This window comes from Hippopotamus amphibius, chromosome 16, assembly GCF_030028045.1.
Source record: "Hippopotamus amphibius kiboko isolate mHipAmp2 chromosome 16, mHipAmp2.hap2, whole genome shotgun sequence".
NCBI lineage: Eukaryota > Metazoa > Chordata > Mammalia > Artiodactyla > Hippopotamidae > Hippopotamus > Hippopotamus amphibius.
In genome coordinates this window covers 58,331,396-58,463,124 of record NC_080201.1, presented here as the reverse complement: position 1 = coordinate 58,463,124, position 131,729 = coordinate 58,331,396, and the positions used below count along the sequence as shown (strand labels likewise).

Here is a 131,729-nt window from a genome sequence, read left to right as displayed (position 1 = left end):
GCACGGGCCCTAGGCACGTGGGCTTCAATAGTTGCGGCACATGGGCTCCACAGTTGTGGCTTACGGGCTCTAGAGCATAGGCTCAATAGTTGTGGCGCATGGGCTTAGTTGCTCTGTGGCATGTGGGATCTTCCCAGAGCAGGACTTGTACCCATGTCCCCTGCATTGGCAGGCAGATTCTTAACCACTGCGCCACCTAGGAAGTTCGTGTTCTCTTTCTTGATCTGAGTACCAGTTACAAGTGCGTGCGTGCAGTCTGAAAATTCATTTCGCTGAAAACTTGAGTTGTACACTTCTCTATCCATATGTTATCTCCCATAAGAATGTCCTTAAATTCACTACCAACAACAGAGAGGTATCCTTGGTAGTTTGGCAGTGTCTACCAAATTCATAAATTCCATTTCTAGGAATTGATCTGCAGTTAAACTCATGGAAAATTAGGGATGTGCTAGCGCCTTCTATGCAGCATAGTTTGTAAGAGAAAAGACTAGAAATGACTTAAATGTTGTTCAGTAGAGAACTGGTTAAGTGACCTATCCAGGAGAGTATTACTCAGCTGTAAGAAAATGGGGGTGGTGGGGGGGTTGGAGGAGAGAGAGGGAAGGAGAGAAAGGAAATTAAGACATTCTTTGTGGACTGAACCAAAATAGTCTGCAAAAATGTATTCTTAATTACCTTAATGAAAAACATAAGTAATTTTTAAAATTTAAAATTGGAGGATTCTGACCAAAAAAAGTATTAAGAGTAACAAGAAAGGTAAAAATATTTTTAGTTATCTGCTATCATTTCCATTAAAAGTAACACAAGTTGTGCTTATTTGCTTAAATCTGTGTAACTTCTCCCTGAGAAAAATACTGGCTGTCAGAAGAGGTGGCCTTGGTAGAAGACTTTGGTTTTACTATATAGCATCATATGTATTTAGAATTTTGTATCCTACGAATATATCGCCAAAATTTAAAAATAAAACGTGCAAAGATTAAACAAAAAACCTTCTGGGGGGGACTTCCTAGGTGGCACAGTGGTTAAGAATCCACCTGCCAATGCAGGGGACACGGGTTCGATCCCTCACCCAGGAAGATACCACATGCCATGGAGCAACTAAGCCCGTGCACCACAACTATTGAGCCTGTGTGCCACAAATACTGAAGCCTGTACTCCTAGAACCCGTGCTCCACAACAAGAGAGGCCACCACAATGAGGAGCCCATGCACCACAATGAAGAGTAGCCCCCGCTAGCCACAGCTAGAGAAAGCCCGTGTGCAGCAATGAAGACCCAATGCAGCCAATAAATAAATTTATTTAAAAAAAAAAAAACCTTCTGGGGAGAGGCACTGAGTAACCAGGTGCTGGGCAGCTTTTCATCATAAGTTTTTCGGTACAAATAACTTGTTGCTATGTGCTACTATTATTTTGATTTAAAAATATGTTTCCAGGGACTTCCCTGGTGGTGCAATGGTTAAGAATCTGCCTGCCAATGCAGGGAACACAGGTTTGAGCCCTGGTCCGGGAAGATCCCACATGCCGCGGAGCAACTAAGCCCATGAGCCACAACTACTAAGCCTGAGTGCCACAACTACTAAAGCCCGCGTGTGCACCTGGAGCCCGTGCTCCACAAAAGAAGTCACTACACTGAGAAGCCCACACACCCCAAGGAAGAGTAGCCCAGGCTTGCCACAACTAGAGAAAGCCTGTGTGCAGCAACCAAGACCCAATGCAGCCAAAGATAAAAATAAATTAATTTAAAAAAATGTTTTCTTACATGCAGCCCCGAAAGAGCTACAAATTTGCCCTACTCCTTCCCAAACCAATTCTCCACCTGCTGCCACTAGGGGGCAGTATGTTATCATGTTTACAATTAAAAGCTTCTAGTTGCTCTTGGATTAAAATTACAACCCTCCCACAGAAAGCAATTATAAACTCTGGGTAAAACAAATCACTGTCTATCCCTTATCCAAAGTTAAATTAGTCTATTGACATATTTTAGCAATGCTGCTTTTTAATGTATGATTCATTTTCTCAGTTTTTCCTGTTGACTGTGGTCTCCAGGAGGAATATACTTTCCAGTTTAATTTGCAGTGCTTTAGATACTTGTTTGGTTATACTGGAAACAAAAGCAGGCCCATTGTCACTTTGAAGGGTGTAAGATAATCTAAATTGGGGAATAATTTCCTTAAGGAGGGCTTTCACCATTTCAGAGGCTTTTCTGCCCAGGTGGGATATGCCTTCACCCATCCTGAAAAAGTGTCCACAAACACTAGCAGGTATCTGAAATTTCCTGCAGCTCAAGGCATTTGAGTAAAGTCTATTTGCTGATACTTGGTGGGGCAGTTCCTTTTTGTTAAATCCCCCTCGCTCCCTTCCTTTCCTTCCTGTGTGACAGATTTTCCCTTGGGTTTCTGACCTTTTTTTTTTTTCCGGCCGTGCCCTATGGCATGTGGGATCTTAGTTCCCTGACCAGGGATCGAACCCACACCCCCTGGCATTGGAAGCATGGAGTCTTAACCACTAGACTATCACAGAAGTCCCTCCCTTGGGTTTCTATTACCATAAAGTGACAACTATCTGACGTTCCCCACTCTGCTGTAATAGAGCAAATGCTTGCACCTAGGGGATTTCATCATTCTTCCCTGTAATTTCTCCACAGAATAACTATAGAGCCATTCAAAGGCCACCATAAAACCATAAATAGAGATCGAGCATCTCTAACCATTAAAAGGATGCCTTTGGCCTTGGCGTTCACCAACGGTGATTAATTCTGGGATGGGGCTTCCGGTGATTTTTTGAAACCAAGTAGAACCTTTCTCTTCTCCCTGGGAATGTCCTACTTTCAGACAAGAACAGACAGGTGTGTGTGTGTGTGTGTGTGTGTGTGTGTGTGTGTGTGCGCGCGCATGTATGTCTGTGTGTGTTTGTGTTCTTTTCCTCCATTTGACATCAGTCTGTAAATGAAGACGTGGTACCAAAACAAAATGGAATACCCCAAACAATGAACAAAACCTTAAATAAATCCTCAAGTTTGGTCTTGGGTTTTATGCATCACAAGAACCATCAACTCAATCCCCATGCAGTGTAACTCCATGGAGAGCTGTTGGATCCAGACCACAGGAGACCATAGGCGATGGAATTAATACAGCAAAGGTGACAGTACGTGGGACACAGGGTCCCTAGGTAATCCCCCCCAACCCTCCTGGGATCCTAACAGGTACTGTGGCCACACAGTGTTACCATAAAAGATCGTCTTCCTCTCAGTCACGGGTTCACAGCTGTAATCAGATCATCTACCCAAAATGTGCCCCAGAGGACTTTCTTTAGGGATAGTTGAAACATTCCCCAATTTTTAAAGACAGAAACACAAGACAAAACACAAATGGCGCACACAAATGCCAGCATCCAAAGAAACAAACTGGTTCACAAATCAGGATAAAGTCCAGCAATTATAGCCACTCTCCAACCCACTCCCCAACCAAATACAAAACAAATTGGCTTATTCTGGAGAAAAAAGCCCCACCTGGAGGGAAAAGTTTTCGGCTGTACGCACTGGAGCGACTTACCCTACTGTCTGGAGCCCGTCAGCTCCCACAGGTCAATTTCTTGCTCCAGTTGCCAAGCGATGGGGCAGCTAGTGCTGCTTTGGGGAATTTTGAAGGGAAGATCCTCAGGACAAGTGGCCCCGGCAGCTGCTAGGGCTTTACCCCAAAATTTCCCAACCGGGGCCAGCTGGCCACAAGCAGCAAGGCTCCTGGCTGGCTTTGCCAAAATTGGTACTGCTCATCCCACAACAGGTCCGTAAATTCAGAGATGAGTTGTTGGGGCAAAGAATAGTGACTATTCAGAAATCCAGCAGACTGAGAAGATGGTGGCCCAGTGTCTCAAAGAACCACCTTCCCTGAATTAGAATTCAGGCTTCTTTTATACTAAAAGAGGGGAGAGACAGTTCTGGTTCCGGGTCAGACTCCAGAGGGGATGTGTTCCTTTCTTCCTTCCCACAACCATTCACAGGTGAGCCTGGTCAGGAGGTTCCCTGTGAGCTTAACAAAGGTATTTTAGCTTGAGGCTCATTACCTGGGAGGCAGGGTTCCCCGAGATGGGTCATTATGTCTAATTTAAGCTCACAGGCAAATCCCTTTAGTGGTCAGCTTGTAATAGAATACAAAAGTTCTTCCCTATTACAAAGTGAGTGGAGAGTACAGAGAGTTGCTGATTTTCTCTGCTATTAACATTTTGCACTAGTGTGGCACTTTGTTATAATTGGTAAGTCAGTATTAGCTAAACTGTGTAGACATATTAGGGTTCACTTTTTTTTTTAAGTACAGTTGACTTACAACGTTGTGTTAGTTTCTGGTATACAGCAGAATGATTCAGCCATATATATATACGTATATACATAAATGTGCACATATATATATATATATATATATATATATATATACACATTCTTCTTCACATTCTTTTCCATTATAGGTTATTACAAGATACTGTCTATCATTCCCTGTGCTATACAGCAGGTCCTTGTTGTTTACCTATTTTATATATAGTAGTGTGTATCTGCTAATCCCAAACTCCTAATTTATTCCTCCCCCCTTTCTCTTTTGGTAACCATAAGTTTGTTTTCTGTGTTTGTGGGTCTGTTTCTGTTTTGTAAACAACTTCATTTGTATCATTTTTTAGGTTTCACATATAAGTGAGATCATATAATATTTGTCTCTGTCTGGATTACATCACTTAGTATGATCATCTCTAGGTCCATCCATGTTGCTGCGAAGAGCATTATTTCATCCTTTTTCATGACTGGGTAGTATTTCATTGTATACACAGACCACATCTTCTTTACCTATTCATCTGTCGATGGACAGTTAGGTTGTTTCCATGTCTTGGCTATTGTAAACAGTGCTGTAATGAACATTGGGGTGCATGTATCTTTTAGAATTAGTTTTCTTTGGTTATATGCCTAGGAGTGGGATTGCTGGATCATATGGCAACTCTATGTTTAGTTTTTTTAAGGAGCCTCTGTACTGCTCTCCATAGTGGCTGCACCAATTTACATTCCCACCAACAGTGTAAGAGGGTTCCCTTTTCTCCACACCCTCTCCAGCATTCATTATTTGTAGACTTTTTAATGATGGCCATTCTGCCCGATAGTGTGAGGTGGTAGCTCATTGTGGTTTTGATTTGCATTTCTCCAACAATTAGCAATGTTGAGCATCTTTTCGTGTGCCTGTTGGCCATGTGGATGTCTTCTTTGGAGAAATGTCTATTTAGGTCTCCTTCCTGCCAGTTTTATTTTTTGTCTCCAGGAACAACCTCAAATCCTGCCCAGCCCCCAGAGCCCCTTCTTCAAATGCCTTGTCCCCTCCTTCAGCCCACAGCCCCCCAACTCCCAGCACGTTCCTCTCACAGTCACAGCCCCAAGGCCCCTGTCACCCCCTCAGAGAGACACACAGATGAGGCCCCAGCACTGGATTTTATTGCCTCCCTGGCAGAGAGGAGGCACCCTTGGGGCAAGTGCTAGGGGCGAGTTTGGGGCACCCAGGGGAGTGTGTCTCATCTCTGTGATGTGACTCAGATTTGGAGCTGGGTTTGGGGGTTAGCGGAGGCTGAGCTTGGCATGAGGGACCTTGGTCTGGGCTGGGAGACTCCGCCAGGGAGAAATGGGTGGTCCCTCCCTTTGTGTCTGTGAGCCCCTGGGGGATGCTGGGAGGGGCTGCAGTGTCTCAGGGAGAGAAGTTGACCCGGTGGGTCCCTGAGAGCCCAGGGGCAGGGGGACGCCAGGGGCTGTGTCCGCATGCTGCAGGACCGGACAGGAGGGGGCCTGGCCACTGGGGCCCCTCCGTGGGTCAGCCCAGGGGGCGACAGGCTGCAGTGGGCGCGCTGGGGCTCAGAGTTCGTCATGGTGACGTGTCAGGTCCTCGCCATAGTTGGTGGCCTGGCTGCCCACGAACATGTTCCAGTTTCCCAGGATCTCGGCCTTGCTCAGACGCCCGTCCTGAGGCGAGTCAGAGGTCAGTAGGATGATAGGGGGCCCTGCCTGGGAGACTCCTCCCTGGAGCTAAGTATAGCCCCCAGGTCTCTGTCCCCCTCCCTCTGGGTCCCTGTCCCCCTCTTCCTGGGTCCCTGTCCCCCCTCTGATCTCTGTCCCCTCCTCTGGTCTCTGTCCCCTATCTCTGGGTCCCTGTCTCCCTCTCCCTGGGTCTCTGCCCCTCCTCTGGTCTCTGTCCCTCTCTGGTCTCTGTCCCCCTCTCTGGGTCTCTGTTCCTCCTCTTTTCCCTCCCCACCTCGATCTCTCTGGCCCTCTTTCTTTCTCCAGCCAAACAGGGACCCCAAAGCCCCAGGTCCACGTTTTGGTAATTTCTGCCCACAGGGCCAGCCCCATCCCCCAGTGCCCGCCTGCCAGCCCCCATCCGCGCACCTTGTCCGTGTCGCTCTCGTGCAGCAAGTGGTTGGCTTCCACCAGGGGCTGGTCCTGGGCGGGAGGCAGCACCCAGTGGCCCACCTCACTCCCGTCCAGCTTCCCGTCCTTGTTCAGATCTCGGAAGTCCCGGAACTGTTCCCGCTCTGTCTGCACCCAGGCCGGCTCCTCCTGTCCGGGCTCCGGCGAGTACAGATCCGCTGGGGTCGAGGTGAGAGGGGGTGACATCAGCAGCGGTGGTGCCGGGGGCCTCCCAGCCCCGCTCTGACACTTCAGGACCCCAGAACCTTGGACCGCCCACTTCACTTTCCTTTGCCTCAATTTCCTTTTCTGTTAAATGGGGTTGATAACCAACCCGACTTGCAGGCGATCAATATGCTGCACGTGAAATTGACTTCACTGATTGATTAATCATTTGATTGATTGACTCATCCATCCATTTGATTGATACACACGAGAAACAGTCTGCATTGTGTGGTGCAGTGCCTGGCACCTAGCAGGGGCTCATATGAAGGAGCAATGAGTGAAGATTTTTATAGGAGATCCTCTAAAGCTATGCTTTGATCAGCTCACCTCACCCAGAACATCCTTTGAGATTCTAGGAGCCTCTCATTTGCTGCAATCATTTGTAAAATTTGAATTTGAAAATTTGAAAAACTTTTTACCCCAAGGGCCCACAGATAGATTTGGAAGACATTACAGCCTGACAAGTCTTTTTATACCAGACATAAAGCCCCCATAATTAGGACAGAATGCCTTCCTCTCCTTGGGGGCCAGGCCAGGGAGCTGTCACAGGGATGTCCTCAAAGATGGAGCAGACACCAGACACAGAATTACCCACTTAGCCTTCAGGCTTCCTTTTTTCTTTTCTTTTCTTTTTTTTTTTTGGGGGGGGGGATGTGGTTAGGCATGCTGTGTGGCATGCAGGATCTTAGTCCCCTGACTAGGAACTGAACTCTGCAGTAGAAGCATAGAGTCCTAACCACCGGACCGCCAGGGAGTCCCTTGAGTTCTTTCTGACCAAAAAGAGAGAGGGAGACTTCTGCCTTCCTTGAAGATAAAAATAAACGATGCTTAAATAAAAATGTCTTGCCTGTTTTCAAACTTTAAAGACTCCCATACTGGAACTTCCCTCATGGTGCAGTGGTTAAGAATCCACCTGCCAATGCAGGGGACACGGGTTCTAACCCTGGGCCGGGAAGATCCCACATGCCCTGGAGCAGCTAAGCCCGCGCGCCACAACTACTGAGCCTGCGTGCTGCAACTACTTGTTGCTCTGCAACAAGAGGAGCCACTGCAGAGAGAAGCCCGTGCACCACAACAAAGAGTAGCCCTGCTCTCCACAACTAGAGAAAGCCCACGCATAGCAATGAAGACCCAATGCAACCAAAAAATAAACAAAAACAAAAACAAAAACCTCCCACACTGAATAGCCTTCCATTCAACCAAATTCTTTGCCCCCGTGAGGACAGGGACAGAGGCAGGACCAAGGGGGAATTTGGGGATGTCTCAAGGGCTCCCAGACATCCTGAATAACAGGAGACAGAGCGTTTGCTGTGTAAATGCAGGTTCAAGACAATTTCCCTGACATTCTACCCCAACCAAACACAGCCCCTGAGCCCTGATTTTGTAGAAACTCCATACCCATCCAGGAAGGGACCTGGTTTGTAATATTCTCTGCTCTATCCTCAACCACCTCAACATGCAGCAGGTGCTCAATAAATGTTTCCTGGCCCTGGTACACAGTAGGTGCTTGATAAATGCTTTTTTGGTCTGGCACACAGAAGGGACTCAATAAATGTTTCCTGAGCCTGGCACACCATAGGTGTTTGATAAAGATTTGCTGGGTCCAGCAAATATACATGCTCAGTAAATGTTCCCCAGGCCTGGCCCACAGTGGATGCTCAGTGAATGTTGGGTTGGCTGGATGGACCCAAGCAGTGGCCCTGATCCCACTTCAGAGAGCCTTTGCTCTAATGGCTGATATATATCAGCTGCCACCCATGCTCAGGCGAGGACAGGCGTCCTTGGGGAGGGAATCAGGTCCCACTCACCGATGTACTCCTCCACTTGAACATAGCCGTCTTTGTTCTTGTCCAGATCCTCTAGGGTTTCCTGGGGAGAAAGAGGCATCGGGGCTAAGAAAATGCAGAAACAAAAGAAAACAGTCAAACAGGACAAAAATAATAATAATAGTTTAGTCATTAAGCATAGTTGAGGAGCTTGAGTTCCTCTTCAAGGGCTATAGATAATATTCTGAGCCATATCTTTTGAGCTGTCTTATAGATACTGAAACCCCCACCGGGTGGAAGAAGTTAACTACCTCTGGCATGCACAGGGGGTACAGGAGAAATTTCTGTACTTTCCACCCAATTTTGCTGTGAACCTAAAATGGCTCTAGAAATTAAAGTCTAATGGAAGAACTTCCCTGGTGGTCCTGGGGTTAAGAATCTGCCTTCCAATGCAGGGGACTTGGGTTTGATCCCTGGTTGGGGAACTAAGATCCTACAAGCCACGGGGCAACTAAGCCCACCTGCCACAACTACGGAGCCTGAGTGCTCTGGAGCCCGCGTGCCACAACTAGAGAGGAGCCCATGTGCCACAACGAAGGTCCCAGGAGCCACAACTAAGGCCCAATGCAGCCAAATTGAAAAAAAAAAGAAGAGGAAAAAAAAAAAATCCTGCCACTGCAGAGAGACAGAGCTGCCAAAAAAATTATAGTACAGTAACAGAAGATGGGGGCCAGCAGGAATGCCCTCAGAGCAGACACTCCCTGTCTAGAGCTGTGATTTTCCTGGGGTTCAGCCAGGATGGGGTCTCCCTAAGCCCCTTCTGGGGGATGTGGTTTTCTGAAGGCAAGCTGGGTACCTGGACCACAGACATGAGCACAGAAAGGGAGAGGCCAGATCAGGAGAGATCAGACACTGTGGAGGGTTGAAGAGTGGGATTGGAGCCCCCAAGGTAAGCGCTGGGAGGCTAGTCCTGGCATGAGAAGACTGGGTCCCGGGAGGGAGAAGGGGGGAGGGAGACAGGGTTCCTCAGGTCCCCACTCACAGCAATCACAATGTCGCGCATGTAAGGGAACTCCTCAGGGTGCAAGAAGGCCGTCAGCTCTTCCCGAGTGGCCATTGAGTCCCCATCCTGGTCAGCCACCCGGAAACGCCGCTCATCCCGAGCCAGCATTTTCTTGTAGGTCTCTGCATCCTCCACGTCGTGAAATTCTTCACCTGGGGAAGGAGGGATCTTGGTGGGATGTGCTTGAAGACAAAGGGATCTGGGACTTCCACCTTCCAATGCAGTGGGGGCACAGGTTCGATCCCTGTTCTGGGAACGAATTAAAGTCCCACGTGCCATGGGGTGCGGTCAAAAATTAAAACAAACAAAAAGCACAAAGGGATCTAACTCAGGGGAGGCAGGGCAGGGAGACCTCCACCAAATTAATAATAATTAAGAGTAGCTATCTTGTAGTGAGAGCTTATTAGGTGCCAAGCTCTTTATCTACAAAATTGCAATTAATTCTCACAAAAGCAAGTAAAGTGAATTATTTGTTTTTCTTGTTCGGGTGTTTTTTGGCCTTGCCGTGCAGCCTGTGGGATCTTAGTTCCCCGACCAGGGAATGAACCGGCGCCGTTGGCAGTGAGAGCGCAGAGCCCTAACCACTGGACCGCCAGGGAACTCCCAGTTATTTCATTTCGTCTCACTTTTATGAAGGAGAAAACTGACTCTCCGAGAGAGGAAATAACTTGCTCAGGGTCACGTAGCCAGGAAGCATGGACTTTGAGTTGACCCTGGACCCTGCAGTCACGCCCTGGTGCAGTAAACTGACAGCTTGCTGGACACAGAGGAGGGGAAGGGCATTTTCAACAACGGGAACAGTATGTGTAGAGTGTAGAGGATTGAAGAGCGTGGCGAGCTCAGGAAAACTGCAGAAAATCCAGTTAGCTGGGGCAGAAAATGCAGAAAAATGGTGGAGTATTGGGTGAGGCTGGAATGAGGAGCTGAGACGCCCTCCTGGGGACCCTGGGGAACCATGGGGGGCTGTGAGCAGGGGAGGGTCAAGGTCAGCTCTGAGTGTGGAAAGATCCCTCTGGGTGTATGTGAGGGACAGGCTGGAGGGGGAGGCTGAGGTGAGGGTCCAGGAGGGAGTGGATAAGAGCTGTGGGGCACCAAGGACTGGGGTGTGGGGATGGAGAATCCAACGGCAGGGGCAGAATAAATGGCTTTGGGGTTCTCAGGATGAGAGGTCAGAGGTCAAAGGTCAAGCTGATAGGGCTTGGGAGGTAGATGTTCCCTGGTCAAGGATCTGAAGTTCCCCAGTGGATGTCAGAATGAGAAACCAGAGATAAGGGATTGGGGGTTTCAGGGTGATGGGGTGCTAGAAGCGGGTAGACCCTGGTCAAGGGTCGGAGGTCAGAGGTCAGGGATCTGGTTAACGGACTGAAGGTTCTCATGATGAAGGTGTCAAAAAGGTCCGGGTTACTGTGTGTGCGGGGAGCAGGGGTCGGGTCTCCCCGCGTACCCGGCTCGTAGTGGCCGTAGGTGGCGTTGCGCAGCTCCTCCCAACCCACACGGCCGTCGCGGTCTGTGTCGTACGTGTTCCAGGCCGCGCTCACTGAGTCGCGTATGTGCCGCTGCTGCGTGTGTGCGATCCACGCGCGGAGCTCGGCCAGCGACACCCAGCCGTCCCCGTCCCCGGCGCGGTCCATGCGGTCCACGATGCGCCTGCGAGCCGGGGCGGGGCACACGTCAGTCTCGGGCCCCGCCCACCCCCGGGTCCCGCCTTCTTCCAGGCACTCGAGACACACCCCCATATAGGGCTGAAAATGCGGTCCCTGAGTCTCCGGCAAATTGGGAGGAGGGGCCTGTCAATCCTGGTACCACCCCCACTTCAGGGCTCTGCCCCCTCAATCCAGGCTCCGCTCCCAGAGGCCATAACGCCCTTTCCGAGATGCGGCTGGCCTGTGGCACCACACGCCCGTTTTGGGGAAGGACCTATGACAATCCAGGGTCCCACCCTCCACTCTGGCCCCACCCCTCAACCCTGCACGTGCTCCAACTCTAGCTTGAACCAGCTGCGGTGGGGGCGGGGGGCAGGGAGTCACACCGCACCCATCGCCCGCAGATACCCTGTCCCAAGACTCACTCCGAATTCTGATTGCCACGGCTGCATACTCTCCGGACCTCTTGCGGTCTCAGGCCCCGCCCCCTTCCCCTGGCTCTGCGACTCTTCAGACCCTCTAGCCACCCTAGCCCCGCCCCCTGCTCGGCCCCCTCTCTGGCTGCGCACGTTAATTTCAGGCCCTTATCCCTGCAGCCCTGAAATATGCTGCGACTCGCCCCTTTCCTCTAGTTTTTCCCCGCCGTTATCAGGCTTTGCCCTAAGACCAGCAGCCCCAACACTGCAGGCTCGGCCTCCGCCCACTCCTCCCCGTGCTCCAGCCTGATCCTCTACACCTCCATGTCGCATGTCAAGCCCCTTTAGGCCAGCACCTCATGCCCCTTCTCTCAGGCCATGCCTGTCTGCTCCCAGGTGCCATCCCTCTCCCCTGACAACGCCCTGTCATTGGTCTGTGTCCTCGCCAAACCGCTAACAGAGCCCACGTGGAGCTCTTCTTCCTGTCACCGTCCCGTAGCCCCCGCGTCCCAGTCTCCAGAATCGAATTTGAGATGACCCTGCCCAGGTCGCCGATCCCTCCGTCTCGGACCAGGCTGTCTCTGCTCGGATTAGTCAGGGTCCAGCTACCCTGAGGTTCCAGCTGTGGCTAAGAGCTTGGGCTCTAGAGACAGACATTTAGGTTCAAACCTTGCCGCCTCTTCTTGCCAGCTGTGTGACTGTGGGCAAGTCACTTGACCTCTCCGTGCCTCAGTTTTCCCCTCTGTAAAGTGGAGATAAATAATAGAACATACCTCACAGGGTGGATGTGGGGATTAAATGACTTAAGCCTTGTAAAGCACTCTGAACAGTGCCAAGCATTGTAGTAAGTGCTATGCCAAATGTGTTACTCTATCACTGCCTTTCCTCCCCCATCCCTCCTTCACCCAACCCCATTCATCCACACTATCCCAGCCAGTAGATCTGACCACCACCGCTATCTCCACCCTGAATCTGGCTACCCTAGTCTCTTGTCTCCCAACTGGAAGACTGCAGTCACTTCCTCACTGGGCTCCCTGCTTCTTGCTCCCTGTAGTCTGTTCCCTGCATGGCAACCAGAGGGATCCTGTTAAAACCTGTCAGCTCACATACTCCTTCTCAGAGCCATCCCATAGCTCTCATCTCACTTAGAGAAGAGCTTAAAACTTCACAATGGCCCCAAAAGCCCTGCACAACCTGACCCCTTTGTTCTGCCTGCCGCTACCTCCTACCATCTCTCTCCACTCACTGGCTTCCAGTCACATAGGCCTCACTGTTCTTTAGACACATCAGGCACATCAAGCCCGCTCCTGCCTCAGGGCCTTTGCACGTACAGTTCCCCCTGCCTGGAATGCTATTCCCCCATATACCCACGTGTCTCAAATATTACCTTCTCCCCGAGGCCTCCCCTGACCTCCCTCTTTAAAATTACAACCCTGAATTCTCCTCCCCGCCTCCGTCTCTCTCCTACCCCAGGCGGGCTTGGCTTTCCTCTGGGGTGAGCTGGTCGAATTCCTTGGCCACTTCTCGTCCCAGAAAAGCCTCATGATCATACTGGAAGTTCCCATGAGCATCATCGTGAGGGGCCTCGCTCAGGGGGGCCGCGTGGTGCACCCTCCCCTGGTCATGAGGGCCGGCGGCAGGGGATGGCTTCCCCTGGGCTCCGCGCCTGAGCAACAGCAGCAGCAGCGGCAGAAGTGATGGTCGCCACATCTTCAGTCCCTGAGGAGTGGTGGAGGCTAGGAGTCAGGGCTCACCGAGAACAGGACAGAGACGGGACCGGAGGATGGGGATGGGGGGAACCTAGGACAGGGCAGAGAGTTGGTAGCTGGCTGCAGAGTTTTGGGCTCAAGAAGGGACAGGAAGGGGAAAAGGGAGGCGGGGTTCTCAGAGGTCAGACCAGCTGTGGGGACCGAATCCTCTGAGGAAGTCCCAGAGCGGCAAGTGGGGAGGATTCAAACCGGAGACGTGGCGCACTTCCCACGCATAGTTCGGGGCAGGCTCGTGGCCAGAAAGAAATCATGCAGGCTCCCCGGCATCGCTTTCAACCTGGTCCCCAATCCTCCACCCAAGCGACCCCAACCGTCCTCCCTGGACAGGCCACCCGCCTTCGCCTCCCTTTACCCAGTCAGGCAGCTTCCCTTCGCTCTCTACGTTCCACTCTGCTTTCTCCAAAAAGATGCCCAATTTGGCTGCTCTCCAGCCAGGCCCCGCCTCCTGCAGCGCAGAGGCCCCGCCCTCCTACCAATGAGCGCTCTTGAGGGCCTCGCGGGGCGGGGCCGATGAGAGCTGGGCGGGCCAAGGGCGCCCCTCGCCACGTCCACAAAGGAAAGCGCGGCCAGGCGAGGTTCGTCCCGCCCCTTCCCCGGGCGGGCGAGGTGGGCAACGCCGGAGAGGCACGACCAGGGGAACTACAACTCCCGTTAGGCGTCGCGGCGCCATGCCCAACCACCTCCAGTTGTCCTAACTCCAAAGCCTCATGGGAGATGTATTTTTATCTCTCTCCCTTTGTCCGCAAGTTTTAGGAAAGAAGGGAACCAAGGATCCAGGGGAGCTTCTCCTTTCCCTTAAGGAGGGAACAACTCTTTCGTTCCACCCAGCAGTCAGGTCAGACTCCAGCTAAGAATTCCTCAAAATGCCGGGTACAAACATCCAGTAAATATTCGTGACATTTATTAATTAAAAATATATGGCTTGGTAGATAAAATTGGCAGATTCCACCATGGTAACAAGTTAGCTTCAGGAGAGATTTGGAGTCCAAGGCTTACACCATTTATTCCCCCCACAATTCCCTAAAACGTTGAAACGATGAGAACACAACGATTCGGGCCCAAACCCATGTTGTATATGGAGGTGGAAGACAGCCATATGTATCAGGACCAGGGAAACTGAGGCAGACCACAGGAAGAGAAACCCAGAGGGAGGACATGGGGCTCCTTCTGGAGGCTCAGAAATACCGGGATTCCAGGAGGTCTCACAGCATGAAAAGGACCTGACTACATTAGCTGGTAGCAGCCAGGACGGGGGACGATCGGCAGTTGCTGGGAATGTATTTATATCCTAAGATTCAGCATCCTTGGACAGGCCAGGAGTGGGCAGGAGGGCCCCTACATCATCCCCACGGAAAGAGATCCAAGGGGCTGAGGAAAGAGGGGGGGGGAAGATCATTAGAATCTTTGAAATCCTCTGGGTCTCTGATGCCCCCGCCGTGTGTGTGTGTGTGTGTGTGTGTGTGTGTGTGTGTGTGTGTGCGCGCGCGCGCGCGCGTGTGCGGGCGCGCGCGTGTGTGTGCGTGTTTCTCAGTCTCTGTCCTACTCTATGGGTTTCTATCCCCTGTGAGTCTCCGTTTCACCCCTCCAGTTTTCTAACCCCATCTCTCTCTGGGTCTCTGTCCCTCTCTGTCTAGATCTCTGTCCCCCCAGGAACGTGTCTCCCTCTTTTGGGGGGTCTCTGCCTCTCTCTCTGAGGCACTTCCCCCTTCCTGTCCCACACCTGGCAGCCCTTTCTTCATCCTCCTCCACAGAAGGGCTCCTCCTGCAGCCACTGTCACGAGCAGTAAGAAGCCGATGACGAGTCCCACCACTGGCATCGAGGAGCTGGCTGATGATTCTGCAGCCAGAGAATGTTGTGAGATATTTAACGGCCCCTCCACCACATCTGAGTCAGGACGGGGGACTGGGGGTTCTCAGTCCCTTCCAACCTCAGAGATCCCAAGCACCAAGTTTTGGGGAGCGGGTGTGGATAAAGGAAAGGACAATCAGATGATGTTCTAGGTCTAGAAAGCCCCCAGGTTGGATGTAAGAACCAGCCATAGCAAGAGGGGTCTCAGTCACTCTGGTCTCGGTCACTCTGTAGCAGCAGGGTGCATGGTGTTCCAAATTGGAGAGGAGGGGTGGGCACAGAGCAGTAGAACGTCAGACTCATAGAGGACTGGCAGCAGCAGCAACAAATGGTCAGACTCCATGAAGACTTAGCAGCAGCAGCACGGAAGGTGGTCAGACTTAGGGAGGACTTCCCATGTGGTTAACGGGTGGCCAGACTCAACGAGCCCACCAGCAGCAGGATGGAAGGCAGTCAGACTTGGGGAGGCAAGCAGCACGGGACAAAAGGCTGTCAGGCTTTGGAAGAACCGGCAGTGCTGGGGCGGAAAGCAGTCAGACTCAAGGAGAACTGGCAGCAGTGGAGCGGAAGGCGGTCAGACTCAGGAAGGATGGCTGCAGGAGAGGGAGAAAAGGCAACCAGAAGCAGGGAGCATCGTTCCCCAGCGGGATCTCACCCAGCTGCACAGTGAGGGGCTGGGCCAGCCCCACGTGCTGCACCACGCAGCAGTAGTGGTACTCGTCGCCACTCTTGACTGTTAGTGATGACCAGGCGTGGAAGGAACCGTCGCCGTTGGGGCCACTGTCACCCTCACCAGAGCCAGCTGCCATGCCGTTCCGTATGAATCGCAGCTGCAGCTCCGGTGGGTAGAAGGAGAAGGCGCTGCAGGTGAGCACAGAAAAGCCGGGGCTGCTCGGGCGGGCTTTCAGGCGCATGGAGGGTGGCTCTGCAGACAAACAGGCAGACAGACCTAAGCCCCAGACCCAGGGTTGGACAGGGACATAGAGAGGCTTCCATTCCTTCCACTGTACCCAGCACGCCCCACCATGTGCCCTGTGCTGTCCTGAGCCTAGAGAATATAATGGTAAAGGGGGAAGGGCCTTCCCAGGGGTACAGAGACCCAACCTGTCCACCACGAGGGTATCCATCTCTCATCCAGTCTTCCTACAGTGACACATACCGAGCATCTACCATGTGACGTGCCAGGCACTCTTCTAGGCACTAGGGATACAGCAGTGAACAGGACAGACAAAATTCCCTGTCCTCAAGGAGCTTATGTTCTAATGAGGGGAGAGAGATGAATATTTGTGTGTACATGTGAATGAAAGGGAAATAGGCTATGAAAGAGTGATGAGGGAAAATAAGACAGACCCTACAGTCATTCAAAAGCTACTAAGAGGATATGAAAAATTTCATGCCAGCGTATTTGAAATTTCAAGGACCCGGACAAATTCCTGAGAAACACAATCTTTCAAACTGACACAAAAAGACGTTTTACAATTGAGTAGTAGTCCTATAACTATTTAAAAAATGAAATCCATAATTTAAAACTTTTCTCCAAATAAAATTCCAGGTCCAGGTGACATGATTAATGAATTCCTCAAAACAACTAAGAAAGAAATACACTGCTCTTCCACAAATGTTTCCAGGGAACACAAAAAGAGGAAACCATTCCCAGCGCATGTAATGAAGCCAGTGTACCTTAATAACAAAACCTCACAAGGACATAACAAGAAAGGGAATTTAAGGCCAATATCTCTCATGTAAATACACTCAAAGTCTCTAAAAGTATTAGAAGACAGAATCAAGCAATTTATATAAAGAATAACACATTATGATCAACTGACGTTTATCCCAGGAAGTCAAGGTTGGTTTAACATTTGAAAACCAGCTAATATAACTCCCCACATTAGCATAAAAGAGAAAAAAGCAAATGGTAACTTGATAAAATTCAGCACCATTCAAAATAAAAAAGTAAAACCAAAAAACTCTTAGCAAACTAGGAGTTGGAGGAAACTTCCTTAATTTGTCAAAGGCCATCAACAAAAAAATCTATAACTAACATAACACTTAATAGTAAAACGCTGAGTGCTTTCCCTGTGAGTTTGAGTCTACAAGGAGTTCATCATCTCCACTCTATTCAACATTGTACCGCGGATCCTAGCTAGTGCTATAATAAGAAAAAGAAATAAGAGGTACTAAAATTTGAAAAGAAAATAAATAAAACATGTCAAATATGGCATGATCCAAAAGAATCTAGGAAAAATTAATAGCAATAAGTAATTCAACAAAATTTCTGAATACAAGGAAATTATATAAAACTCAATAGTATTTCTATAAATCAATAGTATTTCTATAAACTAACTACAAACTCTAAGAAAATGAGGACTTCCCAGGTGGTGCAGTGGTTAAAAATTCACCTGCCAATGCAGGGGACATGGGTTCAATTCCTGCTCCAGGAAGATTCCACATGCTGCAGGGCAACTAAGCCCATGCGCCACAACTATTGAGCCCATGTGCCACAACTACTGAAGGCTGCATGCCAAGAGCCCGTGCTCTGCAACAAGAGGAGCCACGGCAATGAGGAGCCCACACACTGTAACTAGAGAAAGCCTATGTGCAGCAACAAAGATCTAACACAGCTAAAAAATAAATAAATAACAATAAATAAATTTATAAAAAAAAAGAAAATGAGATTTTTAGAATTACCATTTACAGAAGCATCAAAAAATGTCTAATATTTAGGGGAAAAAAAAACTAACCAAATGGGTGTAAGAACTCTAGACTGAAAACTATGAAATATTACTAAGAGAAATTAAAGGACATCTAAACAAGGACAGGGATATACTGTATTAATGGATTCAAAAACTCAATATTGTTAACATGTCAATTCTCCCCACATTGATCTATAGATACAATGCAATCACTATCAAAATCCCAACAGAATATCTGGCAGAAATTGACATGCAGAAATGTATATAGACATGCAAATGATGTAGAAAAACCAAGGCAATAAAACTGAAGAATTTAACTGCTAGATAGCAAAACTTTCTATAAAAGCTATGTTAATCAAGAGAGGTGAGATACTGGTTGAATTTCAGTCCAATAGATCAGTGGAACAGAAGAGAGAGACCAAAAAAAAAAAAAAGAAAGAAAGAAAGAAAGAAAGAAAAAGAAAAGAAAAGAGGGACTTCCTTTGTGGTCCAGCACAGGTTTGATCCCTGGTCAGGGAACTAGGTCCTGTATGCTGCAACTAAGAGCCTGCATGCTGCAACTAAAAAAGATCCCACATGCTGCATCTAAGACTCAGTGCAGCCAAATAAATAAATAAATATTTTTAAAAAAGAAAAGAAAAATTCCCTTGAAAAAAACAAAAAAGAAAAGCAGAAGGAACAGCAGGTGCAAAGGCCCTGAGGAGGGAAAGAACATGACATATTGGAGGAAAGGGAGGAGTCCACTGTCGTTGGGGGCATTGTGACATTACAGTGGCGGAAAGCAGCCAGACCATGCAGAGCTTGCAGGCCTTGGAGTCGAGTTTGGATTTTAGTCTAAGACTAGTGGGAAATCTATGGGACAGTTTTAAGCGCTGGTGGGATGGGAGTTCATTTATGTTTTTATTTATTTATTTATTTTTATTTTATTTTTTTCATGTATGTTTTTAAAACATTCCTCTGACTACAAAGTAGAGAATAGTCTGTACTGAGGGCGGAGATGGAAGCAGGAATTGCAATGTGGGGTAGGCTGAGGACAAAAGAGCTCTAACTGCAGCCCTTGAATTCCCCAGACATGAGTGTAATTATAGCTCAAAGTGACATGTGCTGCCTGTAACAGAGGTCATGCAAGGTCCCGTAGGCGTCCAAAAGAGGCCCGTGCAAGCCTCCTGGGCCAGAGTGGAACCTGACACCAACGGCATCTGGCACCAGTGGAACTGGCAAAGGTGAAGAAGTGGGAGGGCTGCTGTGAGCCAAGAGGCTCTGGGTGACTCTGCCTGGCCGAGTGGAGCAGATGGAGAGATGTGAGGCTGAGGAGAAGGACAGAGGCCACACCACGTGGGGTCTCAGTGCCAGGCTGAAGGGCCTGAGCTGTGTCAAGAGGGCTGTGGAAGCCACAGGAGGACTACGTGCAGGAGAGGGGCAGGGGCGGTTTGGGGTGGAGAAAGACTTTCCGGGACAAGATTGCGGGAAAGCAAGGTAGACTGGAGGGGAAAGGCTGAGTAAGAGGATGAGGCCGCAGGTGGGGCTGTGGGGATGGAGGGGGTCCACGGGGATCAGGACTCTCTCGGGGGTCTTGCTCACCCTTCCACTCCAGGTTGCTTCGGCCCCTTTCCAGATGCCCCAGCAGCCGGTGCGGACAGGAGTAGAGCAGGAAGGTCTTCTCCTTATTGATCGCCTCGGGGTCCTGCTTCCACTTGGTGCTGATGGTCAGGGACTCAGGCCAGTCCCCCTTCCAGGCGCCCAGCTTGGTGTTGAACTCCATGAACTCCTCCCCGTTCAGGGCAAACTTGGCCACGGGCACCGAGACATTGTCAGCGCCCAACTCGCAGCCCAACAGGCCCTGCAGGGTGTAGGGACCTGGGGTGCCCACACACAGCCTATCAGGGCCCAGGAGAAGGGGCCACGGTCCCCTCCTCCCTCAGACCCAGGATCCAGGCCCCCAATCCCTCCTCCCTCAGACCTAGGAGTCAGACCCCCCAGCCCCTCCTGCCTCAGTCCCAGGAGTTCCGGTCTCACCTCCTTCCCCTAAGCTTTTGAGACCTTCGAGGAAGAGCGTCTCCTTGATCCTCAGGTCTGTGGTCTCTTTCTCCCAATACCAGGACACCTGGCTTTCCCAGACCCAAGCGCCGTAGGGCTCAGCCTGGGCCCTGAGGTTATTGTAGCTCAGGTACTGCTGTGGCCCCAGCCAGCCCGACACCCAGAAGGCAGGAGTCCCCGAGGCAGGGGCGGACACGGCGGTGAAGTGGTACAGGAGGGAACGATGGCTCTCTGCCGGAGACACAGGTGAAGAGAGCAGATAGGGTGGGGGACCTAGGGGAAGCGGGACAGACACCCCGAGAGAGAAAAGAACCCACCGCAGAAAGAGAGGCCGGACCCAGAACCGGGGGGGGGGGGTCAGACCCAGATAGAGGGACAGAGAGCCAGGAAGAAGGGGACAGGTGTTTCCCAGACACACCGCCAGAGGGGGGAGATCGTGAGAAACTCAGTGAAATGAGGCAAAGAAGGAAGTGCCCAGCTCGAGTGGGACCTCGGATTTCGCTTCCTTTGCCCTTTTCTCGGCAGAGGGCACCTCCCTCGTCCCCGGCAGCCCCGGCGCCCTCCCGGAGCCCCCTCACCTGCGCTCAGCGTCCCAGGCAGGAGGACGAACAGCAGACCGAGCCCCCAGGGCTGAGGCCAGGGGACCCGCATCCTGAGTGGGAGACCTGGGGCGGGAGGGGGCGCGTGACTCCTCTGGACCCCCGCCCCGCCCCTCCCTCCCTCCGTCCCGCGGCTCCCGCCCGGCTCCGCTCGGCCACCCCGCGCGCCTGGGGCCGCGGGCGGAGAGGCTTGAGCTCGGAGGATGACAAGACCCCCCTCCTCGATGAACTTTCACCTCTTAATTTGATCCACGCTGGTTAATTAGTTACAGAGCCTGGAGAGGCGGAGATTCCTTGCTCAGCGTTCGGCCCCGCCTCCTCCTCCTCCCTCAGACCCGCGAGTCCCAGCCCCCGCCACTCCTCGGCCCCTCCTGCCTGAGACCCCAAAGTCCGGCTCCCCGGCTCCCTCCTGCTTGAGACCCGGGAGTCCGGCGCCCGGGCCTCTCCACCCCCGGTCCTCGGCCCCAGCCCCGCTCACGGCAGCCACGATCCCTTCCTCCTGCGGCCCCAGCTGACTCCCGTGACTGGAGACCCCAGTTCCTCTCTCACATCCTGTCCGGAGACGGCTACTCAACTCCAGGAATATCCAACCCCGCCCCCCAGCTGCAGGGCACACCCCGGGCCCTGGGCCCAGCCTGTCTGAGTGTTGGTCTCTGCCTCTCTGTTGTCTTTTTTTTCCCCCTATCTCTTTCTCTGTTGCTCTCTGATTTTCTTATCTTGAGGGTGTCAGCCAGCCAGCAAATTCATGACAAAGTTGGGAATCCACATTATCGGAGTCCCACGTTGGGAGGTCTGTGTGGGTCCCCTTCTTACCTCCTTGTCCGCTCCCCACCCCCGCCCCCCAACGCCGCCACTCGCTCCTGCTGTGATAAGTCCTCCAGATACTTCCACACTTCCTCCTTCCAACCCCTCCCCCAAGGGGCCCCTTAAAGTGTCCCTGCAGTTCTTTAATATCTTCCTATACGGCTCAATAACGCGCAGACCCAATATATTATATTACGCTTCGGGGCACCCTCCAACCACCCACCGGCAGCCCACAATCCTGCTATAATGTTTCCATTCATTTGTATTTCTGTGGTATAGGGCACAACGCAAAGAAGCTACATTAGTGACTTAGTGCATCTGCAATGTTGTGCAACCATGACCACTATCTAGTCCCAGAACTTGTTCATCACCCCCAAGGAGACCCCAGACACATTAAGCAATCCCAGCTCCCCCAGCCCCCAGTAACCGTGAATTTACTCTCTGTCTCTATGGATTTGCTCATTCTGGACCTTTCAGATTAATGGAATCCTACAGCATTGTGGCATTTTGTGTCTGGCTTCTTTCATTTAACATCCTGTTTTTTTGTTTGTCTGTTTGTTTGCTTTTTGGCCCCGCTGCACAGCATGTGGATGATCACAGCGAAAGCTCAGAGTCCTAACTATTGGACCACCAGGGAATTCCCCAGCATACAGTTTTCAAGATTTATTCACATAGGGACTTATCTGGTGGCACAGTGGTTAAGAATCTGCTTCTCGATGCAGGGGACACAGGTTCCATCCCACACGCGGCAGACCAACTAAGCCCGAGAGCCACAACTACTGAGCACACATGCCACAACTACTGAAGCCTGTGTGTCTAGGGCCCGTGCACCTAGAGTTTGTGCTCTGCAACAAGAGAAGCCACCGCAATGAGAAACCCATGCATCACAACGAAGTGTAGCCCCCGCTCTCCACAACTAGAGAAAGCTTGCGCATAGCAACGAAGACCTAACACAGCCAATAAATAAATAACTAATTAATTAAAAAAAGATTTATCCACATAGTAGCATGTGTCAGGACTTCATTCCTTTTTATGGGTGGGTAATATTCTATTGTATGGATTGACCACATTTTGTTTATCCATTCTTCAATTCACGGGCGTTTGGGTTGTTTCCAACTTCGGGTTATTGTGCGTAATGCTGCTGGGAACATTTGCGTACAAGTTTTTTGTTTGGTTTGGTTTGGCTCTTTGCGTAGCTGTATTCAGTTCTTTTGGGTATATATCCAAGAGTGGACTTGCTAGGTCATAAGATGTATTCGTCAGGGTTTTCTAGAGGAACAGAGTCAACAGGATGTATATATATATAGAAAAAGACTTAGTATAAGGAATTGGCGCACGTGATTGTGGAGTCTTGGTGAGTTCAAAATCTGATAGGGATGGCCGGCAGGCTAGAGACTCCGGAAACAGTTACAGTTCAAGTCTAAAGGGAGGCAGTTTGGAAAACCAAGAAGAGCTCATCTTGCAGATGGAATCCAAAGGTATTCTGCCGGCAGAGTTTCCCTTTGCTTGGGGGGGAGGTCAGTGTTCCACCTTCAACTGATTGAATGAGGCCCACCCACAGTATGAAGGGCGGTCGGCTTTGCTCAGAGTCCACTGATTTCTGTGTGAATCTCATCCCCAAACACTCTCACAGAAACATCCAGAGTAATGTTGGACCAAACATCTGGGCACTGTGGCCCAGCCAAGTTGACATGTGTTTAACTATTACAGACGATAAATCTATGTTCAACTAAGTGAGGGACCTTGGTTCGTTTTCATTATTCTCCCTGGGTCCTGCTAGACTATCCACTAAGAGCCACCCTGATGCTGAAGGATCCTGCTTTCATGTCCCGTGAGTCCTAAAAATACCTTGGGGACCGTGCCACGCCCAGCCATCCCCTCTATAGTCCCATCCGACTATGTCTCCAGAGCACCATTCCAGCAGCGCCTGCCAGGCTCTCATCTTAAAGGCCCTCAGGACCCTACTGTGATGTTCCTTGGATCCTGATAAAAATGCCCAATGTCTGTGACAATGTCCCCCAGGACCCTGCGATACTTTTCCTTGAAACTTAAAAACCATCACTTTGGGGTCCCACTTATGTCCCACCTTAAGATGCCTGGTGGTCCAGTGGTTAAGACTCTGTGCTTCCAATGCAGGGGGCGCGGGTTCGATCCCTGGTCGGGGAACTAGGATTCCACATGCCGTGGGGCACGGCCAAGACAAAAACAAACAAACAAAAAAAGATGCCGCAGAACTCATCTAAATGCTCGCTGAGCCCTAATGTAATGTAGTCCCACTCTGCGGCCTGTCGGGCCATTAATGATCTCAAGGTCCCACGGCCATGCCAGCACCTGCACCACTGCCCATCACACCCCACACAGCTCTGCTATTATAACTAGTTTTTTTGTTTGTTTGCTTTATGATTTTATTTTTTTAACTTTTTATTTTACATTGAAGTAGTTGATTAACAATGTTATGACAGTTTCGAGTGTACGGCAAAGTGATTCAGTTATACATATACATGTATCTATTCTTTTTCAAATTCTTTTCCCACTTAGGTTGTTATATAATATTGAGCAGAGTTCCCTGTGTTATATAGTAGGTCCTTGTTGGTTATGCATTTTAAATATAGCAATGTGTACATGTCAATCCCACACTCCCTAACTGTGCCCTTCCCCACCCTTCCCCCTGGTAACCATAAGTTCATTCTCTAAGTCTGAGTCTGTTTCTGTTTTGTAAATAAGTTCATTTGTATCATTTCTTTTTAGATTCCCCATATAAGTGATATCATAGGATATTTCCCTTTCTCTGTCTGACTTGCTTCACTTGGTATGATCATCTCTAGGTCCATCCATGTTGCTGCAAATGGCTTTATTTCCTTTTTTTAATGGCTGAGTAATATTCCGTTATATGTGTCACATCTTCTTGGTCCATTCCTCTGTCGATGGACATAACTAGTTTTAACACTGGTGCCCCGAGAGTCCTCCTGGACCATCAACAGAGGCCCCTACTATACCCCTGGGTCTCTGATAATCTCAGGCTCCCATCCCCATGCTGCTTGCGTCCTGGATAGTATCCTGAGACCCAGTGATAGCATCTTCAGGAGCCTACACCAACATCCCAGGGAGTCACCCCATCCCTGGAATCCTGCTAAATCAGTCCTGAGCCCTCGCAGAACCACTGCCATGACCCACTCTGGAATTGCCACAGAGTGCCCTCAGCTCCAGGCCCGCTCCTGGCTGCCAAGCCTGCTCGTATTTTTCAGGTTCTGTCATAAAGCTGAGCCGGGCTCCCCAGGCCCACTCCTGGGTTCTCTCTATTACTGTCCTTCCCCAGGTCCTGCGCCATCCAGAACCTCCCCACAAAAGATGGATAGACTGACAGACAAACACAGAGAGATAGATAGGTAGGTAAGTAGGTAGGTAAGATGATAGATAGAAAGAAAAATAGGCAGACAGTTTGGCAGGCAGGCAGGCTGGCAGACCAACAGACAGATAGATGGATGATAGAAAAATAGAGATAGACTGACAGACAAAACAGATGGACAAATAGGTAGGTACAGAGGGAGGTAGACTGATAGACAGACAAATAGGAAAACAGATAGAGGAACTTCGCTAGAGGTCCGGTGGTTAAGACTCCAAGCTTCCACTGCAGGGGGCAAGGGTTCAATCCCTGGTTGGGGAACTAAAATCCCACATGCCGCATGGTGTGGCCAAAAAAAACAAGAAAGAATGAAAGAAAGAAAGAATTAGGCTCTCTGGGACATTGTATAACATCCCTACCAGGCAAGAAACTCCATATTTCCCAAGAACTTGCTCTCATGCCCCCTTATCCAGCCAGACTGCTGCTCCCTCACCCTGAGACCCCACTAAAAACAGACCATCAGGGAATTCCTTGGTGGTTCAGGGGTTAGGACTCCAAGCTTTCACTGCCAAGGGGTGGGGTTCGATTTCTGGTAGGGAATCCCACAAGCTGCATGTTATGGCCTAAAAATTTAAAAATAGGTGAAAGAAGAAAGAAAGAAAGAAAGAAAGAAAAAAGAAAGAGAGAGAAAGAAAGAAAGAAAGAAAGAAAGAAAGAAAGATAGAAAGAAAGAAAGAAAGAAAGAAAGAAAGAAAGAAAGAAAGAAAGAAAGAAAGAAAGAAAGAAAGAAAGAAAGAAAGAGGAAGAAAGAAAGAAGAAGAAAGGAAGAAAGAAAGGAAGAAAGAAAAAGAGGGGGGAGGGAGGGAGGAAGGAAGGAAGGGCACTCAGGTCCTGAAACATGTTCTGTGTATCCCTTTTTGATACCCTGGGTCCTACTCAGTTGGTTCAAACACTCCCTAGAATTCTCCTCTATTGCCTAGGACCCTAAAATAATGCCACCAGAGCCCTGATGACAAGCCCTTGCATTCCTGTCCCCAAGCTCCCAGAAAACGAGTGCATCGTCCCTCGGGGCCTTCCCAGTGGCCCCAGGTCCCTCTATAATGCTCACATCTTCTTCAGCTCCTGCTTTACCTGTCCTGGATATCTCCTCTAGGTGTCCTCAGTTCTACTACAATGTCCCATCTGTGTCACTTCAACACTCTCAGGACCCTCATCTACCCGTTGGTCCTACCAAAAAGTTCTTTGGTTCCTGATAACATGTCCCCAGGATGAAACACTCCCCCTGCGTGCTCAGAAGTTCCCCTGGATCCTGCTAAAATAGGTCCAGTCTTCCCTCATGTGGTCTTGAGGGTCACCAGGATGACCTTGGGTGTCCTCTCTAAGCCCTCTGGGCCCTGCCAGGACCCTATTAGAATGCCTCTAGCCTTACCATGAAGTCTTTTTTTTGGGGGGTGGGGGAGGGTAGCGGCACATGACACAGCCTGCCAGATCTTAGTTCCCCAACCAGCGGTTGAACCCGCGCCCCCTGCAGTGGAAGCTCAGAGTCCTAACCACTGGACCTCCAGAGAAGTCCCGCCGTGACGTCTTCACAGTCCTGCTAAAACATACCAAAGGCCTGCTCTTCTGTGTCCGACGGAGCTCTGGGAAAATTCCCACAGACTTTTACCCATGCAAACTCAGATCCCGCATCAGCGGCCGTCCATAATGGGTCTAGAACGTTGGATTAGTGTCTTGTGGCTGCTGTAACCAATCACCACAAACTTAGTGGCTTAAAAGAACACAAGTATATTCTTACAATTCTGGAGGTCAGACATCTAAAGCGGATCCATAAGGCTGTGTTCCTTCTGGAGACTCCAAGGAAGGATCGACTTGCTCGCCTCTACCAGCTGCATTTCTTGGTTCACGGTCCCTTCCTCCATCTTCAAACATCCAGCATGTTCTCTCCTTTGACCTCTGTGTTCATCCTTGCATCTCTCTGACTCTGATCCTCCGCCTCCCTCTCCCCATCTCAAGATCCTGAATTTGGGGACTTCCCTAGAAATCCAGTGGTTAGGGTTCTGTGCTTCCGCTGCAGGGGGTACGGGTTCGATCCTTGGTCAGGGTACTGAGATCCCGCATGCCACTTGGCATGGCCAAAAAAAAAAAAAAAAAAAGATCCTGAGTTTGATCACATCTGCAAAGTCCCTTTCATTATACAAGGTCACATAATCACAGGTTTTGGAGGATCTGGGCATAGACATCTGTGAGGGGTCATTATCCAGGCTACCACAGTCATGGTCACAGTCATAGAGGGTGCCCTCCCTTGCCCCTGCTGTATCCTCCCCATTCTGATTTTCTCTCCCTCCTGTTAGAATGGCCTTGGGGGTTTAGCCATGAGGTCTCTCAGAGGTCGGCCTGGAAATTCCCCATAAGGTCCCTCCTTCCTGCTATGAAAGAAAAAGCCCTCAAGTCCCTTAACACCCGCTGGGAATCCCTGCTAAGTGTCCTGGGGTCCTGTTATGTCTTCAGGGACCATTTACGGCACTTGCTGGCTGTCTCCTACCTTATCCCCAGGGTTCTGTGCTCTAATGATCCCCGACTATGCCCTTTTTTTGGGGGGGGGGGTTGGGGTGGCACACGCTGTGCGACTTTGGGGATCTTAGTTCCCCGACCAGGGATTGTACCCACCCGGGGCCACGGCAGTGAAATCGCCGAGTCCTAACCACTGGATCACCAGGGAAGTCCCTCTGCCTATGCCCTTTAGATCCCCTGGGGTCCTACTATCATGTCCCCAGGGGCCCATGATAAAGCAGTAGAAAGTCCCAGCGGGACAGTTACTCATGTGCAGGGCCCAATGCTAAATGAAAATGTGGGGCCCCTTGTTCCAACTTCAGAACAAACCAAGCAAGGGTCCCTTCGGAACAACCGCGCTGGGACAGCAGGGGGAGCTCACCCAGGAAGCCGCCTTGGTCCCTAGGGACTGTACTGTGGCTAGCCCCGGCAGCTCTGAGCTTTCTCCCAGAATCACCACCTTCACATCCGCCCCTCCTCTCTGCACCTGCACTGTAGTGCCCCCTACTGACCCCAGGAGGCAATCACACCTGAGTTCAGACCCAAATCCCGTCTCTTCCAGGTGGGCTTCTCTGAGCCTCGGTTTTTTAAATCTGTGAAATGGGATAATAATTGTACCTACTTTGGTGGCACAGGGCACATAGTAGGGCATAATAGTAACCTGTTCCCCATACTGCCCCCTCTCCAGGATGCTGTAAAGGTCCCTGGGGTTGCACTAGATCGTAGGCTCACAGGTACCAGGCCCTGGATCTGTCTTGCTCTCTTGCATCCCCACGGCCCAGCACAGGAAACATCAGCAGAATGAATGAAGCCAATAATGAATGACCCTTGGCTGGCTTAATACACCCCTAAAGCTTTTCTAGAAAGGCCTTGTCGTTCTGCTAGAATGTTTTAGCAGAATCTATCCCCATCCTTGAAACAATAAGTGGGTCTCTGTTACAAGATATCACAGAGCTGGGACCTACTATAATGTGAGATCCAGGGTTTTCCCATGATAGGCTAAGAATCGCTAAACTATGGCAGTGTGGCCACGAGGCTGCTCCAAACCCCTTTCCCTAGATGCCACTCGCAGACCTCAGGGCCCGTTAAATGAATCCAGGTGCCTGCTCCACACATCATACCCACGCACCAGCTCTCATATAACCCAGGGACTGCAACCACCAGCAGAACCTGTTACAAGACCCCGAGGTCCCGCTAGACTCCATCATTGCTAGGTCCTGCTATAATACCACAGGGCTGCAACACTGCTCGCCTCTCTGGCTGTACCAGAGTCTCCCTGTGAGCTGCGGTGACGCATGCGAGGCCACGAAACGTTATGATGCAACATACATTTTCATGTAACAGGCCTGATGCCTGTTGTCATCATAAACCAGGAGCCTGCTCGGAAACTGCTTGGAGCTCATTTCCCTGGAAAATGGCCACTGGGGCCTCCTAGAAGAGGCATTCAACAGAATATCCCAGAAGCATGTTAAAAGAGTCTCAAAATCCCCTGACAAACCACGAGGATTTGCTGTAACAGACCCAGGATTCCACAACCATTTAATACCTCTGGGGCCGCCTGTCAACGACGCTTGTCCTTGGGCCTCATCCTAAGGGACTCTGGGCCTGCTACACCAAGACACCACTGGGCTTTGCTCTAACAATAGGCTCAGGAATGCGACATAATCACTTCCTTAAGTATCACTTACTAGAACTAGTTCTACCCTCAGTAACACAGGTGAGCATACTTCATCCTCCCAAAGGGGCAGGGAGGCAAGATTTTACAGATTAGGAAACAGAAGCTCTGTGGTTCCAGGAGAGTCACACCCAATGTCACGCAGCTAAATACCGGCAGGGTTAGAGTCTGGAACAAAGCCTGCGGTCTTGATGCTTACATTTGGAGGTTTCTGAGCATGTTCACTGCTTCCGGTTACTCCATGCCTTGAGACCTAGGGTAAGCAGATAGGTTGGGGGGGGGGGTCCCTGGAGAAAAAGAACCAGGAATGGCTTTCTTGACATAAGAGAAGCCATTTTGGACTAAGCCATTTTGTGATCTAAGCCTGGCCGCAATGCTTGCCTTTGAACAGGTCTCAGTAATAATCTGTGATCTTAAGGGAAGTGAGGGAATAAAGGAAAAAGGAAAAGCAGTGAAGAAACAATAGCTCAACAATAAAACACTCCTAATTCCTCCTCAAGGGATATACAGGACAATCTGAAACAGTCTTTGAGTTCTGCGGGAAATAAGGCCCGCACCAGGTGAAGGACAGAACGCTGTTGACCCTTCCAACTTCAATCAACTAAAGCTTGGACTCTGGCGACCTTTACCCCAGTTCTGTGTTGGACTCTCCTCTGCTCCGGCCCCTTCATGAATATGCATACACTCTTCGCTTAAAACTTCCCCAATTTTGCTGTTGGGGAGACACTGCTTTGCGAAAGATCCCCAGTGTTCTCCTTACTTGCTGCAAGTTATAATAAACCCTGCCTTTACCAGATCTTTGGCTTGGGTGTGTCTTTCGGCTTGACACCCACCAAGAGGCGAACCTAGTTTTCGGGTAACACTGGGGGTCGAGGCTGGCCTGTGAGAATGTGGAGATTTAACTTTAAAGGGACTCGCTCAGGGAATTCTCTGGCGGTCCAGTGGTTAGGACTCCATACTTTCACTGTCAAGGGCCCAGATTTGATCCCTGGTTGGGGAACTAAAATCCCACAAGGCACGAGGTGTGGCCAAAAGAAAAAAAAAAGAAACGATTCATCGATTCATTCACTCAACTAAACACGCATAGAGCGCTCACAATTTGTTTCAGGCGCTAGAAATGCAGAGATTCTGTCTTCCTGGAGCTTGTCTTCCAGCGGTCAACAGGTAAACAAATAAATGTGCAATATACAGGATTTGTACAAAAATATGCCATAAACACGTTTTTCTGTGTGGAGGGCATTCAGACAGGGGAGGGAGATAGGGAGATTGGGAGGGTTGGCGGTTTTGCCAAGTGGAAAGAGGTTGGTGAGAATCAGAGATTAAGGGATGAGGGAGGGAGCCAGGTGGAAGCCTGGGGGGAGAGGTTCTGGGCAGAGGGCACAGCCGGTGCAAAGGCTCCGAAAAGGGAGCAAGTCTGAGGTGCAGGCAGAGGGAGGGAGGAGGGGGAGGGCAGGTAGGCAGAGGGGAAGCTCTGCGGCTGTGTCACAGGGCTCTGCGAAGGGCAGGTGAAGTCCTCTCCCCCTCGGTACAGCCCTGGGGGCTTTCTCCTTGGAGCTTGTGAACTGACCCACCAGGAGGCCTATCAGGTGTCCCCACAGGCACACGGGCTGCACCCGACACTAGGTAGCCTGACGATGGGGTGCCGAGGAGACGCCCAGCAACCCACCGCTGGGAGGAAACAGGGGAGCCGGGCTGTTGTTGTTGTAAACACGGCGGCCCCACCCCAAACGGAAACACCTGCGGGTGGGGGCTCCTGGAGCGGCCTCTGAGTCCCCTCCGGGTGTCTGTTGCCCCTCCTCTCTCGGGATGTCTTACCGCCGCCCCCGTCTCTGTCTCCCACTCTCTGGGCCCCAGTCCCCCTCCTCGGGGTCTCTCTCTCCAGCACCGGGTGGGGCGGGCTTGCAGGCTGAACCTCCGGGCGGTGCCCCCCTCTGACCTATCTCTGCCCCTTCCTGCCCTCTTTGATGCGGCCCCACTTCCTCTGGCAGGAACCCCCGCCCTCGCTGGGTCTGGGTAAAAAGGAGCCCCCGGGCTGGTCCAGAGACGACGTCCCCGGAGGCAGCGGCGGAGGCAGCGGCGGCGGCGGCGGCTCTTCTCTCCTCACGGCCCTGTCTCCCAACCCTTGTACCAGTGTGTGCCTCAGTCCCTGGTACAGGCATGGGGGGCAGGGACCTGGGGACCCCGGCAGCGCCAGGCCCCCAGGGGTGAAGTCAGCGGGGCGACTCCGGCGCCTCCCCCCATCCGTGCCTCCATCTCTGCCCTGCTGTGACTCGGGTGAGGGTCTCTGCTTCAGATCCCAAAGTCCCTCTCCCTCTCCTTGGTGTGTTTCACTCTGCACCTGCCACCCTCCTGCCTCACCCACCCCATGGTGGTCTCCCTGCCTGGTTCTCCAGGTCCATCTGTCTCTGAAATCTGAGTCCGTCCCTGGCTGTGGTCTCCGTCCTTGTTCAGTGTCCAGCTGAGGGCTCTGTCCCAAATCTCTCTCATCTCTGTATCTGACACTCAAGGCCCCTCTTCCTTTCCCCATTTTTCTTGGCTTCTAACAGAAAGTCTTCCTGCTGTTACCAACTGTAAAGCTCTATCTCCCAGGGTTTTTCCCTGACGTTCAAGGTTACTGTCTGGCCCTGTCAGAAATCTCTTCCCATTTCTCTCCATCTCCAATTTCTCTCTTCACCCAAGGCCACCCCACTTGGTCTGTTCCAGGTCAGTCACCTTAAGGGACTTCCATTGCTGAGCAGCCTGCGACCTCACACTGCTGGCGGGCCTTACTAAGCAACTTGTCCTCAAGGCCAACTTCCTTACTTGAATTTTCAGGCTAAGAAAGTGTCCATAATCTGACACGTGGAGTTCAGCTCCTCCCTGCGACCCCAGACAGAGAATGTGTCCTCTCAGATTAGCCTGCTCTTCTGCAAACAGACATGGTGCCCACTCAGGAGGGGACAGTGGGACATGCAGAGGGGGAAGGTTGGGTGCCTTGCTTCCCTGCCCCACTCCTTCCCTCTCAGGGGAGACAGTCCCAGGTTGAAGTCAAGACTCTCACAGTTCCAAAACAGGCAGCTGTGTACTCAAGCCCACCCAACCCACTCCTGCTGACCCCCAGTGAAGCCCAGAGAGCCGCTACTTCTTCCTCCCCCACCGCTCAGAAGCCAGGAAGGGCCCAGAGTCTAGAGAACCCAGGAACCTCCACCCTCACTCACTTCCTCCCCAGAGACGTGCGGGGGGGAAGCTCAACACCAGGTAGAAGGTATTATTTACTCCGACACCAAAAGGTGACAAGGACCAAAAGACCAGGGAGTGGCAGCATCTTGGTACAGGTTGTCTTCACCCAGATGTGAGGGCAGGAAGCAGGATTCGGCCCCCAACCCCATCCTTATGCCCCCAGAGGATAAAAAAAGAACGCCACCGTTCACATCAACCCCATTTCATTCCCGGGGACACCCCCTCCCTCTGGTAAGGGCAGAGATATGGAGCCTGGCCTGTGACTGGGAAAATAACTTTTATTTTATGTGGGCGCAGTGGGCAGGGGTCCAGTCTCAGAACTTCTGGAACTGCTTCTTGGTGCCGGCAGCCTTGGTGACCTTGAGCACATTAAAGCGGACCGTCTTGCTCAGGGGCCGGCACTCGCCCACTGTGACGATGTCACCAATCTGGACGTCCCTGTGGAGGTGAGCACCGTGTCAGGGGGGCACAGCCCCTAGCAGGTTCTACAGGCACCTTCCTCACGGTCTCCAGGCAGACGCCTCTCAGCTTTGGCTCCTCCAACCCCCGTCACAAGCTCCTATGTCCAGTTCCATGTGCAACCCCCCAGCCCCTCCGGTCACTGTTTATCGAGCACAAACTATGAAAGGCGCCAAGCGCAACGCCACACGGAGGATGCTCCAACCCTTTCAGGACAGAAGACCTCCAACTAGCGTCTCTCTTTTGCAGAAAACAGGAGGCTCCCCAAGATGGTGATACAGGGACCCCCCCACTAAGCCAACCCCCAAGAGCTGACAACCTCCGCACAGCAGTTAACAGCCAAGTCAGGTCCCAAGTCACCCAGACTGCTGCAGAGCCCACCCCGTCCTCTGCCTGGCAGGGTGGCTGACCTGGGCTACCTGAAGCCACCATGCTCACCTGAAGCAGGGGGAAAGGTGCACAGACATGTTCTTGTGGCGCTTCTCAAAGCGGTTGTACTTTCGGATGTAGTGGAGGTAGTCTCGGCGGATGACGATGGTCCTCTGCATCTTCATTTTGGTCACCACGCCTGGGGGGAAGATCCCAGGTCAGGCCCACGTAGGGAAGGGAGCCATGGGCAGCCCAGGGCATGCTGGGAATTGGGGGCTGCTGAGCAGGGGTCCCAAGAAGCCCTGCTTCTGGCATCAGCTGTGCCAAGAGCTTCCTCAGCAGCGCCCTGTGTGGGCATCTGAAGACCATCGTGAAAATAACAGACATCATCTGCCAGTGCCGCCGCCCCCGGTAACCAGGAGTCAGCCAACCCCTTCCTCACCCAGGACCCTAGAGCCTCAGTGTCCCCAGCTCCTCCTCCCCCAGACCCAAGCTCTCAGAGGTCCTCACTCACCAGACAGGATTCGCCCTCGGATGGAGACGTTACCAGTAAAAGGGCATTTCTTGTCAATGTAGGTGCCCTCGATGGCCTGAAGGGATGAGGAGGATTAGTGGGCCCTGAATGGTAGTTCCTGAAAAGAACTACTAGAGGAGGGGGTGTGGCCTCCCTCTAGACCCAAACTACAACTCCCAGCAGCCCCCACTCAGCTGTGGGTATGGCAACTCAGCTTGGGCACACCTGCAGGGACACACGGGTCTCCTTCTTTCTTCTGAGAGTCCCCATACCTCCTTCGGTGTCTTAAAGCCCAGACCAATGTTCTTGTAGTACCGCGGGAGCTTCTCCTTGCCAGTTTCTCCAAGCAGGACCCTCTTCTTATTTTGAAAGATGGTCGGCTGCTTTTGGTACGCACGCTCAGTCTACAGGGACGAGACGAAAGCCAGTAAGCCTGGAGCAGGCAGCAACCTGGCCTGGAAAGCTTCACAAAATCCCCCCCCCCCCCATTCTCTCCAGCATTTACTCCCCAAACGCTAGCATCCAAGGCCTAGGGCCCCCGAATTATCTTCTAAGACATTCAACCAAATTTAATTCTAATTCAGACTCAACTCTGAACCCGGGGTTACATCAGCATTTATGGTCTAAAGCACCTCCCACCGCTTCCAAAATTCACCCCTTAACACCCAGAGATAGAGAATCATCCCTCTAACACCCTGGACATCCTTCAGCAAGAATTATTCTCCAAGACACGAAAACATCCACCCAGGATTCACTCCTTATCTAATACACGTGTCTCCAGAATACCAAAATGATGGGCTCCCTGGAGTAGCCATTAGAACTCAGTTCTCACAGGGTTAACCCCACAGCCTAAGGCCTCCAGAAAGACATCCTGTAAGCTGGAGTTTTAAGAAAATAATTCCTAAAAAGCTTGAGTTTTAATTAAACACCAAGTGCGCAGACCCCAAGACTCAGGAGGCGCTAACAGAGATTAACGCCAAGACACGCGCCCCCTGGCCGAATTAATCCCTGGGAAACCGAGGACGCCTGGAATTAACCCCCAAACTAGGGCGCGGAGGCCCGCTCTCCAAAACGCGCCCCGGAAGCCCAGGATGCGCAGGGTCCGTCTCAACCCCGCGCCCTAACCTGAATGTCCGCCATCTTCCCGGCTGCCTGAAAAAAAAGGAGGCCGCAGCGGCGTCCGGGTTTCCTTATCGACTGCACAGGGGCTAGAAGGAAGTGACGAGAGAGGGGGCGGGAAAACGCGGTTTGGGGCGGTGCCTTAGCGAGACTGATTGACGGACGGCCCTACCCAAGCACGCGATTCGGGGACAGCACGGATGCTGCCGCGACGCTCGTGGCAGAGGGGCGGGAAGCGGCAGACACTGTCTCGCGAGAGTCTTAAGCCATCTTTGGGCGCAGGCGCCCTAGGTCACGTTGGAAAGACCTGGCCAGTGTTGTTATCGCGAGACTTATCGGGAGGCGGTCCTGTTTTTGGGAGGAGTGGGACCACGTGGGGTTTCGAGACCGCGTGGCTGTGTTCGTGGGGGGTTTAAACGGCTTGTGGCGGCAGACGTCTTTTTCAGGGGTGGAGACCGGAAAGTCTGAGGCGCATGCATGCGCTGCGGTGTCGCCATCTTTGTGAGGGGCGGGCACTACGCATGAGCGTTTTGCAGTTTAATGAAACTTGTTTTCCTCTATAGGCCATTTAACCGCTGGACAGTGGTTTCGTGAAAAAATTAAATTAGACTTCTGCTGATTTTTTGTGTGTAAATTAATTTATTTTTTTATTTATTGGCTGCATTGAGTCGTCGTTGCTGTGCGCTGGCTTTCTGTAGTTGGAGAGAGCGGGAACTAGTCTTCATTGCAGTGCGTGGGCTTCTTATTGCAGTGGCTTCCCTCGTTGGGGAGCTCAGGATCCAGGCACAAGGGCTTCAGTAGTTGCCGCGGGGGCTCTAGAGCGCAGGCTCAGTAGTTGTGGCACAGGGGCCTAGTTGCTCTGTGGCATGTGGGATCTTCCCCCACCAGGGCTTGAACCCGTGTCCCCTGCGTTGGCAGGTAGATTCTTAACCACTGTGCCACCAGGGAGTCCCGCCATCTGCTGATTGTAACTGTGCTGTCCAGTAGTACTTTCTGCTATGATGGAAACGTTCTGTATCTGTGCTGTCCAACCCAGTAGACACTGGCACTTGAGGTGGGGTGCATGTGACGGAGGACCTGAATTTTGAACTTTAATTTTATTCTACTTAAATTTAAATAGCCACATGTGGCTAGTATCTACTGCATTGGTCAGTGCAGGTCTATAACTGAATACTAGTTTATTATTTTATAAATTCTTGGAAAGCAGAATCTAACAGAGCCATTGCCATGCGCCTGGCATTGTTAAGGGTAGTTCTCTTACTGTTCCCATTTTGCAGATGAGGAAACTGTGGCATAGATGCTCCCGGTTTTGCAGAAAATGAGAGGCAGAGGTGGGAATTGAACCTGGGCAGTCTGGCTCCAGTGTTCTTAATCACCTACCTTTAAAGAAGGAAACTTTGAGTCTATTTTATTTATTTATTTTATTGGCCACATTGGGTCTTTTTTTGCTGTGTGTGGGCTTTCTTTAGTTGTGGTGAGTGGGGGCTACTCTTTGTTGTGGTGCGCGGGCTTCTCATTGCCGTGGCTTCTCCTGTTGTGGAGCACAGGCTCTAGGTGCATGGACTTAAGTAGTTACAGCACATGGGCTCAATAATTGTGGCTCACGGGCTCTAAAGCGCAGGCTCAGTAGTTGTGACACACGGGCTTAGTTGCTCCTCAGCATGTGGGATCTTCCTGGAGCAGGGATGGAACCCACGTCCCTTGCATTGGCAGGTGGATTCTTAACCCTGAGTCCTTTTTATATTCATTTCACACTTAATGAGCACCTACTGCGTACCCGGCCCCCTGCTGGTCAGTGGCGGCAGCAACCTGGTGTCTCACGTCAACCCTGACAGCTGTCCACACACTAACTGACTTGGACCTTGTTGGGAGATTTCAAACTCCAGACCTTGGCACAGGTGGGTGTCTTATGCCACTCTGCTCAGTTAAGTCTTGGTCTAAATTTTTCTGGTGCTCTAGCTGAGGCTCCATATTCAGCAAAGACCTCAAATTTAGGCTTTTGCTAGACTGTTCCAATTCAGTGCACAAAGTTGCATTGAGTTCATAATCAACATATGAGTATATGAGGCTTAAATGTGTGTTTTATTTTGGTCTGAACTGCCTGTGAATTAATCATTTGAAAAGAAATCCTGGTACATTATATTTGTTGTGTGCATATGTTAAGTGCAATTTCTTTTAAAAATAAAACTTGATTTCTTCAATATAAATATTTAAGTAAATATTTAAGCAAAGCTTATGTCACACTTAAGTAAAAAGTTAACTTCTTCAGTGTAAATATTTAATATATACTTCCTAGGAAGTCCAAAAATAGATCCAACTCTGAGAATTTAGCATAGGATGCCAGGGGGAATTAAAATCCATAGGGAGAGGATCAAGATGGCGGAATAGGAGGACATGCGCTCACTCCCTGTTGCAAGAGCACCAGGATTACAACTAACTGCTGAACAATCATCGACAGAAAGACACTGGAACTCACTAAAAAAATACCCCACATCCAGAGACAAAGGAGAAGCCGCAATGAGATGGTAGGAGGGGCACAATTGTGTAAAAATCAAATCCCATAAATGCTGGGTGGGTGACTCACAAACTGGAGAACAGTTATACTGCAGAAGTCCACCCACTAAAGTGAGAATTCTGAGCCCCACGTCAGGCTTCCCAACCTGGGAGTCCAGCAATGGGAGGAGGAATCCCCAGAGAATCAGACTTTGAAAGCCAGCACGATTTGATTGCAGGACCTCCACAGGACTGGGGGAAGCAGAGACTTCACTCTTGGAGGACACACAAAAAAGTGTGTTCACCAGGACCCAGGGGGAAGGAGCAGTGACTCCATAGGAGACTGAACCAGACCTACCTGCTGGTGTTGGAGGGTTACCTGTAGAGGTGGGGGGCAGCTGTGGCTCACCGAGGAGACAGGGGAACTTGTGGCAGGGGTTCTGGGAAGTGCTCATTGGCGTGGTGAGCCCTCCCAGAGTTTGCCATTAGCCCCACCAAAGAGCCTGTGGGCTCCAGTGCTAGGTAGCCTCAGGCCAAACAACAAACAGTGTGGGAACACAGCCCCACCCATTGGCAGACAAGCAGATTAAAGTCTTACCAAGCTCCGCCCACCAAATCAGATTAAAGTCTTACTGAGCTCTGCCCACCCAGCCCTACCCACCATCAGTCCCTCCCATCAGGAAGCACGCACAAGCCTCCTAGATAGCCTCCTCCACAGGAGGGCAGACAGCAGTATCAAGCAGTATCAGCAGTATTTCGTCTTGTGGAACTGAAAACCACAGCCACAGAAAGACAGAGAAAATGAAAAGGCAGAGGACTTTGTACCAGATGAAGGGACAGGATAAAACCCCAGAAAAACAACTAAATGAAGAGGAGATAGGCACCCTTACAGAAAAATAATTAAGAATAATGATGGTGAAGATGATCCAGGACTTTGAAAAAAGACTGGATGCAAAGATCAAAAAGTTTACCAAAGACCTAGAAGAAGTAAAGAGCAAACATACAGAGATATGCAACACAATAACTGAAATGAAAAATACACTAGAAGGAACCAATAGCAGATTAACTGAGGCAGAAGGGCGAATAAGTGACCTGGAAGACAGAATGGTGATAATCACTGATGCGGAAAAGAATAAAGAAAAAAGAATGAAAAGAACTAAGAGACCTCTGGGACAATGTTAAACGCACCAACATTCACATTATAGGGGTCCCAGAAGGAGACGAGAGAGAGAAAGGACCCAAGAAAATATTGGAAGAGATAGTTGAAAACTTCCCTAACATGGGAAAGGAAATAACTACCCAAGCGCAGGAAGTGCAAAGAGTCCCAGGCAGGATAAACCCAAGGAGAAACATGCCAAGACATATAGTAGTCAAACACAAAAATTAATGACAGAGAAATGTTATTAAAAGCAACAAGGGAACTCCCATAGGGTTAGCAGCTGATTTCTCAGCAGAAACTCTGCAAACCAGAAGGGACTGGCATGATATACTTAAAGTGATGAAAGGGAAGAACCTACAACCAAGAATACCCAGCAAAGATCTCATTCAGATTCGATGGAGAAATCAAAAACTTTATAGACAAGCAACAGCCAAGAGAATTCAGCACCACCAAACCAGCCCTACAACAAACGCTAAAGGAACTTCTCTAAGCAGGAAACATAAGAGAAGAAAAGGATTTACAAAAACAAAAACAAAACAATTAAGAAAATGGTATTAGGAACATACATATTGATAATTACCTTGAATGTAAATGGACTAAATGCACCAACCAAAAGACACAGACTGGCTGAATGGATACAAAAACAAGACCCATATGTATGCTGTCTACAAGAGACCCACTTCATACCTAGGGACACATACAGACGGAAAGTGAGGGGATGGAAAAGGATATTCCATGCAAATGAAAATCAAAAGAAAGCTGCAGTAGCAATACTCATATCAGATAAAGTAGACTTTAAAATAAAAAATATTACAAGAGACAAGAAAGGACATTACATAAAGATCAAGGAATCAATCCAAGAAGAGGAGATAATTATAAATATATATTCACCCAATATAGGAACACCTCAATACCTAAGGAAACGCTAACAACTATGAAAGAGGAAATGCAAGGCAGAAATACAGACACAGGTGTAGAGAACAAACATACGGACACCAAGTGGGGAAAGCGGGGAGGGTTGGAGGGGGAATGAATTGGGAGATTGAAATACAAAATTGTACACTCTAAATATGTTGTTTATTGTCTGTTAACTGTATCTCAGTAAAAGTTCTTAAAAAATAAAATAAAATCCATAGGGACTCCCTCGCCTTCTGAGATGGCCCACACTCTCTCTGTGGAGTGTGTTGTGTGTTTCTCTCTAAATAAATCCACTTCTTACTTATCAAAATAAATAATAAAATCCATGGAGCATATACAGAATATTTGGTACTTTCGTGTTAGGTCAAGTGTGCAACCATCTGAAAAGAAAAATAAAGTCCTATGTCCTACTTCATGCCAAAGTAAATTTTTGATGTGTAAAGGTAAAATTTAGGTGGGCTTGGGGAATTAAACCATAAATGTACTAGAAGAAAAGATGAGTTGTCGGGGTTTTTTTTGACTGCATCCTGCAGTTTGCATGATCTTTAGTTCCCCTGGCAGTGAAAGCACAGAGTCCTAACCACTGGACTACCAGGGGATTCCCTAGTAAAGACTTTTTTGAGCATTGCATTTAGAACATAAAATCTGTGCTCCCAACAAACTTCTACACAGGTCACAAAATATTATTCTTTTGATTTTTTCCAATTTTTTTTAAAAATTGAAGAATAGTTTATTTACAGTGTTGTGTTAGTTTCATGTGTACAGCAGACTGATTCAGTTATACATATATATATATATTCTTTTTCAGATTCTTTTCCATTATAAGTTATCACAAAATATTGAGTATAGTTCCCTGTGCTATACAATAGGACCTTGTCCTTTACTTATTTTATGTGGTGTGAATATGTTCATCGCAAACTCCTCCTGCCCCCTCCCCTTTGATGCTTTCTTATTTATCCTTTATTTCTTCTTCCCCACTCAAATGAGGGTAGGCATTTTTGTTGCCTTTGTTCTCTAGGGCTTCTGGCCACTGTCACATTGTAGGTGCTCAGTTTGTCCTTGTTCAACAACTGCCCAAATGAATGAATGGAGGAGAATTAGATACACCAAAGTCCACTTACATGCAGATAGATAAATCCTGGCATAGCTTGATTACTCTGCAAGCACGTAATAAATAAATGTGAGGTAAGTCAACTGATTCGGAAATGAAGACTGCCAGGCATGTTTCATTTCTTCATCTTTAAATCTGTGATGATTTCTGAATAGAGATTTCATGCGCATGGTACAAAATTCTAAAAGTACAAAAAGTAAGTGGTGAAAGATGAATCTTTCCCTCACTCTTCTCCCCGGACACCTGCACCCAGTTTCCCTCTGCAGAAGAAATTGCTGTCATCCTGTCATCAGCTGCCAATGTGTCTTCCACACTATTCTACCCTCTGTTGAATTTGTATGTGGACAAAATGCAGAATAAGAGGCACAGGATGACCATTTATTCAACAAATGTTTATGGACAATCTATAGGATGACTGCATTTTTTCACATACATATTTCTTTTTCATATTATTTTCCATTATGATTCATCACAGGATATATGTAGTTCCCTGTGCTACACAGTAGGTCCTTGTTGTTTAATGCATTTTTTAAAAAGCTTATTACGTGATATAGTTGAGGTTTATCTTTTTAGGTATTACAGACTACATTGTCCAATAACACAGCCATTAGTTACATATGGTTATTTAAATTTAAATTGAATAATATTTAAAATTCAAATTTTCACTCATTCTATTCATGTTGCAAAGGCTCAGTAACCACATGTGGCTAGTGGCTTGCATATTGAACAGTGAATATTTAGAATACTTTTTATCAACACAAAAAAATGCTCTTATAGACAGAGAAGGCTGGTTGCATATATATGTATATGTAATATATATGGTGTCTTTTAAATTGTAATAAATTCAGAAATGTAAATGCTACGAACTTATGAAAAATCATTTAAAAGTTTATTTAAATTTCTTTTACACTTAATAGCTTTGTGAATTTTGAATGATACATTTTTAAAAATTTATTTTATTGAAGTTATAGTTTATTTACAACGTGTTAATTTCTGCTGTACAGCAAAGTGATTCCGTTATACATATGTATACATTTTTTGCATATTCTTTTCCATTATGGTTTGTCCCAGGATATTGAATATAGTTCCCTGTGCTATACGGTAGGACTTTGTTTATCCAACCTATATATAATAATTGGCATCTGCTAATCCCAAACTCCCAATCTGTCCCTCCCCTCACCCCCACATGGCAACCTCAGGTTTGTTCTGTGTCTGTGAGTCTATTTCTGTTTCACAGAAAAGTTCTCATGTGTCATGTTTTAGATTCCATATATAAATGATGAATGATACATTTTTAATAATTGTTTCAGTTTCTCTGGGGTAGCATTAAGGAGGAGGGACTTTTCATTTTAGAACCAGCTATGTCTTCCCCCAGTGACCTTGTAGTAGCTTTATAATTTATTTTTTGAAGAAAAAGTAAGTTCTGGAGTTTTTGAATGACTTGGAAAGGATTTATGATATTTAGTTAAAAAAAAAAAATCAGGACCTAGACTTGCTGTCTACAATGTGTGCTAAACTATGTATAGAAGTTAACTTAGAAAAAAGCCTGGAAGGAAATGCATGACATTGCCCTGGTGGTTTCCATCCCAGGTGGTGAGATTAGGTGTGATTTCCTGTCTGGTGTCTTAAATGCTCTATATTTTGCAAATTGATCAGAGCAGCTGGTGAGATTTTGGTGCTAAGAGCAAAGAACAGAAATACCGCTTCACTCTGAAGGGGTGAGGGCAATTTGGAGATGTTTAGGTCCTTAGCTTCTAGGCATTTTTGATCACAACCCACAGTAGGAAATGCATTTGCATTGTGACCAAACACACATCTTTCCCAGTCCTCTGCCTTCCTCTCATTTTCTAATTTGTAAATCTTTTAACTCTCTTTTCCTTTCTGTAATACACAGATTTTTTTTTTCTTTTCATTTCTGTTCAATTTCATTATTTCTAAACCTCTTTTCTGAACAGCTTTGGCGCCAATAATAAACTTCAGCCACCTCCAGCTATTACCACTTGAAGGCAGATTTCCTTGTCTCTGCCAGATTTCAGACATTTATCTACTAGCATTTCACAACAGAAATGCAAAAGCTAGAACCCGGAGTCCCTCCCCCTCCCCCACCTCCATGAGCACCTAAATGCCTATTAAAACAAGACCTTCCCTTGTGCCCCGCCCATGGGCCAGGGTCTCCAAGGTTGCTACAGCCCAGAGGAAGAGGCTGACCTGGGACTGTCACGTCTACGTTCTGCTGGAGGGTGCTTTGGGTGCTTTGGTCATCGGCAGTTGGGCAAGATGGAATTGGAGCTGCTGGCCCAGAGGTTCTGATTCCTTTGTTTGTCCCACAGGGAAGATTAAGGTCATGCCTGGAGGTTTTATTTGCATTTTCTCTCATGAGGAATGAACATCTTCTCGTGCTTATTGGCATTTATGCATCTTCTCTAGTGAAATGTGTTTTCAAATTTTGGTCTGTTTTATTTGGCTATCTCCTTCTTACTGAGCTTAAGAGTTTTTCTATATATTTGGCATACAAGTCCCTCAAGAGAGGTGATGCGCCAGTACTTTCTCTTAGCTGACTTGTCTTCATCCTCTTAATGGTGGGTGCCTTTTGAAGTGGCAAATTTTCCATTTTTAAGCCAAATTTTAGGGCGGGTGCTTTTGATGAAGCATGGTGCTGCTTTATCGTGCAGTCTTGTTCAATAAACTCTACGGCTTCTGGAGGCAGCTCTGGGGGTGAGTGGGAGCCCCAGGAGGGATAGGGACACCACCCATTTGTGAAATGATCCTGAGAGAAAATTTAAGCCACTGTGGTATCTTGGACACCTTGGAGAGTAAGCAGGATAGAATGGCAAGGGTGTGGAAGCTACAATCTGCTCCACGAACCAGCTGGCAAGTATCGCCCACCAGTCCCAAGGGCAGCATGAATCAAGCTCTCCTCCCAAGACAGATGTGCGTACCTTGGTCAAGCCAGACCCCTCTGGGTATCTTCTTGGCTGACACGGCGGACTGAACATAACCCTCATCAGTTAAGATGGGACCCACCTGAATGAGTGTCAAGAGGTGACCAAGGGTGACTGTCCAGGGCTGGGTACCCTAATGCTTACCCTTTCCAGGGACTCACCGTGGCAGATCTAACAGAACTTTATTTTTTTAAATATCTATTGGTTGCGTTGGGTCTTCGCTGCTGCACACAGGTGCCCTCTAGTTGCAAGCGGGGGCCTCTCATTGTGGTGGCCTCTCCCATTGTGGAGCATGGGCTTCAGTAGTTGCGGCACAGGCTCAGTAGCTGTGGTGCACCGGCCTAGTTGCTCTACAGCATGTGGGATCCTCCCAGAGCTGGGATCAAACCTGTATCCCCTGCACTGGCAGGCAAACTCCCAACCACTGCGCCACCCAGGAAGTCTGCACCATGAACTTTAAAATCCCACTTTCTCTAATGCCACATTACCATTTGCAAAACATTCCCTGTTTATATTGAGGATGGCCTGGCATGGTAGACTGGAAGAGCCCAAATGCCCCACAGTGAGGGACTGGTTTTAGAGAATGGTGGCAATTCCATACTTTGCAGCTGAATTAGGAAAGACAGCTTTATGTAAACTGGGCAACAACAGGCTCTACAGGCTGTAAATACCAATCCCACAGGCATCGCAAATTCCTTGGCATGTCAGTCTCTACAAAGGTCAACTCTTCCATGAAAGGCAGTTTCTAATCCATCATCTGTGGAAAGAACACAGCCAGTTTTAACCTCCAAGCTCCCATCAGCTGAGGGCCTTGCTCCCCGGGCCTGCCTCTATAGCAGACACACACTGCAAAGACGCCAAATTTCTTTAAAAAAATAATTTATTAATCTTGGATCACAAAATATATGGAAGACACAAAGGCGATGCCTGTGACCCCTCGGCTGCACTTCCCTTCCATAAACACCTTTCAGAAACCCAGACTTGTGCTGCCCAAGCATTCTCTCCCATCCTAACAGCTGCAGAGTATAGTATCCAACCATGTGGGAAGCATAAACAGACTCCCTGGAAGTGATGTGGGGGTCCCTTCCACTCAGGTCTTCTGCTCACTTCTGCCAACACTGCAACAGCAGTGGTTGTTCCAACTCTCCATGTCCTAAACTCTTGTGAATGAAAATAGGTCGCAGGCGAATTATGCCTGCACAGCCCTTAGAACTGTCTACGCTTTTAAAAGGGCCTTTCTTAAAAGGCCCCTTTACTATACCCAGTCTTCTAAGCCCCAGGCTGCCTGTGGCACCTGGAAGGCAGCCCCTGGGGGTCCCCCACATCCTAGGGTGGCGATGGAGGAAGGGCAGGCCAGGCCAAGCATGCAGAATAAACAGTCAATTTTATTGGGCTCAGACTAGGAATCCATGGGTCTTGAGGACCTCTGTGAATTTGTCAATTTTCTTCTCTATGTTCTTTTCAGCCTGCTTCCGTAGCCTCTGTGGGGTCAGGATGACAGATGGTAGTTAGTGGCTGTTCCCCGGGACTGCCCTAATCCCAGGGACCCAATTCCACTCCCCACCCCATACTGGGCCTTAGGCAGAGCCTTCTAAGGGCATAACAAAGACCCCTGACTGAGTCAAGAGTAATCAGCTGTCAGGTCCTGCCTGGGAAGGTGGTGCCCCTCCAGCCCCGCCCTCACCATGAGCTGCTTCTTTTTCCGGTAATGCATCTTGGCCTTCTCCTTTCTCTTCTCCTCCAAGGTGGCTGTTACTGCCTGGTACTTCCAACCAACCTCATGAGCCAGGCGCCCTAAGTAGGCAAACTGCCGGTGGGGGGGACAGGGGACAAAGCTTTAAGAAAACAAGGCCAGGCGAGGGTAGGGGTGTTGACACCCTGTCCTAGAGGATCCCAGTTCAGCCATCCAACTTCAGCAAACCTACACTCAAAGCTCAAGACACAGCCACCCCCAGAAGGGCTCCCTATTCCTCCTGGCATCAGCTGAGCCATTGGCATTATCGGCACTGCCCACAGCGGCATCCGCAGACCATCGTGAGAAAAGGCCATCATTTGCCAGTCTTAGGGCCCTAAGTGCACCCCTGCAGGAAGCCTGGGAGCCCCAAGGCATCACTCGGTGGACCCCGGAACTCACCTTTCGAGTAGGCTTCAGACGCACAACCTTGAGGGCAGCTGGAACCACCATCCGCTTTTTCTGTTAGAGAAGGAGAAGGGCTTAAGAGACCTGGAGTGAGGGACAGACAGGGAAGAAGGCTGGCTGGGGCAGGCATCTCAGCCAGTGCTGTTTTCATGAGGATCAAACAATGTAGGTAATTGCAGAACATCATAGACGCTGGACACACAGATGCCACTGAGGGAGCTGGGTCTTGCTCACCTTGTCATAGGGTGGCGGGATCCCATCAAACACCTTGAGGCGGTCCAGAGCAGCCTGGCCTCGCTTGGTCTTGTGGGGCAGCATGCCTGTGGGCAGAGGACAGTAGGCCTGCTCAGTGAGGCATGCAAGGACCCCCCTGCCCCACCCAGGCAGGCAGGCAGGCGGCCTCAGATGGTAGTGCATGTGGATCATCTCATGGTTGGAAAACTCGAACACAAGTGGGAGAAGTCCTCATCACTGGCCATCCGCCCCATCAGCCCCCGAGGACCTTAGGCCCAGCTCACCTCGCACTGTCCGCCAGAAGATGCGGCTGGGGGCTCGGAAGTGATAGGGGCCGCGGGAGGGGTTTGTATTCATCCGCTTGCGGAGAAAGGCCAGGTACTTCACTGAGAAGAGGGGAGAGTGTGTGAGGCCTCAGTCCCCATCCAGATGGTAACTCCTTCCAACGCACACAACCTTACTTCCGAGGGCCTGTTTGGGAACTCAGACTAGCACCTCCCACTGCTGGTGGGACTGCTTTCGGAGCCTGGGAAGCCTGAGCCCCGCACAGGCCCACCCCCTCCAGCCCTCTTCCCAGGCCCTAACTCACACTTGTTTCTGTAGAAATTGCCAGAAATGTTGATGCCCTCACAGCGCACGACCACCACCTTCCGGCCTTGAAGGAAAGGAAAATGAGACAGTCAAGGAGGGCAAAGGTTAAAAAGCCAGCTGCCCAGTTACTGCTGAGGACCCAGAAAGGAGGCTCCTTCCCTGTCTGAAACCTGTCACAATGCACAAGGAAGGCAGGGGAGTCTCCTGCCCTGAGTCACAGAGCAGTAATCAGCAAAGCTAGGCTCATGCTTAAGTTCAAATTGTTCGTCCAACAGAAAATGTTTGAGTCCAGAACCCCCAACCTGGGAGGGAGGAGGCTGGCAGGTCTCAGAGCGGTGCATGGGGTTGATCTCATGGTCGTGAGACTCAAACGAAAGATGGTGATTTCTGCTCATCACTGACCTTGGACCTCCTGTCTTGGGCGTGGGGGTGGGTGTCTGTGGGCAGAAAGCAGACTTACCCAGAAGCACCTGCTTGGCCACGATGGCCGCCAGGCGGCCCAGGAGATGGCCTCGGCCATCAAGCACCAGGACCTGTTGGAGATAGATTGAGAGGGCTCAGAGGCACCCATAGCTTTGACTCCCCACCTCAAACAATCATTCCTCCCTACTTGTTCATTTCACCAACCTCCCAGGGTGCCTGCTAACCAAGTATCAGACCCAGGAACTAGGACCTGAGGCTCACTTTATAGATGCCAAGAAAGCAAATGACCAACTCAGGATTTCAGTGAGTTGGATAACATACCAAAGATCTCTCACATCTCAACTACTTGAAAAGCAGGAATCCTTACGGCCAGATTATGTTTGATGGTAAGAGAATGAGCTACAACCTGAACCAAGACTGGCCATACCGACCATCCAGGTAGAAAAATCTGTGACCTGCACACAAGCTATAGAATCTCAAAAGAACTGGATTCTGTCCTCATCTCAAAGGTACTTTTCTAGCATGAATTTCAAAGCAAAGAAACCCGAGGTTCAGAGCAGATGAGGCTAGGCAGGGGGGTAAAAGCCTTGGCCAGGAGGGAGGGGATATGAGAATATATGTATAAATACAGCTGATTCACTTTGGTGTACCTCAAAAGCTTGTACAAGAGTGTGAAGCAATTATATTCCAGTAAAGAGCTTTAAAAAAAAAAAAAAAAAAGCCCTGCCTAGCTCTGACATTGATTAGCTTTGCATCCTTGGATGAACTGCTCAAACGCTAATCCTTACCTTCTTGTCAAGAGTAAAAGTACCAGCTCTTACCGAGTGCTTGTTAAACGTTATGATTATTGGAATATGATGTAAAAGGCTATAGAACCTAAAGCCACACTTCCTAACAATGTGACTTTGGTCAAAACCCTCCAAGTCTTCAATATCTGCCTCAGGAACACCACAATAAATTAACGGAATTACACAAAGCACAACGTTTGTGCCAGGCGCCGTAAACACAGGGACGCATGTTCGGAGAACTCGTAACACTTGCCTGGCCCTATATTTGGTTTATCCTTCCTGAACCACAGATCCCATCACATTCACCCTCCTTCACATCTAATAGGTTACACAAGGAGCCTAGGCAGAGTCAGAGGTAAGTTTCTGCTGCTGCCTTCCTTGAAGGCCTCCAACTGGTTAAACATAAAAGATGCCCCAGGGCTGTGGAACATTTCATCACGGTCTTGTTTCCAGCACCTGCAGACTCCATCGGCCCCCAGAGCAGAGAAAAAGAGCAATTCGTGCCTGCATGCCCTCTAGGGAGGAACTCTCTCGACCCCCTGCAAAAATTTCGTGCAAAACACCAACAGCTGCAGGGGAACCCCGAAGCGCATTCTCACAAGGCCGAAACAACCCGCGCCTAAAGCACGGCGGAAGTTCCCTCCATCTTGGCCAATCCTCGGCTTCTCAACGTCCGCAGGCCGCACAGCAGCCTTCCGCGTGCTTCCCCACTGCTGCGGCCACACGGGTCCAATTCCGCCAAGATCAAGATAAATGAGGCCTAGTTTTAAAGTAACTCTTCTTGTGCTGGAAGCCCCGATCACTGCCCCTCGAAGTAAGAATGATGCCGCATTGTAGCCAGCTCAGAGAGTAAAGGCGGCGTTATATTCCCGTTTTGGATTTTTCATACTTCAGAAGCTTTCTGCCTTGCCCAATTATCGACCTTAAGTTCCACAGCACACTTACGAAAGAAAAAAGGTCCAACCCCGGTCCAGTCCGGACCCCACCCGGCCCCACGCTGCCCCGACCCACGCGGAGCCTGTACCTGCCCCTCCGCCATCTTCGGCAGCCTCCTGGGAAAGAAGGAACTCTACACGCAGGGTTTCTTATCCCTTGAAACAGGGGCGGAGGAAGTGACGCAACGCGGCCGCTTTCCGTCTTGTCATTGGCCAGATTGCCGTGCGCGTGCGCAAAAATGCCCCACTGAAAGGCGGGTCCTCTTCTGACTGTCCAATCAGTATCGTTCCAATGGAACCTAGGCGGCCATGGCTAGGCCGGGCGAGATCACGTGGGGTAGGAGGAGGCTCTGCGGGGGCGGGGTTGTCCAGCCTCTGCTGCCGTATTTTTGAGGGGCTGGTAATCCTCCCGCAAGTTGCCAGCTGCGTTTGCAGTGGGGCGGGGGCGAGAAGGCTGAAGAAGTGTGCTTACACCCTGAAGCGATGTCACGGTGCAGGGTATGTGGTGGCCCGCAGGGGGCAACCAGGCTCGCCCTTCAGCTCTCAGTCTAGGCTTAGAGATCTGGATTCTGATGCCCGTCCGGCTTTCCTGTGATCTGGCTAAATCCCTGGCCGTATGTGGTCTTCTGTGTCCCCACCTGTCAAACAGGTGGCGATAAACCTTCCCCATGAGATCTAACGTATGGAGGAATGACTTCCAGATGCCTGAGTGTTCCCCAGAGGAGCTTCTCACTTTTTGGACTTCCTGGACAAAGCCTTCGCTTTGGCGGTGCCCCTGGACGGGGATGCCATGCCGTCCCCTCCCCGCCCACCATCTAAAATCTGGCTTGTGTCCTTCCCTCTAGAGAGCCTCCCTGATATCTCAGGCTGGCTGCGTACCTCCTCGGGGCTCCCACAGTGCCTATGCTACCTCCATTAGAGCATGTGTCATTCTGTACTGGGGCTCTCTGGAGCCCATGGATCAGGAACCCTGAGAGGGCAGGCCTGGTTCTGACTCACGTCTGGGTCCCAGGAGGCCTCAGAAAATAGGTATTGAATGAAACATTGCATTAACTGAAAAACCAAGACCCAAACCCAAACTGCCCCATCCACACACCCTGTCCCATCCACAGACAGGCCTGGCCAGAGCTGGTAGAAAAGAATGATTTATATACAATTTCCCGGGGACAAAGTTTTTGTACAGAGAGGGGAGGGTGGGGCCGGGGCCGGTTCTGGGTGCTAGCTTTGCCTCCATCCTGGGGAGACAGTGACAGGAGCAGTGCGGCCAAGGAAAGGACCCGTTTCTAGCTGACTTCCTCCAAGTTCCGACTCTGCGTCCCCTGGCAGGTGACTCCTCTCTCTGGGCCTCCGTATCCTCCTCTGTAAAATAGGATGATAGATGACTCACTGGGCTGTTTGAAGATCCGTAGACAGAGGAGAGGAAAATACCAAGCTCAGGGCTCGGCACAGACGCAATGCCAAAAACAACTCCATTCACAGTAAGCGTCCATTCACAGTAAGCGCTCACTATGTCTCTGGGCACTGCTGTCCAAGAGGACGCTCTGCATTGACAGAAACGTTTTAGATGTGCGCTCTCCAAGAAAGCCCCAATACCAGCCCCCTGTGAATACTGGGCACTCCAAATGTGGCCAGCCAAACTGAGGAGCTGAGTTTTTCATTTTATCTAATTTAAACTTAAACTAATAGTGTGGTTATTGGTGGCGTGGGAAAACAGGGTGTGAACAGGGACAAGGGTAGGAGGAAAACTTCTCAATTAAAAATTGTATCTTGGACTTCCCTGGTGGTCCAGTGGTTAAGACTCTGCGCTTCCACTGCAGGGGGCTCGGGTTCAGTCCCTGGTCAGGGAACTAAGATCCCACATGCAGCAAGGTGTGTGGGGCCAAAAAAATAAAAAAATTGTACTTCAAAAAAAATTATAATAAAAAGTACTGCCCAAAACAAATGCTGAAATGAAAAATCATTAAATTTAGAAGCTGATCCTTGATCCAGTTATTGGAAAACTTCTGTAAGTTTCAAAGAACTTGAGTATATGAATCTATTTATGCAACTAAATTTCATGGAATCTAAATACAGATAAAGTATTTCTGATAAAAATTTAGCATATGCATTGAGATGTGCTGTGAGTGTAGCATACACACTGGAATCTGAAGGCTTGGAATGAAAAAAAAGGTAAAAATATCTCATTAAAATTTTTTTAAAGTATTGATTACATCTTGAGATGACATTTTGGATGCACAGGGTGAAATAAAATATATCCTTTTTTTTTGGCCATGCCATGGGGGTTGTGAGATCTTAGTTCCCTGACCAAGAATTGAACCCGTGCATCCTGCAGTGGAAGCACAGAGTCCTGAACATTGGACCACCAGGGGATTCCCTAAAATAAATTCTTCATAGTAACCTGTTTATTTTTACTTTAAAAAAGATGTGATTACTAGAAAATTTAAAACCACATGTGTGGCTTATATCCTATTTCCTTGCACAGCATTGCTCAGTGGGTTTTTCATGGTTACTTCCCTTAACCTCTCAACAACTCTACTGTACTCCTTCTACTGTAGAAGGATTATTATTACACATAAGGAAACTGAGGCAGAAGAGTGAAAGGCACAGATGCTGGAATCAGAAGGCCCAGAGTCAAGTCTTGGCTCTGTCACTCACAAGCTGTGTGACTTTTGACAAATGATTTACATCTCTGGGCCTTGGTTTCCGCCTCTGTGAAATGGGATAATAATGGCACCAGCTTCTCAGTTGAGTTAATATGTAGAAAGCGCCCACATAAGGCCTGAGACACTGAGACACTCCACATGTGAGCCATTGCTGCCAAATGTTTCCTGTTAGATCCCTCTGGGCCCATTGGGAACCTGGCCCCACCCCTCCTTCCTCTCTCGGGGCACCAACTGCCTCCTGCAAGCCCGGCCCACCAGTTTCCAGGTTCTCCTCCAGGCCTTGCCCTTCCTGCTGCCCTAGGTGAGAAGTCCCAGCTCCCTTGCCTTGCCTTTGGTTCATTCCTGTGCCATTTTTCAACCCCTCACCCCACCCACCCTAGGCTGGATAAAGTTGCTAGAAGCCTCCGAGCTTTTTCACAGCTGGAGGACTCTGCAGAGGCAGTCAGGAGGCCGCTCTCTGCCTGCTCCAGGAGGCCGCACTCTCCTGGCTTGCAGACTCCTGTATCCAAATACCTCCCCAGCAGGGGTTGGGGCGGTGGGGGGTGGGGGTGTCCTCATGCCCACAGGTCCCCGATGAGCTTCACCATCTTTCCTGAAACTCCCGTCGTCCTTCCCCCTGGTTCCCTACTGAGCCAGACCCAGCATCCTCTCCCTACACCACCTCCCTTCCTTCCCCTCCCCCCCACTAAGCCTGTCAGTCTCTAGCCCCATAGCTCCTGATCCCTGACCTCTGACTCTGCCCAGCCCCTCCTCTCCATCCCCATGGTCCTGTCCCAGCCCCAGCTCAGGCGTTGTCCTCTCTCCCTGGACCCTCACACAGCCTCCTCTTTGGCCTTCAGTTTGTCTGTTGCAGTCTGCCCCACTCCACGGCCCCAGAGGGGTCTGCTTCCATCCGGAGCTGAGCCACCCCTTCCCTGCTCACAGCCCTCCCATGCCCCACCCCATGCCACCCCTACCAATACCAAGTCCGGGGTCCTCAGCTTGATGAGGAGTCAGTCCTCCAGGAGCCGCAGGAGCAGGGCATCCTGGGGACCAGAGGGGCAGAGTACCGCGGCCCCCATGGGATCAGCTGCCTCCAGCCACCCCCTCGGCCCTCACCCCCTCTGCGCACCCTGCTGGCTCACCCGTCTGCTCCTTCGCCAGTGCAGGCACCAGGCAGTGGCCAGCAGCAGGAGGGCCACAGGCAGCAGCAGCAGCAGCAGCAAGAGGAGCAGAAGAGGGGCCTGAGGGGCCGGCGGGGATGTGGCCCCCAAGGCCCCAGCACTCCCTGGGGGCAGCAGGGTGGGGGAGTCTGCCAAGAGAGAGGAGGCAGGATGACTGAGAAGAAGGGCCAGACCAGGGAAGGAAAAAAAAAGGCCTGCCCGGTGCTGGCTGTGTGACCTCCGGGGGGCTGCTCACGTCTCTCGGCCTCAGTTGCCTCATCCATAAAATGGGGGTAATTATTATACCGACTTCATAAGGTTGTCATGAAGATTAAATGAGTGAATATACAGAAAGTGCTTAGAACAGTGTCTTGCACATAGCAAGGTTGCATTCTATATTTATTTTTTAAAGTCACTAATAACTTTTTATTTCAAATGTATCTTTTTTTTGACTGCATCACAAGGCTTGTAGGATCTTAGTTCCCCAACTAGAGATTGAACCCTGGCCCCTGACAGTGGAAGTGCAGAGTCCTAACCACTGGACCTCCAAGGAATTCCCTGCATTTTATTTTATAATCAGACAAATGTGTCCAGTGCTTATGTGTTGATTTGTTTATTTGTCTTCTTTCCCCCAATAGTCTATGTGCTCCACAAGGCTGACAGGAGCCTTATTGCCGGAACCTACTGCTTAGTGCTCACTAAATAATAGTTCAATTTACATAAATTAAATATCCAAGTGAATGAATGGACAGATAATAAACAATGAAAGATACAATGTGTGAAGCTATGATGGCTCCCAAGGCCCCACTCTATCTGGCCTCCTTTGTTCCCTTTGTACCCTCACCCTCCACCTTCTCCCCCTTGCTTACTTGGCCTCAGCCACTGGGGCCACCTCATGATTCCTTAAACAGGTAGGTAGGTTTCTGCCTCAGGGCCTTTGCACTGGCTCTTCCTTTGTTTGCAACTTTCAGTGACTTTCCAGCCAACCACCTCAGCCCACGATTCCATCACCCTGCTTTAATTTGCCTGCATGGGGCTCGTGACGCTCAGATACTTTCCTGTTTTATTATATGTTTACATGTTTATTGTCTGTCTCCCTGATGAGCAGTCAGCCTCCCATGGACACGGACTTGATCTTGTTCTGTATCTCCAGTGCCAGGCACCAGGGAGATGGTTGATGAAACTCAGTTGAATTAATGATTAGTGATACATGTAAATACAAACGACAAACAAAGTTCAATATAAATGACTAAATGGGGAATTCCTGGGTGGCCCAGTGGCTCTCACTGCCGAGGGCGTGGGTTCAATCCCTGGTCAGGGAACTAGGATCCCACAAGCCACACAGAGCGACCAAAAAGAATAAGATAAATAAATAAAAAGATAGATAGATAGATAGATAGATAGATAAAAATGACTAAATGGAAATGCAGGGAAAATGGAATTGAGAAAAATGGAATTCGAGTGGGAGGTTTTTAACCATCCCTCTCAGAACTTGACAGATCTGGTAGACAAATATAACAAGGACAGAAAGACTCTAAATACTACCACAATAAGGTTGACAGAATGTATACACACTGATTCAACTCTGATCGTAACAACATCAACAAAAAAATTCTTTTCCTCAGAACAATGTTCAGTTACATAACTGATTATATACTTGGCAGCAAAGAAAACCTTAATAAGGGACTTCCCTGGTGGTCCAGTGGTAAAGAATCCATCCTGCGATGCAGGGGACGCAGGTTCGATCCCTGGTCGGGGAACTAAGGGCTCATATGCCACAACTAGAGAGAAGTCCCTGAGCCGCAACTAAGACCTGATGCAGCCAAAAAATAAAAAGAAATAAATACAATTTAAAAAAAAGAAACCTAAGCTTCTAAAAAAGTATATTGGGTTAAATAAAAGATATTGAGTTAGTAAAATTTTTGATTTAAATAATTATTTTACAAGTTATAAAATTATGAGAAATTCAATAACATCATTATAGAGAACAGATCACTGGTTGACAAGGGTTAGGGATGGGAGTTTTAGGATAGGGATCAAGTTACACAAACTCACATGGTTACACAAAGCTACATGTGTGATAAAATTACACACACACACACACACACACATTCTCTCTGTCTCTCTCTTAGGGGTTGAATTGTATCCCACAGAATTCACATGATGACGGAATTCCCTGGCAGTACAGTGGTTAGGATTCTGTGCTTTCACTGCCAAAGGCCTGGGTTTGATCCTTGGTTGGGGAACTAAGATCCTATAAAACATGAGTTGCAGCCAAAATAAAATAAAATTTAAAAATAAATTAAAAAAATAAAATAAAAATAAAATTCATATGATGAAATCCTAACCCCCGTACCTCAGAATGTGACCTTATTTGGAGATCAGAGATCGGGTCTTCAAAGAGGTGATCAGGTTAAAGTGAGGTTGTTAATGGTGGCCCTAATCCAATATGACTGGTACCCTTACAAGAAGGGGAAATCTAGACACGGAGATATGCACAGGGGGACAGTGCCATGTGAACATGAAAGTGGCCATCTACAAGCCTAGGAGAGAGACCTGAAACAGAGCCTTCCCACACAGCCCTCAGAAGAAGCCAGTCCTGATGACACCTCAATTTCCCGACTGTAAGATGATAAACTTGTACTGTGCTGCTTAAATCACCTGGTTGGTGGTACTTTGTTATAGCAGCTATAGCAAACTAATACACACACCCATGCACCCGTGCATATATAACTGGTAAACTCTGAATAAACTCTGTGGATTGCACCCATGTCAATTTCTTGGTTTTGATATTGTGCTATAATTAATGTTACCAAGCAAAATGTACCAGGGAGGAGGCTGGGAGAAGGATGTCCAGGACCTCCCTGTACAGTTCCTTTGTCCCTTTCCTGTGAATCTGTAATTATCCCAATGTAAAAAAGTTTTAAAAAAACACAAATATTAAGAATCCTGAAAAATAAGTGAATTTACCCCTTTTCTTCTTTTTAACTTTTTTCAGACATGGCTACAAGAAAATTGACACTCAGACGTGTGACTTTCATTCTATTTCTATGCGCTAGAGCTGCCTCAGAGAAACAAGCGGGGATGGTTATTCCCTTCTCAAGGGTAAACTGAGGCCCGGGGGGGATGACACGCCCAAAGTCACACAGCCCATAGGAGCATGGTGGGGTCTGGGGAGCCCTGAGTGAAAGGGGTGAGGGGCTGTGAAGGTGGGAGAGGAAGGGGGTGGGGCGGTGCACTAAGGGGCGCTAGGAGCCTTTACCTGGCTGACACTGCAGTGCCAGGCACCTGGAGAAATTCCGGCGAGTGATCCAGGGCTTCAAGGCCACCAGCTGCTGGGAAGTGTCCTGCAGGAGGTGGGAGATGTTGGCCTGGACGAAGCGAAGACAGCTGGGGAAGGGCTGGGGGCAGGGGAGGGAGACGTCACCACGGCATCACCCCCAGCTTCACCTCAGATCAAGGGCAAGGCCTGGGTCTCACAGAGAATTTGGACCCTTGCTCCCCCTGGTTGCTAGGGGGAAGCATCCTTAGCAATGCCTAGCAACGGGGGCCCAGTCAGACCCGGATCAAGAGTGAGTTTAGATCCCCTCCTTCTCCTGGTTTCTAGGGGTAAGAACCCCTTAGCAACATCCTTCAACAGGGCCTGAGAAACTTAGAATTGGTGCACTGAGCCCAGACCCCTGGACATCCTCCAGTACTTAAAGAAGCGTCACTTCCCAGCATCAGGTGTCCCCAGCAGGACGGGGGCTCCAGCTCCACCTCCCTCAGGTTGCTCCGGTCAGAGGAAATCTCCAGTAAGGCCTAGCAGACCTTCCAGTCCTCAGGAGAGCGTCACACTCCCCTCAGTTGTTCCCCACGCTCCCCTCAATTGTTCCCCAAGTTCAGGGCTGACCTGGAAGGCACATGAGGTGACAAAGTGTATCTCGGTGTTGACAGCCTCCAGCAGCTTCTCCATCTGGGACCCAGCCACGGTCTTGAGCCGTCCCATCCAGCGCTGGGCCAGCACCAGACGCCAGAATGCCCCGCAGAGCTCGTCCTGGGGAGAGACCATCCAGGCTCTGGGTCCCGTGGGTGGAGGGGGCTGGGGGCTTAGACTGCTGGCACTGGGGGCTGGGACTCCTGGGTCCCGGGGAGGAGGAGGCCGGGTAGGCACACTAGTCTGGCCCCCTAAGGGGGGGGTGAATCTTGAATCTCTCCTTCCCACTTCCATCCCAGGCCCCCCCATCTGTGACTCACGTCCTGCAGGTTGGAGGCAACAGTGACTGGGTAATCTTGAAGCAGGTAGTCAGACTGTGGGATAAAATGGGATCAGGCCTGGCTGCAGACAGGAAGAAACAGAACTATCGGGACCCAGAGAGAAGGGGGCAGGGACCCAGAAAGGGAGGACAGGGGCCCAGAAAGGATTCAGGGACCCAGAGAGAAAGGGGCTGGGGATGGGAGGGAGGGGGTCCCAGAATTGGGGAACAGGGAGCCAGAGAGACCTAGACAGGGGGAACTCAGACCCAAAGACAGAACTTCAGCCTCAGACTGGGAGCAGGGACACTCACCAGCTTGCTGATGGTGCTGGCAAAGGTGGAGGAGATGGGGCTGTGGCGGAAGGAGCAGTCTGGGGTCCCACGGAGGCCGGGGAAGAGCAGCAGCAGCAGGAGCAGGGAGGTCTGAGGGCAGCGCGGGGTGGGGGCTCCATTGGCTCCACACATGCCCCCTTTGCCTGTCGAGGCTGCCCCCTCCAGCCCCCTTCTCTCTCTCCCCCCTTTCTCCTTTCCAGCTCTTCCACTTCTCAGCCCCTCCTCCCCTTGGCTCCTGTGTGCCCATCTCTGACCATCTTTCCTGTATCTCTCTCTGTCTCTGGTCCGGTACTGACCAGTTTTCATTCTCCTCTGCCCCATCTGTCTTGCCCCCCATCTCCCCAACTTCGCCCATCTCTCTCCACTTCTGTTCACCTCTGCCCAGGATTTTCTCACCTCTGTCCAACCCTCTGCCCTTTCATGCTCATCTCTCCTGTTTCTCCCTAGCTCTGGGCCCTATCTTCCCCATTTGTACCCACCGCCCTGTTTCTTCCCCCCACCCCTGTCCATCTCCCCCACCCCTGTCCATCTCCCTCCACCCCTCCCCAACTCCCCCGACCCTTTCCACCCTAACTCTGTCCATCTCCCCAACCCCTGTCTATCTCTCCCCACCCCGTCCATCTCCTTTGGCCCCTGTCTATCTCCCCCCACCCCTGTCCACCCCAACTCTGTCCATCTCCCCTCTCAGCTCTGCCCATCTTGACACCGCTCCGCCTTTCCCCCACCTGAACCCCCAGGGATACGCACAGTTGGGCTCCAGGCTGGCGCCAGCACTATCATTTCGGCCGGGGGCCCCTCATGCCTGTGGCCGGATCTTGGAAGGGACAGAAGAGCGAGTCTCGGACCCCCACACCCCAGCCCCTTCCTTGCCCGCCCCTTCACCTCCCCGCCCCTCCCTCGGTCCCTTGATGTGGCTAAGTTTCCGCCTCCTACTCTATAGGGCTTCCTGCGTGAAGCACAGTTACGGTGAAAACTCCTCATCTCCCCTTCTAAGAACCCCGACGTCCGGTGCCGCAACCCTCCCCAGGCGGGGGACGCAGGAACCCGACCCCAACCCCTCTCCGCTCAGCCCCAAGAGGGGGACCCGGCCCCGCCCTTCGGGGACCCGGAGCCCATTTCTCCTCACGCACCAGGCTTGCCCCAGCTGGGTGTGGAAGGGGCCACGCCGGGTGACAGCCAGAGATCGAAAGTGAAAGGAAATTTTGGGGGGGAAGATGAGCTGGGGTGGATCGGGCTGGTGCAAGGGGCGCCACCTGGTGGTGGTAGGCTGCAGCTGACGCCGCGGAGGGCTGCTCAGCGGGACTCGCGCTCTAGCGGGCTGAGGTTGGGTTGATCGCCGGGGGTGGGTCACAGTGAACGGGGAGCTGGGGCTCCAACGTGGATCCGCCTCCAGCTAGAGCTAATGCACCCAGGGCAAGGAGGAAGTCACCCTGAACCCTTCATCTCTGCCTTGAACCCCACCCCCCACCCCCAGTCACCTTCCACATCAAGGTAAGTAACAGCTCCATCCTTCCAGGTGTTCAGGCTCAAAGCCTTGGAGGGGGCTTGTGATTCTGTCTGCCTCTCACTGCCTACTGACAGTGCAGTCCGTCAGCAAATTTGTTGGCTGACCATCAAAATGTATCCAGAATCCGACCACGTCTCATCACCCCCACTGCCACCACCATAACCCACCTGAATATCACTGTTACCTACTCACCTCACCAGCCTCCCTGCCTCAGCCCTCACCTGCCACAGTCTGTTCTCTATATGCAGCCAGAGGAAGCCTGTGAAGACCTAAGTCCCCTCACGTCTGTCCTCTGCTCTAACGCTGCCCCCCGCACCTGCCACACAAGTCCAAGTCCTCACTGTGGCCTAGACAGACCTGCAGGATCTGGCCCTGTCCCCTGTCTGCCCTCTCCTCCCCCCTTGCTCAAATCCAGCCACTGCTGGCCTAAGGCAGGCACACTCCTGCCCCAGGGCCTTTGCACTGGCTGTTCCCTCAGCCTGGAATGCCCTCCTCCCAGATACGCACATGGCTCAACCTGATCTTAACCAGGTCTTTGCTCAAATTCACAAGGCAAAGCCTTCCCCAACCACCCTTTTTCAAGTTGCACCCCCTCCCAGCACTCCCACTCATCTCTGCTTGGCTCTTTCCACCTTCTGACTCATCACTGCAGTTTACTTATCTTCTGTATTGCCAGTTGTTCCCATTAGGACATCAGCTCCTGTAGGACCGCGGTGAGTGTCTGTTTATCCTGCTGGATCTCCAGCACCTAGAACTGTGCCTGGCTCCTAGCAGGTGCCTGGTCAATATTTGTTAAATGAACAAGTGGGCCCCGGGCTCCTTGTGCATTGCTATTGTATGTTGGAGAATACATCTGGTCTCTGGCTCTGTTTCCTGGGTGACAACCTCTAAGTCCTTGGAACTTCCAGGTATGCGATAGGCACGTCTTTGTTATTCACGGGCTGGGGGGGAGCTCCCTGACCACACCTGAGTTTACATTAATGAGGTGACCCAGGATGGGGGCTGGTCGGGACCAGAAAGACCAGTCACGTGATTAGAGGGTTGGGGCTTTGAGGTACAGGATGTCCCCCAACTTGTGGACCTCTCACCTCCAGCCTCCGGGGAAGGGGAGGGAGGGTAGAAATTGAGTTCACTTGCTGTCTCCCTCTTCACACGGCTTTTTCCTCTTCTCACTGTCTTCTCTTTTGTCTCTTATAAGGAAGCTTGTATTTAGATGTAGGTTCCACTTGGGTAACCCAGGATATCTTATCCTGAGATCTTTAACTTAATTACATCTGCTAGGACTTTTTCCAAATAAGGTCACATTCATAGGTTCATAGGTTCCAGAGGTCAGGACATTATCTTTTGAGGACCATTCCTAAAACCACTAGTTCCCTCAAAGCTGTTTCTTAACTCCGGACCTTTGCACATGCTGTCTCCTCTGCCAGAGAGGCTCTCCCCCGACCCCCACACCCCACTCCCACTTTTCTAACCTAATTAGATTCTCATTGTCCTTCAGGACTCAATGCAATCACTAATCACCAGGGAAATGCAAATCAGAACTTCAATGAGATAGCACCTCACACACCTGTTAGGATGGCTGTTATCAAAAAGACAAGTGTTGGGGAGTGTGCGGAGGAAAGTAAACTGGTACAGCCGCTATGGAAAAAGGTGTGAAGATCCTTAAGAAAATAACAAATAGAGGGAATTCCCTGGCTGTGCAGTGGTTAGGACTCCACTCTTTCAAATGCCAAAGGCACGGGTTCAGTCCCTGGTCCAGGAATTAAGATCCTGCAAGCCATGCAGCTCGGACCAAAACTAAAAAAAAGTGTCCATTGGCTAATGGATAAAGAAGATGTGGTATATACACACAATGGAATATTATTCGGCCACAAAAAGAAGGAAAACCTGCCATTTGCAGCAACATGGATAAACCTGGAGGACATGATGCTAAGTGAAATTAGTCAAAGACAAATACGGTATGGTGTCACATATAGGGAATCTAGAAAAGTCGAATTGATACAACCAGAGAGTAAAGTGGTGGTTGCCAGCAGCTGAGAGGTGAGGGCAATAGAGAGACGGTGGTCACAAAATACAAACTTTTAGTTCCGAGGATCTAATGCACGGCACAGTGACTCTACTTAACAAGACTGTACTGTGTACTTAGACGTGGCTGAGAGTTGGATCTTAAGTGTTCTCACCACAAAAGGTAATTATGTGAGGTGACAGATGTGTTAGTTAACTTGACTGTGGTATAATCATTTCACAGTGCATGTGTACATTAAATCACGTTGCACATCTTAAGAAATCACATTGGAGAACCAAAATATATACAATTTTTAACTGTCAATCATACCCCAATAAGGCTGGGGGGAAAAAAACTCAGTGAAGATGGCACCTGCCTTGGGAAGATTCCTGCCATCTCTCTCGCCTTCAGGTTATACATTGACACACACACACACACACACACACACTCAAGTTGGGAAAGGTGTCTTCTTCAGACCGCCAGAGTGCCCTGAGCTTCTACTACCACTATAGTACTGTACCTGTCACCTTAGGTTACATCTGTGTGTCTTTCAACTAGAGCTAAGCCTACCTCTCCTCTGCTCACAGACCCTCTATGGCTCCCTAGTGCCCTTGGGACAAACTCCCAGCCCCTGCTGATACCTTGATTTTAGCTCAGGGAGACCCATTCCTTACTTTTGACCTCCAGAGTTGTAAGATAATACATCTGCATTGTTTCATTTAAGCCACTAACTTTGTGGTCACTGTTACAGCACTGGCAGGAAAAGAATACACCTCTTATCCGCTACACAGGGCTAAGTTCTGTCTTGTGCATGGCCATCCCCAGCACCTACAACAGTGCCCCACTCACAGCAGGCACTCAACCAATTTTTGTTGACTGAGTGGATGGCTGCCTTAACGAGGAGCTCCTGCCACTTGGCCAGAGATGATTGGACCAGAGGTGGACACCTGCCCTGGGGCTGGTCAATCCATTTCTTCTCCTGTGGATGTGGCACTGAGTGTCCTCTGTGGTCTGGGCTGGGGGTATAGAGACCAGCTGTAGCTGGCTTTGGCTGGTTAAAGCAACAGGACTAATAGGAAGGTCACTGAGGCAGCCTATGGAATCTGGGAGGAAGTTATCAAACCGCAGAGGAAATAGAGCCTTCCAGGGACTTTCCTCCAAGATGTTCTTGTGTCTTTCCTGTCCAAACGTCCAGATCCTAGGAGAGGTGATCTATTCTGCCCAGCTTCAGTCAAATACCGACAGGAGGTTGTCCACCCTCATTTGCCCCAGGACAAAATCGACCTCTAATTAACAGCACGTTTTGTGTACCCATCACAGAATCTACCCAATGAGGTTGGAACTATTAGCCCCAATTTACAGATGGGAAAACCGAGGCTTAGAATGGTTAAGAAGCTTTCCTAAAGCCACATGGCTAGAAGGAGTTGGAATGAAGTAGACAGGCAGATACAAGACCCAAGAGATCACGTGACCCACATAGACTGGACCTGAAGGCAGCTTCTGCTTGTATTTGGGTTCTCAGGACCTGGGGTACCCGGCTGTGTGTCTTGCCCTATTTTCCATATCTCTGTAGCCTTCCATAAAATGTCCTTTTATCCTAAGCTAGTGTGAGTGGGTTCCTTCCATCAAAAAGAATCCTCAAACAGTGGTATGCTGGAGTGGCTTGTGGGAGCTGACTGTTAAAAACCCAGGAATTGTGACTTCCCTGGTGGTGCAGTGGTTAAGAATCCACCTGCCAATGCAGGGGACACGGGTTCGATCCCTCGACCAGGAAGATCCCACATGCCGTGGAGCAACTAAGCCCATGCGCCACAACTACTGAGCCCGCACTCTAGAGCCCAAGAGCCACAACTACTGAGCCCACGTGCCACAATACTGAAGCCTGCGCACCTAGAGCCCATGCTCCGCAACAAGAGAGGCCACCACAATGGGGAGCCTGTGCACCGCAATGAAGAGTAGCCCCTGCTCGCTACAACTAGAGAAAGCCCGCATGCAGCAATGAAGACCCAACGCAGCCAATAAATAAATAAACAAAATAAAAATAAAATATTAAAAAAAAAAAAGAATCCACCTGCCAATGTAGGGGACACAGGTTCGAGCCCTGGTCCAGGAAGATCCCACATGCCATGGAGCAACTAAACCCATGCGCTACAACTACTGAGCCTGCGTGCCTAGAGCCCGTGCTCTGCAACAAAGAGAAGTCACGACGATGAGAAGCCCGTGCGCAGCAATGAAGACCCAACGCAGCCAAAAATAAATTTTAAAAAAATGCAGGAATCATCGGCTGGTTGTTCAATCATCTGGAGCTTGAAACAGACATGGTGGGAGCACCATGGAAACTGGCCAAAGTTACTTACCACAGATTTTATTCCAGAGAGCTACTGTATTTTATTTTACAGCAGCACACCACAGTTTCTGAGGCAGTGCACAGGCAGAGAAAGCCAGGCAGCAGGAGCACTTGGATGGAAAAGACCAAAAGAGACAAGAGTCCACGCGGCCCTGTCCAGAGTTTCTCAGGGTCCCCTTTATCTGTTTCACAAACACTGTGTTGTCCTGGAGCCAGCCCACGGGGCTGCTGCGTCTCGGAACCGAAATGGCCTCAATAGACCAGAGGCTGCTGTTTCCTCCCTCCCTCCCCTCAGAAGCACAGCCAAGACTGGTCAGAGTTTATTGAAGGCACGGGAACCATAATAAGAGGAAAGTTCCAGACATCTGGCGTCGGTTGGGGTCCATCTGTCCTCTGTCCAAGACGGAGCGGGTGGCGCTTGGGCAATCAGTCCCCCATGGGCAGCCACAGGGCCTTGGTCCGTGCTGCCCGCAACCCCAGCTCTGGACCTTCCCCCTCGGCCTCCTGATCCCAGGCCCGCGGGCAGCCTCTGTTCACCCACACTGGCTTGAGGTTTCCTGCTGAAGCCCACTCCACAAACTGGGAGCCCTGGTGTGGGGGGAAGCGGGGGGTGGTCAGCATTTCCACTGGCTTGGTTGCTAAGCAGCTGCTTCTTTGGCAACAAGGACTATTACTTAGGAGGGGCCTAAAGTCTTGCCGAGGCTCTGTGGCTAGAATGTTCAGCTCCTAGAAGGCAAACCTTTCAGATGCTGAGGGGAACAAGGTTGACATTTATGGCTCTGGAACCTCCTCCCCTTTAACAGCCCACACTCAAAGGAATGGGGCCCCAAGTTATTGCTGACAGGGAGTTCCCATCTGTCACCATCAGGAGGTTTAAGAGGGTGGACTGTAGGCTTCTGACTCTGTTGCTAGGGTGTGGTTCTTAGCAATAGGTTGTCCAATGAGATTAGGTCTTTGGGCTGGGCAGGATCTCAGGCCCTTGTTGCTAAGGAGATCCTCTTCTTTAGCAACCAGGGCTCTAGAGGGGTACGACCTCAGAACCTGGTTGCCAAGGAGTTTCTCCCCCTTAGCAATGGGAGTTCTAAGCGGGTGCAGCCATGTTCCCAGAAAAGGAAGAGTTTGTTGGTGAAGTTTAAGACACTAGAGATGGCAAAACAAAAGGTACCTGGGCAGATCCGAAATACCACAGGGCCTGGATGTCTTGGTGCAAGGCCAGGCAGCGGGTCAGGTGGTCCCGGTCTCCTGTCACCACATTCACCAGGCCCGCTGGCAACAAGGTGGCCATATCCTAGGGGATGCGAGAGTGGGTCATCCAGGGTCGGGAGGAAGGGAGTCAGAGACCCCAGTTGGGACGGGTGAGGCATGAGCTTCTGGGGAGTGGCCATGGGGGTCCTGGAAGGAATGGGACTGGGGCCGTGACTGGTGAAGGCTCACAGTCTGGCGAGAACCATCACTGGGTCTGTGAGGAGCAAGGGCTTGGGTGCCAAGGTGCGGGTTACCATGGTTACCAAGGGGCTGGGGTCCTGCAGACCTTGGGGCATCTTTCATCCATCCGCTGCTGCATAGGCTGCTGGGAGCAGCAGCAGGCAGGCAGGCGACTGTACCTGGCAGACCTCCAAGGCAGGGATGGGACAGGCCCCGCTGGGCACCAAGACCACAGTGTTGCCGTGAGCCAGGGCGGGGGCCAGCAGAGACACGAAGGCAAGCAGGGGCCACTCGTCCGGGCACACAATAGCCAGCACACCCAGCGGCTCCCGCAGCTGAAGCACGGTGCCTCTCATTTCTGCTACCTGCAGGGACAGGCAGGAGGTCAAGGGCAGAGCAGGGGAGCCTGACTGCCCTCCTTCAGCCTCCTCTATCACCCGCCCTTTTTCTCCTCTCATCCCCAACTTCGCTTCTCCAGAACAACTCCAATCATAGTAACATAACCAGGTGGTATTTCAGAGCATAGACTCTGGAGCCAGATGCTGGGTTCACATCAGCTGTGTGACCTTGGGTGAGTTACTTAACCTCTCTGGGCCTCAGTTTCCCATCTTTAAAATGAGGGTAACAATAGTGCCTACCTCAGAGATTTGCTATTAGGATAGAGTGAGTTAATGTGTGTAGAGGTCTCAGACTCTAACCTATAGGTTTGTGTGTGTGTGTGTGTGTTTTAAAGCTCTATTGAATATACTCGACTATCACCAAACTGCAAACACTTTAAAGGGCACAATTTGATAAGTTCTGATATATGTATACACCTGTGAAACCAATCACCACAATCAAAATAAGGAACTCCACTCCCCCAGATTTCCTTGTGACCCTTGGTAATCCTTCCCTCCTGCCTCTCTCTACCTGAACCCTCTGTCCTCAGACAACCAGTGATCTGCTTCCTCTCTATAAATTAGTGTATATTTTCTAGAATTTTCTAGATACAGAAGCATACAGTCTGTATTCTTTTATCTGGCTTCTTTCACTCAGCATAACCATTTCGAGATTCATCTATGTTGTAGCTTGTTCCCTCCTGATTGCTGAGTCCACTGTACACATGGACCACGTTTTGTTTATCTATTAACCTACTGAGGGACATCTGAGTTGCTTTTTTGGCTACCACAAACAATGCTGCTATAAACATTTGTGCATAAGTCTTTGTATGGATATATGTGCTCATTTCTCTTGGGATAAAGCCCAGAAGTTAAATTTATTTAGATTAAATACCTAGGACTTTCCTGGTGGTGCAGCGGTGAAGAATCCACCTACCAATGCAGGAGACACGGGTTCAACCCCTGGTCCAGGAAGATCCCACGTGCCATGGAGAAACTAAGCCCGTGTGCCACAACTACTGAGCCTGTGCTCTAGAGCCCATGAGCCACAACTACTGAGCCCGTGTGCTGCAGCTACTGAAGTCTGCACGCCTAGAGCCCGTGCTCCACAACAAGAGAAGCCACCACAATGAGAAGCCCACACACCTCAACAAAGAGTAGCCCCCACTCGCTGCAACTAGAGAATGCCTGCGCACAGCAACAAGACCCAACACAGCCAATAAATACATAAAATAAATTAATTAATAAAAAAAGATTAGATACCTAGGAATCCTAGTGGTTTATATGTTAAGAGTATATTTAATTTTTTAAGAAACTGCCAAACTGTTTTCCAAAGTAGTTGTCCTACTGACGGTCCCACCAGCAGCGTGTGAGAGTTCCAGTTCCTCCACATCCTCACCAGCACTTGGTAAGGTCAGACTTTTGAATTTCAGCCATTCTAATAGCTGCCTAATGATCTCTGCTGGTGGTTCTGACTTGCATTTCTCGAATGATTCATGCTGTCGAGCATCTTTTCATGTGCCTATTGGCCATACATAAGTAAACATTTCTTGAGCCCTTGGCTACATGTCAGATATTAAGTGCTCAGCTCACTTGGTTTTCATAACAACTCCTTGAGGTCAGTCCCATCGTATGATTGCATAATTGCATATCATTTACGGAGGAGGCCCAGGTCAAATGACTAGCTATCTTTGCATTATCTTTCTATTATCGCCATCCCTGAGTGCACCTGTGCCATTTCTTGAGTCACTGAATCCTCATGCTTTCTTCACTGGGCCCACCATATGTTTCACGCTAACCTAGTACCTGTATTTAGTAGCATGTTATATATATAAACAAAGCAAAAATCACACCAAACAATACACTGTGTAACGCACTCCATATTTTCTATCCTATTCTCGTTTGTTAAAAAAAGAAACAAAAACACCAAAACAGGGCTAGGACCCACTAAATTGGTTTTATGGCCCAGTAATGGGTCACTACTAACAATTTGAAACACTACTCTATGAGGTGGGCTGGGTGCCCGTTATACAGAGGAGAAAATCAAGGTACAGACAGATGAGGCCGCTTGGGCCTGGACCCCCAGTCTGGCTCATACTGGACCCTTTGCTCTGACACACTCTAGACTGCCTGCCCCGTCTGCCGGCGCCCAGACCCCTCTCACCTGCAGGGTGCAACCCTGGACCTGGACGCGGGCCCCCCATGCCTGAAGCCGCCTCACACTCAGCTCCACCTCTGCCTTGGCGACCTTGAGCTCTACTCCGTGCCTCTCCAGCCTCGAGACCAGGGTGGACTCTCGGCGTCGCAGCGCGGCCGCCAGGGACCACAGCAGGGCCGCTCGGGCCCCTGGCGACTGGCTCACCCAGCTGCGGGCAGACAGTACACATTGGGGGCGGGCTTCCTCATCCTGGCTCTTCCCAGGTGCCCCACCGCTGTCCACAGCCCCCACCCTGGGGGGTCCAGGCCCCCGAGCCCATCCACCCAGGGAGGAGAGTAAGGAGCCAGACCCACATCCTAGCAGCCCTGGGAGCTCAGACTCTACAGCCCATCAGTCCTCAGGGTCTAGACCCCACATCCCATCAGCATCAGCCCAGCCCTGGGCTTTCAGACTCTCCTCTCTGACACCCCATGACCCCTGGGCTATCTCACGTGACACCTCCCTTCCTTACCCAGGGGCAGCCTGGTGAGCGGCCTCCACGGCGCCTCGGATATCCTTGGCTCCGCCCTCAGCCACGTAGCCGTGGAGATTGCCATACGAATCCTGGATGGGCCTGGAGCTCCGGGCCCCAGGAGCCTGGAAACGGCCTCCCACAAAGAGCCCATAGGGGGGTGCTGGGCTGGAGTAGGGTGCGGTGTGAGGGTGGGTCCTGGGGCAGGGACTGCTCAGACCCCATCCCCACCTCACTGCATGGGCCACTCCAGTTCCCACGAGCCTCTGCCGGACCCTACATTCCTGGCCCCCTGGGTCTCTGGGAGAGCACAGACCTTCCTTCCGCAAAGCTGAGGCTTTCATCAGGCCTGGCAGGTGGGGGTGAGGCCGTAAGACCCAGAATGCAATTCTCAGCAGGACTCAGGGACCCCTCCATGGCTCTCGAGAACTTCCCTCTGGTCCTAGGAGGAGCCTGCCACCATTCCCCTCTCCCCTTCCACACTCCAGGAATTCTGGGAGTTGTAGTCCCTAGAACAGCTCACCCAGGTCCTGTTTCAGGCCCAGCCGGTAGGGTTGAGGGAACAGCAAGGCCAAAGGTGTCATAGTTCAGATCCTCCGACAGGTAGGGTAGCCAGGCAGGGGTCCCTGAGGGCCGCAGATACTCATACAGACCCTGGAAGAGGGACCGTGTCGAGAGGACGTAAGATGGGCACAAGGTGGATGAAGGGGTGGTGACGGGCGGGGAGGGGTGCACTCACATACGGCCCCCCGTGCCAGGAAGACCCACTCTCCTTGCAGCCACCTCTGGGCACTGCAGGGTCTCTGAGGCCGTGGGCATTGATCCAGACTGTGCCCACCCGGAGCCTGTGGGGAGAAGGGGACATCAGAGAGAAACACAGAAAGCTGGGGGTGGGGGGAGTCAGAGAGGCGGGGCTGGGGGCAGGGAGAAACCCAGAGAGAGAGGGAGACATCGAGACTGAAGCGGGGGCCATCCCAGCAGGGCCCCCTGGGTGCCCCAGCAGGTGTCAGCTGACCCGGAGGCCAGCTCCAGGGCCTGTCCTAGTCTCTCGCTCCACAGGCTGGCACTGCCTCCTCGGGGTGTCCCATTGGCCACGGCCAGTGCCTCCTTGGCTGTGCGGAAGGGGGAGACCACGACTAGAGGCCACGGCACCTGGAAGGGGTGACAGGGAACTCAGGCGGCCTGGCCAGCCCCTCCCTCCAATACCCCACCTGCTAGAGGGCCAGCCTACGGCAGACGGCAGCCCTCAGACTCAGTCCAAATGGTCACCCCGGGGGCCTGTGTGTGTTGCTGCTGCCCGTGTCCGGCTGAGGATGGGTGGGTGGAGTGGGGTCTCTGGGGCCCTAAGGGGCTCACCTCTGCCTGGGTACACGGGGAGGCTGGAGGCAGGTCAGAGACCAAGGTTGGGGGAAAGAATGGGCTGTCTGAAGGCACATGGCCAGCCTGGAAGACCTGGGGAGAAAGAGAAATAGATCTGCAAGTCCATCCCAGTCCTCTCCTCCCCAAGGGCCCAGGAGTCCGGCCCCCAGGCCCTCCTCCCTCAGACCCCGGAGTCAGACACCCAGCCCCCTCCCCACTCCAACCCAGGAGTTAGATCTCAAGGTCCCTCCTCCCCCGCCGCTCAGAGTCTGCGCCCCGGCTCACGTGTGCCCCCTGGCTCTGGGCCTCGCGCACGTAGCGCTGGGCCAGGTCACGTGCAGTAGCCCCCCGGGCCCCCATGTCCACGGCTCCGTCTAGCCCTCGGCCACCGCGAAGCCGTCCCATCCGCGCCTGGAGCCGCCGCATCGTCTCTTCCCACACAGACTCCTGGATGAGAAGCCTGAGTCCCCCCTGTTAGGAAAAGGGGGGGTTCGGGTGGGCAAACTCGCAGCCCACATGGGTGGGTCACATCCCCACAGAGGGCCAAGCCTGGGGGACATACGTGTACAGATCAAAGGAGGGTCAGAGAGACACGGCTGAGGACCCTGAAGACTGTGAGACCCCAAACCCCGGGCAGGATACGGAGTTACAGAAAGCTGGTGACACAGAGTGAAGAGAGGTTAGAAAACGAGGACATGGACACTCAGAAAAATGAAGAGTCCTAAAGGACAAGGGACACAGAGCTCCTGAGGCTGCAAGACCAGGAGAGCCAGGAATGTGGAGATTCAGAAACTCAAAGGGATGAGGAGACCAGCACATGTGACAGTGTAAAGATAAGAGTCTGGAGACACAAAGAATTGGAAATTAAAATGAATGAAGGGACTTCCCTGGTGGTCCAGTGGGTTAGACTCCGCGTTCCCAATACAGGGGGCCCGGGTTGGGTCCCCGGTCAGGAAACTAGATCCCGCTTGCATGCCGCAACTAAAGATCCCCCAGGTGGCCGTGAGGATCCCACAGGCTGCAACTAAGGCCCGGTGCAGCCAAATAAATTAATTAAAAAATAAATAAATAACATAAATGAAGATACGGGGCCCCAAAGGCTGGAGACAGACACGCCCGGCCCCCAGGATGGGAGAGGCCATGAGCGCGCAGGTCTCACCGGGCTGCGGTCAGACCAGGCTGCATCCACAACGCCCTCCACAGCCGAGGCCACATCTGCCGTCTCCATCAGCAGCAGCAGCGACTCAGACCCCAGTGCCAGGCCCAGCTCGGGACCCCGGCCCGCCAGCGTCCGCCGCAGGGCACGTCCTTCCTATGGGATCCACGCAGGGGTCAGCGAGGAGAGAAGCCTTCTGGCCCCGCAGCTGTATCCCAACCCCCTCCCACTCTTGAAGATACCTCGATGCCTCCACAGAAGGCCACCTTCTGGACTCCAGGTTGGGAGGCCAGCACAGGCCCCAGCGAGGCAGGGCCAAGGATCACATTGAGGATTCCTGGGAACGGACCTAGCTCCCCTGCCAGCTGGGCCAGGAGGAGGGGTGTCGGGGAGGCTGGGGGCACGAGGACCACCACAGTGCAGCCTGGGGAAGGTAGGCAGCTAGGAACCTGGAGTCCAGACCCCCAGCCCCCTCCTCCCTCGGACCCAAGAGTCCAGACACCCAGCCTCCTCCTTCAGACCCAGGAGTCCGGACCCTAGCCCCTCACCCCTCGGACCCAGGAGTCCCAGCACCCAGCCGATCACCTACCCACAGCTAGGGCAGGGCAAATCCTCCACATCATCTCAAGGAAGGAGAATGTGGGTGGCAAGATGAGACCAATCACTCCTGCAAGACAAATGAGACTGGGGCAAGCACTGCTGGATGGTGAGGGAGGAGGGGGCTGGGGGCTGGGACTCCTGCTTCTCACCCATGGGCTCCCAGCCTGCCATCATCTCCTCCAGGGTGTGTGCCTGTACTGCATGGTACTGGAGCAGCTGCTGGGCCAGAGGGACATCCCTGTCTCGAATTTCTCGAACGGCCCGTCCAGTAACCAGCGACTCCAGGGTCCAAAGCAGCCGCTGGTGCTTCTGAATCATCTTGGCCAGCCTGTGGAGCAAGCACGGGGATGGTCTTTTTTTTTCCCCCTTGGCAGCCAGCACAGCTTGCGGGATCTTAGTTCCCCTACCAGGGATCACATCCGTGCCCCTGGCAGCGGAAGCGAGGAGTCCTAACCACTTGACCACCAGGGAATTCCTGGGATGGTCATTTCCCACTGCCCCTCGGCCTGATAGAGTCCTGGAACACACCCTGTGTATACCTGAACTACAATCCCCAGGAACCCCTAGGGCATCCCCACTATTTACCAGTGGTGGGGGCACCAAAGATTTATGGGAAATGTATTCTGGGAAACACAAAACCTGAGGGCGCTGTGTAAAGATCTTGACCACCTGTAACCCCCAAAGGTGCTAGGAAATGAAAGCTTAGCCTCCAATCTCAATTGTTCTTTGGGAAATGGAATCTCTGTCTCTATCTTCCCCAAGAATGTGCCGGAAAAGTTATGGGAGTTTCACCAGCCCCAATGATCTGTTGAGAAATGGCACCCTGATGAGTCCCAAGGATATTCTGGGAAACAGGCTTTGTCATTTCTAGTCCCAGAGAAGAATGGGAAATGGGTGTTTTAGCTGCTAAAGGCTCAAAGGTATGCTGGGAGTATGAGTCTTAGCGGCCAATGAATTCAGTGGGATATTGGGAAATAGAGTCTTTTTTCTCAAATCCTCTTCCATCTCCTGGGGGCACACCTCGAGTGCATCACCTGGTCAGATGCTGGGCCCGGACAGCTCCAGGTTGCATGCTCCAGTTCTCCAACGAGGTCCTGGCAGCCTCCACGGCAGCCGCCACATCCTCAGTCTGGGCCTGGAGGCAACTGGCCAAGGTCTCTCCTGGGTAGATGAGTTGGCGGAGGGGGGACCCAGTTGCGAGGTATGGGGAACCCGTGTCAGAATTGTAGGGGGCTGACATTTCTGGAGCCCAGGAGCACCCCAAGGCAGTAAAGCTGGTCCCCTGCCCCACTCTGGGTCTCAGTTTTATCATCTGACAAATGGGGATAAATCTATATAGGTCTTTGCTTTGACCGTCTCCCACAGGCAAGGAAGGGATTTTGGTAGACAGTGACTTCAAAAGTGTCCAGAGGGACTTGGAATCATAATTAGGAGGACTGTTATCAAGAGGAGCCAGAACTCTCAGTTTTCTTCTCCCACCAGCTGCTCCCTGACCTCAGGGCCCTGAGCAAACAGAGTGGTGTGCTGTTGGTGGGTATATCCGGGGCCATAGATACCTCTGCTTCCCGAAACTGGGGGACACAGCATACCTGTGATGGGATCCTGGCAGGTGACTGAACTCCTGTGTTCCGGCTTTAACCACCGTCCGTTAACATAGTGACCCAAGTGCCGGTCCTGGGTGTCCAGCCAGGCCTGGGGGAGGCAGAGAAAGTTTGGAAAGGGGTCTGAGAGGCAGCTGGGGGAGCTCGGCCCCTACCCAGGGAAGAGAATACGTGCCCCCTTTGCCCCATCAGTTACTTTCCTGTGTATGAGGAAAATACACATAAACATAAAAAATACATAACATAAACTTCACCATTTTAAAGCGTTACAATTGAGGGCATTTCGTACATTCACAATGTTGTGCAACCATCCCCACTATCTAATTCCAGAACTTTGGGACCTGCCTGGTGGTCCAGTGGATAGGACTCTGTGCTTCCACTGCCGGGGGCCTGTGTTTGATCCCTGGTCAGGGAACTAAGATCCCACAAGCCGAGTGGCATGACAAAAAAAAAAAAAAAAAATTCCAGAACATTTCCATCACCCCAAGAGGAAACTCCATACCCATTAAGAGCTCACCCTCCCTTCTCCCCTGCCCCCAAGTCCTGGCAAACACTAATCTGCTTTCTGTCTATCGATTTGCCTATTCTGGATATTTCATATATAAATGGAATCCTATAATACGTGACTTTCTGTGTCTAGCTTCTTTCATTCAGCTTGGTGTTTTTGAGATTCATCTGCATTGCATAGATCAGAACTTTATTTTTCTTTATGGCTTTATGATATTCCATTGTCTGGAGAGACCACATTTTGTTTACCCATTCATCAGTTGATGGGCATTTTGAGTTATTTCTGCCTTTTGGCTATTGTGAACAGTGCTGCTATGAAGGTCTGTGTACAAGTCTTTGTCTGAACACCTGTCTTTATTTCTTTGGGGCATATATACCTCAGAGTGGAGCTGCTGGGTTTTATAGCACTGCTCTGAGTAATTCATTGAGAAACCACCAAATTGTCTTCCACAGTAGCTGCACCATTTCACATTCCCACCAGCAACATATGAGGGATGTCCTGTTGACCTTTATTTTATTGTTTTAATTAATTAATTACTTAATTAACTTTTTGGGCTGTGTTGGGTCTTCTTTGCTGTGTGCGGGCTTTCTCTAATTGTGGGGAGTGGAGGCTGTTCTTCATTGTGGTGCATGGGCTTCTCATTGTGGTGGCTTCTCTTGTTACGGAGCACAGGCTCTAGGTGCACGGGCTCAGTAACTGCGGCTCGTGGGCTCTACAGTCCAGGCTCAGTAGTTGTGGCGGACAGGCTTAGTTGCTCCGAGGCACGTGGGATCTTCCTGGATGAGGGATCGAACCCGTGTTCCCTTCATTGGCAGGCGGACTCAACCACTGAGCCACCAGGGAACTCCGACTTTTATTTTTATTTCTTTAAATATTTATTTATTTGGCTGCGCCAGGTCTTAGCTGACTATGTGGGATCTTTAGCTGCGGCATGTGAACTCTTAGTTGCGGCATGCGGGATCTAGTTCCCTGACCAGGGATTAAATCCGGGCCCCCTGCATTGGGAGCACAGAGTCTTAGCCACTGGACTACTAGGGAAGTTCCCTATTGACTTTTACACATGGAGAATGTGAACAAAGGATTCATAAAACTTTTTCTTCTCCACGGAGAAATGACCTTCTTGAATACAATCACTTTCTATTTCCCTGAATATCTGATACAATTCAGTTATATTTCTAGACAACATTGACCTGACTGGTCCACTGCACCTGGACTGGGAAAACTGGAAACAAACCATGAATATCCAGTGGGAAGCCAGAGCTTTGGGCCTTCCCTGAGTGCTCTGCATTCTTGTGATGGGCATGGCCCTTGCCAAGACCCTGGAAGCAATGCCCATGAGACTGTATCATGTGGGCTTGGGTTCTCTTTGGGAGGTGGGGCTTTTAAGCCAGGTGATTCCTGGAATCTTCCTGTGTGATGGCGTTCCCTCCCACCTCAGCTGTCATCACTCAGGGGAATGATGTGACTCCTATTGAAGACACAGGCCTGATGCTACTCTGCCAGGTACAGTTTATTTGGTTGTGACATGCCTAACTGAGCCCAAGGCAGGGAGTCCCTGGAGCCTGGGGCTACATGGCCTGGGTCTGAATCGTGGCTCTGCAAATTCCTTGTTGTGCAACCTTATCCTGGCCTCGGCTAACCTACCTGGAAGATGGGGATAATCACAGTCCCTCCCTATTTCACAGGACAGTGATGAGAATTAAGTGGGCTGGCATGTGTCTTAGGCTCAGCATGGCACTTACTTAAGACTTTCTATTCATTTTATTGCATTTCACCCTCCCCGTCTGCTTCCTGCTTCTTTTTCTCCCTGGTCCTGTCTTCCCTAAATCCTTGCTAAATCCAAGACACCTTTCCCATTTTTTCCTTCTGCAAACTGTTTTTGGTTTTTTCGTGTTGTTCTGGCCACTGGCTTGTGGGATCTTAGTTCCCCAACCAGGGACTGAACCCGAGCCCCGCCAGTGAAAGTGCTGAGTTCTAACCACTGGACCACCAGGGAATTCCCCAAACTGTTTTCTCTTAGCATCCCCGATGCCTTAGTCTCCTGATTTTTCTCTTACCCTACCAACTGGGCCTTCTTATTTTTCTTTAAAGTAAAAACAAATTTTTAAGTAAAGCAAAAATTCGTAAGTTCCAAATTCAAAGACCCCCCCCCCCCCCCGAAAGACACATGTTTTAAATAGTCAGGCATAAATGAACATGAGCTGTGGACGAGACGATATTAAGGAATGACAACAACTGATGTTGTTAACGTGAAAATGCCCTGATGGTTATTACAAAATGAGTCCTTATCTGCTAGAAGTGAATATTCAAATATTTATGGGAAAAGAACATGACATCTGGATTTTAAATCACTCCAGGAATAAAAAGAGAAAACAAAGAGATACAACACTGGACGAAATGTTGATGATTTTTGACATTGAGTGATGGGTAGATGGGAATTCATAATTTAAGTATTCTGTGGAAGTTTGCAAAATTTCCCCCCAAAAGAAAAACAAAACCCAGAAAGAATGTTCCACAGGGTCCTGGCAAGCCACCCTGGTGTGAGAAGAGGGCCTGGTGGAGACTAGGAACTCAAGACTTGTCTAAAAGGACAGTTAGCTATTAGATCCAGATGATTTCTGTCAGGGAATGTGAACCAAAGGTTGTCAAACTTTGGAATTTTGTTTTCAAGAGAAGCTGGAATCCGGGATGTTTACATGAAATTAGTTGTCCACTAATTCACTTTTTTAAAAATAAAGTTCAGGCCAAAGAAAACATGTTTGTTGGTTGAGTCTGGCCCACAGATTATAAGGTTGAGCCAAGGGGGGATGGGGCATAGGCTCTGGAATCCCAGGGCTGAGGTTCAAATCTCAGTTTGATATTTTTTAAACTGTGTTGACTGTCGTAAATTACTTCTCTCTTTAAGCCTCTGTGTGCTATCACTAAAGTAATGACAATACCCTCCTCTCACAGCTGTTTTGGAGATTAAATGAGATCATGCTGAACACAGATGCTCACACATAGAAAGCACCCAATAAATGTAAGCTATTATCACATTATTGCTATTTCAGGAGAGTCCATCTCTAACTTTCAAGTGTGGGAATTCTCTATGTGCCATCCCAGATCCTCTTATGCAGTCTATGCTACATTTCTACATAATCTCGTCATTCCCACCAATCTTTCTACTGTGAGTTCCCTGTCTCCAGACCTGAGGCTCAGGCACAAGTAGTATTTGACTCTTGCACCCGGCCCAAGGCTGTCCCTCTCATCATTACCATGTGATAATCAAGCCCAGGGTCTTTCCCAACCCTTCTGCCACCCTACTCCTCCTGGGTTCACCATGGGGCTGGGAGGACAGGGACAGAGCCAGACCCGAGGCATTGTCCCTGCCCTCAATACCCCAAACCCCGTTCCTCCTCCATCTCTGCCTCATCTCCTCTTCTCCATCTCCACAACCTGCGCCAGGCTCTGGTTTCATCTTCTTCCACGTGGACCATTGTTCTAACCTCCTCTTTTCCTCCAGAGAAGCCCAAGCTTCTCACACCTGGGTGCTAGAGGGCCCTGTGAGATCAGGATGGCTCCATGGGGGAATTCTGAGGGGGCTTGGTAATTACAGAAAATTCGAAGCACCCTACTTATACACGGGAACCCCAGGAGCGTCCTGGGGGACCCCGAGGGAGCACGGGAGCCTTAGGGAAGTTCTGAAGTACACGGAGGGATCATGGGAGCCCCATGGGGTTATTCTGCAGGGTTGAAGGTAATTACAGGAAGTTCTCATGTATTCTGGGGTTCTGAGAGTTCCCGAGACTACAGGAACCCCACAAGTATTGTAGTGACCTTAAGGAATCACGGGGGCTCCGCGGAGGTCTCCGGACGATCAAGGGAGGCCCCCTCCAGGAATCCCGGGGGACCCCGGGAACCACAGGATGTTCTGAGGAATCACGGTTAAGTCTACGCGGGTTCTGAGGGTCCTTGGAAGATCACAGGAGCCCCACAGGAATTCTGAGTCCCAAGGGACCGCAGGAAAGTCTGAGGGGGCCCTGAAAAAACCACAGGACCCCCTCGGGGGATTGTGAAGAATCGGAGAAACACCACGGTGAATTTGGGACCGCGGAACACGACGGCCAGTAGGTCTCGCGAGAACAGACTAAACGGCCAGCAGGCAGCAACTCTAAGGGCTCAAGGGAATGTCCTCCAGGGTGAATCACGGGAGCTGAGAGGGGCGGAGCTGCTGAGCTGCCGCGGTGGATCACGGGAGCCCGCGCGCAAAAGTGGGCCCGGAGGACTTTGGAAGGGGGGTGGGCAGCGCCGGCCTGGCCAGCCCTCACCAGTGCGCATGCGTGGCTCTCCGGCACCGGTCCGTATTCCAGCGTGGCGAAGATCTCGCAGGCGCGGGATCCTGCGCGCGTCGCAGCCATCACGCTCCCAAGCCGCTTTCCACGGACTGCGGGGCTCTCTGCCAAAGGGAACCTCGAGGTCCAAAGGGCGGCACCGCCCCCTCCAGATCAAAGGGCGCGGCTACGGGAGATAGAGCGTAACCCCGCCTCAGGACCCGGTGACTCCGCTTATAGGTCTGCGCCAGGAAGTGTAGTTTGGAGCATGCGCATTCCTCAGTGCTGGGCGTGGGGTGGGGAACGAAAATATGGGTGCCTTCAGTTACGAGGCCTGCAGATTCAGAAAAGTGGCCGTGTTGGTGTCTTCCCACCACCCTGTTCATATTGGAGACCGAAAGTGCAGCTTTTAGCCCGAAATATCTTTACTCGAGAATGGAATCTACCTCTGGGGACGAGGTGATTGTTAAGAGATCAGAAGGGAGTCCTTTAGTATGGACACTGAAGTTAAGGTTTTAAAAGTGTGCCTGCTTTGCCCAGTAACCTGGCCAGATGTAGCTGTGGGGAAGGAGCGGAAGTGTGGCTTTAATACACACAGGAAGTGTGGCGTATAGGGAATCTCAGGATTTAGTTTTGATTGGTTGAGGTGAGGGGCGTGGCTTCAGATTTAGGCAAGATTCGTCTGTGATTGGTACCCGAATGCGGTTGCAGGGTTGGTGAGGAGTGTGGCTTACCCAAGCTCCTGGTTACGCAGAGACCGGAGGAGTGGCTGTCATTTAAACATTTGGCACATAGGACTTCGAGAGCATCTAGAAATATTGGCTCCGAAGAGAGATGATGCAGTTTCTGTTCTGAGTGAAATTGTAACCTCAGGCCAGAGTCTTAGATTTCGTACAGAACTGTGGGTGTCGGGAGTCGTTTGAGGGCCCGGGAGCAGGCCTCAGTGTTCGGATCCCGCCGAAGGTGCCCCCACGTCGGGGTTGGTGAGGACGCCTAGTTCTCTTCCCCAGGGCCATGGCCGACTCGAAGCTGCTGGCACCGGAGCTAAACGAGGCAGAGACGATGAGCCATGAGACGGCGCGTTTCGAGGAGCTGCTGTTGCAGGTGCGGACTGAATGGACTCCTGGGTCCCTGGGGATTCGGGGGTTCTGTGTGTGCGCGCGCTCAGAGACGGGACTACAGTTCCCACAATGCACTGGGGTGGGGGGGGAGCAACAGGGCCTACGGGAGTTGTAGTTGTTTAACAATTACTAGCTGTTTGCTAGTCTCTATAAGAAATGGGAGTGGAATTGGGGTTGCTCTTCGGGTTCCTCAAAGTAGGAAGAGGGACATAGTATGTCTTACCTAGCTCATATACATAAAAATTGCTCACTAAACATTTGAGGAACAAATGAAGGGGTTCTGATAATACAAACACCAAGCCTGGAAGTTGTTTTCCTTCACACAGGCCTCCAAGGAGCTCCAGCAAGCCCAGACAAGCAGATCAGAATCTACACAGATACAACCTCAGCCTGGTGAGAAAGACAGAAACCCAAAGACAGAGGGATAGAGTCCCAGAGAGAGGTGGACATAGACTGGGGACAAAGGACATAGGGAGAGGAGGGAGGAAGGAGACACAGTAATGGGGTATAGAGGCTTTGTGTGGTGGGAGTGAACGGAGACTGAGAGAGAGCAGGGAAGGGACTGAGATCCAAAGAGAGGAGGGGCAGGGGGATGGATAAATTGGGAGATTGCGGTTGACATATACACACTACTATATGTAAAATAGATAACTAATAAGGACCTACTGTATAGCACATGGGACTCTACTCAATACTCTGTAACGATCTATATGGGAAAAGAATCTAAAAAGGAGTGGATATATATATGACTCACTTTGTTGTACAGCAGAAAGTAACACAACATTGTAAATCAACTGTACTCCAATAAAAATTAAAAAAAAAAGGGAGTGACTAGGGGAACAGAGACTCAAAGAGAGTCAGAAATCCCAGGGGCGGGGAGGGGAACAGACCTAGAAAGTGGAGGACTTATAGTCAAGGAGGGGGATAGATCAAAAGAAGGAAGGACACCGAGACCCATGCAGAGACAGATGGTCAAGGACAAACCCATTCCTACCAGGTTTCTGCATAAAGACCAACTCATCTGAAGGGAAGGTTTTCATCAACATCTGTCACTCTCCCTCCATCCCTCCTCCGGCTGACTTGACTGAGGATGAGCTACTTCAAATGCTAGAGGAGGACCAAGCCGGATTTCGCATCCCCATGAGTCTGGGAGAGCCGCATGCCGAACTGGATGCAAGTCAGTGCCTTGAGAGGACCCAGGAATCTAGCCCCCTTGGTCCTTTCTTCCCTAGGACCCAAGAATCCAGGGCCTGGGACTCTCCTCCCTCAAGACCTAGAAACCTGGCCCTCTGTACTGATCCTTTCCCCTGTGACATATCCCTAGCCTCCCAGGCATCCAGAACCCTTACTGGACAGTCCTGGTTCTGCTCATCTGGCCAGGCTGGCACTTCTCCCTGCCCCAATCCAGGGCAAGGGAGGGCTGGGCAGGTGCCCATTAGCTGATCTCCTGGCTCTTGTGTTGGCCAGCTCTCACTCATCCCTGTTTTCTCCTCCAGCCTCTCCCCGGTCTCTGTGTCTCTGCCTTGTATCACCTCTGTCTCTGTTGAGTTTCTGTCTCTATATCCTTGTTTTTTCAATTCATATATGTCCCTGAAGCTTCCTGGGATGAAGCTTTGGCCAGTGCGCTGGGGAGTAGGGACTTATCAAAACCCAGAACCTGCCCTTGAGAAACTCTCAGTCTTGGATGAGGGCGAAGGAGGCAGATGCGATTTCAATGTGATGTGATTCTGTGCTGCGCTGGAGGGGGCTCTTCACTCCCACTGAGGGATCAGGAAGGGCTTCCTGGAGGAGGAGATGTCGGATATAAGATTTGAAGGAACCAGAGCAGTTTGTCAAGCCAAGACAGAGAAGAGAGTTCTAGGTAGAGAGGACAGAGGGGTCAAGAGGCCAGAGAGAGATGATTGAATTGGATTGGTCAGTAATCAAGAGTGATTGGAAGAAATTTAAAGGGATGAGGTTGCTGGAGAAGTGAACTCTCTCCAGGTTGGAGGGGCACACCACACAAGGCCTCCAGTGCCAGGCTGAAGGACTCAGCCCTACCCATGTGGGCAGTGGGGAGCCTTGGAAGGACTGTGAACTGGGGAGGGTCAGGGTCAGCTCTGAGATGTGGTGGGGAAGGACCAGAGGGGAAGAGACGAGCCTGGAGACAAGGCTGGTATGAGTCCAGACTGGCAAGTCCGTGTCTTGACTTCCTAATCGTCTCTGGGTCTCTCTGGGTCTTGGCTGCTGTTCTTGATTGTGTTTTCCTTGCCTGTGCCTGGGCCGTGGGGTTCCCACCGAAGGCTGGGGGCCTCACCCCCTTTCTCTCCCTGCAGAAGGCCAGGGTTGTACCGCCTACGACGTAGCTGTCAACAGCGACTTCTACCGACGGATGCAGGTTGGGGGCGGGGCTGCGGGGGAGGCCTGGGCCGGGGCCTCTCTCTCCTCCCCGCAGCCCTCCCACATCTCTTCTCTCTGTTTCACTCCTAGAACAGCGATTTCTTGCGAGAGCTTGTGATCACCATCGCCAGGGAGGGCCTTGAGGATAAATACAGCCTGCAGCTAAATCCAGGTGAGAGGCGGGGCCTGGGCCACGGGGAGGAGCCAAGCCCCAGGAGCTTGGGGGCGGCCCCTGGGAGAAATCGGACTAGTGTGGGCAGGGATTGTATTAGCCCCTGGGCTGTGGAGTTCAGGGAGAGGGCTGTGTGAGCCTGGGGAAGGGGGAGAGGGACGAGGCGGGGGATTCCAGAGAAGGGGCGGGGTGTGGAGAGCCTCCGAGGGGCGGGGCTAAGGCGGGCTGGCTTCCAAAAGTCAAGCTTGAGGGTGTGGTCAGATCCTTGGCATTCTCGGCAGAGCACAGAGCCTCACTCTCTTGAAGCTTGCAAGACCCCCTTCTTCCCCTACTGTGAGGGAGCAAAGGAAACCCTGACCCATGTGACCTTTAACCCTGTGCTCCTTCCCCGCAGAGTGCCGTGTATTGAAGAACAGACCTTTCATGGGCTCCATCTCCCAGCAGAATATCCGCTCCCAGCAGCGTCCTCGGATCCAAGAGCTGGGGAACCTGTACACCCCCGACTCTCCGAGACCTGAGAAAGGGTGGGCATTCGATGGGCTCCCTATCTCCTGTCTCCCAGACATTCTTTGGAATCTCTCCCGCCATCCTATAGGGGGCAGTGTTCTGGGGCTCCGGGAACCCGGAGGGAGAAGCAGAACTCCCCCTGGGAAGGTGTCCTGAGGCTGCAGGGCAGGGAGGGAGAAAGAGAGGGAACAGCCCTGGCAAAGCCCTGGCGGCTCTTCTGAGTTCTGGGTCTTGTACCTCCCCAGCCCTGAGAAGCCTCACCTGAACCTTTGGCTGGAGGCCCCTGATCTCCTATTGGCCGAAATCGACCTCCCCAAACTGGTGAGTGCACTTTCTACCAGAGCAGGAGAATGAGGTCTGGAAGGCTTGGGGTCTTGGGGGGGGGGTGATGTGGGCTTGTCGGACCTGTGTGAGCCTGGCTAGTGCTGCCCTCTGAGCACCGCTGCCTCCTCTGTCCCATGGGGGCCTCAGGCCCACTTCCAGTGTTGTCCTGTGGATGCCCCGGGCATTGTAAGTACTCGGTCATAAAGATCTGTAATTATTGTGTCCCACCTTTTTCCTGGGAGAGTAGACTCTTTAAATATGGTATCCGGACACTCGAGGGTTCTGTCTCTGGTCTGTGTTCTTATCGTCCTGTTGCTGGAAGGGAAGGTGGGCTGATTCCACTGCATCCGCAGGATGGCGCTCTGGGACTGTCTCTGGAGATCGGGGAGAATCGCCTGGTGATGGGGGGCGCCCAGCAGCTGTACTATCTGGATGCCTGCATCCCCCTGCGGATCAACTGTGATGAAAGCAAGGCAGCCTTCCATCAGAAGAGAAAGGTACCTGGGCGGCTGGAGTTGGGGGGAACCAGGGACACTGGGAGGCCTGGACTCCTGGGTCTGAGGGAGGAGGAGGCTGGGGGCTGGCCCCTCGCGTCCTGAATCCTCTTTCTCCTTTCTTTCTCTCTTCAGCAGTTGATGGTGGCAATGCCCCTTCTGTTGGTGCCTTCTTGACTGGATGTTTCCCTGTGCTTCTACGGGGAGGGAAGAGGCTGGTGGCATCTCTAAAATTGAAATAAAAGATTTTTGCCCTTGTCCTGTGTCTGGCTGGGAGTACATGGGAAGTGGGAGGAAAGAGGGACATTGGACTGGGGTCCCATAGAGGTCACTGCCCCAGCTCAGGCCTCATCCTCTCCCTGACCTCCTGGCCTCTAGTCTCTCCCCTTGCTGGACTTCCTCAAGGCCCCAGAGCTGACCTTGCCCCACTCCTGTTCATGGCCCCTCCTTGGCTCCCTAGTGCCCCTAGGAGAAGGTCCAAGCCCCTCAGCCTAGCACTAAAGGCTCTGTGCTGTCTGGTTCCCTTTATGTTCCCTCCCCCTGCCTTTTTTTTTTTTTTTTGCCTCACTTCAAGGCCTGTGGGGTCTTAGTTCCCCAACCAGATGGAGTCTTAACCACTGGACCACCCCTTCATGCTCCCTTTGGCCTCTTCCTCCCAGTCACTCAGGCTAGTCACAGTGTCCTGACCACACCGGTTTTTTTTTTAATACCTTTTCCTAGTTTCTGCTCTTCCCCTTCTTAGTATCCTCTTCTCCAGTACATCTACCCAAGTCTACTCCAGTACATCTAGTTATTTGCCCTCACAGGGCACATCTCCTAACTCTACACCCACGCCCCACCCCCACCCTCCCTGTCATCCCTTTTAGTGAGCTTTCCTTGGAAACCTTTTCAAACTTAAGGCTTTCTCTGATTTTCTCTGGCTGAGTTAGAATCCTCCTCTGGTGGTCCCCAATATCCAGTGTTACTCTCATTAGAGTTGAGTTAATGAAAGATTGCCAACACTCTCTTCCATAGTGAATCCTAGGATGATAGGTAAATGCAGGCGTCTCAGTGGTAGATGTCGAAAGAACAGCAAGGAGGCCAGTGTGGCTGGAACTGAGTGAACTAGGTGGGGAAAGAGGGAGTAGATGGTGAAAAGGTTTGGGGATGACCTTAGGTAGGGTCCCTCGGGCCTCGGAAGGAGCGAACTTGGGCGCTGTGTCCACCAGAGGGCGCAATGCAACGTCAGCCCACTGTCTTCAGAGAGCTACAACTCCTAGTGGCCCTCCGAGCAAGCGGGCCTTCAGAAGCAAATAGGAAAGTCCAGCGGCCAATGGGACTTGTAGTTTACACCGGAACCCTCCGTGGGAGGCCGAAGAACTCATTCCCAGGGTCCGAAAGTGTGGGGCTGGGTCGTCTCTGCCTTCCTCAGTCTCCATGGTGATGGTTCCGGCGAAGGCCCAGAATTTGGCAGCTACGGGGCCCGCTTCCCACTCCCTCCTCTTCACCATCTGCTCCACCTTCACACCTGGCTTGCAGCCGCGACCGCCGCCTCCGCACGCAGACCGGGGATTCTGCCACCACAGGGTGGCGCTTGTGGACGGCTCCGAGGGCTATTCCTCCCTCAGACACTGGAGTCCGAGCCCCCAGCCTCTCCTCCCTGAGAATCCGGGGTTTTCTCAAACACAGACAAAATTGTGACACCCAGAGACCCAGAGAGACAAAGCTAGAGGCGAGAGGCTGCGGCGGGCAGTGGCTGCCGGGCCACCCCGTCCGTGGCGCCTGTCCGCCGCGCCGGCTGTTCCCTCCCACTCCGTCGCGGACCTGTGCCACATCATGAAATTTTAATCCCAAATGCACTTTTGGCCCGACTCAGGGAGGCGGTGAGGAAAGGAACACCCTCCCGGGGCCTGGATCTGGAGGTGGGCTCAGCGTCGGGGAGAGGCAGCGAAATGAGCCGGGCTGGACCTGCGGGCGGGCTGGAGACAGAGGCGGAGAGTCGAGGTTCAACCCCAGGGGGCGGGGTTGGAATTCAGGGGTGGAATAAGAACTCAGAGGACTGGAAAAGATCCCGGGGGGGCGGGGACAGATCCTGGGGGGCGGGGACAGATCCCAGAGGGAGGGACAGAACTCAGGGGCGGGGAGAGGACTCAGTGGGTGGGGACAGAACTCACGGACATATTCCTGCAGCCTATTCCAGGGAATGTGGGCAAAAATCAAAGCAGGGACAGATCTCAGGGGAGGGGACAGAACTCAAGGGTAAAGAAATATCCAAGGGGACACAATTCAAGGGGGTGGGGACAGAACTCAGGGTGGGGAGAGAACTCAAAGGGCGGGGATAGATCCGAGGCTAGGGAGGGAATAATGACCAGCAAATGGGGGTGAGGAGAGTATAACTGTAAGGGATGAACTCAGAGAGGAGGAAAATCGGAAATGAAGGAACTGGAAGGGGGGATGCACCTAGAGGGGAAATAGACTGGGGGGACATGAAATTCAAAAGGGGGAAAGATGGAAACAGGTGGGTGGGAGTCAAGGGTGAAGAAACTGGGTGGGGAAGAACTAGAGGGGACAATAAGTGGATCAAATTGGGGGCTGGAATCTAGGGAGGGGGAAGAAATTCCCTGAATGAGAAAAGAACCCTCTGAATGGGAAAGTTGGAACTGAGAATGTGGAGGGTTGGAGATGGAGTGCGCTGGGCAGGATGTGGGACTGGAGGGCACGGAAATTCGGAGGGATAGGCCTGGGAGGATGCCACGCAGAAGGAAATTCAGAGGAAGATGAAACTGTAGGGGATGAAAATGCGGGGACGAAATTAGGGGGAATTGAAGTGGGGGAGCAAATCTCAGATGGGAAAGAACTCGGGAGGAGAGAAAATCTGGGCTAGAAGGAGCTGGTGGGGGATGGATGAGGCGGGAGTAACTCCGGGAAGGGACAGAATTGGGGGCGATGCAACCCAGACAAGTGAGTTCAGAACCCGAGGCATGGTCTTGGAGTGGAAGGGCGGGGCAAGAACTGCGAAAGGTGGACCGGACTAGAATACAAGGGGCGGGATCTAGCAGGCATGGGCGGGGCCTCTCCCGCCCCACCCCACCCCACCCCCGACGCTGAGTCCAGTGACAGCCCCCACACAGCCCGCACTTGCAGCCTCCTTCCCCCCGAGCGGAGCTGCGGGGCCGGCCGGGCCGGGGCAGACCCCGGGTACCCGGACGCGGCCGCCCGGGCCCGCGGGCGGGGGGATCGGCGGGAGGACCGGCCGTAGGGGCAGCCACCATGGAGTTCCGCCAGGAGGAGTTTCGGAAGCTAGCGGGTCGCGCCCTCGGGAGGCTGCACCGGTGAGCGTGGTGGGGGTCCTGGGCGGGGAAGAGTGCGAGGGTCCGAGGAGGACGCTCATTCCCACCTGGGCGCAGACGGGCAGCTGGACAGGCGATACCCACGGGTGTGTGGGGAGGCACCCATCTGTCCAGTTTTCTCCCTCGGTCTCCGACGGCGCCGCTCTCCCTGGTCTAGTCTCATCCATCATTTTTCTGCGCCCCACCCCATCCTAGTCTCTGTTCTTTTCTCTGGGATTATATATCCCCCTCGTTTGGATCCCTAACTCCCTCCCCAGATTCTGGGTCTCCGTTCACCTATCTTCTCTCTGCCTCCTCTCTTTAGATCTCTGTCGCTTCTCTCTAGGTCTCTTTTTCTTTTTATCTCTGAGTCTCTGTCCTGCTGTCTGGCCATTGCCCTCACTAGATCTCTATAACCCCTCTCTCTGGGTCTTTGTCACTCTCTCTGAGTCTCTGTTCCTTAACTCCCTGCCCTGGGGTCTCTGACGGTCTCCTTTTCGGTCTCTGACCCTCTCTCTGGGTTCTTATTCTTCCACCCTGGGTGTCTCTATCTCTGTGTGTTTGCCAGTTTCCATCTCTCAGAGAGTTTAATCTGACACTAAATAGGATTGAGACCCATTGGTCCTTGTCCTTGAGGAGAGTTAAGCTGGGAGGAAGAAGCCAGGGTATCCTGGGTCTCTGGTGCAGAAGGGAGTTGCAGGCCAAAAATTAGCCTCCTGGGGTAGGACAGACTTCCCAAAGGGTATAGGCTAGAGCTCAGAGGGACTTCCTCCTAGCCAAGGGGATGACCCCAGTGACCTGGGTATCCTCAGAGCAGTCTGGACACCTCTCCCGAGTCTCTTACCCCCAAGCCCAGCCCTGGCTCCAAGTCAGAGAAATTACTCAGCTGCGGAGAAGCCTAAAAATATCTGGCCACAGTGTGGGGAGGAGATGGCCGCATCAGCACCATGTCCTTGCCATCATTCCCTCAGACCCTTGGGTCCTCTTGGCCCATGGCCCTGACCCAATCTTTGATTGACCCTCAGTCCAGCCCACTAGACCAATGCAAGTCCTTCTCTAAGTCTAACACTAGTCCTGCTCGCTACAGATCACCTCCTAGCTCCAAGTTACCCCCTCCTCTAGTAACATGGGAGATGGGAATAAAGCTGGACAGAGGGAGGGGGCAGGAGGATGCCGCAGTGATGGGGAGGGGGTGGGGAGCTGAGATAACCTCACCCCTTCTTTTCTCAATCTTCCAGCCCCTCCCCACCCTTTTTCTCACCTCCTTTCACGAGTTTCTCAAAATACATCAGCGAGAAGTCAGGAGAGGGAGAGAGACGTGCTGTGGAGGGGGCTGGGAAGGAGACGGCAGAGGAGGAATGTGTTTCTCAGGCCCTCTCCCTCAGTCTCCGCTTTTCAGCTTCTCCTCTGTTTCTGGGTTTCTCTCCATCTGTCTCTGCCTTACCATCACCTCTCTGAGCTGCCTTCTGAGCCCCTAGAGACCCCAGAGTTCAGGGCTCCCACCAGGATAGTCACCAAGGAATTAGAGCCCAGAAGAGCCTTGCATCTGAATCCTGGGGTTCACTTTGATGGTTGCTGAGAGCGGGGAATACCCTGTGTTGGACACAACACTCTGATTCCTTTTAATCATCTAGACGAAGGTGGGGAAACTGAGGCACAGTTGGACAAGAGGGGGAATCAATGGCTGAGTACATATGGCATCGTTTGAACCCAGGTCAGTCTCCCTCCCAAGTCTGGGATGGAGGCTGCAGATTTCCTCAAGATGAGTGATGCAGGAGGGGGTGGAAGAACTCCCTCAGACCAGGAAACACACAGTAAACCTTGGCAACTTGGGACAAGAACAAGGGGAGAAGGGGAATACAGGAGAGACAGGAGGCAAAATCCCTCCTTTCTGAGAGCCAGGCCTTGGGCAGGGCAATGCTGAGGGCCAGGAAATGACCAGGCCCCATTGCTACTCTTGTGTGTGACCTTGGACATGCTACTTCCACTTCCTGAGCCTCAGGTTCCTCAGTTGTACAATGGGAAGATAAGGGAGGACCAAAGGGGCATAAGAGGACAGAGATCTTGGGGGGGGGGGTAGGGGAGCTGACTGAGAATCTGCAAGAAGCAGAGGCAGAAACCCAGAGGGAGAGGTTGAGACATCGTCTTCATTTTGATTACCTGCCTCCTAAGTGCTGCTTTTCCTCATCACTAAGTCCCTAGACCTGAGTTCCAGGCATCAAGAGAGGGAAAGGGATCCCCACTCAGGTTCTCCCTTCTCTATTCTTGTCCTCTGAGAAGCACTGGGGCCACCTGCATCTCTGCATCCATGGTTCTCTTCTTCTGAAATTATAATATCACCTTGAAGTTCACTCTTTGTAAACTCACATTCTACTCTTGCCCCCATTTTATAGATGTGGAATACTGAGACTGCCTCCCTCGATTTGGAAAGCCTTGATTCAAGATCTATGTCCTCATATTAATAACGAGTATCAAATTTCAGGGGCTGCAATCACATCTTGAATTTCAGGGTCAAACAGCATGTGAGAGCAACCTGGGTCAAATTCTAATCTCATTGGCTGGCCTGTTCTGATGGGAGGGGGCAGTCCCTTCCACCCTTCACTCTTCATTCTGGGGGCTTCCATTCCCCTCTCTCTGGCTCTCTGTCCCTGCCTCTCTCAGGATCTCATTCCTCATCCCCCTAGGTTCTCTCCGCTCTGCCAAAATCTTTCTCCACCCCCCACCCCCCATTTCTTAAACCCCTCCCCCACTTCCTTTAGTTCTAGGATGGGGAGGGCTGCTGTGTTCTCATCTCTTCCACCCGCCTCCTCCCAGACCGTCTGGCTGTTCTTTCCTCCCCCGTCCCAGTCTCCCTCGCCTCCATCTGTTCTAGCCCCTTCCTGGGATCCAGCCCGATCCCCTGGCTGCCTACCCGCCTTGGAGAGGGGCTGCACCTCACAAATCATATCCCCAGCCTGTCTCTCCTCAGGCTGCTAGTCTCTTCATCGTTCTCTCAGTGTTCAGGGACTCTGCCTCTATGTTCTCCCCCCCAGGTTTCTGTCCCCACTTGCCTTTGGGTCCCTCTCTGGGTTTCTGTCCCTTTCCTTCTCAGGGTCTCTGTCATGTCCCCTACCTTCTCTCAGGGTCTCTGCCCCATCTCTTCCTGACTGGTTGTCTGTCTCTCCTTCTCTGGATTTCTGTCCCTTCCGAGTCTCTCTCCTTCTCTGTCGCTGACCCTCTTTCTCTCAGCCTCTGCACCCACATCCAGTTTCTGTAAGCCCTCCTTTTGAATTTTTCCACACCTAGCTCAGGGCACCTCTTTCTCCCTGCAGCCTCTCTCTGGAATTGACGTGGCCCTCCAAGTACCCTATCCGTCATCACAGACTCAATCCTGGATCCAGAACAGGCGGGGGCGAGAGCCACACTGGGGACTGAGCCAATCCCCCTACCAGGGCCATCTGTCCCTTGCCAGGACACCACCCGCCACTCCTCCTCCCTTACCCCCTAGGCTGACAGCCTGAACTCAAGGTTCTCCAGGGATATCCAACTGGGCTGCTGGATTCCAGTGCCCTGGACATCTCCCCACCCCCAGTCCCTGGGAATGGGCTTCCAGTGGCTGAATGGAGTCAGCTGGATGTCAGTCCCACACCTGGGGCCTGGAAGCAGGGAAGGGCATGCCACGGGGGGCAGGTGGGGAGGGGGGCGGTATATATAGCAGAATTGGCTGAGAAGCAGCTGTTTTTTGACACCTTTGCTGAAGCATCTCCTTAGTGCCTTTTGCTTCTTCAAATAGACTCATATCTGGAAGAGGGGGCTGGAGAGAGTCTCTGGGCCTTGGGGTGGGGGCTGGGGACACAGGGTTTTGGATCGCAAAAGGTAGCATGAGTCTGAGACAACTGAATAGAGAGGTGACAGGGCTGGGGGAGAAGGGAACTGAGGAGTTCCACACCTGAGTCTGAAGGAGGAAGGGGCTGGGGGCGCGAATTCCTGGCCCAAGGGAGTTGGAAACTGGGGGTCCAGATTCCTGGCTCCTGGGGGGAGAAGGGAGTTACGCTCTGGACTCCTGGGGAAACAGAGAGTGAGGGTCTTGAAAAGCAGGCGATTTTGCCCTGGATTAGTGTGTCATGGGGAGGAGGGGCCTGGAGACCTGAACGTCAGAGTCTGACCCTTGCCGCCTCGCAGTCTTCTCGAGAAGCGGCAAGAAGGTGCAGAGACGCTGGAGCTGAGTGCTGATGGGCGACCGGTGACGACGCAGACCCGGGACCCGCCGGTCGTGGATTGCACCTGCTTTGGTCTCCCTCGCCGCTACATTATCGCCATTATGAGCGGTCTGGGCTTCTGCATCAGTTTTGGCATCCGCTGCAACCTGGGCGTGGCCATCGTCTCCATGGTCAACAACAGCACGACCCACCGCGGGGGTCACGTGGTGGTGCAGGTAGCTCGGGGTGGGAGCTACCTCAGGCTGCTAACCCTGCCCACGCCCTCTGATGACGTCACACTCGCCCACTCGGACACCCGGGCCACGCCCCTTCCACGCCACATCCTGAGTAGCCCCGCCCATTTGCGCTGCCCCTCTCAGCTCCACCTCATCTCAGGGCGCTAAGCTTCCTAAGCCACATCCCGATCTAAATGAAGCCCCGCCCCTATTTGTTTTCTGTCTCTAATTTCAAAATGCAGAATGCCCAGAATTGGGTTCCCTATGTGTTGCCCCTACTCCATTTTGGACCTCCTAGCAACTTTGCTTCACCTGCTTCCCACACCTGTTCTAGTGTGGCATCTTAATCCCAGGCGCAACTCAGCCTCCACCGTGAATTTTTTGTTTTGGCCGCACCTCAAGGCATGCGGAATTTCCCGACCAGGGATCGAACCCGCGCCCCCTGCAGTGGACTCGTGGAATTCTAACCACTGGACCACCAGGGAAGCCCCTCCACCGTGAATTTTGATTCTGGTTTTTCTGAAGTTCCGCAGCTGCTTAAATCCCTCCCCGATCTGCTCTGGCCATTAACCTAAAGCCCCACCTCATCTCAGACTTTCTCTCTATTTTAATTTCGGTATAGGCCATGCCCTCGCCTCAGAAAAAAAATCCCTAATTTGGGCTGTGGCCTACCTGCCCCTTGTTCTCTTCCAATCAGTTCCGACACTTTGCCTACTTCTTGTTCCTGCCTAGACCCCATCCAGGTCAATCCTCAAATGGTTTGTACATTGGTTAGAAGTGGAGAAACAATCCTCACCCTCATATATAGGCCCCTAGACATTCAGAGAAGGGAACTTGAGTCAGGGAAGCAGGCAGAGCTAGGCTTCTAGGCAGCAACAGGTCCCGTTGCTAAGGTAGTGTGGCCCTAGCAACATGGAGGAGCAGAGTTGGGGTAGATGGCACGAGTTGTGATTGGCAGGTGTTTTGAAGGCGAGAGGGGATCCTTATCGCTGACTGGCCAAGGGACTATCTGTGGGTGCTGATTGGTGGAGGAGCAGAACCTGGGGCAGGGATGCTGGTTTGATGTGCCTTTTGGCCCACAGAAAGCTCAGTTCAACTGGGATCCAGAGACTGTTGGCCTCATACACGGCTCCTTTTTCTGGGGCTATATTGTCACCCAGATTCCTGGAGGATTTATCTGCCAAAAATTCGCAGCCAACAGGTACGGGGCAGGGTCTCAAAGTGGGAGGCAACTACAGCTGTGCGGGTGGAGTTAGAGGGCGTGGCCTTGCATTTGGGGGCTGACTCTGGGAAAATGGGAGGAGCCTGGGTTCCGAAGCTGGGATCCTAGAGAAAGGCGGGGCTTGTGATTGTAGAAAGTAGGAGTCACAAAGAAGATGGGGCCTGGGATTCTGGGGGCGCAGGGCCTGGCCTGCTGTGGGAGGAAAGGACAGAATCCTAGGTATGGCAGGATAGTTGGACTCTTTTCTCGGACCACAAACTCTTCCTATCAGGGTTTTCGGCTTTGCTATTGTGGCTACCTCCACTCTAAACATGCTGATACCCTCGGCTGCCCGTGTTCACTATGGCTGTGTCATCTTCGTGAGGATCCTGCAGGGGTTGGTAGAGGTAAAGCTCCGCCCCGTATGACCCTGCCGCCGTTCCAGGCCCGCCTCTTCTCGTTGACTTTAGTTTTCTCTTCTCTAGGGGGTCACTTACCCTGCCTGCCACGGGATCTGGAGCAAATGGGCCCCGCCTTTAGAGCGGAGTCGCCTGGCGACAACAGCCTTTTGCGGTGAGAGGAAGGGGTTGGGATCCAGACTTGTGAGTCTGAGGATGGAGGGGGCTGGAGTCTGGACACTTAGGTCTGAGGGAGGAGGGGGATGCGGGCTTGGACTCTCGGGTCTAAGGGGGAGGGGCTGTGACCTGTACTTCTGTGTCCCAGAAAGGAGGAGGCTGGGAATCCGCACTACTGCATTTGAGGGAAGATGGGACTCTTCTCCATCCCGCATCCTCCCCTTTAGGTTCCTATGCTGGGGCAGTGGTCGCTATGCCTCTCGCTGGGGTCCTCGTGCAGTACTCAGGATGGAGCTCTGTATTCTACGTCTACGGTGAGCGGCCCGGACTCCTGGTTCCGGGAGGCGCTGGGGCAGAGCGAGGCCGGTCGTCACCTCGCTTCCATCCCCCTCCTGACCCCCCCCAGGCAGCTTCGGGATCTTCTGGTACCTGTTCTGGCTACTCGTCTCCTACGAGTCCCCGGCGCTGCACCCTAGCATTTCGGAGGAGGAGCGCAAGTACATCGAGGACGCCATCGGCGAGAGCGCCAGACTCATGAACCCCGTCACGGTCCGGGCCCAAGCCTGCGGGGCGGGGGCATAGTGGGTAGAGGAGAGATGTCGAGGCAGGGAGACAGGAGAAAAAGGGGCATTGAGCCCACACTGCGTGTAGATCTTGGTGGGTTTCCATAGACATTTAGAGGAGACTTGATGGGAACGCCAAGTGGTTGGAGCTGGAACCTAGGAGGCGGGGTTAAAGTCCAGGGAGGAAGGAATTAGCAGGTGCTGAGAGCAGGGCTAGGTTGAGAGCTGGGCGGAACCACTGACGGGCGTGGTTAAAACTGCAGAGGCGGATTAAAATGTGCTGTTTTGCTTAGACCTTGGGGTTGATGAGGCTAGAATTAGGGGGCGTAACTGGATGGAAAGAGACTCTTGGGTCCACATTTATGAGTCTCTGAAGGTCATCGTTGGGTCCGGACACCTTGCAACCTGAGGGCCACTGTGGAGTCAGACCCCTGCCTCTCTGAAGTGTTACTTGAGGCTAGGATGCCAACGTCCCATGGGGACGTGGTTAGGCCGGCGACCCTGTGTCCTTGGAGGTTTTAGTGAGATCGAGAAACTTGAGTCTCTGAGGGACTATAGTGGGATCCTTGAAGGGACTCGGATAGCGCCCAGCCCTGGTCTCTATCTTAGCCGCCCCTCCTCTCTCCCACCACAGAAGTTTAACACACCCTGGCGGCGCTTCTTCACGTCCATGCCAGTCTACGCCATTATCGTGGCCAACTTCTGCCGCAGCTGGACGTTCTACCTGCTTCTTATCTCCCAGCCCGCCTACTTCGAAGAAGTGTTCGGCTTCGAGATCAGCAAGGTTGGGCCCAGAAGGGGGAGAGCTGAGGGCGCGGCGGGGAATGAGGGGGGAAGGAGAGGGACCTCGATCCCAAGGTTGGAACGAGGGACAGGGAGGAGCCAATGGTACCTGAGCCGTGGAGACCCCGAACAGGTGGCCCCTGAGCGCCCTTCCTGTACGCCCGCTGGCGCAGGTGGGCCTGGTGTCAGCGTTGCCTCACCTGGTGATGACCATCATCGTGCCCATTGGAGGCCAGATCGCCGACTTCCTGAGGAGCCGCCGCATCATGTCCACCACCAACGTGCGCAAGTTGATGAACTGTGGGGGTGAGTGGGGCGGGGGCTGCATCTGGTCTGGGACAGACTGGAAGGAGCAGAGCGCGGTGGGGCGGTCTAGGGGGCTGGACCATGGGGGATGGGGCGGGGTCAGAGGGCATGTCCAAAAAGGTGGAGCCGGGGTGAGGCCAGGTCTGGCTGGAACAGAATCTCAGGTGACAGCCTCAGGGGCCGTGGAGCAGAAGGGCAAGGCGAGGATGGCTGTCTAGGTAAAACAAAGGGGAGACCACGTTGGGTCTGGAAGGACTGGGCCTATATGAGGCTGGGCAACTGGGTGATGAAGAGGGGGACCTGAAGAGACAAGGGTCTGGCTGCTACGAATAGGGACAGAGAGGGAAGGTGTAAAGTGCCTGGGTGGCGCCTGGACTCTGCGTCTTCAGGGCGTGGCCTAGTCAAGGAGTGGGGTCATGGAGGGCCCAGTTGGGGCGGTGGAGCCTGTGCGCCTGATCAAGGGCCCGGCATTGGGGAGGTGAGTGCTTGGTTAGGGCGAGAGGGGGCAGAATGCGGGACAAAGCCAGGGACAGGCGTGCAAGTGGCCAGACCCGGGCGAATAGGGGCAGGCTGGGGCGGGAACGGATCTGGAGAGGGGGAAGTGTGGGGTGGCCGGCGCTCAAATGAGGCGGCCCTCTACAGGCTTTGGCATGGAAGCCACGCTGCTGCTGGTGGTCGGCTACTCGCACTCCAAGGGCGTTGCCATCTCCTTCCTGGTCCTTGCGGTGGGCTTCAGCGGCTTTGCCATCTCTGGTGAGAACTGCCGATCCGCAGCTTGGGGGAACTCTGGTCAGCTCAGTGGTGAACTTCCTGGCTCAGGAAGGGGACCTGCCAGCCTCGCAAAAGGTGGACGAGGAAGAGCAGAGCGGCGGGGATGGGGGAGGCTGGGATGGAGGAGTCACTTGAGTGAGAATCAGGTGTAACACCCTGGCTTGCCTTGCCAGGATTCAACGTGAACCACCTAGACATCGCCCCGCGCTATGCCAGCATTCTCATGGGGATCTCCAATGGCGTGGGCACGTTGTCCGGCATGGTGTGCCCCATCATCGTGGGTGCCATGACTAAGCACAAGGTCCGTGCACCGGCCCTGACCCGCTTACTCTTCTAATTTGTGGATAGTACCTTCCCGACGTGTGTCACCCTCCCTGGGCTCCATCCGTGCCCTCTCTGTGTCTCTTTCAGCCTCTCCCTTTCTCTGGGCTTCCCTAGTCCCCCCCCCCCCCCCCCCACCGCGATGCTCAGGTTCTCTCTCCACCTCCTGTTTCTCAGTCCTCTGACTTCACCTCTCCATTGTCCCCCCACAGACTCGGGAGGAGTGGCAGTATGTGTTCCTCATTGCCTCCCTCGTGCATTATGGGGGAGTTATCTTCTACGGGGTCTTCGCTTCCGGAGAAAAGCAGCCGTGGGCGGAGCCTGAGGAGATGAACGAAGAGAAATGTGGCTTTGTTGGCCACGACCAGCTGGCTGCCAGTGATGAAAGCGAAATGGAGGATGAGGCTGAGCCCCCCGGGGCACCCCCTGCTCCCCCTCCCTCCTATGGGGCTACACACAGCACAGTTCAACCCCCAAGACCCCCACCCCCTGTCCGGGACTACTGACCATGTGCCTCCCACTGGATGGCAGTTTCCAGGACCTCCATTCCACACATCTCTGGCCTGAGTGACAGTGTCAAGGTACCCCAGTCCTCTCTGTCCTGCCTCAGGCCTAAGAAGCACTCTCCCTTGTTCCCAGTGCTGTCAAATCCTCTTCCTCTCCCAATTGCCTCTCAGGGGTAGTGAAGCTTGCAGACTGGCAGTTTCAAGGATACCCAAATTCCCCTAAAGGGTTCCCCTCTCCACTTTTTCTGCCTCAGTGGTTTCAAATCTCTCCTTTCAGGGCTTTATTTGAGTGGACAGGTCAATCTCTTACTCTCTCTTGTGGTTTTGGGCACCTCCCCCTTTTCTTGAACCCCAGGGACTCTCAGGCTAACCCCTGAGATTACTCAGCGCCCCCTCCCCTTTCAGAAAAATTCAAGGTCTTCCTCTAGAAGTTTCAAATCTCTCCCAACTCTAGCCTGCATTTTCCAAGTTGGTTTAACAAATCACCCATCCCTGCCATTCTAGGGGTTGATTCTCACCAGCGTTTCTGAGGGGAAATGGCAGTTTCAAGCACCCCCCCCCCCAACCTCTTCACCCCTCCCTCCACCAGCAGATTCTGCTGAAGCACCAAATTCCCCAAGACCTTCTCCCTAGTGTAGCACAATGACTAGGGAAATAACCAAAATGGCAATTTTAACAATATGCCTCTCTTCACCCCCATGCACTTTTTCTGACACGGTTTTCAGGTCTAAATAGTGGCTGCTCAAGTCCATCAACTCAATGGTTTGAAGCCACCGCCACTGAACTTTCCCATGGTGGTTTCAAGATGCTCCTCTTCCCCCCAATTCCTTGCACTTTATTCTCCTGGGTAGTTTCAAACTGCCCTCACTTTCTCAGTGGCCATTTATTGCATCCCTCAGGGGCTAAATGACTCCAAATCTGGGATCCTTCCCCTCTCAGACTCCCCTATTTCAGCTTAGAATTTGGGGGACATATATAGGAGAAGTCACAGATTCCCAGGAAAGGGAACGGGGCTGGGGGAAAGGGGTGTTTTTCCCCGGGGGCAGGGTTGTGTCTTTGTGTCTGTCTTTGTGATTGTAAATCCTGCCCTGCCCCTCTCCCAATAAAATGCTTTGGTGTACACACCCAGTCGTCATTGGCCTTGGGAGTCCCCAGCCCCTTCTCCCTGAGACCCAGAAGTCCAGGCCCCCAGCCTCCTCCCCGCTCATATCCAGGATCCTAGGATCCCAGCCACCCTCCTCCCCCAGGACTTAGGCCAGAGGAGTTGTCTATCCGTGGGAACACGTGATTTATTCGGCCTCAGAATGTGTTCCTCGTGGACATCTAAAGCATCTCTGCGTGTTGGACCCTCTATCGGAGAGAACCACTATGTAGCAAAGCGGACCAGGAGGACAGGATCTCTGGATCCTTCCTCCGTCTGGGGACGGCGCAGGTCTGGAGGGGCTCACACGAAGTTGTTGGGGAGCGTGGCGGGGGAGAGCGGTTCAAGGCGCTGGAGGCTGCCGCCGCGGGGCGGCGGAGGCAGCTTGGGCGGCAATGCCGGGGTGGGCGGTGGCTGCTTGGTAGCGATGTGTGAAGGGACCCAGGCGTCCGGCGCATAAAAGTAGAGGTCGTAGGGGTCCTTCGGGGCATCCAAATGCATAACTGTGCGGATAAAGGAGAGAGGTCATCCCTGGGCTTACAGGGGGCCTGTCCCCTCTACTGAGCCGCTGGCCAATGAGAAGACGGAGAAGAGAATTCGACCTTCTATTGGAGTCGGGTTTTCGAATTAAAGGGCCCCTAACTAGAAGAGGGAGCGTGGCGTCCACGCAGCAGGGGCGGGGCCTGCCGCGCTCTAGGAGGGTAGGGGCGGGGCTTGTCGGGACCTGCGGCTGGGAGCCTGGGAGAACTCCCGGCTGGGCTGGGGGCGGAACTGGACGTGTGTGTGAAATTTCAGAGAGCTGGGGGCTGGGGCGGGGGGGGTGGGTGAGGGCAGAACCTGACCCTGGAATGGTCAGGGCTTCTACTGACCTTGGATGGGGACCTGTACTTTTAGGTAGGGCGCCCTGAAGTGCCAGGCGAAACCCGGTTAAGGAAGCGTGCAGGCATGCAAGGAGCGGGAAGCTACAGGGGTTGCTCACCCTGTTCATCTCCGTCGTTCGGGAGCCGGTGGTGTGCGAAGGGCCGGTGTCGAGCCGCCCGGCGGTAGAGACACCACAGCAGCAGGAAAATGCCAATAAGCAGCCCCGTCCCGGCGAGGAATAGGCACAGGGCCCCTCCTGCCGCGCCCCGGGGACGGCCCACCAGGGTCACACCTGAAGGAAGGAGGCCCAGGGACTGAGCAGTCTAACTTCCTAGCCCCCTCCACCCTCAGACCCAGGAATCCAGATCCCACCCTCCTCTTCCCTCGGATCCGGGAGTCTGTCTCCGGGATCCCTCCTCCCTCACACCCTGGAGTCCGGGTCCTAGCCCCTCACCGGTCTCCTTCACTCGCTCCACCACGATGATAGTGTTGACTCTCTCACCTCGGCTGCGCCGCTGGGGGGCCCGCGGAGTGGCAGGGACCGGCTGATTGGGGGGCCCTGGAGGAGAAGGGGGCCCTGCAATCCCGGCTGAGGGAGGAGGGGAGTCGGGCCCTTTAGGGCTAGAGTTCTGGGGGGTTTTCAGATCAACAGTTCCGGGAGATTCTGAGGTGGGCAATTTAAGGGCGTCGGGCTGGGTGGCTGCAAGGGTTTCTGATTTGGATTTCAGGGGCAGCTCATTTAGGGCAGTAACATCTTCCTTGAAGGGTGCAGGCGTTTCTGGGGGGAGATTAGTGGAGATCTCAGGATCAGAGGCCTTGGGAACCTCTGTTGCATCTTGGTAGGGGTATGTAGGGAATTCCGTTAGGGAAATTTCAGTGGGGTTGGGGTTGTGGCCTACATGAGATGCTGGGTGGGGGGTTTTGGTAGGGTCAGGATGGAGTGCCTGGAAGAAGTCAGAATCTGGGGTCTCAGTGGTGTCAGGGTCATGGGTTTCTGGAGATTTGGGGTCAAAGGTCTTGGTAGGGTTAGGATTTGGGGTCTCAAGGGCTTCTGCATGTAAGATTTCAGTGGAGCTAAGTTTGGAAATCTCTGGGGATTCTTGGTGTGGACTTTGGGTAGGGTCAGGACTTGGGGTTTCAGGAAATGCTGGGTGTGAAGTTTTAGAGGGATTAAGTTTGGTGGTCTCATGGAATTCTGTGGGTGAGATTTCAGTGGAGTTAATGTTGGGAATCTCTGGGGATTCCTGGTGTGGAGTTTGGGAAGGGCCAGGGTTTGGGATTTCAGGAAATGCTGGGAGTGAAGTTTTGGAGGAATTGTGTTTGGGGGTCTCAGGGGATTCTGTGTGTGGAATTTGAGTTGGGTCTGCTTTGGGGGTCTCAGAAGATTCTGTATATGTCATTTTGGAGGGATTAATTTGGAGGGTGTCCAGGGATTCTGATATTGAGGTGTTGAGTAAATTAGGTTTGGGGGCCTCAGGAGACTGTGGGTGTGGGGTTTTTCGAAGGTCAGGGTTGGGGGTCTCAGTGAAGTCAAGAGGGGAGGGTTCAGGGGAAACAGCGTGAGGTGTCTTAGAGGGCTCAGAATAAGCAGTGCCGGGGGATTCTGGGTTAGGCCCATTGAGAGTGGAATTTTCAGATGCAGAAGGGGAGGGCTGAGAGGGGTGGTCTATCCCTGAGAAGTTGGAGCCCTCAGGCGGTGAGGCTGAAGGGGCGGCCTTGGAACCCAGCCAGGCGAAGAGGAAGATGAGAAGGAAGAGGATCGGACTGAAGGATTTCATAGCTCTGGGAGATACCTATAGCAGCGGGTGAGTGGGAAGGAAAGGGTTAATGCCGGAAGCCGCCCGGGAGCCTCTGCCCACTCCGGAGGCCACGCCCACTGGTCCCCAGGTAGACTACGTCCCCGCCCCAGCTCCGCGCCAGGAAAAGAAGAAGCCATCTGCAACTCTCTGAAGGCTATGGGGCTGTAGCGACCGTAGCTAAGGGAGGCTGAGGCACGGGGCTTCTTGGGAGTCGTAGTAAATTTCCTTATCTGTTTCCCCAAAGGGGTCCCAGGAAAATTGGGAGAGAAAGACATTTCCAAGCCCCCAGACCTCCTTGACTTTGGCTTCTAAGGGTGTAGACCTCTGAGGAGATGGACATGGGATCACTTTCTCTCCTAGGGCCCTGGGGACACGTTGGCTCAACAGTTGTTTACATTAGAGGAGGCTCAGAAGGAATGACTGGGGGCTGCAGGCCTGAACGCCTGGATTTGAGGGAGGAGGGGGCCTAAATGCCTGTAACTGGGGAAAGAAGGAGACTCTTGGGTCCTGGTCCAGAAGGCTGCTGGGGGTTCAAACTCCTGATTCCCAGCGGGTGGAAGGCACTGTGGGTCTAAATTCCTAATACTTTAGAAAGGAGAGGCCTGAAGGTTCAGATGCCTAGAATTTTGAGGGAACAAAGCTGGGGGCAGGGGGTAGGATTACAGGGGAGAAAGGAAGTGGGTGTCTGGAACTCTTGGGTCCTGAGTTAGAAGGAGATTGGGAACTCTGAGTTTTGTGTCCTCCAGCGATAGGTGTGTAGGGGTCTGGATTCCTCAGCCTTCAGGAGAGCTGTGGGGTGGGTCTTGTCTCTCTGTTTATTGAGGATGCAGCTGGGATCCCGAGGTCTCAGCTGCTGGTCTGGGGCAGAGATGCCTAGGTCTGTGGTCAGGTGGAGGTGGGGTGGGCATACACCCAAATAGAACAGGGTCACTTGGGGTTTGGGGTCTCTTACCTGCTCAGTGGGGTCCAAGACAACAACAGGGGAGCAGAGCTGAATGCAGAGATCGGTGAATGCTGCAGAATGGCTCTGGGCAGGGTGGAAGGAGGTAGGGTCCCAGGGGTGCAGGTGATGCACCTGACCCCCACCCTGGGGATCCTGGGAGCCTAGCGACAGACTTGAGCTTTTAAAGGGACAGAGATAAAGGACATTGTTTCTGGAGTGGGGGAGTTAGGGACTGGATCATCTGGTGGAGGGATGTGGCCCAACCAAACTGTCCTTTCCCTGTGAAGGCAGGGGTCCCAGCCCTCTGCTCTCTCCTACAACCAAACCCAAGAACCCACGTCTCTGGTAGCCTCCCACTTCAAGACCCAGGAGCTGAGATTCCCAAACCTCTCCCCTCAGATCCAGGTTCCCAGACCCAGGCCCTCTTCACCTCCTTTTTGGGGAACTAGGAGTCTAGGTTCCCATGTCCTGTTAATCAGAGACTCAGGTTCTACTGCCCTTTGGGACTCCCCGACCTTTGCCTACCATTGCATTGTGTAGAGAACACCCTCTTAAGACCCAGTGCTAGGGATGGTGGGCCTTATCTTCACAACACCCCCAAATTCCTTCCTGGGAAGGGCTTGGACACATCCTCAGGGGAGTCGGGGTCCTTGTCTCTTTCCCCCCTTTATAGTGTCTCTAAGACTTTCCTGATTTTGCCTGTCACTATACCTGCCTTTCCAACCCCCACAGCACATATCCTTTGTCTTCTCTTATAAGCCCCCCCCCTCCCCATTTCTCACTCTTTCTGGTCTTCTCCCTACCTGGATTTATTTCTGGACCTCTCTATCCAGGCTGCTCTCCTTCTGTCTTTCTGAGTGCCCTTCTCCTGTTTCCTCCACCTTTATCTGGCTCTCTTCAGTCTCTTTTCTCTCTTCCTTCCTTTTCCCTTCTTTCTTCCTCTGTTGCTCCCTTTCCTCCTCTCTTTCCTTTTCTCTGTTATTCATCTTTGTCCTTCCCTCTCATGGTTACTTCATCTCTTTGTGTCTCTGCTTCTCCCCGTCAGTCCCTCCTCTGTTGCGGTCTCTCTTTCTGTCTCTGTCTCTGGCTTCTGCTCTGATGGTCCTTCCGCTGGTCTCTATTTTTATCCCTCTGACACACCCCCTGTGTCCACTTTGTCTGTCTGTCTCTCCCCCTCCTGATGATTCTCCTCAGGTCCCAGCTCCTGGTCCCAATTAGTGGGTGGCCGCCAAGGCAGTGGCGGGGCCCCCACCCCCAGCTCCTCATTACTGCTGGCGGCTCCTAATGAGCTTGGGGGGGGGGTGACCTGGCGCCCCTGGCCCCCTGGTCTGCGTCACTGCCCGCTGCGGGGGCTGTGGAGGCGATATAAGGGGGCTGCCAGCCTCTCTGCTGGAGCCCATTGCGCGGTAGGGGGCCCTGCAAACGGGCTTTCGGGGGTAGGGCGTGGATGGATGGTGGGGTCGAGGTTCTGGGCCAGGACGCCGGCTTCGATGAGCTCTTTCCTGTCTCTCCACAGGTGATGGAGACCCGCCAGGTACCCGGGAGCCCCCGGGTGCGGCTGCTGCTGCTGCTGCTGCTTGTGCCCTGGGGCCACCGCACTGCCTCAGGAGTGGCCCTACCTCCCGCGGGGGTCTTCAGGTACGTGCAACATCCAGGTCTCTCAGGGAAGCGTGGGGACTCAGAGAGGTGGGAAGAGACCCAAAGAGAATGGGGAACAGAGGCTGAGAAAGGGGGTACAGAGACCCAGAGAGAGCAGGACAGAGATGGGGGTGGACAGGGAATCAGCAAGACAAAGAGGTACAAAAGGATTCTCAGAAAGGCTTTGAGAGACTTGAGAGGAGTCGAAGCAGAGACGGATCTGTTCCTTGAGCAACGTTCATTGGGTCTTTGGTGTGTGCCAGGCGTGTGCCAGGCGTGCCACAGGCGCTGGGGCCGGACAGGTGCATCAGACTCGGTCTCTGTACTCAGGAGGCTCAGAACCTGGTGAATACAGAGATGGAGACCCACACAGAGAAAGCGAGACAGGGGGACAGAGACCGAGCCACTCGACAGACCGTGCAGTAACAGGGCTTCGAGTTAGACCGCAGGGAGGACAGGCGGCGGCGGGCCCGGGCACACGGTAACCTCCTTTCCCCATCTGCCCGTAGACTCCGCACCCCCCGCCAGGCTTGGGCGGGTCCGACCACCCCCCAGTCGCGGCGGAGCCTGGCGCTGGCGGACGACGCGGCCTTTCGGGAGCGCGCGCGGCTGCTGGCTGCCCTCGAACGCCGCCACTGGCTGAACTCGTACATGCACAAGCTGCTGGTGCTGGACGCGCCCTGAGGGCCTTCCCGCCCCACCTTAATAAAGACCCTGCTCTGCGTCCGGACTGCGCCTCCTTCCTGCGCCTCGTGTGTGTGTGTGTGTGGCGGTGGGGGGCGGGAGGGGGGGATGCACGGGGGCGAGTCCTGCGTCCGCTACGCTGGCGCCTAGAGGGTCAGTTCCCTCTCTTTTCTCATCCTTCCCTTCACTCACTTCCCCCCATCTCTTTCTTTCCTCTACACTACTGCCCAGCTCTGTCCCTTCCTCTCACTCGGAGCCTTTGTCCTTCTCCACCGCATATCTGCTCCCACCCCACCCCCGAGTCTATCCTCCTCTCTGGGATTCTGTCCCCTTCCCCTCTCCTGATCTCGGTAACCTCCCAGGTCTCTGTCCCCCTCTGAGTCACTGCCCCTTTCTCTGGGTCTCCGTTGCTCTTTGGGTATCTGTCCTCCTCACTCTGAGTCTCTATACTTACTTCTCTTTCACCCTGCTGGCTTCCCGGCCCTCTCGGGAATTTGTCTCCTCTCTCCTCTCTTCTGCCTAAAAGTCTTCCTTCCATTCTTAATCACTTTCCTTTCTCTGTCTGACTCCGTTTCTTTTTTTGTTTGTTTTTTCCCCTTTCCTCCTTTAGATCTCCGTCTCTCTTTCTCCCAGTTCTCATTTTCTCTGAATTTCTCTTTTTCCGCTCTCGCATCACTTCCCGACTTCTCTTTGGGCACAGTGGAAAGACTGGGGCGGCGGCGGGGCTCTGGAGATGCATCTGCCATTTAAAACCAGGTTCCCCTAAACCTAGTTGTGTGGTATTGGGAAGGGCTTCTAACCTTCTAGCCTCCTTTTCCTCATCTATTATGAGGATTAAACCTGATACACCACTAGAAGACTTAGGTACAGTGCCTCTCACGAAGCAAAACGCAGTAGAAAAGGGTTTCCGGGAATTCGCTGGCGTTCCAGTGCTTAGGACTGGGTGCTTTCACCGCTAGGGCAGGTTCAATCCCTGGTTGGGGAACTAAAATCCCTCAAGCGTCGCAGCGCGGCCCCCCAAAATAAAACGAAATAAAATAATGAAAAAGGGTTTCTGCCTCTCTTGCAGCAGCCTACAGCAGTTTCTTCACGGTTTTCTAACTGTGCGCTTCCCGGGAGATCATTGGGGCTCCAGGTCGGGGCGGGAGGAGAGGAGAAAGGAGACAGGTGTCAGGCTCCGGGCGGCACTGGACGGAGGAGGCGAAGCATCTGGCCCACCCGGGACGGAAGCGAGGAAGCAGCCAATCAGAATCTGCCTCTCTCTCTCTCGGCTCAGCCAGCCTTTCAGCCCCACCCCTCACTGGTGACTATGGCAACCCACTCCCTAACTGGACGCCTAGGGTTCTGAACCTCGCTCCCGGGTCGCCGCTCCCGCGGACACCGCTCTGATTGGTCTAGAGAAGAGAGCCAAGCTGGGCGCGTTAACACGGGGAAAGGGGGCGGGGCTGGCGCTTGGTGATTGGCAAGCTCTCCCACAGTTTGCATTTCCGAGAGGCGGACCGCGCCCTAATTGGCCCTTAGGCTGTGGGGTGGGGCCCGTTTCCCTGTTACTCAGAAATACTGAACAACGAATAACCGTGTTCCTCACAACAAAAAGTTGGCCAGTTTTTACAAACACAGAAACAAGATTCTGACAGTCAGGCGTCAGGTCCCCAAGTTGTCAGCGCTAGTAAAAGACAACAGGATAATTGGAACCCAAACCTGTGCAACTTTAGAAGTCTGACCATTCCTCTACTCTCAAGGAGAAACAGAATTAAAATGTTATGAGCAGTTACTATATGCTGGGCACTCTTCCACATACCGTTGTATTGGCTCTTTCAACCTCACGACAACCCTGTGAGGAGCCTAATTCTGTTTGCTTGAGGGCCTGGTAATTGGGTCTTGGCCTATGCTCTTCCTGTACTTCCTCCCCAGATCTCTTGCCTAGCATTTGAGGCTTCTCACAAATGGTGCCCGGAATCCCTTCCTTTCTCACTCTACTCCTCTCTCCTCAGGAAATTTCAGCAGTCTCCACACTTCAATCACCATCACAGCTAATAACATCCAGACCCCCATTTCCAGACGGAGAGCTCAATGCTCAGGGCTCCAGCCACTTCTTGGAACCCTGACACTCACTCCTTCCCACATGAGCTCAGAGCGTCCTCCCAAGCCCACCCTTTCTCATGGGTTCCCCATGCTGGAAATGGCTCCACTGTCTACCAGGCAGTGGGTCCGACACCCCTCCCTCTTTATCCTCCTTCATACCCTGGCTCTGTCCTTCCTGCTCTGCCTCTCTCTGCCCTGTCCTTCTTTCCATCCATGCACCCAGCCCAGGTCAGGCCTCACACTCTCCCACCTGGACCACTGCCCCAGCCTCACTCCCTTATTCATCCCCTATACAGGCTCAGAAGGTCTCTTTCCCACCCAGAGTGGATTCTGCCCCTTCCCTGATCACAGCCCTTTCTTGGGCACTTGGCAGTAGAGTTCAAGCTGGTGTTCAAAACCCTTAATGGGCTCTTGTCTACCTATCTTATTTCTCACAACTCTAAAGCCTCAAATCCTTCCCTGGCTTCATTTTTTTTTTTTTTAATCTGAGCAACATGGTGCTGCCTATGGCTTTCCACACACAGAGGCACTTTCCAACCACCTGGTCTTCCCACACTTTTTTTCCCTCTGCCTGGGACACCCTCCCCCGCCTCTGCTCACTATAACCAGGCTTACCCATCTTTCAAGACTAAATGCCGATGTCACTTACTTGGGAAGAAATCTCTGGCCTCTGAGGCTGGGCTAGATGCTTTTCCTGAGCTCCTGCAGAGCCTGCAGCTACCTCTCTCTGTCACTGTCCCTCCCTTGCTCAAAGCTCTCCCAAGGAAGCCTCTGCAGTGCTGAAACTGTTCTATATCTTGACCTGAGTTTTGGTTTCATGGGTGTTTACATGTGCAATAATTTATCCAGCTGATACTTGAGATTTGTCCATTTATCATTGTATGAGAAGTTACACCTCAATTACAAAGTAAATAACCAAAAACAAGTAATGAAATCTCCCCAAACTCCCATCATCCTCAGGAGAAAAATCAATGTGCTTCAGCCTGGCATTGGAGGGTCTACTTTTCTATCTTCTAAGGTCTTGCCATGACAAATAGATGATCATTAAGTGTTTGCTGAATGAACAAATGGCTCACCCTTTCCTGCTGGCCACTGATGACGTGTGTGTGTGCCTGGCCCACATCTTGTCCTCCCTCTTTCTGCCAGGAGAGATGCTTGGTCTCCCAGCTGCCCTTGCAGCTAGGGGTGGTCATGCCAAACGGTTCTGGCTGATGTGACAGAGTCTGCTGCTGGCTCTGAGAAGGCTACTGCTTTTCTTTATAGAAAGGAATGGGTGTGTCCCTTTCTCCCTGAAGATGTGATGTATGAAGCTACAACACCTGCCATCTCCTGAGCACAAGGGAAGGGCCAAGAAAGTCACAGAGAATCACAGCACGCTGGCCCTGGTGCTGTGGAGACTGAGCTGTGGGCCCGCAGCTGCCCTCCTCCACACTTGTTTTGTGAGGAAAACATAGCCCCTAGTGCTTGACCTATTAGTGGCAATGTTTTGCTATTGTTAAGAAATGTAGTTGCCAACATTAAAAAAACTAAGAGACTTCACAGAAAAACCCAATACAGGGATGTGGATCCTGGAGCACTGTATCTGGGGTCCCGACAGTGGGATAATCCCAAGTCACAGTGGAACAACCACAGGAATAACAGTAAAAAGAGCCCCAGGGAGGTCACTGAACTAGACACTGCTCTGAGGCGGTGGGGAGCATGGCTCACACTGGAGGAGGCTGGAGGTAGCAGAGCTGGAGGTGGGGCCAGGTGGGGGGCGGGGACTGGCCCAGAAGCAGGACCGAGAGCAGCAGCAGCAGCAGCAGGCCCAGGACTGGCGCCGGGATCAGTGGGTGCCGAGTGACCCTGCGGGGAGGCACGACAGCGCTTGGGGGGGCACCCAGGGGAACCCATGATGTCCCTGCAGTGCCCTGATGTGTGACTACCACCCTTCTTTTGGAGATGCCTTGGGGTGCACCTGAGCTGCTGGGGGTGCAGGGGGCACAGGCAGAGCTGGCCCCAGACGGGCCTCCTGATTGGGACCAGCTCCTTCACCACTGGCACCAGGGCTTGCTGCAACTCCGGGTCTGAGGGGCTGCTGCGGAGAAAGGAAGGCGGGGCAATGGTGCTGGACTTTTTCTCTGCCCCCAAGTCCCCTCCCAGGCCCTTGGGTCCCACTACCTTTCAGGAGGGCTTCCTGGGATGTCTTCAGGGTGTGAGTCTCCCAAAGGGATAGGGGGATCCACCTGGAAGGACAAAGGAGACAAACTTGAGACACCAGGTCCTAGACTGGGAGAGGTGCTTGATTCAGCCCACTGGACGGAAGGGGCCACATCGAAGCCTGTGGGATACAGTGGTTCAGTGTGTGAGCCTCCCCGAGACACACTGCTGCGTTGGGCTCCCCGCTCTGCCAATTTCCTGCTGTGTCCCTGGGCACGTCACCCCTCCTCTCCAGGCCCCACTTCCTCCATGTGCTGGCCGCCACTTCACAGGGCTGAAGTGGAGAATGAATGAGTGAATGCGGGCAAAACCCAAAACATCAGGAGGTGGGCTCAGAACAGTGCCTGGCAGACAGTGAGCACGCAATAACTGTGTAAGCTACTCAATATTATTATTTCCATTTCCATCTGACTCTGGAAGTATCTAGGCCCCCTGAGGGCAGAGACCCCCATCTTCTAGAGGAGCCCAGCCTTGGGCTGGGCCTAGTCCAGTGTGGATACTCCTTGGGTCCACCTTCTTGCTCTGCGCCACGCCCAGCAGGCACTTTAAGATTAAAGCCCCAAACATTTCTCCTGACTCAGTTTCTCACTTTACCACCTCATCCCGTGTCTTTCTGAAAGGGCGTCCCCTCTGTAGATCTCAGGCTTTCCCACCTATGCCACTGCTCTGTGGATGATGCTACGGCAATAGCAATGCAATAATAGATAAGGAGTTCCAAGAACACCAGTCCTAGCCACGATCTTCACCACTGCCACCTATTGTGTGTCTGCTCTGTGCCGGGCACTTTGTGACGTGGATTCTTAACCCTTACCCTCACCCTGAGGACTGCGTAAAGACCACTGTCACACTAGCTGTGAGGAAAGTGAGGTGGGGCCCCAGTCTCCACGGAAGGGAGCGTGGTGTGGTGGGAAAGAGGTGGGCTTTGGGTCAGGCTGCTCAGAGAGACCATCTTGGACAGTGTGGACCCTGAAGGGTCCTAGGTGCCTGGAATGGAGGCTGGCACAGTTTCGAGCTTATGTTCTTCCCTGAGGGCCATAGGTTGCTGACCTCAACAAATTTCCTCCCTTCCCTTCCCTTGCCTGAGAAGCAGGATTGTCACCTGCCGCTTTGAGGATCAAAGAAGGCAGTGCGTGTGGTACCAGGCAGGGCAGCTGTGACAGGGAGGGTCCGGCCCTTCCCGCATGTGGGCGTATGTGCGTGTGCATTTTTGCAATCTGGGGGTGTAGCCATGTCTGTGGTTTAGTGGCTGCAGCCTGTGTATGTGCTTGGGGGTCCCCTGGGAACATTCTGGCCGCCCACTGGCCTGCAGCCTCCCTCTACAGCGCTGTCTGCTCTCATTAGCTACAGCGGAGGCATTGTTATCTCTTGGCCAAACGATTTTTCTGTCTGCTCGGGGGTGTGGGCAGGGGCTGGGGAGGAGCTGTGACTACAGCAGCCTCATCTGAGGGCCTGCAGTGGATGGTGCTGCGCACTGCCTACCGTAACCCGGATCTCCGCTTCCTCCTCTTCCTCTGTTCTGGGCAACCTGGGGCGACAAGAAAGTCACTGCAAACATCTGTCTCCCCTGCCTGGTTCCTGTCTGCCTGCTGTGTGGCGGAACCTTTAAAGGAGGGCTCTTAACATGGATGTGCACCATGGATAGACCTGGAGGATATCCTGGAGCCCCACAAGAAAACTGTTGCGAGTAGGGCAGCATCTGTATTTTTTCAGGGGAATTTTCACCAAATTCCCCAGAGTATGTGACCTCTAAAGGGTCGGGGCCTCTCCATCGCATTGGCTTTCTCAGCTGCTACTTTCCCAGCTGATCCCCCAGCTGATCAGAGGTTTCTGGTTCTCTCACACCCCAAAACACCAGAGACTCAGACCTCTCCGAGACCCTACCACCTGCCCTGGCTTCCTGCCTGGTTGGGGCATTTTCGGTGCGTCTCAGTCTTATTGGGTCTTCTTTGAGAACTGGGACTCCAGCTCAGACTTCCCTGACTCCAGAAGCCAACTATGTGGGCCCCGCCCCCATCCCAAATCATTTCTCTAAGTGCGCAAGCTCCAGCCTTCGCGCCTCCTATGGTCACAGTTGTCTGGAGCCCCTGAAATGCCTCTCTGGGGACTCAGGCCTCAAGCTGCCCAGCCCCAACATCCCTTGGAGGCCCAGACGTCCACACCACCCAGCACCACCTTCATTGGGAAACAGGGATCCAGCCCTCCAGCTTCAGACCCAACACCCTCAGGATACAGTTGTTTCCTCAACTCCCATGCAATCCAGGCTTGTAGGCCCCCAGCCTCTGCCCCAGTCACACACATAGCTGTCTGATCCCCTGGGACTTCTATTTGGGGATCCCCAGCCCTCCTCTCAAAGTCCAAACCCTTACCCCCGCTCATGTCTAGGGGCCACAGGATTCACTACTTCCCAGCTTCCCAATCTGTGGATCATACTGCCCTGGCCGGCCGGCCACCCTGGCCTCCCCACTCCCCCGCCCCAGGAACTCATATGTCCAGCTCCTACGTCAGCCCTTGTCCCCGCTGCTGCTCAGCCCTGTCTTTCATTCCCTGGTGACGCAGGGGGAGGTCACAGCTCTGGGACCCCATCCCGCCCAATCTCAGCTTTCCTAGACAAGTCCAATTAAGAGACCGTGGCAGGCAGCCTCATTAGTTGCTGCAGCCGGGAGCCTGCAAGAGGGGAGAGGGTAGACACAGGCACCGCAGGAAGGCAGAGGCCCCACGGAGGAGGGTGGGTCCAGACATTTAGTGCTTTCTCTATCCTTGGAGGCTGCATGTGAGCCTCGTAACAGTTGCACAACAATCACAGGGCAGGAGCTCACCCCACTCCATCACAAGTAACTGAGCTGGGATTTGAACCCAGCATGTCTGATTCCAGAGCCCCTGATGACCTCCCAACAGTCTGGGTGCTCTCCTGGGGCACAGTCTGGGTCTCGTTCATCCCAAGGCTCCCTGGAGGCCTTGGCAGAGGTGTGTTCAGTGACAGTGACCAAGTGACTGAGCTGTCCCACCTGCCTGACAACTGTCTCCTTGTCTAAGGGTCTCCTATACGAATACCACTCCTATAGGACCCCAAGCAGGGCCTCCGCTCAAAGTCTTCCCCTCAAAGTAGGGTTAGGTGCAGGTTGTCCTGGAACTATCAGGGTCTGAGGGCAGAGCTGGGTCTGACTCCTCCTGGCTCGCAGGCCCAGGGTTGCCTCAGTGTAAATGAATGAGGGGATGAGTGATGCACGACTCCCTCAGGGCTCTTCCAGGCTTTGTACTCTAGCCATCTGAGAGGCATCACCCTGAGGCAGAGGGATGGCTCAGGGAGGACCAATCTTCTTACCACATTGATCGCTCGTTCCTTCCTTCATGAGGGTGTGCTGGCTCTCCCTGGAAGTTTCTCTGTGGGAAAGAAAAGCTTAGGTCTTCCAAGCTGCAACATCTGCTGAAAATTTACCACCTGCTTCTAAGATCTGCCCTCCTCTTGGGCCCCCCTCGAGGATGGCTCTATCATCCCTCCAGGAGCAGAAGCCAGAAACCTGACAGTTGTTCCACCAAGCTCCTTTCTCCTTCAGGACCCAGGAGTCCAGGTCACCCCGAACCTCTCACACGCCCACAAGCCTCTTACACTCGTCTGGGCCCTAAAGAGGCTTAGCATTTCCCTTCCAATCCCTTTTTCCTCCCAGGTTCTCAACCTCAGGAGGTTGCAAAGTAAGTTCTGCGTCTTTCTGTCTATTCCCTTCCCAGAAGCCAGCGCCCTCAGCAGCAACCCCCTGCCCCTGCCCTTATCGTCTGCGTCAGTAGCTCTGTCTCCCTTGCCTCAATTCTGTCTGCTTGTCTCTTTTTTTTTTTTTTTTTTTTTTGGGGGGTACACCAGGTTCAATCATCTGTTTTTTTTTTTTTTTCACAGTTTTTAAATCTTGTATTTTTATTGCTAAAACAATATGTCAACATTGAAGATCAGCTTTAGTCATTATTACATATTTTAGCTATACAAAAAATACATTAGTTCTCATCTCTCATTGAGTCAGAGAGAACTGGGTATGCATTAGAATCACCTGGGAGCTTTTCAGATTACTGAGGCCCAATCATCTGGATCACTGCCCCCACCTCCTCCCTGGCCTCCCAGCCTCCAGTCAGTCCCCATGCAGCCCCAGAGGGGTCTTTCTACATCCAGAGCTGGCCTGCTCCTCCCTACCCACAGCCCTCCTGTGGCTTGATGGAGAAAAGCACAGCTTACCAGCTTCATCCATAGGGAATTCCCTTCATGATCCGGCCTGACCTCATCTCTTACGAGTCACCCCCAACTGTTCTCTGCTCCCCAAACATGTTATGTGGTTTCACACTCCCACGTTCTTGCATTTACTGTTCCCAATGCCTGGAAGGCCTCTCCTTTCTCACACCACTTAACTTCTCTGTTTCTTTCTTCAAAATAAACTCGTGTCAGTTTCCCAGTGATATCTCCTTCAATCTCCTACCCAACACACAAACTATCTTCTCTGGGCTCCCACAGGGCCTGCCACCCACCTCTAGCACATGGACCATCCTGCACTGGGATGGCCCATTTGCATGATCTCTCTACCAGGCCTTGAGTGCTAAGGGGTCCAGGTCCTAAATGATTCCGCTCTGTATCTCCAGGACCCAGTGCAGGCAGCACCCGGAGGCCTGGGCCAGTCTTCCCCTCAAGGAGCCATCAAAGAGCTCTCAGCAGAAGCTCGCTCTAACTTCCCCTTCCCCCAAGGGATGCAGCTCTGCCCCCCACAAGCTGTGTGATCCCTGAGGCTCAGTTTTCCATGAGTAACTGGATGAGGGATGAGGATGCCTACACCTCACAGAGATAGTGGCAGAGGTCATTGAGGAATCTAACAGGAGTGCTGGTGTCGAAGAGAAACAGAAGCTTCTCTCAACCCAGGGAAAAACTGAACAGAGAAACAAGTTTCTCTTTTAAGGATGATGAACAGCTTTGAAGCAGTATAATTTTCAAGACAATACAGCGTTGTTTATAGAGATGTTAGCAATATTTTCTTAAAAAAAGGAATTTTCCTGGCACTAACGGCTTTTCTCACTTTTCAGCTGTGAACAATGAAGATGAGTTGTCTTTGTTATTTCACACAATGTTTGAAATACTGTTCAGGTAATTACAGAAGTAATAAAACAATGGCTATTGTTGAATTCAAGATTACATAGAGGGCTTGTTAAGTTGTTCTTAAAGGTGACGTATTCAAAAGGTAAATGCTTAATGTACCTTTATGGTGTCAGGAAGAACAATTCACATATTCCCTTCCCACTGTAGTACCATTTTAAATAAGGTGATTCCTGACAGTGTTTTTGAAACAATGGCAACAACCACCACCATATGTGTATTTGCTTTGTTCATTCACTTTTGTCTTCCACACCAGCAGGCCAGTCCCTAGAGGGCCAGGGTGGTGTCCTGTCTGGCTGGGGGCTCCAAGGCCAGCACTCAGCAGGTCCTCAGTCAACACCTGCCTATGGGATGAGGAACAGCAAAGGCACATGGTGTCTCAGGCCCCTCTCCCAGCCCCTGGACCTGGTGGTCTCAGAGTCCCTCCCGTGCTCACCTGCCCCTCAGTTGGGGCTTCAGGTGGAAACTCAGCTTCCTCATCGGTATCATTGACGACCTCCTCCCACTGCCATATACCACATAGAGGGTTGGAAAGATTGGAGGCTGTCACTTCTTGTTTCTGGGAGAGGAGAAGTTGTTTCTGAGGCCAGGGAGAGTCAGGTTAAGGCAGACAACAGGTCAGAGGTGGGATGGAGACGGGCTGAGGTGTGAGGATGGGAGGTGGAAGGGAACTGGTGTGAGGCTGGGCTGGGGAGGCAGCACCTGGGAAGGGTTTGGTGCCCCGACCAAGGATTGGGTTAGGGATGAAGTTAAGGACCGAAATAGTCCTGGGGGAACTGGGGTGGGGTGAGAGGGCTGGGTTAGAGTTGCCGCTGGTGGTGGGTTAGGGTGTTTTGGGGGTGTCAGGCCCACCTGCTGAATGGCCTGGATCTCCACACCCAGCGATGGTGGTGGCAGTTTGGTCCAGTCCACTCTCCTCACCTGAGTCCCTTCGGGTAGCCTGGCCACACAGTCAGGAGGGGGAAGGCTGCCTCCGTGCCTGCCCACCACCTGTCAGTCAGCCTATGCTGGAGTTGCTGCCCTGCCCACCTTGGCGCTAGAGGCCGGGGGTCCCTGTCCTTGGGCTCCCCTCCTGCCTCCTCCAGCCCGGCCATTCCACTCACTCATCCAGCCCCTCATGGGTCTGACTCAGCTGTTCCTCCAGGTGTGAGATTTCCAGCCTCAGTTCCTGCAAAGGAAGGAGTGGGGGACCCCTGGCTCTCTGTTTTTCCCCACCTCCCATGCCTGGGCTCCTCTTCCAAGGTCAGTTCCATTCCTGTGACTTCTTTGGGCTCCTCCAGACGCATATTGCCAAGGGAGAAGGGGAAGACACAGTGACAGAAACTCAGGAAGCCAAAGAGAGGCAAAAAGCAACAGGAACCCAGAAGGTAACCTATCAGCCAGGAAAATTAAGAAAAAGAAGGCAGAGATGGAAACACATGGAAAAACGAGAGACACAGATAGAAACAGAGTCACAGAGAGGCAAGAGACACATGGGGTGCAAGACACTCTGAAGACAAGGGACAGAGAGAGGCACTGCCTCAGGAGATAGATGGACTAGAACCAGAGACAGGCAGACACAAGAATCTAAATAAACCAGGCAGAGATACAGAAATAGGAGGGGAGATGTGGTGAGAAGTCCCCCACAGACAATGAAAGTGGACGGGAGGGACTTCCCTGGCAGTCCAGTGGTTAAGAACCCGCCTTCCAATGCAAGGGACACGGCTTTGATCCCTGATCGGGGGAACTAAGATCCCACGTGCTGCGGGGCAACTAAGCCTGTGCTGCAACTGCTGAGCCCTCGAGCTGTGGAGCCCGCATACCATGACTAGAAAGAAGCCTGCACACTGCAAGGAAGAGCCCGCGCACTGCAAGGAAAGATCCCCTGTGTCATAACTAAGACCTGATGCAGCCAAATAAATACAGACACACACACACATAAACAAGAGAGTGAGTCAAAAATTATCCACACTCCAGTTATATTAAAACTTGTATAAATTCTACAGCCAGAGTGTGGATAATTTTTGACTCACCCTCTGTGTGTGTGTGTGTGTGTGTGTGTGTGTGTGTGTGTGTGTGTGTGTAAAGAAAATGGATACAAGATGGAAATACAGAGAGAGAGAGAGAAAGAGAAAGGAAGGAACAGAGGAAAAGTGGAAAGGCAGAAAGAGACAGAGAGGGAGAGAGACATAGTCAAAAAGTAGCGATAGTAGAAACAAGACATAGAGACTTGGGAAAAGATCAACAAAGACAGAAGGAGGCAGCAAATCCCAGAGATGGCAAAAGAGAAGTGGGAAGAGTGGGGGCCAGGCCGGTGGGTTACCTGGGTTGTAGTTCTGTACTCCTCCAAGGTCTTGGCCAGACTCTCTGCATGGTGAATGCGCTGGGAAAGCCCAAAGCTGACTGAGACTGGGCCCAGCCCACCAAAGACACTGAGGTTGGGTGGTGGGGGGACTGGCGGGTGGGCTTGGGGGAAGAGCTAGGGTCTGAGGGAGAGCATCAGTTTCCCAGGAAACCCTCTCACCTCTCCAGGTTGATTATCCGGGGATTAGAGCCAAGCAGGACTTCCCTTTCCAGACTAGGGGCAGGAGACACATAGAAGGCAAATGTTTCCCCCCAGCCCCCTCACCTCGGAGAGGATGGTGTCTCGTTGGCAAATGAGGCGTTCACACTCGTGGAGCTGCCGCTGCCAAGGAAGGAACCCGTCCATCTGTCTGGCCTGCCCTCCCCAGCATGCCCCACTCTCCCAAGCCCTTCTCTTTAACCTCCCTTCATGTCCCTGGACATTAGCTACACGGATGGGAACTTCGGTGAGTTGCCCACTGGCCCTGGGAACCTGACAGCTTCATTGAAATCCCTCATCTCACCTGACCACAGGGGCTGAAATTGGTGATGGTAAAAATGGCCTCGGGGTGGTAGGATGTTGTCAAGGCATTAGGGAGGGGTAGTACCTTCAAGGCATCCTTCTCCGTGGCTAGCTCCTCACTCCTCCTCTTCACTCCATCCCGCTCAGCCAGTAGCTTCCCGTTCTGAAAGAAGGGACCCTGGTCACACTCACTTTAGCAAATGGCTGTGTTAATATTCATAGCTGACATTTGCTGAGCACTTGATGTGCATTGGGCCTCATGAGCAGCACTTTCTATGTTTTAGCCCATTTAATCCCTCCAACCATCCTATGGGGATCTCAGGTTTGAGGTTTTTCATTTGCAGATGAAAAATCAAAATAGAGCTGCAAAAATGGAGATAAGATAGGATGCATGGGGTGGCTGTGAGGATTAAATGAGCTAATACGTAATTATCGCTAACATTTACTGAGGACCCTGCCAGTGTTAACTTATTTCTTATGCCCTATTTTAAAGACAAAGATGGGAGTTCCCTGGTGGTCTAGTGGTTAGTATTCAGTGCTTTCACTGTGGTGGTCTGGGTTTAGTCCCTGGTCTGGGAATTGAGGTCCCGCAAGTCACGTGGTGCGGCCAATATAAAAAAATAAAATAAAGATAAAGACAACTGATGCACAGAAAGGTTAAGCAAGTTAGCCCAGGTCATACAGGTGGGAATTCATGCAAATGCATGTTAATATAGATTAATGAGCACGAAGCATTTAGACCAGTGCCTGGCATATACAAATGTTCAGTGTTATATTAAAAAGATATTTCTAAAACTTTGCATTATGAATTTTTAACAAACAAAAGTAAAAATAACAGTATGATGAACCTGAGAATTCCCCAGTGGTCCAGTGGTTAAGATTCCACACTTTCACTAACAGGGCCCAGCTTCAATCCCTGGTCAGAGGCACTAAGATCCCAGAAGCTGCACCAACTGGCAAAACAAAACAAACCCGTATGATGATGCCCCATTATCCATCACCCAATTTCAATAATTATATACATTTTCCCCGTTTGTTTCTTCTCTATTTGCCAAGTTTTTTGTTTTGTTTTGTTTAACCAAAGTATTTTAAAGCAAACCCCAGGCATCATGTTATTTCACCTGTAACTACTCCAAGCACTTGTATTTCCTACTTGGGGACTTTTCCTTTAGTAAAATCACAATGCAATGCTCACTCAACAAAATTAATAATAATTCCTTAATATCATCACACACCCAGTGCTCTTTTTTGGTTTTGGTTGTCTTACAAATGTTTTTTCACATTTAGTTTGTTTGAATGAGGATCCAAACAAGTTCCACCATGGCTTTTGGTTGAAACGTCTCATTTCTTTTCATCTGACAGTGATCCCCCACCTCCCCAGCCCTGGCACTTTTTTGGGCCCTTCATTTGTGGAAGAAACCAGGTTATTTGTACTGTAGAGTTGGTGCATTTGGATTTGGTTTACTGTGTTCTTGGTCCCTGTGCAGGACGTTTACCATGTTCCTCCCCCCACCCCTCATTATTTCCTATAAACTGATGGGCAGATCCAAGGTCTTGTCCAGACTCTTGTTTAATTTTTTGGCAGGAAGACTTCACGGGTGCTGCTATACACGTTATACTGTGCCACTCAGGAAGAATGTAAAGTCTGGCTGTCCCAACTATTAATGTTTACCCTGTCATCACCCCCAATTTTACAGAAGAAATTAAGGATTGACACAGCTAAGAAACTTGGCCAAGGTCACATGGAGAGTAATTGGACTCAAACTCAAATCTGATTCCAAATCCTGCACTTTTAGCTCCCAGACTCTCCTCTAAGCCAGATGCAGTCCTGGGTGAGAATGGGGAACCAGCTTCGTCCCTCATCTCAAGTTGCTCATCACTGGAGCTGGAGACTGACACAAAAGCCAATGGTAACACTGCATGAGGCGGGCCTAGGGCCCTGGCCTGGGCCTTGCGGGAGCTCAGGCTTTGCAAAGAGGTCGTACCAGGTCTGAGTCCTCAAGGGTAAAGAGAGTTATCTGTGAAAACAAGGGGGCTGGGAGAGGGCAGCCCACGACAGCCACAAAATAGGACCCAAGAATAAAACGCACCAAATTTCAGTCTAAAGCTTCCAGCACCAAAAATCTAGCAAGTTGCGCTGAGTTTTGATGTGAGGCAATCACTGGGGAAAGCATTTCAGAGCACGGAGGCAATCAACTTCCCTTGACCACACCCCTCCTCCTGGCGCCCCTGTGGATACCAAGGCCAACTCCCCCCTCACTCCAGCCCGGCTCAGCTTCAAGTCCTCCATCAGCCGCCTTCCCTCCCTCTCAGTCTCAGCAGGCCTGCGCTGCCAGGTGAAGGGCAGAGGAAGGACAGGCCAGGAATGCTGTGTCAACATCTGTCCACCTGGTCGGGATTTGCAGGCTGGATCCTGGGCAGGGAACCTGGCCTTCTTCTGCAGTAACCTGAGCCCCGCTCTGTAAGTTCTCGTAGGAAAGCTGAGTGTCTGAGTGTCCCTTACTCCAGCATTATTCTACTGCAACTTGAGAACTTGATCTATAGATGCTCTGTAGGCAGCTGCTGAGAAGGGAAAGGTGGGGGAGGCAACCAAGAATAGCTTGGTTATCGAGCACCTAGGATGTTCCAGGCATTGCTCAAGGCACTTGACCCGGCAGCAGGCCTTCTGGGCCGGGAGGTGGCAGAGATCACTGGTTGCCTTTCACCGTTTATTCTTTCTCCTGCTCTCTTTGGGGGGTCCACTCTCCACGTGGGCAGGTGGGTCCCAGCCCCAGCCCTGGAAGTGAATCAAGATGGAAATCTCTGCTGATTCAAGACACCCAGCTGGTTAGCCAACCCAGCAGCCTTTCTCACCCCATCACTTGTTTGCCTCCCACTCCAGAGGCTGAGAAAGGTCAGATATTATCCCAGCCTCTCTTGTCACATGATCCAGTGAGAGGTCTGCTGGTGTGGTGGCGGACTGGGGATGCTCCTGGAAAAACTTTTCTTTCTGCTGAAAAAAGAGAGCCATGAGAGGAGCATTTGCCCCTTTCTGTCCTGTTTTGAGTGAGAACATGAGGTCTGGAGCTGTTGTGGCCATTTGTGATCCTGAGGCCACAGGCAGACAAACAAGTCAAAAAGCTGCCAAACCAGCCCGGAACTTTCAAAACCTCTTGTTAATTAGTGTCCTTCAGATTGAAGCCACCATTTCTTCATTGTTTTCTTCCTTGGAGCTGAAAGTATTCCAGACCTATCAGTAGCCATGTTACCCATGTCAGGGAGTGGTTTGGCTTATAGCCAAAATCATTTGATGTCACTTTGGCCAATGAGATATAAGAGGGAGGTCCTGTCATGGGACTTCGGGGAAAGTTTCTCCTTGCTCTTTTTAAAAAATGTTTATTTATTTATTTGGTTGTGTCAGGTCTTAGTTGCAGCAGGCAGACTCCTTAGTTGCAGCTTGCTGGCTCCTTAGTTGCAGCATGCATGTGGGATCTAGTTCCCTGACCAGGGATCAAACTGAGGCCCCCTGCATTGAGAGCACAGAGTCTTAATCACTGTGCTACCAGGGAGGTCCCCATCTCCTTGTTTTTTTTTTTTTTTTTTTTTCCAATAAATTTACTTATTTATTTTTATTGGCTGCATTAGGTCTTTGCTGCTGTGCGGGCTTTCTGTAGCTGCGGCGATCGGGGGCTACTCATTGCGGTGCACAGGCTTCTCATTGCGGTGGCTTCTCTTGTTGTGGAGCATGGGCTCTAGGTGCGTGGGCTCATTAGTTTTGGCTTGTAGGCTCTAGCTCAGGCTCAGGCTCAGTAGCTGTGGTGCAGGGGCTTAGCTGCTCTGAGGCATGTGGGATCTTCCTGGACCAGGGCTCAAACCCGTGACCCCTGCAGTGACAGGCGGATCTTAACCACTGTGCTACCAGGGAAGCCCCCATTCTCCTTGTTCTTAAAAAGAGATGTTCTAGAAGAAACAGTCACATCCTGTCTGCAACCCATGCTTCACACCATGGCAGCCATCCTTCAGCGAGATTCCCATTGCCCCCAAAGAGGGAATTTTCATGGAAGAGCCAGGGAACAATAGTGGAAAATTTTTTGGTTTAAATGTAAAAGCCATAATACAGACACAGGAAGAAGAGACTTGGGGGGATCAGGCAGAATGAGTATTACTGCCTGGACTGGGCAGAGATTCAGGAGAGTCAAAGAAGAGAAAAACAGAGTGAAAATGGGCCCTGAGGCCAGTCCCAAGCCCCAGGTTAGAGGGCTGGAGAGGATGGCTGCAGTTGAAACACAGAACCTCTGGGACACCTGGGAATCTGAGAGAGGTGTTTCCCAGCTCAGTCTGTGAACCAGCAAGGTGTGTGAATAATAGAATAGATGTGGCTGTGTGAGGAGTTGAGGCACAGAGGGCCCAGTGAGGCCCCTGTAGCCACAAAGTCATAGGAAAGCGGCTAAACCTCCTCTGTGACCCTAGAAGGGTGTGGAGGACCCCAGTAGCATTCGTGGATTGTGGGGTCCAGATGAGGGCCACCATCAGCAGATGCAGTGAGGACAGTACATCCAGAGGCCAGAAGGCAATGTCAACCCCCCAGTGGATGCCAGCGTGCAGTGGTGACTAAGGCTGAGGACCAGATGGGACAATGAACATCAATCTTGGGCAGAGAGAACAGACACTGAGTGAGGAGCACTGAGATGCTGCATGGGTCTCCAGCAACTTAGATGCCACCTTGTGTGGAGGGTTTATTTTCACCTAAAAGGACCAGGTGGGCCCAGAATTAACTAAGACAATGTTTTCTGTCTCAGACAGAATGGGACTTGAATCAGACCTGCAGTTGGGCTAGGCCTGCTCATGCTATGTGCTAGGCTCTGGGCTAAAAGTGGCCTTTTAATCCCCATGACAATCCTAACGAACAGATACCCTTCTCCCCTGTTCTTAGAGAATAAAACTATGGCTTGGAAAGGGCATGTCACATGTCTAAAGGTTGTTTGTTGTGTAAGTGGCAGATATGGTATTTGTTTTTTGTGGTTTTTTTGGCCATGTCACACAGCATATGGGATCTTAGTTACCCAACCAGGAATCAAACCTGTGCCCCCTGCAGTGGAAGCGCGGAGTCCTAACCACTGGACTGCCAGGGAATTCCCGGAGATGAGATCTGAATCAGGGCTGACTTTAAGGTCTGTGTTCTTTCCACCATAAAAAATACTAATATATGAACAACACTAGCTAACTTTTAGTGAGCTCGTCCCATGTGTCCTGCCTGTGCCAAGGACTTTATAAGCATCTTCCTGTTTAAATCTCACACAATCCAACCAGGGAGATTCCATTATTTTGCCCTTTTTTGCAGGTGAGAACACTGAGGCACAGAGAGGGGTGGACTGGCCCATGCTTATGTAGGCAGCCTCGTTGTAGCCAGGAGTCCGCCCCATGCCCCACAGTCTTCCTGACTATGGCAGTCCTCACGTGCAGCCATGTGACCTTCAGGGACATTCACACATTATTGGGCTTCTGGGGTCTCCCTTACCAGCCTGAAGGGTGTTTGGCTGCAGGCAGCTGGGGGTGTTTGGGGCAGCAGTGGGTAGGGTGGGAAGATCCTGAGGACTGGGGAAGGGGTGGGGGTGGGCACTGGGTCTCAGAGGCTCACCTCCTCCTGCAGAGTCTCTATCTCAGCCACCAGATGCTGCTGCTCCTTTTCCTGAGGCAGCAAAGAGAGAGAACAAAGGCTTCTTTTCAGGCCTCCTTGCCCCCACATGTTGCCCTTTTCCCACCCCTGGGAATACAACTTGGGCCTGGGTCACTGCAGAGCAGGGCTGGGGGAATGGGTCTGGGGAGTCCTGATGACTCCTGCTGTCCCCTTTGTCATGAGAGGGATGGCAAGTAGACCTGGACCCAAAGTCTGGGGAGCAGGACCTGAACTGAGGGAGGAAGCCTGGGTGACCTCTGCCCTTTCCCACTCCACAGTCAGGTTCTGTTGCTCAGACTCCAAGATAGTGGGAAGAAGAGTGCACCTTTGTGCCCCTTGCCCGAAACCCACCATCTGCCGGGCCTGGGCCAGAAGGCTGCGATTCTGTTCCTCCAAGCTCTTGGCCAGAGTCTTCAGGTCCTCCAGCTCCTCGTCCATGGCCTTGGCAAACTGCACCGCCTGCTGGGTACTGAGAGGGGGCGAGGGCAGGTGGGCCACATGAGATAGAGGAAAACAGAGATCACAGAGAAATCCACTTAGCGCAATAGAGAAATCCCAGAGACCCCAGAGAGAGAGGGACAGAGACCCAGAGAGAAAAGGAGGGAAAGAGACCGAGTATGGGGGACAGAGACCCAGTTTCTACCTAAGAAATACTAAGAAAGTGGGAGTGAGTCTGGGCCTGTGGGTAGGTGGGACACGGGGGGTGCAGGAGGGCAGACGGGGCCAGGCCCACCTGCGGAGCTGCTTGCGCAGGGCCAAAATCTCCTCCCCAAGGCGTGCGGACCCCTCCTCGGCTGTCTCCACACTGCGCTGCAGTTTGGCATTCTCCCCAGCCAGCCGGCGGTTACTGAGCTCCAAGTCTTCCAGGCTGCTCAGCAGGTCAGCTGTGGCGGGTCTGGGGGCAGGGAAGGTTCAGGGTCACTGCCCACAGCCCTGACCTGCCTTCCCCAGGTTGGGCTAGGTATTGGTGGTCGGGAGATTCAGCTCTTCTAGATAAAGAGAAACAGGAGACTACCCCACTCTCTCTGAGCTGTTAGCACAGCCCGTGTCCCTCACCCACTCCCCAAAGGACCCCAAGCCCTAGGCAAGGCCCTGGGCCCCAGGCAGGCTGCAGGGCACAGGTGGGGGAGGGCAGAGAGGGCCTGAGGGTAGGTACAACTCAGGTCTGGGGTCTTCGCCTCCGAAGCTTTCCAGGTTGGCTGGATCCTCAGCTTCTGAGCATCCTGGAGGGAGACAGACAGAGGGTGGTGGGCCCCCAGGCGACCTGAGATGTTGGAGTGCCCAAGGACTCTGGCTTCGGTCCTCCTTTGGCCTCCACCCTCACATTTGCTCTGGGTGATCCCACCTGCCCCTGGGGCTGGGATTACACCCACCATCCAGAAAGCTTTTTGCTCATGGCTACCTTGAGCTCAGGCTGGATCTCCCCATATCTCCCAACCACCCCATATTCATCACACCTCAACTACCCCAAACTTGTCTCTCCTCCTAGTTTTCCCACTCACCCATCCAGCCCCTTGGCTGTCCTGGCTCCCTCACTCCTCCTGCCTCAGGCCTCGCCTTCTTCCCCGGGACCCTCACCACAGCCTCCTCCCTGGCCTCCTGGCCTCCAGCCTCTCCCTCCTGTCCTTCCCCTATTCAGCCTCAAAGGGGTCTTTCCTCCCCAGGAGCTGACCTGCCCCTCTCCTGCTCATAGCCCTCCCCTGGCCCCCAAGCCTGTTTGAGGAGGTTCAAGAGGATGTCAAGAAAGCTGTATTTTTTGGCTCTTGTTTTGTTTTTATAAGGCTGGAGAAAGAGAACATGAATGCTTTTTTATAGAGCACCTGCTGTATGTGAAGGCTTTAGGGTAGAATGGTGAGCAAACCAACCAACCAACCAAACAGCAGGGCAGGTAATGAGTCAGATAATCAGATTTCTGCAGGGAAGGAATGCAGGTCTGTGCTGAGGGAGCTGGACAGAAAGGGACCTTAGCCTGCAGCATCCCAGGCCTTCCCCACCAGGGCTTCCCTACCAGGTGTGAAGGATAAGGGAAGACACAGACAGTTTAAGCTGAGAAAATAGCCTGAGCTGAGGCCAGGCTGGAGGTGGGCGGTGCCGGCAACAAGACCAGAGGGACCACGAATGCAGGGACTAGAGTACAGGGAGGGGCTGACTTGATGACCGAGAGGATGATGAGAGGTGGGAGGGGCCTCTCTAACAAGGCTGGTGTTAGGAGGAGTCGGAAACAACCCGTGATGAAAAAAAAAAAACCAAAACCCCAAAGCTCAGGGCAGGTGGCGGGGCAGTCATGTCTTGGAAGTGCCTAGAAAGCCAAACTTGAAGCTCCAGGTTAGAGCAAAGGTCTCTGGGGTCCGACCCCATCCCCTGCTCTGCCTCCGGGTGGGAAGTTCCCCCCACTGTCTGACCCTGGGCCTGCCTGCTTCATTCTATATATAGTAATCTCACCAGATGGCAGTTGCTGGGAGGTGAGGGCTCCCTCGAAGGCAGTCTCCTCTTCCAGCTCTAATCCCCTGTATCAAAGGGATGAGGCTTAGAGCCCCCTGCAGCCACTCCCCCAATCCTGACCAGCCACCGGCAGGGGGATTGCGGGTGGTGGGAGGAGGGGCCGGGTCAGGTGAGCGTGAGCACTGTGGGGAGGAAGGTGAAGCCAGATGGCAAGAGCCTGGGGCCAGATGGAAAAGCGGGAGGGGCGGGGACTGGGTTTGGAGGAGGGATGGGGAGGGGCCTCTGTCAGCCCCTTAACATTCCACTTCTCCTCCTTCCAGCCCCTTTTATTTCTGCCCCCAGACTCCTTCTCCCTCCCCATCTTAGGCACTTTGTCCTCAGGCCCTCCTCCTCCCCCAGCCCCATCTCTACTTTTCTCTCCTCCTCAGCCTCCTTCCAACCACAGCAGGTCCCTGTACCCAAAGGGTGCTGGCTGCAGTAAACAGGTATGAGGTTAGATCTTAGGAAGGGTTTCCTGGGGGAGGGTGGATGTGCGGGGACCCACCCATCCAGCTGACAGGCAGCGATCCAGTCCCTCATTACAACCAGGAAGGTGTCCAAGTCCACAGTGGCCTGAGGGCCCTCCCCATTGGGGTCCAGGCTGGAGGCCAGTGTTTGGAGGCGTGCATCCTGGGGGCCCCGTCCAGTCACAGCCTCCAGGTAGGCTAGTACATGGGTCACAGCCACAGTGCCTAGGGATAAAGCATGCTGTGAGGGAGTCTGGGGAAGGTGAGGGGTGGGGGATGGGGACAGGTGATGGCTTTGAAGTGGGACCACTGGCTGGGCTGGTGGCATCCCTGTACGATGGCCCTTGGGCAATGGGGCCCAGTCATCTCCAGCTCAGAGGGTAGAATGAAGAGGACCAGCTGCGCCCCACCAGGCCCAGTGGTTGCCCTTCCCCCTCTCCCAGGCCCCAAAGCCCCACACTCCTCTGTTAATGTCCCCCAAGTTTCCTCCCCCACCATCCTTGTCCTGAAAGGCCTCCATCCCCTTATCCATTTCCTTCCTGAAGCTTCCGACAATCACCCAGTTCACCCTAGCCCATCCCTGTCTCTATGGCCCCCCAGTTCCCAGCTCCCCATCTCCATCCCTTATAATTTCTTGACTCTCTGACCTGTCCTCTGGGGGTCACAAGCTTCAAACATGGAGTCGAGTATTTGCTCCTCTAAGCTGAGCAGCGTCCCCAGACGCCCCTCCTCTGGCTGGTCCCAGCGGTACACTGAGGAGACAAGAGGGCCAGCCCACCTATGAGGAGGGGGGATGATCAAGAGCAAAGAGGGGTGACCCCCGGTCCTGGGCTCCTGCAGAGAGGAAGGAATTCATTCCAAGCTGCTCGGAGTTTGGGGCGGTGGGGAAGCGCAGGAAGCTTTGGGTGGGGGCCACGATGTGAGGGTCGCTGAGTCACCTCCCCCATCCCCCGACCTTGGAAAGGTGGCCCCCATCTTTCAAGCCAGGAAGTGCCCCCTGCTGTCGAATCCTTTGTATCCGATCGGCTCAGGAGTCCAGATACTGGACAAATGCTTTGAGTACAGCCTCTCCTCCTCTCTTTCCCTGCTTCCTGGGCTCGGCTCAGAGGGGGCTAGGGGCGGAGGAGGGCAAAGAAGAGAGGATTCTGGGAGAAGCCGAGGGTGAAGGGGGGCCCAGGAGCCAGGAACAATCCGATAACGCGCGGGCAGCCTGGATCGATCCCGCCCGCAGCATCTCCGGTCTCCCAGCCCGCCTTGGGGCTGGGTCGCTCTCCTCCCCCATCCGAGGCTGGCGGCGTCAGCATCCGCGCCCATAGCCTGGGGCATGAGATGAAGGGGGATGGGGTGATCCAGGCTGGGTGGGTGGTGGGGGAGTGGTTAGGAGCTCAGAGTTCAGCTGCATGACTGTGGGAAAGTCTCTTCTCCTTTTGGAGCCTCAGTTTCCCCACTGGTAAAGTGGGTGGATAGAGTGATCCCCACCGCCCCCCCCCCCCAGGGATGGGAGGGTTAGGTATGTGTATTTGAAGAGCACCCCCCTCCCCCGCCTCCGCACAACGTGAATATCCTGGGGTCTGTTCGTCCACTGCTGCATCCACTGTGCCTACACATAATAGGCACTCAACAAATGCTCCAAGACATGGAAGGAGCCTATATATTCTCTATCCCAGGACTCACTGGACCAGCCCAGCCTCTTTCCCTGCCCTGCCCCTGGACAGCTGGGTATAGCAGAAGGCCAAGCACAGGCTGCAAGGTCTGGTAGACTCAGGGGACAACTTGGTCAAGGGCCTGAGTCTCGTGGAGCCTCGGTTTCTTCCTCTGGAAAATGGGTGGGGAGGTTACTTCCCTCCTAGAGAAGAGATGAGATAAAATCTGCAAAGGCCCTGGCAGAGGGCCTGGCACATGGTGGAGGCTCAATAATAAAACTGAACATTTATTCAGCCTTTAATAGGAGCCAGGCCCCTTCTTAGCATTTTACACAAACCATGGTGGCTGCTATTATTAGCCCCACTTTAAAGATAAGGATACTTAGCCACAGAGAAGTTAGAAATTTGCCCAGGGTCATGTGTTCTACATAGGAGTGCCCTTTCCCATCCCTCTAACTTTTCAAGGGTTCTTTGCAGTGAGCTAAAATTTGGCCCCCTTGGGTTTGAACTCATGTTTCTAGGGAAGGGGAGCGGGAACTTACAGTTAGGGGAGACACCTCCTCTCACTGTGCCCCCCATGTTATGGAGGAGGACCCTGAGGCCCAGTGAGATAACCCAGGACTGGCTGGCTCCAGGTGACGTGGGATCTGAGGGTCTGCATGTATCTACAGTGCAGATGTGACACTGTGCCTCCCGGGGCCCCTCAGGAAGATGTCACTCTGCTTCTCTCCTGTTCTCTTTCCTTCCTTTTCTTCCTCAATGTCTCAACCTCTCTCTGTGTATCTGTCCTGTCCCTTCTCTAGTTTTTTTTTCTCTCTGGCTCTTTCTCTCCATCCTCCTCCCCATCTCTGTCCCATGAGTCCCTCCTGCCTCTGTCTCCATGTCCCTCGCTCCCACTTTCTTCCCTGTCTCTGTGCTTCTTTCCCCACAACTCAGCGACTCTCCGTTTCTCGAGCCTTTCCTCTCCTTCCTCCGCTGCCTCTCTCTCTCTTCTCACCCCCCTGCCTTCCTCAGTCTCCATCTCTCCTGGGTGTGTCCCTCCCTTTCCTCTGGGAGCCTCCCAAAGCTGGCTCAGCCCTTGGCCATGGGCTCCTCGGTGGCCGCACGCCCTCTGCTGGTGCAGACGAAGTTTAGATGTTTAGACGCTAGTTACTCAGCCTGCCCTCTCTTCCTGAATTCAGGTGTCCGCCCCCTACCTTCCTATCTGGAAAGCCTCCTGAGGCCAGAGTCCAGGCCTGCTAGGAGCCTCTAAAAAAGGGGCTTTGCCTCTCCTCTAGGGTGGGAGTCTCTCTTGGGCTCTCTCACTTAGTAGATGAGTTTCAGAAAGGGTAACCTAGCATCTTCCTCCCGAAGCTGCTTTCACACCCATTTGGTCTGCATCCATCCAATCATTCAAGGATTTAGCAATTGGGTTCCTATGACATGCCAGGCATTGCTCCAGGGCAGTGGGACCAACAGGGCAGCCACTGGCCACAGTGGTTCTTGAGACCTGAACTGTGGTGTGAACTGAGATGCTCTGTTTGTGTAAAGTACATACCAGATTTTGAAGACTTAGTGTGAAAAAAAGAGAATAACTCCAATACAATTTTATATTGATTATATGCTGAAAGGATACTGTTTGGGATATATTGGGCTAAATAATATCTATTATTGTCATTCATTTTGTTTGTTTCTTTTTTTGTTTTCTTTCGATGTGGCTACTACCAAAATTTAAAATTACATATATCGCTCACATGTTGGCCAGCGCTGCTCTAAGCACTGGGAATACCAGAGTAAATAAAACCAAGGCTGCCCTGTGGAGCTTGTGTTCTAGCAGGGGAGACAGAGTTTAAACAGACAAATAGATGTCAGTGCTATGGAGAGAAGTAAAGCAGGAAAGGGGAGAGAATTCCACAGGGCAGCTGCTTTACAGAAAGCAGAGTCTCCAAGGAGGGTGAGCCTGTGGGTCACTGGAGAGGGTGCTCCAGGCAGTGGGGCACAGCGCATACAGAGGCTTCTACTCTGGCCTCCCTAGAGCAAACGAGATAAGGTGTCCTGACAGGTGGGCACAGAGCAGGTATTTAATTAAGGATCGCTCCCTGCCTCCTACCCTGCCTTGAGGTGAAGGCTCAGCCACCCCAAGCCACCTCTGCCAAGTCCCCGAGTCACAGAACATGGCACCCCATTCACCCACTGCTCCCTCCTCATCCTCCCATGGGACAAACAGGGACCCAGTCACTTACTTTTTGCAGCAGTGCTGCCCTCCTGACTCTCTGGCAGGTCCATGGGCCACCCCCACTGCTCTGCAGCTGCTGGCGAAGCTAACAGCTCCCTTCCATCACTGGGAGGGACCAAAAAGGAATCAGCTGCTCCGCGAGCTCCTGGAGGGACAAACAGGGGAATGGCCTCCTCAGACCAGCCACCTGCGGGTGGGGACCCGCCCTGTCTTACCTGTGCCCCAGGCCGCTCTGGGTTCTCAGAACCTGTTTGCCCACCCGTTCCTGGACCAGAGCAGCTCCCGCTCAGACATGTTTTATGGATTGGAGGTGTGGGCTGGGAAAGTGGGGGGCCCAAGCAGCGGGTGGCAGAGATCAAAGAGGGTGGGGGTCACTCCTTCCTACCACCCCTCCTCCCCACAGTTTGTCAAGTTCCCCAGCCCTGTCCCTCCTGCCCAGTGACTCTCCCCTGTCCCCTCCTGACCTTCCCTACGGCCCTAGGTCAGGCCTCAGCCTCTCCCCTTGGGCCCTTGACCCAGCCTCCTGACTCCAGTCTCCCTCTCCAGTCCATCCTCACAGGGCCTCAGAGCTGACCTGCCCCTCCTCTGCTCAATGTTGTTCCATGGCTCCCAGGCACCCCGGGGACAAAGCCTAGACCTTGGACTTGATATCGAAGGCCCTGCATGGCCTGATCCCACCTGCCTCCCCCACCCCAAATCCCACTTGCTGCTCCAGCAACTCTGAACCGCTTGCTGTTCCCCAAACTGGGCCAGTTCTTCCCACCTCCAGGTCTCTGCCTGGGACACCCTCCTCGCGGGCCCTTCCTGTCCCGGCTCCCATGTCCCTTCCTCTGGAAAACGTTTCTGAAAGAGGTGCTGTCCCTGGGCTCCCACACCGCCCTAGGCTACTGACCTTCTTGCCCTATCAGCCTGTATTAGGAACTGTTGGCTTCGCCTGTGAGTTTGATCCCCATCTCTCTCCTGCTCCCAGCCCTCCCATGGCTCCCGAGTGCCCTCAGGACTAAGTCCCAGACCCTCAGGCTGGCGTGGCACAGAGTGGTCCCTGCAACTCCTGGCTTCTTTTTGTCACGTTTCTCTCCACTGGCTGACCTCCAGTCCCTCACGGCAGGCAGGGACTCAGCATTTTCCCATGGTCCTCCCAGGCCCAGGCTCCCAGCTCCTCCGGGGAGCCTTCCCTGAGTCCCTGGAGCAGTTAGGGACTCCCTCCTTTGTGCCCTGACAATGCCCTGTCCTGCTTCCATCATAAGCAGGTTGACCATAAGACTTACTGTCCCAACTCCAGGACACTTTCAAGAGTGAAAGGGGCGCTATGAATAATGACAACAGACAACAGCGCCCATATCAGGCTGCACTGGGCACACTGGGGCAGACGGTCAACGTAGGGTCTCCTGGGGCCTGTCCTCACCCCGCCCATTCAGCCCCCCCTTTCGTCACCAAGTACTCCCCACATCCTGCTCTGCCTGGCGCCAGACGGGGTCCACAGCTGTGGAGTGCACACTCCCTGGCAGCTTTTATAAGGTCCTAGAAAAAGGGGTCTTTGAAGAGAGACCCTTCCAGAGCGTGGACCAGGCTAGGGGGCATAGAAGGGGGGTGATGGCTGTGGGGCCTGAGTGGGGAAGGGTCCCTGTGAGCCAGGGTGCGGACTGGCCCTGGGAGCCTCTGACAGGGTTTGGGGGACATACTCCTGGTGAGGGACCGAGGGAGGCTCTGTTGGACCTCGGGGGTCTTTGACGGGGGGATTCTAACAGGAGGAGGACCCAGGCAGGCATTCTGGGGATTTTAAGGAGGTCTCTGACTGGATTTCAAGAGGGTCTCTGACTGGATTTCTGGGGAGTCTCTGTATTTTTGGGTTGGCACCTCCGACAGGATTTTGGAGGGGAATCTCACAGGATTTTTGGTGGATCTGACAAGATTTCTGGGGACCTCTACCAGGACTTCAGGGAAGGATTCTCACAGGATTTAGGGGGGAGTGAAATGGGACTTTCTGGGAGGGGGGTGTCTCTGACAGACTCTGAGGTAGAAGTGTGACAGAATTTCTAGAAGATTCTGACAGGATTTCAGGGGTCATCCTCAAGATTTCCTGGGGGGTTCCTTTCAGTATTTCTGAGGGGATATGGTCAGGATTTCAAGAAGATTTTTAACAAGACTTGGAAGGCCCTGATATTCGGGACTCTCCCCTAGGATTTGGGACCTTTGTCAGGATTTCGGGAGGGGCTCTGACACGGCTACTCCGGAGAACCTCGCCACGGCTAGGGCGTACCTGGGGCCACGTCCCAGTCTCGGGACACAGCTGAGGGCCACGAACGACAAACTAACGGCAGTTGGGTCTGGAGGGGCCGCGCGTGCGCTGTTCCCGCCAGAAAAGGCAAAGGCGCCGGGGTGGGACCCAGAGCGCGCGCGGCGTCTAAACTACGCCCCGCCTGAGCTCCTCCCCCGACGCAGGCGCACAGCGGGGCCAGGCGAGCGCCGGTCTAGTCGGGTACCTGTAAGACCGCGCATGCGTAGGGCTGCCCGGGCGCGGGCCCGGGCGCGCGCCCGGCCTGGTGAAGCGGGCGCATGCGTATTGGCCGAGCGAGCGAGGGCTGAAGGGATCACAGCTGTGGGGGTAGGGCAGGCCCGCCTGCGTTCTCTGCGCTGGGGCCTTCTGGGTGGCCTCAAGCTTCGGTGAAATGGGTCCAAGCAAGGGAGAGTTGGCCTGAGGGATACCTGGTCCATCCCCCACTTCTTATCAGCCATCAAGCCGCGCCCTTTGTTGCCCTCTGTTCCGTGCCGGGTTGCCTGTCACCGTCACAATGATGTCCTGCCCTGTCCTGCCTCACCACTCCCGTGCCTTTTTGTGGCTCCAGTCACGATGTAGTAATAGGTGCCCGAAGGATTCTTTGCCAAACGGTTTCGTTCATTCCTTTTAGGAGAAAATGAAAGAAAAATAGCTTCAGCTTTTCTGGCTAGAGCAAGGAAGAGAATTACATCCCAAATGGACACCTAACGAAGGGCATTTGGGATAAGAGATGTCCCACCCACTCGACCTCTTTGCTGGCCCAGACACAGAAAAGGAATCCGTTTGCATCCTTCAATTCATTCCACCATCATTCACTCAGCTCTTACTTCCTCAGAGAGGCCTTCCTCTGACACACTGTCTATAATTCAGACCCCCATCTCTCTGTCCGCTTACTGGTTTGTTTGGTTTTTTTTAATTAATTAATTAATGGGCTGCGAGGTTGGGTCTTCCTTGCTAGGAAGGGCTTTCTTTAGCTGCGGAGAGCAAGGGCTGCTCTTCATTGCGGTGCATGGGCTGCTCATTGCGGTGGCTTTTCTTATTGCCGAGCCAAGCTTCAGTAGTTGTGGCGCTCAGGCTTAGAAGCTCCGAGGGATGTGGGATCTTTCCGGCCCAGGGCTGGAACCCGTGTCCTCTGCACTGCATTGGCAGGTGAATTCTTAACCACTGCTCTACTAGGGAATCCACGCCCCCTTACTGTTTTTATTGGTCCCCTTACTGTTTTTATTGGTCCTCGTGGCATGTTTCGCCACCTGACATATTCTATATTTGGATACAGTCTTTGTCATTCTCCCCCCCCCCCCCCCCCCACTGGAATGTGAGCTCTTAGCAGGAGGAGGCTGTCTGGGGACTAGAACATGCCTGGCCCAGTGTGGGCGCTCAAAAAATTTTTGTTGAGTGAATGAATGAATGAAGAGACAGAATCCATGTCTGATAACTACTGGACAGTGTAGAGTGATGATAAGGGTGGAGTCGGACATTCTTGGGTTTGAATTTTGGCTCCATCACTTCCTACCTGAAACTTGGTACAATGGCTTATGCTCTCTGAGCCTCAGTTTTCCTCCCAGAAATGGAGATAATAATAGCTTCTTAGGTTACCTTGAGGACTTAAGGTGGTAATGGTAATCCTTGTTAATTGATAGTTATTATTTTGGCTATTAGGTGGCAGGTTGTTATAAGACCTGGGAAAGAACCTGTTTGACAGGTGATGTGGTGAGTGGTTAGAAGTGTGAGATATGGAATCAGAGAAACCTAGTGCCATTGCTGTGTGACTTTGGCAAGTGATTTCACCTCTCTGAACCTCAGCTTCTTCCCTAAAATGGGAACAAATATGATCCACCTCACAGGTTCTAATGAGAGTTCAATAAGGATGTTTGCCAAGTGTTTTCTTAGCACTGGCTGGCAAGTGGTAGACCCTGTTAACTTTCTTAGTATAATTTCATTCTTTCATTTTATTCCTTCAGTATTTCTTGTTTTTCCCTTTTTTTGAGGAAGATAATTTTGTAAAACCTAAAGTAATTAAAAAAAACCATTTTATAGTAAAGTTGTAACATACATAAAGGGCTAAAACTGGTTATGCCTCAATTAAATTTGTATAGAATAGTGCATTAATAAAACCACCCATATAAAAAAAAAAAGAGTATTGCCTGCAGCTCAGAAGTCTTCACACTTCCTCCTAATCATTACCCTCCAAAGGACCGCCTTTAACTATGGCCTCTTTTGCTCAATGTTACATTTATAAAATTCATCATGCAGCAGTAGGTCATTCATTTCACTGCTGTGTAATATTGCGTTGTATGAACATGCCGTGACTGAACCATTTTACTCTCGATGGATATTGAGTTGTTTCTGCTTTTTGGCAATTGTGTATACTGTTGCTGTGAATTATTTATTTAGATTTTCTTTAGTTAGTCTCTGTAATGGCTGATAGTTTTCTGTTTAGAGATCTAGCAAATCTTTTGTTAGGTTTATTCCTAGGTATTTTGTTATGCTAATTCAAATCATATTTTTAAAAATTTCATTAAAAATCTTTTTGTTTTTAATATTTAGGGATATCATTGATTTTTGAATGTTAATCTTATATACAGTGAAGGGTAGCAGAATATACCACCCCAAAATATCCCACTATGGCATAAGACCATTTTTGAGATGAAGACAATACCAGGGATGGAACCTGTGCCCCCTGCAGTGGAAGCTCGGAGTCCTAACCACTGGACCACCAGGGAATCCCCATGAATATGAATTTGTAAAGGTGTTCCCTCTCTCCTCTCTACCAGGAAGGACAAAAGTTAATAACTGTAGACCCTTAACCACCCAGACACAGCACCAGCACTCTCCCCAAGGGTACCCGCTACCCTTGTGTCTAACAGCATAAGTTACTTTTGCTTGTTTTCATACTCCATATAAATGGAACCATACAGTATATACTCTTTTGTAATCTGGTTCTTTTGCTCAGTATTTTGTGAAATTCAGCTATACTGTTGCATATAGTTGTAGATCAGGAAATCTTTGCCTTTTATTTGGAGTATTTAGTTTCAGTTACTTCAAAAAAAAACGTATTTTGGAAAACCTCAAATATATACAAAGCCCCAGGTACCCAACACCCAACTTTATTATTTTATTTATTTTTTAATTTTATCTTTTTTAAAGAACTTTATTATTTTGGGGCTGCGTTGGGTCTTTTTTTTTTTTTTTTGCGTTGGGTCTTCATTGCTGCGCGCGAGCTTTCTCTAGTTGTGGTGAGTGGGGGCTACTCTTTGTTGCGATGCGCAGGCTTCTCATTACGGTGGCTTTTCTTGTTGTGGAGCACGGGCTCTAGGCACGTGGGCTTCAGTAGTTGTGGCACACGGGCTCGATATTTGTGGCTCGTGGGCTCTAGAGCGCAGACTCAGTAGTTGTGGCTCACAGGCTTAGTTGCTC

General features: G+C 52.1%; 11 protein-coding genes and 5 non-coding genes across 37 annotated transcripts; 3 read left to right on the top strand and 13 right to left on the bottom strand.

The window, feature by feature from the left end:
• Positions 1-5,442: 5,442 nt before the first annotated feature.
• On the bottom strand, positions 5,443-13,744 carry RCN3 (reticulocalbin 3). 2 transcript variants are annotated; one of them, XM_057712153.1, is made up of 7 exons: positions 13,662-13,744; positions 13,009-13,259; positions 10,926-11,128; positions 9,461-9,633; positions 8,461-8,521; positions 6,407-6,606; positions 5,443-5,983 (listed from the first exon to the last, which is right to left on the bottom strand). In XM_057712153.1, the coding sequence occupies exons 2-7, from the start codon at positions 13,248-13,250 to the stop codon at positions 5,876-5,878; spliced, it is 987 nt and encodes a 328-aa protein (XP_057568136.1). In that variant the 5' UTR covers positions 13,251-13,259; positions 13,662-13,744; the 3' UTR covers positions 5,443-5,875. The 2 variants fall into 2 exon arrangements, with proteins under 2 accessions (XP_057568136.1, XP_057568135.1); XM_057712152.1 differs by having other exon boundaries at positions 13,009-13,340; positions 13,662-13,689.
• Positions 13,745-14,192: 448 nt separating this feature from the next.
• On the bottom strand, positions 14,193-21,372 carry FCGRT (Fc gamma receptor and transporter). 8 transcript variants are annotated; one of them, XM_057713248.1, is made up of 8 exons: positions 20,966-21,289; positions 20,724-20,762; positions 20,467-20,553; positions 19,868-20,161; positions 19,433-19,708; positions 15,814-16,083; positions 15,030-15,146; positions 14,193-14,677 (listed from the first exon to the last, which is right to left on the bottom strand). In XM_057713248.1, the coding sequence occupies exons 3-8, from the start codon at positions 20,537-20,539 to the stop codon at positions 14,598-14,600; spliced, it is 1,110 nt and encodes a 369-aa protein (XP_057569231.1). In that variant the 5' UTR covers positions 20,540-20,553; positions 20,724-20,762; positions 20,966-21,289; the 3' UTR covers positions 14,193-14,597. The 8 variants fall into 8 exon arrangements, with proteins under 8 accessions (XP_057569231.1, XP_057569235.1, XP_057569232.1 ...); XM_057713252.1 differs by having other exon boundaries at positions 19,868-20,119; positions 20,966-21,287; XM_057713249.1 differs by lacking the exons at positions 20,724-20,762; positions 20,966-21,289 and adding an exon at positions 21,301-21,372.
• A 10,966-nt stretch (positions 21,373-32,338) lies between these two features.
• RPS11 (ribosomal protein S11) lies at positions 32,339-34,664 on the bottom strand. Its single transcript, XM_057713653.1, has 5 exons — positions 34,546-34,664; positions 33,693-33,824; positions 33,421-33,496; positions 32,976-33,105; positions 32,339-32,516 (listed from the first exon to the last, which is right to left on the bottom strand). Exons 1-5 carry the CDS (start codon positions 34,558-34,560, stop codon positions 32,393-32,395), a joined length of 477 nt encoding a protein of 158 aa, XP_057569636.1. The 5' UTR covers positions 34,561-34,664; the 3' UTR covers positions 32,339-32,392.
• On the bottom strand, positions 33,212-33,301 carry LOC130839476 (small nucleolar RNA SNORD35). Its single transcript, XR_009049863.1, has one exon. It is a non-coding gene; the product is annotated as a small nucleolar RNA SNORD35 (small nucleolar RNA).
• Positions 34,665-44,529: 9,865 nt separating the features above from the next.
• On the bottom strand, positions 44,530-48,445 carry RPL13A (ribosomal protein L13a). Its single transcript, XM_057713110.1, has 8 exons — positions 48,363-48,445; positions 46,588-46,660; positions 46,126-46,191; positions 45,821-45,922; positions 45,537-45,622; positions 45,297-45,356; positions 44,847-44,969; positions 44,530-44,643 (listed from the first exon to the last, which is right to left on the bottom strand). Exons 1-8 carry the CDS (start codon positions 48,375-48,377, stop codon positions 44,557-44,559), a joined length of 612 nt encoding a protein of 203 aa, XP_057569093.1. The 5' UTR covers positions 48,378-48,445; the 3' UTR covers positions 44,530-44,556.
• On the bottom strand, positions 45,133-45,219 carry LOC130839475 (small nucleolar RNA SNORD35). Its single transcript, XR_009049862.1, has one exon. It is a non-coding gene; the product is annotated as a small nucleolar RNA SNORD35 (small nucleolar RNA).
• Positions 45,427-45,496, bottom strand: LOC130839469 (small nucleolar RNA SNORD34). The gene has a single exon (XR_009049859.1). It is a non-coding gene; the product is annotated as a small nucleolar RNA SNORD34 (small nucleolar RNA).
• Positions 45,698-45,781, bottom strand: LOC130839466 (small nucleolar RNA Z195/SNORD33/SNORD32 family). Its single transcript, XR_009049856.1, has one exon. It is a non-coding gene; the product is annotated as a small nucleolar RNA Z195/SNORD33/SNORD32 family (small nucleolar RNA).
• LOC130839467 (small nucleolar RNA Z195/SNORD33/SNORD32 family) lies at positions 46,449-46,532 on the bottom strand. Its single transcript, XR_009049857.1, has one exon. It is a non-coding gene; the product is annotated as a small nucleolar RNA Z195/SNORD33/SNORD32 family (small nucleolar RNA).
• Positions 48,446-49,411: 966 nt separating the features above from the next.
• FLT3LG (fms related receptor tyrosine kinase 3 ligand) lies at positions 49,412-59,602 on the bottom strand. 6 transcript variants are annotated; one of them, XM_057713388.1, is made up of 8 exons: positions 57,777-59,602; positions 57,394-57,460; positions 56,626-56,736; positions 56,315-56,368; positions 55,971-56,114; positions 55,341-55,425; positions 52,061-52,227; positions 49,412-49,632 (listed from the first exon to the last, which is right to left on the bottom strand). In XM_057713388.1, the coding sequence occupies exons 2-8, from the start codon at positions 57,424-57,426 to the stop codon at positions 49,492-49,494; spliced, it is 735 nt and encodes a 244-aa protein (XP_057569371.1). In that variant the 5' UTR covers positions 57,427-57,460; positions 57,777-59,602; the 3' UTR covers positions 49,412-49,491. The 6 variants fall into 6 exon arrangements, with proteins under 6 accessions (XP_057569371.1, XP_057569370.1, XP_057569372.1 ...); XM_057713387.1 differs by having other exon boundaries at positions 55,341-55,479; positions 57,777-59,598; XM_057713389.1 differs by lacking the exon at positions 57,777-59,602 and having other exon boundaries at positions 55,341-55,479; positions 57,372-57,410.
• A 2,684-nt stretch (positions 59,603-62,286) lies between these two features.
• ALDH16A1 (aldehyde dehydrogenase 16 family member A1) lies at positions 62,287-76,638 on the bottom strand. Its single transcript, XM_057712715.1, has 17 exons — positions 76,508-76,638; positions 71,681-71,783; positions 71,126-71,252; positions 70,241-70,419; positions 70,081-70,158; positions 69,734-69,915; positions 69,495-69,647; positions 68,621-68,806; positions 68,333-68,428; positions 67,992-68,128; positions 67,716-67,821; positions 67,500-67,630; positions 66,977-67,144; positions 66,472-66,673; positions 64,110-64,295; positions 63,671-63,793; positions 62,287-63,093 (listed from the first exon to the last, which is right to left on the bottom strand). The coding sequence occupies exons 1-17, from the start codon at positions 76,595-76,597 to the stop codon at positions 62,932-62,934; spliced, it is 2,409 nt and encodes an 802-aa protein (XP_057568698.1). The 5' UTR covers positions 76,598-76,638; the 3' UTR covers positions 62,287-62,931.
• PIH1D1 (PIH1 domain containing 1) lies at positions 76,618-81,765 on the top strand. 3 transcript variants are annotated; one of them, XM_057712718.1, is made up of 10 exons: positions 76,618-76,750; positions 77,521-77,614; positions 77,958-78,024; positions 78,629-78,808; positions 79,947-80,008; positions 80,101-80,182; positions 80,577-80,706; positions 80,935-81,010; positions 81,367-81,510; positions 81,643-81,765. In XM_057712718.1, the coding sequence occupies exons 2-10, from the start codon at positions 77,525-77,527 to the stop codon at positions 81,682-81,684; spliced, it is 873 nt and encodes a 290-aa protein (XP_057568701.1). In that variant the 5' UTR covers positions 76,618-76,750; positions 77,521-77,524; the 3' UTR covers positions 81,685-81,765. The 3 variants fall into 3 exon arrangements, with proteins under 3 accessions (XP_057568701.1, XP_057568700.1, XP_057568699.1); XM_057712717.1 differs by lacking the exon at positions 76,618-76,750 and adding an exon at positions 76,795-76,969 and having other exon boundaries at positions 81,646-81,765; XM_057712716.1 differs by lacking the exon at positions 76,618-76,750 and adding an exon at positions 76,796-76,969.
• A 2,976-nt stretch (positions 81,766-84,741) lies between these two features.
• SLC17A7 (solute carrier family 17 member 7) lies at positions 84,742-95,379 on the top strand. The gene is made up of 12 exons (XM_057712285.1): positions 84,742-84,818; positions 88,977-89,229; positions 90,312-90,430; positions 90,723-90,837; positions 90,916-91,003; positions 91,233-91,319; positions 91,412-91,554; positions 92,203-92,352; positions 92,525-92,657; positions 93,300-93,410; positions 93,602-93,729; positions 93,962-95,379. The coding sequence occupies exons 1-12, from the start codon at positions 84,757-84,759 to the stop codon at positions 94,253-94,255; spliced, it is 1,683 nt and encodes a 560-aa protein (XP_057568268.1). The 5' UTR covers positions 84,742-84,756; the 3' UTR covers positions 94,256-95,379.
• Positions 95,380-95,548: 169 nt separating this feature from the next.
• GFY (golgi associated olfactory signaling regulator) lies at positions 95,549-98,035 on the bottom strand. Its single transcript, XM_057713406.1, has 4 exons — positions 97,461-98,035; positions 96,712-97,316; positions 96,376-96,549; positions 95,549-95,899 (listed from the first exon to the last, which is right to left on the bottom strand). The coding sequence occupies exons 1-4, from the start codon at positions 98,033-98,035 to the stop codon at positions 95,700-95,702; spliced, it is 1,554 nt and encodes a 517-aa protein (XP_057569389.1). The 3' UTR covers positions 95,549-95,699.
• A 2,483-nt stretch (positions 98,036-100,518) lies between these two features.
• On the top strand, positions 100,519-101,321 carry PTH2 (parathyroid hormone 2). The gene is made up of 2 exons (XM_057713407.1): positions 100,519-100,637; positions 101,147-101,321. The coding sequence occupies exons 1-2, from the start codon at positions 100,519-100,521 to the stop codon at positions 101,319-101,321; spliced, it is 294 nt and encodes a 97-aa protein (XP_057569390.1).
• A 2,936-nt stretch (positions 101,322-104,257) lies between these two features.
• Positions 104,258-128,855, bottom strand: KASH5 (KASH domain containing 5). Of its 7 annotated transcripts, none has more exons than XM_057713401.1 (20): positions 128,295-128,395; positions 126,042-126,179; positions 122,824-122,928; positions 122,215-122,401; positions 121,671-121,735; positions 120,385-120,451; positions 119,962-120,123; positions 119,580-119,697; positions 119,190-119,240; positions 113,658-113,735; positions 113,336-113,392; positions 113,030-113,089; positions 111,831-111,895; positions 111,580-111,706; positions 111,164-111,307; positions 108,928-108,986; positions 107,085-107,130; positions 105,567-105,631; positions 105,364-105,483; positions 104,973-105,251 (listed from the first exon to the last, which is right to left on the bottom strand). In XM_057713401.1, exons 2-20 carry the CDS (start codon positions 126,082-126,084, stop codon positions 105,110-105,112), a joined length of 1,761 nt encoding a protein of 586 aa, XP_057569384.1. In that variant the 5' UTR covers positions 126,085-126,179; positions 128,295-128,395; the 3' UTR covers positions 104,973-105,109. The 7 variants fall into 7 exon arrangements, with proteins under 7 accessions (XP_057569382.1, XP_057569381.1, XP_057569383.1 ...); XM_057713403.1 differs by having other exon boundaries at positions 111,164-111,286; XM_057713405.1 differs by having other exon boundaries at positions 111,580-111,667.
• Between the last annotated feature and the right edge of the window lie 2,874 nt (positions 128,856-131,729).

Excerpts from the sequence above, each read along its gene's own strand:
- RCN3 (XM_057712153.1), bottom strand. The coding sequence starts at position 13,250 with ATGTGGCGACCATCACTTCTGCCGCTGCTGCTGCTGTTGCTCAGGCGC. Across the intron at positions 11,129-13,008 it reads GAAAGCCAAGCCCGCCTGGG|GCGCATCGTGGACCGCATGG; the intron begins GTAGGAGAGAGA and ends CCCGGCTCGCAG. Across the intron at positions 8,522-9,460 it reads TGCGCGACATTGTGATTGCT|GAAACCCTAGAGGATCTGGA; the intron begins GTGAGTGGGGAC and ends CTTTCTCCCCAG.
- FCGRT (XM_057713249.1), bottom strand. The coding sequence starts at position 20,539 with ATGCGGGTCCCCTGGCCTCAGCCCTGGGGGCTCGGTCTGCTGTTCGTC. Across the intron at positions 20,162-20,466 it reads GCCTGGGACGCTGAGCGCAG|GTCCCCCACCCTATCTGCTC; the intron begins GTGAGGGGGCTC and ends CGCTTCCCCTAG. Across the intron at positions 15,147-15,813 it reads GCCCCTCACTGTGCAGCTGG|AATCATCAGCCAGCTCCTCG; the intron begins GTGAGATCCCGC and ends CTCTGGCTGCAG.
- RPS11 (XM_057713653.1), bottom strand. Across the intron at positions 33,106-33,420 it reads CCGAGGGCGAATCCTGTCTG|GCGTGGTGACCAAAATGAAG; the intron begins GTGAGTGAGGAC and ends TCTTCCCCCCAG. Across the intron at positions 32,517-32,975 it reads CACCTTTCCCCCTGCTTCAG|GGACGTCCAGATTGGTGACA; the intron begins GTGAGCATGGTG and ends TCACCTCCACAG.
- RPL13A (XM_057713110.1), bottom strand. Across the intron at positions 44,970-45,296 it reads GTCTGAAGCCTACTCGAAAG|TTTGCCTACTTAGGGCGCCT; the intron begins GTGAGTTCCGGG and ends CCCCACCGGCAG. Across the intron at positions 44,644-44,846 it reads GGAAAAAGAAGCAGCTCATG|AGGCTACGGAAGCAGGCTGA; the intron begins GTGAGGGCGGGG and ends CTGACCCCACAG.
- FLT3LG (XM_057713384.1), bottom strand. The coding sequence starts at position 56,967 with ATGGGGCAGAGGAGAATGAAAACTGGTCAGTACCGGACCAGAGACAGA. Across the intron at positions 56,369-56,625 it reads CCAGCACCATCAGCAAGCTG|TCTGACTACCTGCTTCAAGA; the intron begins GTGAGTGTCCCT and ends TTTATCCCACAG. Across the intron at positions 49,633-52,060 it reads ACTGGCGAAGGAGCAGACGG|AGGAGGATACGGAGGCCCAG; the intron begins GTGAGCCAGCAG and ends CCTATTTTACAG.
- ALDH16A1 (XM_057712715.1), bottom strand. The coding sequence starts at position 76,597 with ATGGCTGCGACGCGCGCAGGATCCCGCGCCTGCGAGATCTTCGCCACG. Across the intron at positions 70,420-71,125 it reads CGGGCCCAGCATCTGACCAG|GCTGGCCAAGATGATTCAGA; the intron begins GTGATGCACTCG and ends CTTGCTCCACAG. Across the intron at positions 63,794-64,109 it reads CTGCCTTGGAGGTCTGCCAG|GATATGGCCACCTTGTTGCC; the intron begins GTACAGTCGCCT and ends CGCATCCCCTAG.
- PIH1D1 (XM_057712718.1), top strand. The coding sequence starts at position 77,525 with ATGGCCGACTCGAAGCTGCTGGCACCGGAGCTAAACGAGGCAGAGACG. Across the intron at positions 80,009-80,100 it reads ACTTCTACCGACGGATGCAG|AACAGCGATTTCTTGCGAGA; the intron begins GTTGGGGGCGGG and ends TTTCACTCCTAG. Across the intron at positions 81,511-81,642 it reads CCTTCCATCAGAAGAGAAAG|CAGTTGATGGTGGCAATGCC; the intron begins GTACCTGGGCGG and ends TTCTCTCTTCAG.
- SLC17A7 (XM_057712285.1), top strand. The coding sequence starts at position 84,757 with ATGGAGTTCCGCCAGGAGGAGTTTCGGAAGCTAGCGGGTCGCGCCCTC. Across the intron at positions 91,320-91,411 it reads CTCTGTATTCTACGTCTACG|GCAGCTTCGGGATCTTCTGG; the intron begins GTGAGCGGCCCG and ends GACCCCCCCCAG. Across the intron at positions 92,353-92,524 it reads TCGGCTTCGAGATCAGCAAG|GTGGGCCTGGTGTCAGCGTT; the intron begins GTTGGGCCCAGA and ends CCGCTGGCGCAG.
- GFY (XM_057713406.1), bottom strand. The coding sequence starts at position 98,035 with ATGAAATCCTTCAGTCCGATCCTCTTCCTTCTCATCTTCCTCTTCGCC. Across the intron at positions 97,317-97,460 it reads ATTAACTCCACTGAAATCTC|ACATGCAGAAGCCCTTGAGA; the intron begins ACCCACAGAATT and ends CACTGAAATCTT. Across the intron at positions 95,900-96,375 it reads GAACGACGGAGATGAACAGG|TTATGCATTTGGATGCCCCG; the intron begins GTGAGCAACCCC and ends TTATCCGCACAG.
- PTH2 (XM_057713407.1), top strand. The coding sequence starts at position 100,519 with ATGGAGACCCGCCAGGTACCCGGGAGCCCCCGGGTGCGGCTGCTGCTG. Across the intron at positions 100,638-101,146 it reads CCTCCCGCGGGGGTCTTCAG|ACTCCGCACCCCCCGCCAGG; the intron begins GTACGTGCAACA and ends ATCTGCCCGTAG.
- KASH5 (XM_057713399.1), bottom strand. The coding sequence starts at position 126,084 with ATGGACCTGCCAGAGAGTCAGGAGGGCAGCACTGCTGCAAAAA. Across the intron at positions 122,402-122,823 it reads TTGTGACCCCCAGAGGACAG|GCACTGTGGCTGTGACCCAT; the intron begins GTCAGAGAGTCA and ends CTTTATCCCTAG. Across the intron at positions 107,131-108,927 it reads AGGAACGAGCGATCAATGTG|GTTGCCCAGAACAGAGGAAG; the intron begins GTAAGAAGATTG and ends TTGTCGCCCCAG.